At 42.0% G+C, this 144,179-nt stretch overlaps 1 protein-coding gene across 1 annotated transcript; it reads left to right on the top strand.

Moving 5' to 3' along the window:
- The first annotated feature begins 38,022 nt into the window (after positions 1 to 38,022).
- On the top strand, positions 38,023 to 109,939 carry LOC106847214 (xanthine dehydrogenase/oxidase-like). Its single transcript, XM_044771838.2, has 35 exons — positions 38,023 to 38,399; positions 44,136 to 44,193; positions 47,016 to 47,112; positions 48,350 to 48,458; positions 63,929 to 64,055; positions 64,994 to 65,055; positions 68,272 to 68,340; positions 68,659 to 68,749; positions 71,006 to 71,098; positions 71,701 to 71,852; positions 73,092 to 73,185; positions 74,500 to 74,609; positions 76,763 to 76,947; positions 78,439 to 78,613; positions 79,783 to 79,866; positions 81,316 to 81,485; positions 83,663 to 83,786; positions 85,502 to 85,621; positions 86,471 to 86,567; positions 87,441 to 87,565; positions 88,353 to 88,486; positions 88,907 to 88,994; positions 90,203 to 90,289; positions 91,464 to 91,655; positions 91,846 to 91,991; positions 92,790 to 92,871; positions 93,429 to 93,524; positions 94,177 to 94,305; positions 95,244 to 95,318; positions 97,502 to 97,554; positions 99,398 to 99,512; positions 100,284 to 100,349; positions 101,744 to 101,932; positions 103,268 to 103,444; positions 105,130 to 109,939. Exons 1-35 carry the CDS (start codon positions 38,358 to 38,360, stop codon positions 105,148 to 105,150), a joined length of 3,834 nt encoding a protein of 1,277 aa, XP_044627773.2. The 5' UTR covers positions 38,023 to 38,357; the 3' UTR covers positions 105,151 to 109,939.
- Positions 109,940 to 144,179: the final 34,240 nt, after the last annotated feature.

Below are 144,179 nucleotides of genomic sequence, written 5' to 3'. Positions count from 1 at the left end.
AATAGCCAGAGCTTAAGTGCCGAGCCACAATTCAGATGGCCACCGATTATCATGCCCGTGGCGTGGAATCTGTTTCACTCATTATTTGGGGAGGATCAGGTTGATGTCCTTATCATGAACCTATTTGATGAAATGAAGGAGTAGTAGAGAACTCTGCGTAGTAGAGAAAACATTTGTGTTCAGTATGGAAAATCTTGCAAGTAACAAATTCCCCTTATCCCCAACACTTACCTTCGCAAGGAGCGACAATGGCTCTGCTGCATCCTGAATGAGAAAAGATCTCTAACAAGAAGTTTGCAATTAAGCACTGATTTAGGTGTTTTAAACCCTTTCAGGAATGAATAAATAAACCTATGATTTTACTGCCCTGTAGTTTTGCAATAGCTCTTTTGATCATTTGTGGTAAACTCACGGCAATCTCAGCAAAAAGCAAGGGAGAAAGCTCTTGGAACGTGAAGGAATGAACTCATGAAGACTCTTTTTGTGTCTTAGCTGGCCTTTGGATTCTCAAACAGGTTGTGGCCTGAGGTCCAGCAATGGCAGATAAGCAGGGTGACAATAAATGTAAAGCAAAACCTTCTAGAGAAGGCTGCTGATTGTTTTACGGAATCTACACTATCCCATGGTAAAAAAAGAGGTGTGGAAGGGGTCACCCGGTGGCATAGTGGTTAAGTTCATGCACTCCGCTTTGGTGGCCCAGGGTTCACAGATTTGAATCCCAGGAAGAAACTTACACACTGCTCATCAAGCCATGCTGTGGTGGCATCCCACATACAAAATAGAGGAAGGTTGGCACAGATGTTACCTCAGGGACAATCTTCCTCAGCAAAAAGAGGAAGATTGACAACAGATCTTAGTTCAGGGCCAATCTTCCTGAACAGCAAAATAAATAAGAGATCTGGCATGGTGCCAGACAGTAATGTGGATACTTGGAAGATTCAATAGCTATTGCCATTGAGTGGATTTAATTTCTAGGTAAGAGATTTGCTCATTTTCTTGGTAAGTCCACTGAGCTGTGATCTTAAAGGTTCTTTGCTATTTGTATTGTATTGTGTCTCATTTCTTCCCACCAACCATAGCTTGCGATTTGAATGAATGAAATACATTGTTGATGAAGGTTAAATTATCTACTAAGCTGTATTAGTTCCTTTTGTTCTAACTTTTTTGGGTTCAGGGTTTGGCTTTGCTCTGTGTAGTCAGAGTCTTGGTGAAGCATATCCAATATCCTCTCCCACATAGCAGGCTGGCTGGGAAGAGGAGAAGAGAGAGGGAAAGTGGAGGAAAGTAGGGAGTTATGTGGGAGAAGCAGGGGTGGAGTCAGGGAGGGCTGGCAATGAAGTGAGGCAAAGGACCTCTTCCTGGCAGAGAAGGCTCCTTCCCTTTTCCTTGTGTCCAGGTTGCATAGCCTGCTCCTTTCCTTATCCTCCCAGGGAGAGAAGTCCCTCTGAGAGAAGAGAATAAGCTCTTCCTAGAGCTCCTTTTTCATAAGGGATGAAGCTTAGTTTCTTTAAACATAAGCCATATGGGTGTGCCTCACAATAAACAACTTAATTGCATTTGTGTCCACTCACCCCATAAAGATGGTTTTAAGTCCGTGCAGCAGTGACACTTGTGAGAAGGAGGTGGAGGAACTGTTCTGAGAAGCATGTGGCAGCATCCAAGTTCTGTGAGGCCCATGGGGAGATGAGAGCATCCAGAGGAATGAGCCAACATCAGGGTCATCCCTTTTCATGGGGTTTGTTATCCTTTAGCCAGAGGCCCCAAAGACAAGGATCTTTCTTTATAGAGATGCATTTTTTTTTCAGTATTGACTAGAAAGCAAATGTCATAAGATCAATTAAATTTTCTTAATTCATTCATTAATGAATTAATTTATTTTGGTAATTAATTCATTAACCTATATGCCAAAGAAGAAATCACAAGATAATTTAGAAAATATTTTGGATCAAATAAAAGTTAAAAATATGACATATCAAAATTTGTGACATAGGACTTCCAAAACTGGTCATAACATAGTAATCATGACTGTATTTACAACTAAAATATCAGAAAAACATATGAAACAATGCTGAGATGTTGAACAACAGACAGTGCATGACAGTGGTTCCTGAGCAAAGGAAAACAACCAAGGTGAGCCCACGACTTCCTCAGTTAGTTGACTAGAGAAAGTTTCCAAGCGCAGCACAGGGAAGGCTCACCCAAACATAGGCTGATGGTCTCTCTGAGCTGATAAGCCAGAGCTGAGGATTTGGGAAAGCCAGGGTAGCCAGACTTCTGAGGGCAGAGGTGTCTGGAGGAGTCTGGGAAGAGTTCACAGAGGCAGTCACGTAAACTGGGCTCTTGTTCTGTTCATTATTAAACTACAGAAGAATTTTAAAGATGAGCAAAACTCTCAATATATTTACAGCTCTTTCTTGACTTCAATGGAATTACATCCTGATAAACTTGTTAGTTGAAAATATCCTAAGTTGAAAATGCATTTAATACACATAACATACTGAACATCGTAGCTTAGCCTAGCCTAGCTTAAACACGCTCAGAACACTTACACTACTCTACAGTTGGACAAAATCATCTAACGCAAAGCCTATCTTATAATAAAGTGTTGAATATCCCATGTAATTTATTGAATACTCTGCTGAAAGTGAATAACACAACAATCATGTGGGTACAGAATGGGTGTAAGTGTGTCCGCTCACGATTGTGGCTGACTGGGAGCTGCAGCCCTTTGCTGCTATCCAGAGTCATGGGAGAGTATTGTTCCTTGTATCACCAGCCCAGGAAAAGATCAAAATTCAAAATGTGAGGAGGATTTCTACTGAATACTCATTACTTTTGTACCAACATACAGTCGAAAATTGTAACTCAAACCATTGTAAGTTAGGGTAGAAAAATTTAAAAGTCAACAACAAGCCCTGTAGCCTTCTATACAGTAGTCATTTGGACTTTGGGGGCCTTATCTGGTCTTCTCAATACACCTGAAGCTTACTCTTCCCCCAAGAAGGAGACATTTCTCTCCCCAAATTTACAGGTGGTAGGAATACTCTAACTCTCCCCATTCCCCCAGTTGGCTACTAGCAGAATTATTAGCAGAGCCTAATGTGGCTGAAATGCCATCACACTTTGTCAACAGTTCTAATGCACTCACTTTTCCTTTCTGTGTTAGGTAAAAGCAAATTTTCTCTGTCCTGTACCAGTTTAATAGATTCACTCTTTTGCTTTAGCCTATAAGAACTGTAGGAAAAACCTAGCTGTCTGGTGATCTCTGAAGACAGGTGATTTCAAACTTTTCATTCAATAAACAAAACTGTATTGAAACAATTGGATATCCACATACAAGAGAATGGATTTTTATCCCCCATCTCACAGAATAAACAAAAATTAACCGAAAGTGGATCATAAAGCTCAAATATAAGAGCTAAAACTATAAAACTAGTAAAAGCAAACAGAGGAATAAATCTTTGGGATGTTGGGTTAGGCAATCATTTCTTAGATATGACACCAAAAGCACAGGCAATAAAATAGAAGATAGGTAAGCCAGAATTTGTCATGTTTTAAAACATTTTTACTTCAAAGGGCACCACCAAGAAAGTAAAATGGGAACCCACTGATTGGAAGAGAATTTTTGCAAATCATACATATGATAAGGGACTTACGTCCAGAATATATAAATACCTCTTACAACTGAATAATAAAAAGACAAGTAACCAAACTAAAAATGAACAAAGGATTTGAATAGACATTTTTGCAAAGAAAATATGCAAATGTCCAATAAGGACCTAAGAAGATACTCAACATCCTTAATCATCAGGATAAACGCAAATCAAAACCACAGTGAAGTACCACTACACACCCACCAGAATGACTATAATCAAAAAAAGGGCAATAACAAGGATTGATGAGGATGTGAAGAAATCAGAACCCTTATACATTGCTGGTGGGAATATAAAATGGTGCAGCATCTTTGGGAAACAATTTGGGAGTTCCTGAAAATGTTAAATCTGGGGTTACCATATAACGCAGAAATTCTACTCCAACAACTACCTGCTTTTAGTTGTTCTAAAGCACCAAGTGCTTTGAAATGACAGTTAAATATCTCTTGGCAGGGATGAGGTTGTTTGGTTGACATCACAGGGCAGAGAGCAGGGCAAAGAAATAGAAGAGGAGACGCCTACAGAGGGGAGACACTGTGCTTGGAGTGTCCTCTGGTGGAAACTGCCTAGATGTGAAGAAGGTGCTGTAGGCAATTAGGGGTTAAAATGAGAACTCTGGGTACCCCGTAGACTAGGGAGAGAAGCCAGAAAGGAGTAAACCTCAAGGATTGATCAACCATAAGGAAGACAATAACCTGGCTGTGAGTTCTCCATCATGGAGAGCTCAAGAAGCTGGAAGCTGACTTGTTGGGGAAGGTCAGGTTGAATGGAAGCCAGGGTTTGGACCAGTCAGTGTTCTTTAAGCCTCTTTCCAAGTTTGTGACTCTAATTGCCAGGCATTGGGGGCAAAATTCCTGGTTGACAAGTTTTCCTGGGCCATACCGGCCTATAGTTCCAGGTGGTTTATGGGAATCAGAACTACCTAGGATCTCCCAAGGAGTCAATAATCCACTTGCATTGAGCTCTGAGCCTGAGCCTGAGCCTGAGCCTGGATATGAGTGAATGGAAAAATACAGAATTCAAAAAGTTTAGCTCAATTTAAGGGTAAACTGTATCTCCTCGAACACCAAATTCGGGGTGCTACCTACAGCACTTCTGTCTGCAGAAGTGGGGCTAGTGCTCCAAAACGCTTATACTATATGCTTTCAAGGGAGCTGGTGAAGGAAAAAAGATGGAAAACCTGTGATAAGTGAGAAGAGACTCTAGGAAGATGATATATTAGTGACTCGATTACGCAAATCATTTTACTAGACAAATTGTTTTTGTGTTATTCATTTTTAGGAGAAATAAGAACATCTTAATAAAGTAAAATGATGTTAGAGATGTCTTTTCCTTAACAACTTGATAAGAAATAATTTATTTACAATAAACTGCATCTGTTTCATGAGTTTGACAGTTATATACACTGGTGAAACTAACACTCCAATCATGATGCTGACTATTTCCTCATCCTCAAAAGATTCCTTAGGCCTCTTTGCTGTCCATTCTTTCCTCCACCCTTGGTCACAGCAGCCACTGATTTGCTTTTCTTCACTGCAGGTTAGTTTGTATTTTGTCTGGGTGGAATCATACAGTACGCACTCTGCTGTGTATGGATTCTTTCACTCAGCATAACAGTCCTGGGAGTCATCTGGGTGATTTTGTGTATCAGTAGTCCTCTCCATATTACGGCCAAGAAATATTGCACTAAATTTGCCAAAGTTTATCACATTTTATTCAACTTTTCACATGTTGTTGGATATTTGGGCTGTTTCTGGTTTTCAAGAAATTATAAATAAAGCTTCTATCAACATTCGTGTACAATTTTTGTGTGAAGCTAGGTTTCCTTTTTCTTGGGTCAATACACAGGAGTGGGGTTGCTGGATTACGGTGTGCATACCTTTATAAAAAACTGCCAAACCGTTTTTCCAAAGTTTTCATAATTTTGTATTCCTTTCAACAACATATGAGAATTTCAGTTCTACATCTTTACCAGCACTTGGTATTGTTAATTTTTAAAAAATAATCCTAATAGGTATATAGTAGTAATTATTTTAATGTTTTAAATTTGCATTGCCTTCAGGATTTATGATGGTGAGCATCCTCCCATATGCTTGCTTGCCATCCATATTTCCTTATTGGTAAAGTGTTTGAATCTTTTGCATTTTAAAAGAATTGGGTTGTTTTCTTATTGTTGATTTTTTTTTTTAAGATTTTATTTTTTCCTTTTTCTCCCCAAAGCCCCCCATACATAGTTGTATATTCTTCGTTGTGGGTTCTTCTAGTTGTGGCATGTGGGACGCTGCCTCAGCGTGGTCTGATGAGCAGTGCCATGTCCGCGCCCAGGATTCGAACCAACGAAACACTGGGCCGCCTGCAGCGGAGCGCGCGAACTTAACCCCTCGGCCACGGGGCCAGCCCCTCTTATTGTTGATTTTTGAGAGTTAGTTATGTATTTTGAATACAAGTGCTTTGTCAAATATAGGTATTGAAAATCCCAGTCTGTGGTTTGTCTTTCATTCTCTTTAGACTGTCTTTAACAAATAAAAAGAGTTAATTTTGATGGAGTCTAGCTTCCTTTTTTCTTTTATGGATCATACCTCTGGTATCATATCTAAGAATTCTTTCCTTAACCCAAGGTTACAAAGATTTTTTTTCATATGATTTTTTCTAGATGTTTTATAGCTTTATGTTTTCTGTTTAGGTTTATAACCCACTTTGAGTTAATTTTTTGTAAGATGTGAGGTATGGATTGAGGTTAACTTTTTTGCATATTAATATCCAATTGTTCCAGCATGATTTGGTGAAAAGAATATGTCTTCTCCATTGATTTGCTTTGGCACATTCACCAAAAACCTGTTTACTATATTTACAGGAATTTCTGCTCTCTCTATTGTTTCACTGCTCTGTGTGTCTTTCTTTTTATCAACGCCCCACTGTCTTGATGATTTTAGATTGATACATTTTTGTATCAAGTAATGTGGGTGCTTTTTTTGGCTATTGTAATTCCTTTGACTTTCCATATGAATTTTAGAATCATAAATTTATTATTTTCTACTAAAGAAACATTTTAAGATTTTGTGTTGTATTGCATTATAACTACAGCTCAGTCTAGAGAAAACTATCTTAATAAGATTGAGTCATCCAATCCATATTTCATGTTTCTCCATTTACTTAGATCTTACTGGATTTCTTTTTTTTTCTTTTCTGAGGAAGATTCACCCTGAGCTATCATCTGTCCAATCTTCCTCTGTTTTGTATGTGGGTCACTGCCACAGAATGGCTGATGAGTGGTGCTGGTCTGCACCCAGGATCCAAACCCACAAACCTGGGCCACTGAAGCAGAGTGTGCCCAACTTAACCACTAGGCCGTGGGCCTCGCACCCCTTACAGGATTTCTGTGTCAGTGTATTGTAGTTTTCTGCATATAGATCCTGTACATATTTTGTAGGACATATTCCTAAGTAGTCCATTTTTGGATGTTATTTTAAATGGCACTGTTTTGTAAATTTTTAACTCTGTTTATTTTAAACTCTATTTTACTTTTCTAATTTTTAAAAGTGGAACCTTTGATTACTTATATGAAACTTATCTCTTCTAAGTACTTAAGGCTATAAATTTCCCTTTAAGCAGTGTTTTAACTGCATCTCACAAATTTTTATATGTTGTATATTCATTATCATTCAGTTCACATATTTTATTTCCCTTCTGTTTTCTTCTTTGACCTCTGGACTATGTAGAAGTATTTTATATAGTTAGCCAATATTCAGAACATTTCCATATATCTTTCTGTTATTGATTTCTAATTTGTTTCCTTTGTGGTAAGAGAACATACTTTGTACGGATTGAATCCTTTTAAATTTATTAAGACTGTTGTTATGACCTAACATACGGTCTATGCTTTTAAATGATCCATGCGTACTTGAAAAAATCATGTATTCTGCCATCGCTCACTATGTGTTTTAGAAGTAGAAATTAAATGAAGATGATCGATAACATACCCTCTATTTTTACTAAATATTTTTGGTCTAGTTGAGACTCTTAGGTATATACATAATTTTTACTGTTAGATCTTCTCAATTAATTGAGCTAAAAGCCAATAGATGACATTAACATCATGAAATGACTCTCTTTGTCTTTGGCAATACTCTTCTTTATCTGAGAGTCTGTTTTATCTGATATTAATATAGCCATTACAGCCTTCTCGTGCTGACTATTTACATGGTTTGTCTTTTATCCTGTATTTACTTTGAATCCTTCTGTGTCTTTATATTTAAAATACATCTGTGGTAAACAACAAGAGTTTAATCTTGCCATCTTAGAAAATCCATTCTGATAATCATAGGCATGGTTAGTCCATTAGCATTTAATTAGATTTAGGTCTACCAATTTTTATTTATTTGGTTTGTTCCATCTGTACACTGTTCCTCTATTATCTCCTTTAGTCTTTCTTTTGCCCTATTTATATACATTTTAGAATTCCATTTTAATATTACATATTGGATTTTTGGCTATACTTCTTTGTGCTATATTTTGAGTTAATGATATAGGAACTACAATATACAGCCTTAGCTTTTCATAGTCTTGGAGTTAATCTTAGAGTTAATAACTTTGAGTTAATCTTATACCACTTCACACGTGTATAATCCTTACAATTGTGTGGATCCCCCCTTTTGTGCCCCCACCATGCTGTATGTTGCAGGTATATGTATTACATCTACACGCATAGTAAACTTATAAGATGATGTTAAAAGTTCGTCTTTAAACAGCATTACAGAGAAATTGAAAGAAGAAACAGTCTTGTATGTATATCTCTATATTTACTCTTTCCTAAGTTTTCCTGTGGTATCATTTCCCTTCAGCCTAAAGAACTCACTGTAACATTTCTTTTAGTGCAAGTGTGGTGGCAATGAATGCCCTTTGCCCATTGTTTGGAAATATCTATATTTCATCTTCATTCTTGAAAGATACATTGTGGGATACAAAATCCAAGTTAAAAGCATTGTTTTGTTTTGTTTGCTGTTGGTGCTTTAAATGTGTTGTTTCCCTGTAGGCTGGCCTCCTTAGTTTCTGATAAGAAGTTGCGACCATTCAAATAGTTGTTGAATGTAATGTCTTTTTCTCAGAAATCATGATTTTTTAATTTTCTCTTCACCTTTGGTTTTTGAGTGTTTGAGCGTGATGTGCCTAGGTCTGGTTCTCTTCAAGTCTATGCTGTTTCAGGTTCATGGAACTAAGGAATCTGTAAAGTTAAGTCATTAGCCAAATTTGGGAAGTTTCTGGCCGTTATTTCTTCAAATACTTTGCCTTCTTCCCATTCTCTTCTCTTTCTTTAACTACACTGACACGTGTTAGACCTTTTGAACTGTTCCATTAATCCATGAGGCTCTGTTGACTTTTTTCCTGTCAGATCTTTCTTTTGATCCATCTTCAAGTTATTGCTTTCTGAGGAAAGCCACAAAAATGAGAACTCTGTGTGTTCCACTGTGTTCCTTGGTGCAGATTTCAACTCTCCTCCAAAAATTGCCTGCTTTTTTTTTCTGTTTCCAGTGTCTCAGGTAGTTGTTACTGTGTTTTGTCCAGATTTCATATGTCTTATTTACAGCAATAATAGGTTTTTAGGTGTTCATTTCCTCATACGGTAAGCAGAAACTAAGGGTATTATTTTACCGCGATGTCAGCACAGATGTAACCCAATTCCTTACAATTTATACAATCATATTCACAGACAGTCCTTGGTGAATTAATAATCAAAATGACCTAAAATCTGTAAAAATAATGAAATAAAGGTTAAAAACTGTTTATTATATCCCCTTGTTAATGAAGAAAAGAACTCAAACATTTACAACATTTTTCATCGATTTACTCTTAGTAAACTAGAAAGATCTTGCTGACTTTCAATGCTTTGGTTTCTTTATCAGTCAAAAAAAGCTAGACTGTATTAGCTTGTCCTGAAAAATATTCTACAGTTACATGCGATATTGCTTGAGTAAAGCTTATGTGGTTAAATACATTTGGGATCTGTAGAATTAAATAAAGTTGAATAGGGATCTTTTCTGCAGTACTTTTCAAAGCCTTTAATATGCTACTATGTGTCAACAGTTTCCAAAAACAGGACAAGATTGATATTAATTATTTTTGCTTTTGTCTCAGGCTTTAATGTGGCTCAGCATGCCACTGTTACTGATCCTCAATATTTTGCTCACCATGAATTTTTCACATTAATTTGTCTTTCAGTTGTGGCATTAGAATATTGTTTATCTTGATTACTGAGATTTTAAGGTGCCTTCTAAAATTTTTCACTGGAGGCAATTGCCTACACAGTCTCACTTGCCTCTCTCTAGTCCCAGAGTGCCAGTGTCAGTGACAATGGTCAAACTGATAGATTTCCTAATAAAGCTTTGTATTTCCTAAAACATGAAATGAAACACGTCATCAGCTTACAAGACCCTCTCTGGCTTGGCTCTTATCTTACGAACCCCATCTCCACTCTTTCTCTACTTCCTTCTTGTCCCAAGAACGTGCTACCCTCAAACTCTCCAAGCTTTTGTTCCTCTTCCGCTCAAACCAGGAATGTCTTCCTCTCCCAATTTCTTCTCCTCAGCTGATACAAATTCTTCTTCAGGATCCTGCTCAGGTCTCACTCCCTTCCTCCAAGCTCCCCTGACCTCTGGAGGAAGGCCACAGACTCACTCCTTTTGATGATTTGTTGTTCATGCATTTCCCAGTGGTCCCACACAACTTGGCCCCAAATTATGTGCTGCCTAGGATGTTTCTTGACCACCTTATGGCTGCGTGTCTTGGCCCTTTTGTGGTCCAGGCCCACATCTCACACTTCTGAATACTTTCAGCACAAAGCATTGTGTTAAGCACACAGGGCTCAGGAGCTGCTGCTGATTTGATAGATTTCTCAGCATTCCCTCAACTTCCTCTTGTGCCCTGCACTCTTTGCTCCTCTCATTTTCTTAACAAATCTGTGAAGATCCATAATCTCAGGTTCAGTTGGATTCAGGCTAAAGCTATACCTATCAGCTTTGAACTCAATTCTAAATTCTAGGTGTCAACATGAGGCTCATTGTTGAAGGAGTTCCCTCTAAGAAGGTGCAAATTCATGAACACTTTCCTGCAAACACTCCTCAGGTCACCATGTGTAGATCTAATGCCTGTGATAAAGGGGTCCCAGTCTGCCTCCCACAGGTGTAAAGTGCAGAACTTCTCTTTCCTGGAAATGTGGGTATCTAACAAAGGATATGCCTGATGGAGTAGAGGATAGGGTGGTATGTGTTCTCTCAACACGTTGTCTGTATTCTATAAGCTATCATTTGTTTCATCTCCTCCTTCACTGAGAACCTGAACCCATCCTGGCCTCCTGCTTCTCAAGATTCTTTCTTTACCAAGTAACTTGCCTGCCTCAACTGCTTAGAATGTTGCCACCAGGAGACAGTGGATGTTTAAGGGCTCTTCATGGCTTACTGAAAGCTTTCTCCTTCAGCAAACAAACATCTGAAGTTTAGATGGAAAGCAAAGGGCTCTTGAACCAAGGGCTCTAACAAAGGGAAATCCAGCATCATCTCTTTCAGTCTTCTTTATATTAAGGTGGTCTTCAATGCCAGTAACAGAGCCCATACTTTGTGCAAAGAAAATCATAAGCAATAGGGCAGCTAATCGATTCTCCAAGTCCTTTCTTTGACTCATCCATTTTATTAAAGGATATTTAATTTGACTTTATCCACTTTATTAATGAGTGCCTCATGCTGCTGCAGCCTGGAATAAAGGAGAATACTCTAATGCTGGTTTGCTAGTTGATCCTCTTCAGAAGAGTCAGTTTAGGGCCTTTTGAAAGGGCAGGAGGCTGCTTAGGTCGATGTCTCCTTGGAGGGACAAAAGAAAGAAAGATCTTCGGGAGGAAGAGGACTGCTGTCAGACGTTTGTAATGCCATTTTTGTCCTTATGGTGCCCGTATTGCTGTGAAAGTGAACGGGATTCCCGGAGAATGAGCATCAATTCCCATGCCAGCTGTTTGTTCAACTGAGATAACCTTTTGCTGGCTCCCAGGAAGGGTTTTCATGCTGACGTTAGGCTCAGAGGTCATCAAGTCAATTTGTATGTATGTGCTTTCTTACCTGGTGTCCAGACTTCCCAGCAGGTCAGGGGACAGGGTAGAGGCTTTCCAAATGAGAGGAAACTCCAGAATGACCTTACAAGCCAGCCAAAACTTAGGCTTACAAGATAATGAATACCACAACCCAGGAGAGATGGGTAGAAATAGACGGCTGGTATCCAAGGCTGCTGAACGTGTGACTAACTAGTGGAACCCTGCTAACACAGACGCACACAGGATACAGACATACCTACAGATTCATCCATGGTCTTGTCTGTATCAGTTATTCATTATTCTTTTAATGAGCAGTATTTCATTGTATAAATATACCACAATTTATTGATCTATCTCCTTTCACTTGATGGACATTTGCATTGTTTCCATTTTGGCTATTGTGAGAAAAGCTGCTATGGACATTTTTGGAAAAGATTTTTTTGTGAATATATTTGCACTTCTCTGAGGTATTTACATAGAAATAGAATTGCTAGGTAATAAGATAGGTGTATGTTTATCTTTATCAGAAACTGCCAAAGAGTTTTCCAAAGTGAATGTACCATTTTACATGCACACAACAGAGTATGAGAGTTCTAGCTGCTGCACATCCTCACAGCATTTGTATTGTCAGTCTTTTTAATATTAACCATTCCAGTGGGTTAGTAATGATATCTCTAGTATTTTTTGAAAATAAGCTTATGAAGGTATAATTTACACTCAATAAAATACACCCATTTTTAACTGTACTGTTTGATGTTTTAAAAATTTATGCATCTATGCAACTACCACCACAACCCAGATGTAGAATATACAGCATGGTATATAGTATATTTCCATCACTCTTTAACCCTTTTCCAGTTCATAATAATGCCATTCTCATCTCAAATTCACACAACCACTGATGTATTTTTGTCACTGTTGATTAGTTTATCTTTTCTAAAGTTTTACATGAATAGAACTCTTTTTTTCACTCAAAATGATGCTTCTGTGTTATAGCCATGCTGCTGTGTATATTAATGAAATGTACTAATGCTGTATGTATTTCATGGAATGAATGTACCATGATACATGAAAATTGTTATTCATTCACTTATTAATGAACATTTGGATTATTTCCAGATTTTGGCTACTACAAATAAGGCTGCTGTTAATATTTTTGTATACATCTTTGTGTGGACATAGAAGTAAGGAAATAATAAAGACAGAGTGTAGCAAATTATGAAAATAAACAAAAGTTAGACAGGCTCAGCACACTAAAAATCAGTTCTTTGAAGAGAAAAACTAAACAAACCTTAAGCAAGAGGGATTGTGGGGAAAAAAAGGCATATACAATTTTTTAATGAGAAAAAGAGACATAATTACAGTTAGAAAAAGGAATATGGCAAATTATAACAAAATGTATATATCAATAAATACAGAAATTTTGTCTCAAGAAGAAAGAAGACTGGATGGATTAATAATAATATTGACCCTATGGAGCTGGCCCCATGGTGCAGTGTTTAAGTTTGGTGCACTCTGCTTCAGCGGCCTGGGTTCTCAGATTCAGATCCCAGGTGTGCACATATACCACTCATCAGCCATGCTGTGGCAGCAACCCACATACAAAATAGAGGAGGATTGGCACAGATGTTAGCTCAAGGCTGGTCTTCCTCAGCAAAATTAAAAAAAAAAAAATAACAGTAATAACATTGACCATAGAAGTAGATACAGATAATGAAAACTGAGACTTTAGATGAAAAAGCTTACATTGTTTGTAACGGTCAGAGTCTATAAACCAGTAATGACCATTATTAAAATGAATCACTAGGTGCCGGTCCTGTGGCTGAGTGGTTGAGTTTACATGCTCCACTTCGTCTGCCTGGAGTGTCTCTGGTTCAGATCCTGGATGTGGACATGGCACCGCTCATCAAGCCATGCTGAGGTGGTATCCCTCATAGCACAACCAGAAGGACCTACAACTAGAATATACAACTATGTACTAGGGGGTTTTGGGGAGACGAAGAAGGAAAAACAAAGAAGATTGAAAACAAATGTTAGCTCAGGTGCCAATCTTTAAAAAAAAATAAATGAATTACTGGTTAAAAATTGCCACACTCAAAAGATACCATACTCAGAAAGATTTACAGGCAGGTTTTACTGAACCTTTCAGGGACAGATGATTCTTATTTGATGCAAAGTTTTTCAAATGGAAAGCTACACAGCTCATATTCTGCAGCTGGATTAACCTTGATATTGAAATTGTAAATAGTCAACTTAAAAGTATATGTACAAAAATCTCAAATAAAATGCATATCATATATTTATATACAACATACATTACAACATGAGGGATTAGTTTAGAAATGCAAGGATGGTTCAGCATCCAAAAATCTATGTAGTTATTCACATTAACAGTCTAAAGGAAATGCTATTATATGATGATTGGAGTAGGTGTGTAAAATCATTTGAGAAATTTCAATACTCATTCATGATTAAAAACAAACTCTTTAACAAACTAAGAATAAAAGGAATAATTCTCTCAACTCAACAAATAATGTCCTTCAAATACTACAGCAAGCATCACAGTCAATTGCTAAAACTCAGGAATAAGAATAATATGTCTACCTTTATATTTCTATATTGTATTAGAGGTCATAGTCAATAAAATAAGATAAGGAAAAATGTAAGGTATATGAACTGAAATGGAAAACACAAAACCATCCTTATTTACAGATATAGTATTATTTACATAGAAAAAACGAAAGCATTTAAAAGCTAATGAGTAGAAATAAAAAGAGAATTAAGCAGTTTGTTGGTTAAAAGATTTACATATAGTAATTAATAGACTGCCTTTACCAGCAATAATCAGTATGTCTTTGAAAAATATGCCCTTCAAATTAGCAATAATCCTAAAAAGTATTTAGTGATAAATCTCATTTCAAATGAAAGATGTACAAGCCCTTTATACAGAACATTACAAAACATATTGAAGGCCAATCTATACCTGAATACACAGTGAGATATACTTTTTCTTAGATGAGAAGACTAAAAAGTACAAGTAACTGTCCATGTATCACTCCATAAATTCAGTGCATTGCTCATAAAATCTCAACAGGATATTCTATGGAACTTTACAAGGTGATTCCAAAATTCCTAGGAAACAAATGCAAAAAGGTCAATAAGAACAAAGACAAATTTGAACAATTTTAACAGCCTTTCCTAAGCAGAAGTAAAACTTATCACGAAGGTACAAATACCAAGGTAAGCATGCTACTGACTTGAGGAGAAAAGATTAGCCTACTAGAATAGAATGTAGACCAGGAAGAAATATCAAATTCATGAAAATGATAATAATGATGATGTGTGTGTGACTGTCTATCTATTTTATATACATGTAAATATATATATACACACATATATGTATGTACATATGTATATATAGTAAATGGCAGTTCTTGTAAATAGGGGAAACATGAATTCTTCACAATGCTTTTTGGGCACAATTAACTAGTTCTCTATTTGGGGAAAATATTAGATTCCTAACTTACTTCATAGAAAAAAATTACAGATAGATTAAAGGCACAAATGTGTGAAAGGTAATTTTTAGAAGAAATTACGGAAGAATATATTTACGTGTTTGAGATAGGAAAGAATTTCTTTAAAAAATCACCAAAAAAAAGTACATGAAAGAAAACAATTGATAACACTGGGTATCTTAACTTAAAAAAAGTGCTTCTGTAGGAAAAAAGATACCATAGAGAAGGTAAAAAGATAAGCCATATATTGAAAGAACATATTTTCAATAAATATATCCAATCTGGAACAGTAATCAAGAATACATACAAAACTTCCACAAATCAATAATCTTCAGATGGCAAAGAATTTGAAATAGGCAATTCATGGAAGAGGAAACTTGAATGGACAATTAACATGTGATGAGAGGCTCAATCTTACTCTTAATCAGGGAAAAAGAAAACAAAAATGAGATATTTCACATCCAAGAAATTTCCAAAAATTAAAGTATCTTCCAAGACTGAATTGTTGGCAAGGATGTGAATAAATGGAAACTTTCATACATTCCTATTGGGAATGAAACTGGGACAATCACCTTGAAGAGTAATTTTGCAATACTTGGTAAAGTCACTTTGCTACATTACAATTCAACAATTCTACTTTGGGGTATGCAGCCTACAGCTACACTGTCTGTTATGGTAACCTCTAGCTACATTTAGCTATTTGAGGACTTGGATTGTCAAGATGTAATGTAAGTGTAAAATGAGCATCAGATTTAAAAGACCTAGTACAAGAAAAAGAATGTACAATATATGATTCATAATTTTGTAGTGATTACTTATGGAATGGTAATAGTTTGTGTATATTGGGTTAAGTAAAATATAGTATTATAATTAAATTTTTACCTATTTCTTTTCATTTTTTAATATGATACTAGAAAATTTTAAATTATATAGCTAGTATATTTCTATTGAACAGTGTGCCAGTCTAGAGAAACTCACACATCTACTCAATAAGATGTGTACATAGAGCAAGCAGGCATGAAAAAGAAATTAAAGTTATCAGAATTGGAAGGGAAGAAATAAAACAGTCTCTACTTGCAGAGGGCATGATTTTATACACAGAAAACCCTAAATACTCAACCAAAAAACCGTTAAGTCTGATCAATGAATTCAGTGAAGTTTCAGGATATAAAATTAACAGACAAAAATCAGTAGTGTTTCTATACATTAACAACAAAATTTCTTAAAAAGGAATAAAGAAAGTGATCCCATTTACAATAGCATCAAAACCAATAAAATACTTAGTGATAAATTTAACTATGGAGGTGAAATATCTCTACGCTGAAAAGGACAAGACATTGATGAAAGAAATCGAAGAAGACACAAATAAATGGAAAGGTATCCCATGTTCATGGATTGGAAGAATTAATGTTGTTAAAATGTCAATACTGCCAAAGCATCTATACTTCCAATGCAATCCCTATCAAGATTCCAATGGCATGTTTTGCGGAAGTAGAAAAAACACTTCTAAAATTTAAATGGAACCACAAAAGACCCTGAATAGCCAAAGAAATCCTGAGAAAGAAGAACAAAGCAGGAGGTATCACGTTTCCTTATTTCAAGTTACATTATAAAGTGATAGTTATCAAAGCAGAATGGTACTGGCATAAAAACAGACAAATAGACCAATGCAACAGAATTGAGAGTACAGAAATAAACCCGAGCATATATGGTCAGTTAATATTTGACAAGGGAGCCAAGAATACTCAATGGTGAAAGGATAGTCTCTTCAATAAATGGTGCTGGGATAATTGTATATTCACATGTAAAAGAATGAAACTAAACCTCTATCTTACACCACTCACAAAAATTAACTTGAAATGGATTAAAGTTTCAACGTAAGACATGAAACCACAAAATTCATGCAAGAAAACAGGAACAAAGCTCTTTGACATGGGTCTTGGTAATGATTTTTTGGATATGACACCTAAAGCACAAGCAACAAAATCAAAAATAAAGAAATGGCACTACATTAAACTAAAAAGCTTCTGCACAGCAAAAGAAAACACCAACAAAGTGAAAAGACAACCTATGGAATGGGAAAGAATATTTGCAAACCATATATCTGATAGGGAGTTAATGTCTAAAACATATAAATAACTCAATAGCAAAATAACAACCCAATTTAAAAAATGGCCAAAAGACCTACAAAGACATTTCTACAAAGAAGATATATGAAGGGAGATATATGAAAAGATGCCTAGCATTGCTAGTTATTAGGGAAATGCAAATTAAAACCACAATGAGATATCACCTCTTGCCTGTTGGAATGGCCATCATCAAAAAGACAAGAGATAACAAATGCTAGCCTGGATGCAGAGAAAAGGGGTCTCTTGTGCATTGCTGGTGGGCTTGTACAGCTACTATGGAAAAGATGGAATGTCCTCAAAAAATTAAAAATAGAACTACCATATGATCCAGCAATTCTATTTCTGGGTATCTATCCAAAGGAAACAAAAACACTAATTCAAAAAGATATATGCACACACACATTCACGGCAGCATTATTTACAATAGCCAAGTCATGGAAACAACCTACGAGTCCACTGATGGACGAATGGATGTATATTCACGCACAGTGGAATATTGTTCAGCCATAAAAATAAGGAAATCCTACGATTTGTGACAGCATGGATGGAGATTGAAGGCATTATGCTAAGTGCAGTAAATCAGACAGAAAGACAAATACCATATGATCTCACTTATACGTGGAAGCTAAAACAAAACAAAACAAAACAAGAAAACTCCAAACTCATAGAAAAAGAGATCAGACTTGTGGCTACCAGAGGCAGGGGGTTGCAGGAGAGGGAGAATTGGAGGAAGGTGGTCAAAAGGTACAAACTTCCAGTTATAAGATACATGAGTACTGGGGATGTAATGTATAACGTGTTGATTACAGTTAATACTGCTGTCTGATACGTAGGAAAGGTATTGCGAGAGTAAGTCCTAAGAGTTCTCATCATAAGAAGAAAGTTTTTTATTCCTTTATTCTCTTCAAAAAAAAAAGAAGACATGTACAAGAGTGCTTGTGGTAGCATTGTTTGCAGTCACAAAATTTAGAAACAACCTCTATGTTAATCAACAGGATAACTAATAACTTGTTTCTGTGCAAAGAAATTATACAGAGAGTTAAAATAAATAAATTATAGCTACATATGCAAACAGGGAGAAATCTCACCTACATAGGCTATGGAATATTGTGCAGGGCAGATTAAGCAAAAATATAGCTTGTAGAATATTATGTAAAGTATGAGACCATTTAATCAAAAAACTCCACAGAAAATACCAAGTGTTGTTTATGAATATATATATGTATATGCATATATATATGCAATAAAAGAACAAAAACACAGGAATGATAGAAACCAATTTCAGAAAAATTATTGTCTCTTGGAATTGAAGGAGAAAAGTGAAATTAGGAAGAGATATATTTGAGGTTTGAACTGTACTAATAATGGTTCATTTTTTTTTAAACAAAACATTGGGGACAAAAATGGCAAATTGTCAGAACCTATTAAAACTGGGTACAGAGATGTATCTTGGTTTATTATTCTCTGTAGTTTTCTCTACAGTAAAATTCATTCATTATAAAAAGTAAATGAGAAAACTACATTCTGAGAAGATTAAATTCCAAAGACTTGGTGAGGATACAGGAATCTAGTAAAAGTACAGAGAAAGAGATTCTATTTACACTCATGAGCTGGAAAAACAGCTAAAGCTTTGGGAAAAGATGACCTGGGTCCAAACCCTGACTGGGTTTCTTTTTAGCTCTGGAACCTTGAACAACATCATTAAGTTTCTGTTTTCACTTCTATGAAGTAAGGATCACAATATTTGCCTTACAGGGTTGTTATGAGGGTCAATGGGACATAGGTGTCAAGCGTCTGGCACAGTTGGCCTTCCATAAACTGTAGGCCTATGTATGTTAGCGTGTACTTTCATTCCCTTTCTTTACACCTGAACTCTTCCATGTGCCCCTGATTTTTCCCTCACTTCAAAGCCAAGAGAAGACGAGCTCTGCTCAAATAAGAATAAAACCACAAATACACGAGTCTGTGTCCCTGAGAAAAGTGAAAGGCTACTTACATAATCAACATACTTTATTTGGCAGAATGGAATTTAATCAGAGCTTTATCGTATAATGGAATTAACATTTGCCCAACTCTCACAGAGTAGCTATGAAAACTAACCCTGTGATAAGAGAGTTCTTATCTTTTTGGAACTCTGATTCTTGCCTCTTCTGCAATAGTCGGTTTGTGGGACTTTTCCCCATTTTGGCAGCTTTGAAGTGGAAAACACACAGCCACAGGGGTCTTTGAAACCAAGAACAGGAACTGCAGAGGTGTTGGATGTTTATTACCAGGATGACCTTAAACTAGTTCCCAATGAATGACACCTGGCTGTTAGAATTGAAAATGATCTTCAATGTGATTGCCTCAGTATTCTCTACAGATATGCAAAATGGAAGTAAGATATTCCTAAGGTACACAGAATTCTGCTTTCTGGGGTGCTCCAAGGACAGACAAAGTGGTCAGAGTTCCTTCCTTTCTTGGTCAGTCCACACATCTATTTATCCACCCAGATAGTCATCCTTCCATGGAGTCCAAAGGGAAGGTAAACCATGACAGAGAATCTGCTGTTTCAAGAACTGTTAGACGTGTTTTATACAGTCTCTGGTGTAACCAGATTATTATGTGCTAGTTGTTGTACTTAAGAACATTGAGGTGAATGTGCCATAGTCTCTGAATCAGAGGTGTTGAGGGAGTAACTGGGGTGACATTATCACAATACAAACAGCTAACATAAGGCACCATGCAAAAGATACAAGGCACAAAAAAATGCTGTAGGAATCAGAGGAAGAGATGTCAAAACCAGGGGCCAGCAGTAGGAAAGAAAGTGTGAAGCCTTGAACTGGTTACAAGTGATCAGGCAGAGCCCGGGCACAGGGTGAGGTAAAGAGTGTACCAGGTGGAGCAAAACAGTGAACAAAGCGTGAAAGAGGGGAAGTTCAGGCTGGGAGAGAATTATTGTAAAATCTAAACTGGTGGGATTGGAATCATGGGCTCATTGCTTTTATTGAATGACTTCAACATAGGCTAGTGAGGATCCTTCAATCTTCAGTATCAAACCACTCCAACCAGTGTGTCTCCTACACTCTTAGACACTGCTAGCTCTGATCACACCAAATAATATGCGTAGAGCAAAACCGAAATTCTTCGTATTGTGAATGTATTCCTTTCTTACAGTTTGCTATTCAGGGCCCCTAATTTGCTTCTTGGGAGGAGAGTTGTGAGCCCGTACAAGTTCTTGGAACCTGACAGACTGGGCAGCTTAGACAGAACACTTAGAGCAGTGGCCTAGAACCAGCAACAGGTAGAGTCAAACATGCTGGAGCTGTAGGATGTGGCTTCTTCCCTCCCACTGCTTCACTTATCTGCACTACGTCCTCACTGTCCTCCTGTCACTGTGAGAGCATGTCCCTATTTCTTCTGCGTCCACAAGGACCTTGATGCACCAGCATCCCCATGTGATCTTTATCATCATACTCTTGTTCTCTATTGGCTTTCTCTCTCAAAATTAAAACATGGAGAAGCCTCTCTCATTAAAGTATAAAAAAAATCAAATGCTTTATTGATGTCAAATTCTTGCTATTTTTGTCAATCACCCATCAATTCCTTACAATCAAGTTCTTGAAAGCATTAATCTACATTTCCTTTTTCCATTTCCTCCTGTCTGCATCACTATTTAGCCTAATGTGTTTTGTATTCCACTGATCACTCCACTGAAATGGGTCTCACAGTATTAATTATCTATTGCTGTGTAACAAATTATTCCAATATGTAGCAGTTTATAACAAACATTTGCATTCTCACATATTTTCTGAGGATCAGGAATTTCAAAGTGGCTTAGTGGGATAGCTCTGGCTCAGGGTTGGTCACTAGCTTGCAGTAAAGCTGCCAGTCAAACTACACTCATCTCAAGGTTCAACTGAAGCTGGAGCAGACTTCTACATTCCCTCATGTGGTTGGTGGGAGGTCTCGGTTCTTGCTGACTGTTGTTCAGAACTTCCAATTCTCTCCATGGGGGCCTTCTCCGTGGGGCTTCTTACAACATGGAAGCTTGCTTCTCCTAGACCAAGAGACTAGAAAGAGAAAAATAGATAGAGAGACAAAAAGAGAGAGTGCCAAAGTCCTCTATTACCCAAAATTACAAGAGACACACTATCACCTCCCTCACATGCTATTGGTCACACAGACCAACCCTAGCATGATGTGAGAGGGACCACACAGGGGGTGAAAACCAGCAAGTCGGCTCAGTTGGGTCCATCTTTCAGTCCATCCACCATGTCTACTAAGGTCACCACTAAGGACCTCTTAATGGTCAAATCTAGCAGACACCTTCCTGTCCTCACCAAGTGTTATGGACTGCATGTTATGCCTCCCCCAAATTCATATGTTGAAGCCCTAATCCCCAGTGTGAGGACATTCAGAGGTAAGGCCTTTGTCAGGTGGTTAGATCATGAGGGTAGAGTTCTCATGATGAGATTAGTGCCCCTGTATGGAGAAACACAAAAGAGCTTGTTTCCTCTCTCTCTCTTAATCTCTACACCATGTGAGGACACAGGAAGAAGGTCCTCACTGGAACTGAATCAGCTGGCACCTTATTCTTGGACTTTCCAGTCTGCAGGACTGTAAGAAATACATTTCTGTTGTTTAAGCTGCTCAGACTATGGTATTTATGTTATAGCAGCCCAAATTGACTAAAACATCAAGTAAGGGATTTTACCCACCTGTGGGATTTCACCCACCTGAACGCCCACTCCTTAACGCCATCTTCTCTCTTGGTGTTTGCGATTTTCCCCTCTCGGTTTTCTTTCTACTTCTATGGCTGTTAATTTTCAGTCTCCACACTTCCACATTTTTCCTCCTAAGTATTGGTGTACTTCTCAGGACAATGTCCTCAGGTCCCTGATTTCGTCTCCCAAACTTGGTGGCCCTAAACCGAACTCATAATCTTCTTTTCATACCTTGTCCTCCTGTGGTCACCATGTCAGTGACTAATCTGGGACCTCAACTGCACCCCAACATCAAGGGTCTCAGTAATGTCAGAGTGATTGGCTGAATCAGGGTTTGCAAACTATGGAGCTTCAGCAATATTTTGCTTGTTGAAACTAAATAGCATTTACAATAAATAAAAACCCATAGTTCCATCTGCTCTTAAAAACTGAATTTGTACATGACAACAGTAAGTAGGAGCCGAGTGGCAACTACCCTCTTTATTCTAAGCATGTGCCAGCCAATCTACTGTGCAGTTTGCCATGGTCTCCACTACTGCATATTGATCTCCCATACGACACATGGCATGCTTTGCTATTTTTTTTTACCTGCATAAAATTTGTAGTAAGGTGTGTCATAGATTTGTCTGGAAACATGCCGGTGCTTTTTAAAAGATGTTTCAGAATTATTCATTGCACGTGCAAAAAATACAAATACTATTGCAATTCTACAGGAAATGCGGGCTTTACATTGCTCCAGCACAACCTCTAAATAAAGGAAAATGAAGTCAAGTTCCCTAGGAGTGAAGACTGGCTCCTTGAGTATCTCTGGTAGCTGCTCTCTGCCCCTGCTGTGGTTAAATATAAACATGGAAGATAAGCTACCTGATTAGTTTATAGCTTATATATCTATATAACTACTATCATTTATAGTCATAGCTTGTCCAGCATTTAGAGACCATTTTGTCCAAGGACCATGATAAGACTCCACCTGAGTTCAATGATCAACTTGCCCTAATTTGCTCAGTGATTTCAGCTCTCTTGGTTGGACCCATTTATTTCAGCTGGTTGAGTTGTTGCTGAGTACGGTTCTTCAGGTCATCAGTTTTGATAGGAGCCATGTGTCACTTCTATACACCACAGACTTATTCCAGTGGGGTTGGAATCAGCCCCCATAAACTGGTCAGTCATTCACCTTTTTTGGAGATTCAGCTCCTTCCTAAGCTGTGTCTCCAGGTAAGAGATGGCGTTAGGCTTTGGAAACATCAGGTTATGGTTTGGTAGCCTCAGCTCCAAAGAGATACGAAGGATCCCCCCCGCAGCATGAACAACTGCTTTATAAACAACACAGAAAATGATGTTTTTGAAAACACAAAACACAAATTTATCATATTATTAAATCAGGGATAAATAATATGTGAGAATAAGTTATGAATGAAGAAAACTACTAAGTGATAGATGGTCTATTTAATCCATTTCAGTTCCCTGATCACATTTTACAGGTGTAACCAGGGTTCTGCTTTGCTAAAGCTGGGCCACAAGTCACCTTGTCTGCCAGCAGTTTGCTGGTTGTATTTATGATCATATTTTCCACATATAAAGAACTCCAGGAACCTATTTTTTCAGGAGTCTTCATTCCCTTACAAAAGTTTACATACTGCTCCCCACTTTCCTCTCATGAAACAGGAGCATATGTTAATAATAGGTTGCTTTTAAACATCAGCATATAACATTTTTTTATTTTTCTCTATATTAAGCTATATTACATGAATAAAAATGTGGTACAAGCCAAATACATTCATATTTCAACAAAACGGAGTTTCTCTGCAGGCACTGAGATTTAAGTATACTATCAAGTGAGACAAGCTCCACACTGAATTCCCCTCTGTAAGCCACCAGGTTTATGAGATCTTATTACTTTTGGCAACAGAAGAAACCAGTAACTCTTACAGTAATTCTGGCTGGACAGGTAGGGGATGAATCCTGGTTTCCTCAACTCATGCACAGCCAGCGAACTGAGTTAGCCTCCAGTGGCCCAATTTGCTGCTTTAACCCGAGAGTCTTACTTCATGTTGTTAGAGTGGGGTTTGAGCGTCAGGACAACTTGGCCATCTGTATCCATTTCCATTTTATTTTGAAGGAATCTCCTTTGACTGAGTGTATACAAAATTGTTCTTTATTCAAGAAGAAAGGGAGATTAAAAAAAAGAACAAAGGGAGAGTAAGCTGATATTGGGAGAAGAGAGTGGGCATGGAAACATTTACTGAGAACTGACTGGAGCCAGACATTTTGTATATTTTATCCCATTTAATGTCAAAAAATCTGATAAGTTGGTATTGTGTCCACACTATTGATGAATATATGAGGCTTTGAGAGACTGACTGGCTAACTCCCAGATCTATGTTATTTCTATTACTCTGTACTACTTGGAGAATAAGGAAAAGTGAGAAGAAACAAGTTTGAAGTATTAAGACCCATTTGCTTCAGAGATTTGTTGAGAAATTGGTACAAAGGAAGAGCAGGGCTTGAGGGACTAAGGTGAGGATGGCAGGCTAAGAAGTATCATTTGAAAAGGCTGCCAGTCAAATTTGAGGCCCAAGGAGATCTTGCAAACCCCCTGAAGGCCTAGGCTAATGTTCTGATGGCTTTGGAGTGTTTGGAAGGCTTTTGTGGTTCTTAATTTAGTCTGATATTAATGGTGAGTGATGGAGAAGGCAGTATGCTCTCCCCATTAATAATCAAGGAGCGGAGTGGTGCCAGACATGATCTGATGTAAGTGTTAAAAGAATGACTCTGCTTACTTTGTGGAGAATAGACAATCAAGGCTTAAGTATAGAACTAACCAAATCAGCCAATGGTTTAGGGCAGTGGTCTAGGCGGGCTAAGATGGTGTCAAGAACCAGAGTAGTCGTGATGAGAAGTGGTTGGATTTACACTGTATTTTGAGGGTGGAGCTAATGTCATGGCTGTTGGATTGGGTGTAAGGTGTGAGACAAAGAAAGCAGTCAAGGATAATGCCAAGACATTTCTGGCCTGAACGATGGATTGAAACTATGATAGCAGAATATCAGAAGAGAAACATTTAGAAAAGTTAGAAGCAGAATTAAGACCAGTTTGGGATGTAATATCTTTGTTACATCTATTAGGTGTTTAAGTGAAATTTTTTGGAAGACAATTGGATATACAAGTCTGAAGATACTATATATGAGTTGGATATCAAGGCTGGGGGTAGATGCAGGAGTATATGGCATTTAAATCCATGAGATTGAGTGAGATCACTCTGGGAGTGAGTATAGAGAAGAAGAGAAGAAGGCCATGGATCAAGGGCCACTCTGGCTTCTGTGTTGAGAATCACCACTGAGCCATCTTGGCACCATCCACAATGTCCCTCTCTTACACCCCACATCCAATTCATTAACGAATCTTCTTCTAACCACTTCCATAACTATCGCCCTGATCACAGCTCCCATTATCATTCCCCTTGATGATTGCTGTAGCTTTCTAACCTTGTCATGGCAGCCAAAGCTGACTAATACAGATGGTAGTGACTTCTTGCAGTGTCTGATCTCTGGTCAACAGTACCTCTCACCACTCTCCCCACTTTGGTCCTCTAGTCCTTTTAACACTTTTAAACAATATCTCCTATATGAATTCCCTTTGTGCTGAAAACACCTAAGATGATTTCCATTTTCTGACTAAATCTTGACTGACACAGAATTCCCTTCCAAGACTGATGGCCCATCATGTTGGATCAAACTGCATTTAGATGTTGGTGCAATTGCGAGAAATTTCAAGTCTCAGTGTTATCTTGGAGCAGCTGGAGTGGCTACCATGAGTTTTCTTGTTTAATTGACTAAAACCTGGACTCACCAGTGGCCTAATTCAATGAAGTTGAGGTGCCATAGCTTCGTTGGTGGAATAGAAAGGAAGGAATCCAAAGGCTTAGGGAGAGGAAGGTTGGAATAAATTTTTCAGGTGTGACTCTGCCACATTCCACTACATCCCCGGTAAGGTACAAAGCTTTGAGAAATGCATTGATGAGGGAAACATCATCATTCCATAAAGCTCAGTGCTGTCTGTCTGCTGCTAGCTGGGCATGAAAGTGATAGATGTCACCATTACAGTACAACCCAGAGTGGCTGAAACCAAGTGGCAGCATTTAACTGCCTGAGACAAAATGAACCCAGTTACTGAAATGGTCAGTAGGGGTGGAGCAGCAACCTGAATGTTGTGCCATTGTGGCTATTGGATCAGTATCCTTAGGACTGATAGATGCCCAGCCACCTAAAGTACTAATCAGAAATGTTTGAGATCTGGACAGTAGGCATTGAACTTGTGTCACCACAGTAGAATTTTGTCCTCTCACCCTGATCCCAGACTCAAGCCAGTTTAGTGACTTGGAGCCTCTTGAATGAAACAGAGACTGAGTCTCCTTGAGGAAGGGGCCTGTGGTACTACCACAACTATATAGTGTAAATATTCCTCCAGGATTTCCCCAAAAGACCTGCATCCGTATATCAGGATGACAGTGAATTGAGGAAAGAGAAATAACAATACCTTTAGGAATTGTAGACAATAAATTGGAATTAATGTTAATTCCTGGGGACCTGTAATGCATCCATAGTCTGCTAGAGTGGGGGCTTATGGAGGTTGGGTGGTAGATGGAGTTTTAGTCTAAATCCATCTCACAGAGGGCCTAGAGAGTCTTCGCATTTACCTCAGGGTTATTTCCTAAGTTCCTGGATGCATGAACGGAGTTGAGCTGCTGGTAACTGGCAGAATCACCATGTTGGTTCCCTGACTTATGGACCAAGGGCTATTAAGATAGGAAGATCCAATCAGAAGCTGCTGGGTCTTCCTCTCCCTACCAATGCCTGGGTGAATTGCAATAGTTGTGCCACCATCAAAGACTTGAAAGGTGCAGGGACGGTGAATCCTTCCATATCCCTCCCTAACTTGCCTGTCGGCCTGGCCAGAAGGCAGATGGGTCTAGGAGAATGTGCATTTTTGGAAACTTAATGAGAAGTGATTCCAATCACAGCAGCAATAGAGCTGGAGGAAGTGCCAAGGGAGACTGAGCCACTTATTCATGCCACTTGCTTATGTTTCAGGGCCTTTTCCACTCAGTTACGGCATGCTGCTGTGCAGGCCCAGTGTTGTAAACTGGGATTCAGATAACACCCAGCTCATATGAGCATCTGTGATTGAACTGTGCCTTGGGCTCCATGGTCAGGCGTTCAGTCTCAACTAGGGCTCAGTAGTGAGTCAGGAGCTGTTTCTCAAAGGAGAATAGTCATTCGAAAAGGAGGACACGGCTTTGCTCTAAAACCTTAAGAGTCTGTACTGATATTGGGGTTTGCCAGAGATGCCATACAGAATCCTTTTCTACCACAGATGCTGTGAGCATCACTGGACCTTCTGGGTTATAAGGCCCAAGTGGTTGTGCAGCTTTCACTAATTGGGCTAATTGCAGAGGCTTCTCTTGCTCTCAGCCTAATTCAAATCTGGAAACCTAATGGGTTTCTTGGTAAATGAGTCAGAGTAACTAATACACTTTAACGTGGTATAAATGTAGCATGACCTTACATTCTGATTTGCCCAAGCCAGTCCCAATTGATTCTAAAAGGTAAAATCTCAATCAACACAGAGTCTTTAATGTTTTATTCCCCTGGACAAACACTTTCACTCTTACATAGATGTTTACCATTTTACTCTCCTGGAAAAATACTTTGTTTTGTGGAGCTTCAATATGTCCTCCCTTGGATGAATACTGTGAACCTTTATAGATCTTTAGTATGTACTGGGCAAATGTGTGTCCTCTCTTTTTTTTTTATTGAGGTCATAATGGTTTATAACATTGTGAAATTTCAGTTGTACCTTATTATTCGTCAGCCACATATAAATGCAGCCCTTCACCCCTTGTGCCCAACCCCCAACCACTGTCCCCCTGGTAACCACTAAACTGTTCTCTTTGTCCGTGTGTTTGTTTATCTTCCACATATGAGTGAAATCATACCGTGTTTGTCTTTCTTTGTCTGGCTTATTTTGCTTAACATAATACCCTCAAGGTCCATCCATGTTGTTGGGAATGGAATGACTTTGTCTTTTTATGGCTGAGTTGTATTCCATTATATATGTATATATATACATATATATATACCACATCTTCTTTTATCCAGTCATCAGTCAACAAGCACTTGGGTTGCTTCCAGCTCTCAGCTATTGTGAATAATGCTGCAGTGAACATAGGGGTACATAAGTCCCTTTAAATTGTTGATTTCAAGTTCTTTGAATAAATACCCAGTAGTGGGATAGCTGGGTTATATGGTATCTCTATTTTTAATTTTTTGAGAAATCTCCATACTGTTTTCCATAGTGGCTGCACCAGTTTGCATTCCCACCAGCAGTGTATGAGAGTTCCCTTTTCACCACAACCTCTCCAACATTTGTTATTTTTTGTCTTGGTGATTATGGCCATTAAAACAGGTGTAAGGAGATATGTAAGTGTAGTTTTGCTTTGCATTTCTCTGATGATTAGTTATGTTGAAGATCTTTTCATGTGCCTATTGCCTATCTGCATAGCTTCTGTCGAACAATGTCTGTTCATATCCTGTGCCCACTTTTTGATTGGGTTGTTTGTTTTTTTGTCATTCAGTTGGGTGAGTTCTTTATATAGTATGGCGATTAACCCCTTGTGGGACATATGATTTGTAAATATTTTCCCCCAATTGGTGAGTTGTCTTTTCATTTTGATACTGGTTTCCTTCGCCTTGCAGAATGTCTTTAATCTGATGAAGTCCCACTTGTCTATTTTTTCTTTTATTTCCCTTGTCCGAGTAGACATGGTATTCGAAAATATCCTTTTAATACGGATGTCAAAGAGTATACTGCTTATATTCTCTTTTTTAAGTTTTATGGTTTCTGGTCTTACCTTCAAGTCTTTCATCCATTTTGAGTTTATTTTTGTGTATGGAGAAAGATAGTGGTCTACTTTCATTCTTTTGCATGTGGCTGTATAGTTTTCCCAACACCATTTATTGAAGAGGCTTTCCTTTCTCTATTGTATGTTCTTGGCTTCTTTGTCAAAGATTAGGGTCCGTAGGTGTGTGGTTTTATTTCTGGGCTTTCAATTCTGTTACATTGATCTGTGTGCTTGTTTTTGTACCAGTACCATGTTGTTTGGATCACTATAGCTTTGTAGTATATTTTGAAATCAGGGATTGTGATGCCTCCAGCTTTGTTCTTATTTCTCAGGATTGCTTTGGCCCCATATGAATTTTAAGATTCTTTGTTCTACTTCCATGAGGAATGTCACTGGGATTCTGATTTGGATTGCATTGAATCTGTAGATTGCTTTAGGTAGTATGCAGATTTTAAGTATGTTTATTCTTCCAGTGAATGGAATATCTTTCCATTTCTTTATGTCATTATTGATTTCTTTCAGTAATATCTTATAGTTTTCATTGTATAGGTCTTTTACCTCCTTAGTTAAATTTATTCCTAGGTATTTTATTCTTTTTGTTGCAATTGTAAATGAGATTATATTCTTGAGTTCTCTTTCTGTTACTTCCTTATTGGAGTATAGAAATGCCACTGATTTTTGTAAGTTGACTTTGTACCCTGCAGCTTTGCTGTAGTTGTTGATTATTTCTGATAGTTTCCAATGGATTCTTTAGGATTTTCTATATATAAAATCATGTCATCCACAAACAGCAAGAGTTTCACTTCTTCATTGCCTATTTGGATTCCTTTTCTTTCTTTTTCCTGCCTAATTTGATCTGGCCAAAACCTCCAGTATTATGTTGAATAAGAGTGGAGACAGTTGGCACCCTTATCTTGTTTCTGTTCTGAGAGGGATGGCTTTCAGTTTTTCCCCATTGAGTATGATGTTGGCTGTGGGTTTGTCATATATGGCTTTTATTATGTTGAGGTACTTTCCTTCTATCCCCATTGTATTGAGAGTTTTTTTTTTTTTTAACATGAATGAATGTAGGATCTTGTCAAATGCTTTCCCTGCATCTATTGAGCTTATTGTGTGGGTTTTGTCCCTCATTATGTTAATGTGGTGTGTCACCTTGATTGATTTCTGTATGTTGAGCCATCCCTATGTCTCTGATAGGAATCCCACTTGATCATGGTGTCTGATTTTTTAATGTGTTGCTGTATTTGTTTTTCCAGTATTTTGTTGAGTATGTTTGCATCTATGTTCATCAGTGATATTGGCCTGTAATTTTCCTTCTTTGTGTTGTCCTTTTCTGGTTTTGGTATCAGAGTGATGTTGGCCTCATAGAATGTGTTAGGAAGTATTCTGTCTACCCAAATTTTTTGGAATAGTTTGAGGATAGGTAATAAATCTTCTTTGCAAATTTGTTAGAATTGTCTAGAGAAGTTGTCTGGTCCTGGACCTTTATATTTTGGGAGGTTTTTCTTACTGCTGTTTCAATCTCTTTACTTGTGGTTGGTCTATTCAGATTCTGTTTCTTCTTGAATCTCTTTTGCCAGGTTGTAAGTGTCTAAGAATTTATCCACTTCTTCTAGATTGTCCAATTTGTTTGAATATAGTTTTTCATAGTATTCTCTTATAATCTTTTGTATTCCTGTGGTATCAATTGTAATTTCCCCTCTTTGATTTTGAGTTTTATTTATTTGAGGCTATCGTTTTTTTCCTAGTGAGTCTGGCTATGGGTTTGTCAATTTTGTTTATCTTCTCAAAGATTTGTTTAATTGATGCTTTCTACTGTCTTTTTTGTTCCCATTTCTTTTATTTCTGCTCTAATTTTTATTATTTCCATCCTTCTGCTGAGTTTGCTCTTGGTTTGTTCTTCTTTTTCTAATTCTGTTAGGTATGGTTTAAGACTGATTATTTGAGATTTTTCTTGTTTGTTAACTTGGGCCTGTATTGCCATAAATTTCCCTCTTAGGACAGTTTTTGCTGCATCCCATATGAGTTGGTATGGTGTGTTTTAATTTTCATTTGACTCCAGATACTTTTTGGTTTCTCCTTTATTTTTTTCAGTGATCCATTGTTTGTTTGGTAGCATGTTGTTTTATCTCCACATCTTTGCCCCTTTCCCAGCTTTTTTCTTGTAGTTGATTTCTAGTTTCATAGCATTATGGTTGGAAAACATGTTAGATATGATTTCAATCTTCTTAAATTTATTTAGGCTTGCCTTATTTCCCAATATAAGGTCTATCCTTGAGAATGTTAAATTGAGAAAAATGTGTTATTCTGTTGTTTTGGATGGCGCGTTCTATATATATATATCTAAAGTACAACTGGTCTAGTTTTTCATTTAATTCCACTATTTCTTTGTTTACTTTTTGTCTGTATGACAAATCCATTAATGTAAGTGGGGTGTTGAGGTCCCCAAATATTATTGTGGTGTTGTTAATATCTCCTTTTAGGTTGTTATCTTTATGTACTTTGGTGCTCCTGTGTTGGGTGCATAAATATTTATAAGTGTTATATCTTCTTGCTGCAGTGTTCCTTTTATCATTATATACTGCTCCTCTTTGTCTCTCTTTATCTGATTTATCTCAAAGTATACTTTGACTGATATAAGTACGGCAATACCTACTTTTTTTGTTTGCCATTTTCTTGGGGTATTATCTTCCATCCCTTCACTCTGAGCCTGTGTTTGTCTTTGTTGCTGAGATGTGTTTCCTGAAGGCAGCATATTGTTGGGTCTTATTCTCCAATCCATCTCAACAGTCTGTGTCTTTTAATTGGAGAATTCAATCCATTCACATTTAGAGTGATTATTGATATATGAAGGTTTAATGCTGCCATCTTATCACTCATTTTCTGGTTCTTCTGCATTTCCTTTATTTCTTGTCCTGTGTATTTCAGATTACCAATTCAGTTAAGTAGTTTTCCATGATGGTTTTCTTAGTTTTATCTTTGTTTATAATTGTCTCTCTTTTCTAATTATTTGTTTAGTGATTACCATTAGACTTGTATAAAAAATGTATAGATGAGATAGTCCATTTTCTGATAGCCTTTTATTTCCTTAGACTAAGCCAATTCCATCCCTTCTTCTTCCCCTTCTAATGGATTATTGTCATATCTTATTCCATCTTGTGTCATGAGTTTGTGGTTAAAATGATGAGCTTATATTTATTTTGGTGTTTTCCTTCTCTTTATTTTTAATGTTATAGTTAAGTATTTACTAACCTGTTCTGATAGCTACAATTTCCTGATTATTACCTACCTATTTATCCCCTTACTCAGGGCTTTATAGCCCCTTTCCTATTTTATTTTTCAGGTATGAGAGTCTTCTTGAGCATTTCTTGTAGGGGGGATCTTGTGGTGATGAACTCTATTAGCCTTTGTTTATCTAAGAAAGTTTTCATTACTGCATCATATCTGAAAGATATTTTTGCTGGATAGAATATTCTTGGCTGAAAGTTTTTGTCTTTCAGAATTTTGAATATATCATTGTACTCTGTCCTAGCCTGAAAGGTTTCTCCTGAGAAATCTGCTGAAAGCCTGATATGTGTTCAAGGTGAGGTTTTTTCTTCTGCCTTGCAGCCCTTAATATTCTTTCTTTGTCATTGACTTTTACCAGCTTTACTACTATATGCCTTGGAGAAGGTTGTTTTACATTCATATTGTTAGGAAATCTATTGGCTTCTTTCACTTGTATTTCCAACTTCTTCACCAGGTTTTGGAAGTTCTCTGCTATTATTTCTTTGAATAAGATTTCTGCTCCATTCTCCTTCTCTTCTCCCTCCGTAATGACTATAATCCTTATATTTCATTTCCTAATTGAGTCACAAGTTTCTCAGAGAATTTCCTCATTTCTTTTTAGTCTTAGTTCTCTCTCCTGCTCCATCTGAAGCATTTCTATATTTATGTCCTCTAAAATTGCTAATTAATTCCTCCGTAATATCAGCTATATCATTTAGGGAATCTAGATTTTTCTTTATCTTATCTATTGTGTTTTTCATCTCCATCAGTTCTTATTGGTTCTTCTTTATAGTTTCAATCACTCTTGTAAAGAAGTTCCTGATTTCATTCAACAGTCTTTCTGAATTTTCTTGTAACTCTTTGAGTTTTTTTATGATAGCGATTCTGAATTCTCTGTCATTTAGGTTGTGAATTTCTGTGCCTTCAGGGTTGATTTCTAGTTACTTGTTGTTTTCCTTCTGGCCTGAAGATTTAGTATATTTTTTCATACTGCCCTACAGCATGGATTTTTGCCTCCACATAGTGATAGTATCAAGTCACAGCTTCCACTTGCTGTCACTGGGTGGGGGTCAGGTGCTGTGTATTCTGAGCTCGCCATGATCCACAGCTCCTTAGCTCCAGCCACTGACTCCTTTTCTGATTACACAGCACTCTGGCTGATCTCTGAGTAACAGCAAAGGGCAGGGGGTTGGGCACTTTCTTTCACCTGTTCAATCCCCCCTTCTGCTGGATGCTTTTCTCTGTGTATGGTACCCTGGCTGATCAAAGAGCTGGAACATGGGGCAGGGAGGGGGTGCTTTCTTTTGCCTGCATGATCCTGGGGGTGTTCTCCCTGGGCCCTCACTGTCTGCTTTCCTTGTGTGCTCCCTTGATGAAGACATCCCCACAATATCTTAGTCACCTCTATGTGTGGGGCTCTCCTACAGACTGTGAGGGAACTTAGAGAGCAATGATGTTCCCTCCCCTCTCCTCTTTCCTCTCAGAGTGGTGCACAGTTCCATGGTCACTGCTGTCCAGAAGAGAAAAATCTCCTTTACCACCTTCCACTTCCCCTGAGGGGTCGAGCACCATCATCTTCAGACATGTGGCTGTGTGGATCTCTCAGACATATTTTGTGTTGTGAGAATTAGTGTATAAATATCCTTTTGTTGTATGTTACAGGGGAGAGTTCAGTGGGAGAGCTCAGTCTGCTATGATGCTGATGTCACCTGCAAACTTCATTTTCTACTTTTTAAAAGGATAATTTTCTTGGACTTTTGGTCTTCTCTTGATAATGAGATTATAAAATACTTTTCTTTGCTTTTCGGTAAATCTACCTAAATGACAGAAATTGTATGTTTTGTCAAAGTAATTTCTTATGTTCTAAGGAGGTGAAACCTGTTGAAAAAACTAAGGATATGTTCTTTTTAAACTATCTACTTTTAACATCTGTTTTCACTTTGGTTAAATGGATAACTCAGCATGATTTCACAGTGACCATTGTTTCACAGCAATACAATATCACTAAGTACTTGATCTTGTTTAACCAAGTGTTTTGAAATCTTTTGATATTTTTGATAAGCTCCCCAAAATTCATATCCTAAATGAAGTCTTTGTCTGGACTTAACAAAAATTGCCTGAGAATTTTCAGAGGACCCCGGGAACTTCTCAAAGAATTTTATTCTCTCTTCCTATAAGTGATGATAAACCTTCTTAGGTGGAATTATGTGGATAAATGTTATTGATACAAATGTTTCAAAAATTATATAACATTCCTAAAATTCTGATCTGTCCTGGTTGTCAGCCATAACTCTCATTATTATTTTGAAGTGTTGTATATCACAGAAGCAGCCAAGTTTCTTTGTCAATTGCCTTTTTGAGTCTTTTGTCATTGGCAGATAGTTGCTGTTTTACACTTATGCTTTTGCAACATGTTTCTTTTCCAGAGATATTCATGGAAAAGACTCTAACACTTATTCTAGAACACAGGTTTCTGATAAACTTTCAGATCATAAAACTGAACTGAGTAAGAAATTACAGACTTGTAACAAAGAAACTGATGACTTAATGAAACGGCTATCAGAAGATTAAGATCAAGAATCAATTACATGAGACTGAATGAACTGATGAAGATGAATACAATTTATATGACTTATTTATAATTTTTTGATTTTTGTTTTGGGTTTTTAGTTCCAAATATAAAGAAATCTTTTTCTCTTTTCTCTCATGCTAATTATGACTTATAGCAATTTGGTAAATTATACCCTTGTAAGCAGAATTTAAACATTTATCGTTTTCTCCCAACCTTATCCCTCAACAGAATTTAGGAACTCTTAGTGAGTGAATATTGTTTTCATGGCAATATAGTTATTTTGCATAAGTTCAATAAGAATCTGTTCTCCTTATTACAAGATGCAATTGGAAACATAGGTTACAATATCAAGGCTTTGACTGGAATGTCATATTTCAAAGAAACATACAAACTCAGATATGACAAGATAGCTTTTGAGGAATAAAGGCTGACTTTCTGGAACAAACCCACTTGGAAATAATGGCCTGTTACATTGTTTACAGAGTTCCAAGCAACCTTACCAGGTGAGTAAAGAAAGTCACTCATCTGTCAGGTGCAAGGAACCTCAAGATTCTGTAGGTGTTGCAGGCAGAATCTGACAAGTCCTTGACTTTGCTTGGCCTGGCCTCAAGAGGCCTTTAATGTTCAATCGGAGATTCTGCATAAAAGGTTCAGCAAAGCAGATTTGAAAGAGCCTATATAACCAATTGCTATTCTTGCCGTACTTATGTAAATAATTGGGCCAGTTGATTGAAACTAGACTTATTTTGTAAACCAATGAGTTTTAATTGGCTATCTTTGGTAAAAGTGAGGGTGATTTTAATATCCAGGGTACATGTTCATGGATATTAGATTCTAGTTATGATAATTTTCCTCGAGGTTTTTCATTTCTATCTGTAAACTGAACCAGATCCTGAATTTTTCTAGTCACCTGAAACATCTGGTTACAAATCTCCAAAATAATGTTTTAATTTTTTACATTGTTTTCATTTGGAATCATAGAAAACTGAACCTGATCTTTTCCAGAAGCTCTGACGATTGAAGCTGGACAATTTGATATAAACTTGAGAGATTAATTTCTGTTGCTGTGTAATCCACTCAGAATGATACCTAAACACCTGATGACACCGTCAGAGACATTTCAAGCTAAAAAGGTGCTTCAACTCTGACATCTAGGCACAAGCACAACCCCACCTCTAAGAGCCATTAAAAGGCACTCCTCCCAACATTCACCTAACAAAAGACCCACAATCCCATTCCCAACAGGGTGTTCACCTGCTCCTCTCTTTTCTACACCAGCTCCCTTGTGCGTCTCCTGTGCACAAGCTAATAAACTTTGAGTTTTCTACTCCCATTTATTGTCTCTTTTGATTTCTATCCTGGGGGACAACAAGAACTTGATGCACAAATAACAATCATACTAAGTGACTGTTTTTGTTAAATCTCAGTACAATAGAAAGAAACCAGTTATTACAAAAATAAAATCTCAATGACAACATAAGCCATTTTTGGAAATATATTTCACTTTCAGTAACAGAGAGGAGTTTCACCTCAAGATAGGAGAAGGAGGCAGAAGATTGGCTGAGTGGGGAGAGTAAATCAATAAATCTATATTGAGCATCAACTGTGAACAAAGCGTCTAACCCAGGTCTCATTTAATTCTAACCAGAGTGGATTCTGACTAAGTTGGTATAGTCACCCCCATTTTTGTAGATAAGGATATTGAGGCCACGAGAGTGATTTTTGGCAAAGGTCACCCAGAAGTGGTGGAGCTAATATTCATGCCAGTCTACCTGAACCCAAACCCAGCTCTTTGCTCCCCCTTTACCTTGAGAGCTTCCTGGGACATTGGCTAGAGCCAGTGAAGAGGTAGTGGAGGACTAGCAAAGCAGGGTGGGTCAGTGAATAGAGGAAAACAGAGAAGTGAGCAGAGACAGGGAGAATTGACCCATCATGAAACATCACCCAGGTGCCACCCCTCTCCCTCTTTCCACATCCTCCCTTCTTCTTGCTTTTTGGGCAGGGTTTCTCAATCTTGGCTCTATTAACATTTAAGACCAGATAATTCTTTGTTGGGGACAGGGGCTGTCCTGTGCATTGTAGGGTGTTTACTAGCTTCCCTGGCCTCTATCAACTAGATGTCAGCAGCAACCCTCCTCAGTCATAACTATAAAGCATATCCCTGGATATTGCCAAGTGCCTCCTGCACTGGAGAATTCCTCCCTCCCCAAGTTACAAGCCATTGTCTTATGGGACCAACATCCCAGTTTGCCCTGGACTGAAGGATTTTTCAGAGATTCAGTGCTAAAATCAGGATAATCAGGACCAAACTGGGGTGACTGGTCACCTGGCAAGTGAGAGTTAATCTCCTGCTGAAATAAAGGCTGTGGTGAGAGAGAGGCTTTGTGTTGACAACGCGGTTGTCCTGGAAATCTTGTTTCCCTAAGCTGTTGCTGTACCAAGAACAGCTGCCAAATCCTCCTTTCTTTTGTCCACTTAGTGAGCCAGGCCAGTAGGGGAAGTGGCATGTGTGTGTGAGCTGGGAGGGGCAGCTGCATGTTCGACTATAGAGAGCCCACAGGTGCTGCCCATGAGGGCAATATGCATGTCTGTATACACCAGGATTTAGTGGATTCTGGATGGGGGAGGGGTTTCAGTTCTGGGTTAACTTGGCCTATGCCTACATGGTATGTGCATTTTAATTTATTTGGAATTTTGAAATATCTTCATGAGTTGCTTTGACAACTTATCAAGGGCATTTTCCTAAGAGAAACAAATGAAAGAAAAACTTCAAAAATGGTTTCTTATCAGAATTATTTTTGTTGTGTTGTTGAGAATACATTTACAACAGTGGTAACTATTTGGATTCTTTGCAAAATTACAAAGCACTTCCAAAATATATTATTTGTCCCTCAGCCTTCTGCTCTTGGTGTCATTTGTACTCCCACCTACAGGATGAAAAGCAACTGAGTTCTGAAGTTGATAAGTGATGTGCTGAGGTCAAATGCCATGTTTTGCATGTGGATCCCTGGGCTCTGCCTCTTGTGACCTCCATATTCCTCCAGGCTGCGGGAGAGTGAGTCCTGCATGTAAGTACTGAGTCTCACTTGCTGTAAGCCTGAATTGTAAACTCACAGTTGTAGATGTGGGGAGTGCAAATCAGCCCTATTGCCGTGACTGTGACAATAGCCCTTCCCCCTTCTCTGTATTCAGCAAATGGGAGGATGAAGCAGGTTCCATGAGGGCAAGGCCTAAGACCCAGGGTCACATGGCACCATGGCACACCCCCCCCTTACTGATACCTGCAAGCCCCTCCCTCTGTGCTCTTTGACACAAGTGTGGGGATGTGATTTCCTGTGCATTATTGTTTGCCTTTTCCTTGGTTATGTAAACCAGCAACTTTTACCAGGAATATTCCACTCCCAGAAACTCTGAGCTGGTTCCCTCCCATCGGCTGACTTGGTTTCATTTTATTGGAGTTTTACAAGTTGCAGAGCAGTGATAACTACCTGTGCCTCTTGGCAGTGAGATACCCGGAGTTTGTGACCACAACTGGTGACAATGACAGCAGATGAGTTGGTTTTCTTTGTCAATGGCAAAAAGGTAAGCAAGAGCTGGCCTTTGGCCTGGCTTCCCTGCTCCCTGGGAATGGATATGCATCCTCTGGAAGAGTCCCATTCTCATTCTTTCTATCTTTCATGTTCTTGTTTTACTTCTCTCTTTTTCTCTCTCTCTCTTCAAAGATGTTGTTTCATTTAGGGTAACATTGGGGAAAGAAGACCTTCTCAGGGCTAGAACATTGTCAAAAATCTCAAGGGGCAAAGGAGTAAGGGGGAGGGAAGACAGAAGAGAGGTGTCTATGAGCTCCTCCAGCTCTGCCAACTCTCTGCAGTAGCAGAGACCCTGACACGAAGCTGAGAAAGGGGGACAGTGTTCTTAGGTGAGACTGGAGGTCACCCGCCACGCCTCTACTTTTGTGTGTAATCATATATACCATAAGGCTTTTGTTGCTCTCTTTACTGAGAGAAGGAACAGGAACATGTTTTCTTGTTCATATCGGGATAGAAGACATACACAGCCTTTGATTCTGATATTTCATGTATGTAAATATAATAGCTAACTTGTGTGAGAACATATACTGACATCTTGTGGCAAGTAATGATTTTATTTCATGAAGGGCATGCTTCTCCCCACCCTCTCACTTAGTTATACATATAAATATTGCAATTCTTTTAATTTGAAAAAAATTGCCTGCTCGGATGAACTTCATTGGTAGACAGGAACCTAGGGAAGGTGGAGGTGGGATGGGGCAGGGGGGAGTATGACATGGGTACCAGTCCTTGCATCACTGCAAGGGTCAGAATCTTTGCAAATTATAATGCAGGTACGGGAACAGAGGGTGCAAGCATGTTACATTGTCTCCATCCTCATCTTGCTCTCACTATACCACTGCAGAGGTATGGAGGTGTCCCACCTACTGCAGATCCCCAGTTGACAAAGAAAAGGATAGTAAAAAGGTAGCCAGACTTGCACATTGTAAAGGGCCATGTGGACAGTGTGATTGATGAATGTGCCCAATGAACCCCTAAAGAAGGGCAATTTTCTTTGTTTTGCTCTATTGGCACTTTTGAGTTGAGAAACTGGGTGACTTTTGAGGTAATTTTCAAGAACTGAAATGTGCTTCATAGGATGTCTAGTGCTCAAATTGTCAGGTGTGTGTTTGAGTGACTAGCAAGGGAATGCCATGAGCCATCGCAACATCAGTGCTCCCAAGACTGTTAGATTCAGTTTGAGTGGCGCTACCTGGAGGCACCAGGGGGTGGGGTCAGCCATGTCCTTTTGGGTTCAGAGTTGTCTCTCTGCCGATTTCATTTCAAGATTAGCATCTGGCAGCAAACCAAGAGGTAGGGCCAAGCTTTCACATTGGTGGTTGTAAGATTTTGCATCCAACTTTTCCTACAACTTTGTTGTATGCAGCTATTACATCATAGAGATTTAAGGAACACTTGTTGAATTAGCTTTCTGGGGTGTTACTTACACAAAGGCATCTTCTGTCGAATTTTTCAAAGCAAGCTTTACATCAGGTGAGCAACTGGATTCAATGACTTCCAAGGCCACGTCTCACTCTAATGTTTGATTATTGATTAAGCCATAAATTCATGTGTGACAGGAAAAGGTTCTGACCTTCTTTAGGGATGGTTTGCTCTGATGCACTGGATCTGGAAAGGAGTAATTCAAGGTAAATTTGGCTTGGTGAACATTGTTTTTCTATGTATTTCATTTTGACTTTAGGAAAGCTTTTTAAAGTTTTTAGGTATTATCATCACATCAAACCCTCCTATCTCTGGAGGCTTCCACCGCTGCCAATTTCTGTGACCAATGCCCATGTTTGTAATTGATAAACATATGGCCTCTTGACAAACTGCTGGAAAAGTGGAGAGGCAATGCAAGGAGTAAGGACGTAAAGCCGTGCTATGAAAATAAGACCAAGCAAAGGAATTTTCCAGTCAGAGAACAGCAGCTGTGTTTGTTTCCCTTTCTATTCCCAAGATATTCTAGATCTTTGGTTACCGGATGTTGTGGAAAGATGTTACCAAATAATCTGTTGAAACTTGGCAACTCACTCCTAAATGTGAGCCTCCCCGTCTTCCTCTTTCAGACCATCGTCCAGGATTCTGTCTTCACCGGCTGGGGTCCTGGAGAGGGTGTAAGATGCCAATGATCAAATACCTCTTGGCCCTTCTGTGATGGTGATGGGCCTTGGTGACTACCGTTTTCACATATTCCTCAGATCTAGAGTCAGAATCAAAGGGAAAGAGCTGCCCAGCATTTTGGCATTTTGTAACAACGGTCTTTTTGAAGAGCGAGATTCTTGCTTTTCTGAGCAGTCACTCCTGGTTAGTGGAGACTGTGGCGCCTGGAGGAGTCTGGGAAGATTCTGCAGATAGAGTGCAGCTGAAGGTGTTCAGGAGTGACCCCCACCAGAAGCAGGTGTCAGCTACAGAGAGGTTGAGAGTGGCTTTCCCTCCCACCCTCCCTCCCTCACATTTATCAGTTCCTCCTAGGCCTAAGCCTATGGGGTATGCATGCACTGGAGGAATATGATCTCTAGGACCAGGCGTTTGCCATTAGGGAGCCGATGAACTAGTTGGAGAGGTGGATTATGATGGGGCAAAGTAATATGTCACAAAATGTATTTCACAGAAAGCTATCCCCATGAGATACTCTTCTTAGATATTCTTACACCACTCAGCACTGCGCTGGCACATATTAGGTACCCATTTAATATGGACAGAATGAACGAACGAATGTTAAAAGCTCTGAGAAATCCTCTACTAAAGAAATTTCTCTATTAATTTAAAATTAAAATTTTTAAAAACTAAATATATAAATTATAAGATCTTTTTTTCTGAACAATTTGAAGTTAAATTTCTGACATGCCCCTTCACCCCTTAAACTAAGAAAAAGGATATTCTTCAGAACCACAGTCTATAAAATTCAGGAAGTTTGGGATTCATATGATAATCCTGATCTGTAGACCTTTTGCGGCGTTATTCCAAGTTTTCCAGTAACGTCATGTGTCACTCTCTCCCCAAGCCGAGGGTCCAGGATCATGCGCTGCACTTAGCTGTCATGGCCCTTTAGTCTCCTTGATCTGGAACAGCTCCTTAGCTTTCCTTTTCTTTTGTGACACTGGTGTTCATGAGGAGAACAGGCTGGTTATTTTTCAGAAGGTCCCTCATTTTGAGTTTGAGCCACACTTTCTTAAAATTAGATTCAGAGTCTGCATTTTGCGCAGGAATGCCAGAGAAGTGATACGTCTTTCTCAGTGTGTTACAGCAGGAGGCACATGATAGCAGTTTTCCCCGTATTTGTGATGTGAACTTTGATCTCTTGGTTAAGGCGGTGTCCAGCAGGTTTCTCCACTTTAAAATTACTTTTTTCCCCTTTATAATTAATAAATAAACAGTGAGAAGATACTTTTAGACTATGTAGGTATTGTGATTATCAAACAGTCTCCTACTAGTTTTAGCATCCATTGATGAATCTTGACTGGATCAATTATTGTGCTGATTACAAGATGTCCAACCATATTTATCAGTCGGCATTCTTCATTCAGAAAGGACTTTACCTTCTCTCCCATTTGTTTGTTTATTTATTAATTATCAGTTTGGACTCAAGAGTTTTACATTTTTTGCTACGGAAGATTTTCCCTGAGCTAACATCTGTGCCAATTTTCCTCTATTTTGTATGTGGGTTGCCACCACAGCATGGCTGCTGACCAGTTGTGTATGTCTGCACCCTGGAACAGACCCTGGGCCACCAAAGCACAGCATGCTAACTTAAGCACGAGGCCACTGGGCCAGCCCCCTCATGAGTTTCAATTTTATTTAATAGAATATAACCATTTTGGCCATTGTTTGGATGCTCAAGTTCCACCAGAGCAATTTGCTTAACCCAGCATTTCTGTACAAAGTGTTTTTCCTTTGGAATACCCATTGACATCCTGTTGAGAGAAGCTCCTGTGGAGTTTGCTGGGGGAAAACCCTGCAGCCATGCTATGAGCGTGGAATAGCCATTCTCTGCAGGAATTCATGGTAGGGTGGACCACTGGTGGTTGGAGTGATATGGAAAGCCCTTACTAGGGAAGTGTTTGGGGTCTTCTGATAAGTCAAGATGCAGGTGGCAGAGGGATGGAATGCTCAGAGGCATAGGAGTCAGAAGGTAGAAGTTATATTTTCACTGGTGTATGAAGACCAGCTTGGTAGGGAAGTAAGAGGGGGAAAGCCTGAATACAAAGGTTTGGGACATAGTGAAAAGGGGCTTGAAAGATGCCTGAGGAACTTGGATGTTACCATGAATTTGTGTGAGGTCACTAAGCAGGGAACCAATGTGATGAAAGCAGAGCTGCAGGACACAAGGAAGGGATAACTTGCAGAGAGGTGCTGAGCTAAGAGCTCTAGTTGCCTCTACAAGAAAAGGGATAAGGATTTTCATTTTGCACATGTATGATTTCTTCTCCAAGGGAAAAGAAATGGCTCCCTCTGTGAATTTTGTAATCAGTACTTTGAATGAGCTGGATTCATGGGATGTAATCATAAAGGACAATTCATTTTATCTTCTACTTTCCTTTAAAGTTTGTTCAAGAGGCAAATTCTGGCAGTTTAATGACCGTTTTGATTGCCCTTAGTTAATAAAAAATCCTATGGTTGTTTCTAAGTTGCCAAACAGAGTCTCAATTCAAGACAGAGAGGTGAGGGTGGCAATAAAGTTTTCATGTAATTGGTGCTGTTGTAAGATGGCTCCCCACCACTGGGAACACCCAGTTACACATCTCACGACTTGGTGATGCATTTTTCTCAGACCAGCTCCTCTCCCTCAGCCTTCAGCCTTGAGAGATCTACTCCACACAGACTCTATGGGAGGTCCCAGCACCTCCTGTAGTCAGTCTTTTTGAGAATGATTTAAACACTTCCAAGCCAGCTCTCTCTGTCATGCATGGCCTTCTGGTGTCCATGGACAACACTTCACATCTTTCGCTCTCCCAAACTCTGGGAGCTCACCCCAATTCCAACACTGCCACTTCTTTTTCGGCTTGTCTGGTAAGAATCTCTCCAGCTGCTTAGATATGCCAGAACACCACATCCCTGCACCACAAAGGCCACATGTTAGCTTCACATGTAGCATTATGGAAGCCCCCCGACAAAGTCTGAGGTGTGAGGCAGATTCCTCCTCCTCCTTCCTTAGGAAGACATGAGACTCATAGTAAAATTCTCTCTGAAGAAATCATTATCACACATTCTCTCCCCTTAATCATCCTAATCACCTATTGACCCTTGGTTTGAGATTTCTCCTCCATTTCTGACTTGTTAATGTTGTTGGCTGTGATAGCCCAGTGCATAAAGTCTTCTGATCTGAGCTCCTACAGACTGGCTCTCTTCTGTCTGAGAGTATACACTCCAAGAGACAAAGCCAGAGATCTGCGTGCTGTCGCTCTCTGCTGTCCCCAGTGTTCACAGGTGTGATCCAGCAGGTGGAAATTAGAGGACATATTTGATTGGAAGTGGGCTTTGCCTTGGTCAGCACAGCATGAGGGGTGCAACACCTAAGTGCTCTGTGGTGGGTCCTGAGCTGAGCACTAATGTAGAATTTTAGACAGAAGGATGTCAGCACATACATAGTTTGGCTTGTAGTTAACATGTTCATTCTTAATGGAATTGTCCAGAAATACATCTTAGTTTTCATAATATATTTAGCACATCCTCATTAGCTCTACAAATTCTTGAGTAAAACAATGGCTAAGTAGATCCATTATATATTTTTCTTTTGTTTTTGTAGGTAGTGGAGAAAAATGCAGATCCAGAAACAACCCTTTTGGCCTACCTAAGAAGAAAGTGTATCCGGACTTGGAGTGGGGATGAGGGAGAGGGAGGCAGTGGGACTCACTCTCTGGGCCTTCCCTCATTTCATAGTGACTGGTTGGGGAGCTGTGAAGGGCAGAAGAAGAGCACTGGATTAGGGCTCTGTACTCCAGTGCTCGAGTTGTAGCTCTGTCACCTAGCAGCTGTGTGACCCTGGGAAGACATTTGAGCTCTCTGAGTCTGAAATTCTCAGCCATTGAATGAGAGGATTGTTCTTGATGTCCTTTAAGATCTCTTCTACCTAAGACTCTAGTAAGGCCAATGTGTGGTCCTGGGCCTTAACATGAACAGCTCTGAAAGGCCCTCATCAGCCCTGGTGAAATTCATAGTCACTCCCTCTCAGGTGGGGCAGGGGAGTCAAATTCCTGAGCACATCTTTGCCAATATCTTTGCTAATGAGTAAATGGGCTTCCTGGGGAATGTTTCTAGCTCTTCCAAGGAGGAGGGAAAGTGAGGAAAAGGGGTGTGTGATAAGAAGGGGATGCCTGAGGTGGGGAACTGTGGAGAGGTGCCATCCATTGTGGAAATAGTGGTGCCAGGAGGCCTGGGGCAAGGGCTTCCTGAGGGTGACCTGGATGCCACTCTACTCTCAGGGTGGGAAGGACTTCTGTAAGATTCCCATACCTTTTGTTCTTTCAATGAGCCTAGAAGAAAACAACAGGGAAAATATAATAGGAGCTAACATTTAATGAGCATTTACTATATACAGGCGGAGTTCAAGGTGATTGTGTAGGTTATTTCACTGGTCCCCTTAGCAAGACATTTTGAAAGAGGAGGAAGCGAGGCCTGCATGGGTTAAAGGATCTGCCTCTCTATTGTGTATTCTGGAAAATGCTGGCAGAGCCTGGACTAAAGCCTAGAGCCACAATCTTAACCCCCCACACGTACTGGAAAGTCTCCAGTGGTCTGTTGTCAGGCGATGATCATCCTGACCTCTCTCAACAAACCACTTATGCTCCGGTATGTCCGGTAGCTTATTCCAAGCACATATCTTAGGACAACAAAGGATTGTTTCAACACTCACAGAAGCGAGCCAGGAATCACGGCCTTACCTGCTAGTCACTCACCTCTTATCAGATGGTGGCTGGCACTGCTGTACTAAGTCCTGGAGTTTCGACCTGGAGGGAGCAGGTCTGGAGGTTCGCAGCACAGAAATCCGGTGGCTTTTTCTAGAGGTGACACCACTCTGTAGGTTCAGGGCACTGCATTGGAACTGCATTTCCAGCCCATGTGCTTGGGAGGTCTGGAAAAAAAAAGCTCATTCTCAGAGATTGTTGACATCAATTTTAGTTTTCCAACATGTTTTGAAGGCCCCAAAGCCTCAGATGTCCCTTATCAGAGCAATTGGCTGGCTTAAAGGTCACCTCTCAAATGAAATCTCAAACTGAAAATCGGTCCATAAATGTGAGTCCTTGTGGCTTGTTGCTGCCTGTGCTGAGAGTCACTCCTGGGAGTTCCAGGCAAGAGAGGAGAGTGCAGCCCTGACTTCTGCCTTGGCTTCCAGGAAGATCCTCAGGCTAGAAGAAGACTTTGCTAGACTTTGGGCTGCAGTCATTGGTCTTCACGTGCCCCTAGACTTGTCTGACTGCTGATAAGTGCATATAGCCTGACTGGTGAAGAGAATAACTGAAGACACAGCAAGCCTGCCCCAGATGTGTTCTGAAAGAGGCAGCAGCACGGTGAAGGAGGAGCCCCCATTCAGGAGTCAGATGACCATGTTTGGGTCCTAACACTCAAGGTAACACAAGTGACTGTGTTACCTTTCAGGGCTCACGTTACCTCTTGGGTCTCAGTTGTTTGTTTTTTTAAAATGTGTGGTGGAGTAGTAGTTCCTGCCCTACCTGCTAGCTAAATTATTGTGAAGATCAAATGGGTCCAGTGGGGTAAGTGCTTTTCAAGTATAAGATGCTATATCGTTGTTAGTTAACATTATTTTGAAAACGATGGAAGTGACCATAAAATAACAACCTCAGCTCCCTTGTCCTTGGTAGGTAGCTGGATGGCTTGGAGACCTGCTGGCCTGAGGGAAAAGCAGCAACAGAGCCTGCACGTCTCAGGGAAAGTGGCCGCCATAGCCTCTAGAATAGCTTACTACTTAGGCACTTTTACAAACGCAAAGTATCAGATCATTTCCTCAAACATGTATAAGAGGTGGTTTCAGCTTTGGTCCCTGATCTCAAAATTATTTTCAATTTAATTTCTGTTCATATATCCTATGGGCTGGATTTTCAAAAACTCCTGGTCCAGCCCTAATTTTGGTTCCTGAGCTTCATCTGCCCAAAAGGTGTAGGATAAAAATACAGGATCCAGCAAGTCCCAGCACAGATTGTTGTCTCAGTGTGGCCCAAGTGGCTCCATTGCACATCCCGCTTGGGTGACATGAGGGCTGCTCCATATGCTCAGTGTTTGAGGTGCCTGATTTACCAGCCCACAGAGATCACTGTGTTGGGGGCCTAGAAGACCACAGAGGGAAGAACCTGACACCATGAAATATATTCAAGTTTCAAGTCCCAGTCAAGTTCAAGTCCTAGAAGTGCATTCCCAGGGGAGGATACTTGGGTGCTGTCTGATAGGACCCTGATGACTTTGCCCTTCTGAACAGTGGAGATGGCCCCATTCCCTGCCTTCCTGTCTGAATGGGGAGGCCATGTGGTATGCTGCCTCATGGGGGTGAGGGCCCTGAGGTTGCATGTGGCAGTGGACAGCTCTACATTGGCAGCTCTGCCCAGGCACTTCCCAGCAGCCCAGCTAAGACTCTCTTCTCTGAGTTCATGTTCCTTAACCCATGAACACCCAGTGGGGCTGAGCGGGACCAAGCTGGCCTGTGGTGAAGGGGGCTGCGGGGCTTGCACTGTGATGTTTTCCAAGTATGATCGTCTCCAGAACAAGATCGTGTATCCTTTGCCTGCTGGCTGGTTGCCCATGTGAGGACTGTGACGCAGGGGTCAGCTTCTGAGCGAGTGTGCGCATGTGCGTGTGTGCACACGTGACCTTTCTAAAATCCAGACTCATTTCACATCCCATGAACTCCTTCAGTAGGGGTCTATCGCCCCCAGGACAAAGTCCAATCTCTTTGCTTAGCACAGGAAGGCCTTCCCAACATTTCCCACCTTTCCTCTCCAGTTTGCTTTCTCCTCATGAGCTCAGCCCTCCATTCATGCAGAGACAATTGTGAACTACTAATGCTCTATGCTCACTCATTTCTTGGTCTTGGTATAAGTTGTTTCTCAAGTCTTGAATGTCCTTTCTTCCAGGACTTGTCTACTTGGTTAACTCTTACTAGCTCTTTAGGATGGGGCGAAATATCACCTCCTCCAGGAAGTCTTCCTTGATCTCCCAAGATGGGTTAGGTGCCCTTTGTCTGTGCTAGTCCCATAGAGTGCCCTGTGCACAGCCCTCCTGAAGTACTTTCCACAAGATACTTAACTTGCATCTTCAAGCTGGCTTCTATTTTCCTGGGTTGATTGAAAGCTATTAAAGAACAGAGATTTCATCTTTTTCACCTTTATTTCTCAGCCCTCAGCAGGGTACCTAGCACATGGTTTGCACCCAAGACCTCATGTTGATTGTATAAGTGAATGAATGATGTATAAAGGAATGGAAGCAAGCAAGCTCTCTCTAAGCAGTTGGTGTCTCATGCTCCCTGGGGATTTTCCCTCCCTTCTCCCCAGGAAGGAATGGGAGAAATAGAGGTGGGTGAAAGCAGGGAAGCAAAAGTGACTGGAAGTTCTGAAATTGAAGAGGATAAGGAAGGGCCCTGAAGAGAGCAGAGCATGTATTGGACCTGGAACCTGCCAGAAACTTCCTCTTGACTCAGCCTCCAGGGTCAGGCTGAGTAAGAGGCGGCTGAAAGTGACCCTAGCTCCTTGCTCCAGCTCAGAGGCCTAGGGTGCATGGATGCCTGACCCCACAGGACACTGGAGGGGTTCTGGCCTCACCTAGGGGACAGCTTCCTTTGTCCCTAGCCCAGAGTCTTGGGTGGAGAGGTGAAGACACCTAGACAAGAGACAAGAACATAATGTTGAGTGAAGAGAAATGACACAAAGCATCTCTAAGTCTCCCAGGCCCTTCCCTCAGATTCTCTTTGGTGACCTGAGTGGACAATGGAATGACCTTAATCTGGGGTTCCAGCCACTTTCCTGCCAATGCCTGCCTGGCCCCCATCTGCTCTTTGCACCACGTTTCCGTGACGACTGTGGAAGGAATAGGAAGCACCAAGACAAGGCTGCATCCTGTTCAGGTAACCAGCAGAGAGGAGGTTCATGCCGAGGCTGCAGACTTGCTTTGTGTTGTCGGGCTGAGCGTCACTGCCTGAGCAGAGGAGGCATCATGGCTGGCCCCTCCCCATCTCCCTAGTGGGCTGTGAGGCAGAGAGATGAGGCCCCCCAGTCCTGAAGCTCCCTCCTCTGGTGGGGGTGGATGTAACATTGCATGGCCCTGAGAGAACAAAGATGTCAACTGGATTGGTGGCCAGGGCAGGCCAGCTATGCCAAACCTGGAGGGAGGAGAGGCAGGGGAACTTCTTCAACTTGACCCTAGAGTGTTTAGGAAACCCCCAGCCTTCCTAAATTCAAGATTCCAGATGCTCTGTGTCCCTTGATAAAAAGCACACACACTCTCTGCTCCCTGGAATGGTAATTCCATTGCACCTTTTGCCTCCTACCCACAGATAATAGAAATGTGGAAGCTAGGTCTCCACGATCACTAAAATGGAGGCCAACATGGCCTGAAGAAGGGAATTGAGACATATGAGTATCTGACCAATGTGTTCTCCCAGGCCACCAGGGAATGGAGTGAAATTAGAGATGCTTCTGGGAAGAGGGGGCAGTAATCTGGGAAGTTTTGTGGAGAGAATCAGGATGCTCTTAGGCAAAGTGGAATAGAGCACAGTGGGAGCAGAGCACACTGGGAAGGAAAGGCCATTGTTCCCAGTACTTGGAAATGTGAGGCCAGGGGTCTTTGGGAGATTACAGTCACAGAAGGTGCCAAGGCTAGCCCAAGTCTTAATCCTCCCTTGACTATTTGTGGAGACCTGATGTTCAGATCACACCTTCCTTGGGCACCTTATGTGAATATATGAACCAGGGCCTCCAGTTCAACAAGATGAGTATAGTCTTTGGGAAGAGCATCTTAGACCACTGATTGGAGATCAGAGCAGGGTGGCGGTGGTATTGCTTTACCTCTACAGCTTCATTTCTTAGTTCAGAAAAAAGGAAATTACCAAACTTTCCCATCCTGCTGGAGATGTTAGAAGGTGAATTAGGGGAGAAGGGGTGGAGCAAAATGGCGGGGTGAGCTGACCCGGGATTCTCTCCCCTCCAAAATACAACAAGGGATTGGAAAAACTGAATTTCAGAGTATAAATCTAATGCCAACACGTTAGAGACCTACAATACCAAGAAGGTGGAGATCATATACCTTACTTACGGCCTTGGAGGTGCTGGAACAGTAGGAGAGAACATCACTCCCTCCCCTAGAGTCTGCAGTCTCTCCTGTGTGGGTGGGGAAGGAGTGGGGGAGGGGCTGCGTGACCAGGGGATCCTCCAGGATTCCTGCCACTGGTTCAGTGGAAACCCGCTGACAGGGGGAAAGCTTCCGTCCGCAGGGACCCCATAAACCCAGGGCCTCGGGAGACCAGAGAACAGAACTGATCTGAATCCAGATCAGTGCGCAAGAATAGCAGCCCCTCCCTCCCGGCAAAGCCACTGGGCACAGCCATCTTGCCCGAAGGCGGAGAGCTCATAACACTCGGCTCTCGACCCCCATCTAGTGCTGACAGGCTGTAACTGCAACCGAATTCTACCACCATGTGAAAAAACCGCTCCTCTACCATCCAGCAATTTATAAAAGCCCCAGACCAAAAGGAAAACAATAAAAACACAGAATTAAGTCCTGAGGACTTGGAATTAGGTAAACTAAGTGATAATGAGTTCAGAGCAGCTATAATAAAAAAACTCAATGAGGTAGAGAGAAAGATAGAAAAATAAGCCAAGTTCTGGAGTTACTTCACAAAATAGATTGAAATCATAAAGAAGAATCAGACAGAATTACTAGAGATGAAAAACACAATGGACCAGATAAAACAGAATACGGATTCCCTGAATGCCTGTGTAGACACCATAGAAGAGCAAATTAACATAATTGAAGATAGACAGGCTGAATGGTTCCAGACAGAGGAAGAAAGAGAACTAAGAATTAAAACAACGAGGAAAATCTCCGAGAGATAGTGGATTCAATGAGGAGTAAGAACATAAGGATCATAGGAATTCCTGAAAATGTGGAAAAGGAAAATGGAGCAGAAAGTGTGCTTAACAAAATTATTGAAGAGAACTTCCCAAATCTAGGGATTGACGGAGAAATGTGTGTAGAGGAAGCTTTCAGATCTCCTAGATTTGTCAATGTAAAAAGACCTACTGCAAGGCACATAGTAGTAAAATTGGCAAGAAGGAAAGATAAGGAAAGAATACTCAGGGAAGTAAGAAAGAAGACGAGAATAACCTACAAAGGAGCCCCTATCAGACTGTCAGCAGATTTCTCTACAGAAACCTTACAAGCTAGGAGAGAATGGAGTGACATATTCAAAGCTTTAAAAGATAAAAATCTTCAGCGAAGAATACTCTATCCAGCAAGAATTTCCTTCAGATATGAGGGAGAAATTAAATCTTTTCCAGACAAACAAAAGTTAAGGGAATTTGTAACTAAAAGCCCTCCACTACAAGAAATCCTCAAGAAGGCTCTCATACCTGAAAAAAGAAAAAAGAGAGAAAGGGGTGACAATCCACAGACTAGGGAGACTGATGGATAGAACCAGAACAGGATAGCAAATATTCAACTATAACATTAGGGTAAAGGTAAGGAAACTACCAAAGCAAGGACGATCTTATCACTCTAACTACAAATTCATAACACGAGTTGGAATAAGAAATGAAAATAATTATTTAGGAGGGGAAGAGCAAAGGGTCTAAATCAGTATTGGTCGAGTAAGTAAGAGACCACCAGAGAATAGACTATATTATACACGAGATTCTAAATACAAACTTCAAGGTAGACACTAAAATAAAATACAGAACAGAGTCACAAATCATAAATAAGGAAAAATCTAAGAAACCCAGCATAAGAAATTGCAGTATTAAATGGGTAGTCTAAAGCACACAGGAAAACAAGATAATGAGTGACAGATTGACAGCATTAAGTCCACATGCATCAATAATCACTCTCAATGTAAATGGATTGAACTCTCCAATAAAAAGACACAGAGTGGCAAAATGGATTAAAGAACAAGATCCAAAAATTTGTTGCCTCCAGGAAACACACCTCAGCCCCAAGGACAAACACAGACTCAGGGTGAAGGGGTGGAGGACAATACCTCAAGCAAATAGCAAGGGAAAAAAGGCAGGTATTACAATTCTTATATCAGACCAAGTGGATTTCAAAGTAAGACAGGTAAAGAGAGACACAGAGGGACAATATATAATGATCAAAGGGACACTTCACCAAGAAGAAATAACGCTTATAAATATCTATGCACCCAACACAGGAGCACCAAGATTCATAAAGCAACTATTAACAGACCTAAAGAAAACGTTAAAAACAACACAATAATAGTAGGGGACCTCAACATCCCACTCACATCAATTCACTGATCATCCAGACAGAAAATCAACAAGGAAATAGTGGAGCTAAATGAAGAACTAAAACAATTGGACTTAATAGACATATATAGATCACTTCACCCTAAAAGAGCTGAATACACATTCTTCTCACGTGCACGTGGAACATTCTCAAGGATAGACCAGATGTTGGGAAACAAGGCAAGCCTCTACAAATTTAAAAAAATTGAAATAATAACAAGCATCTTCTCAGATCATAGTGCTATAAGGCTAGAAATTAATTATAAGAAAAAGTCTGAGAAAGGCACAAAGATGTGGAGACTAAACAACACACTACTGAACAAGCAATGGATCATTGAAGAAATTAAAGAAGAAATCAAAAAATACCTGGAAACAAATGAAAATGATAGCATGCCATACCAACTCATATGGGATACAGCAAAAGCTGTATTAAGAGGAAAATTCATCGCAATACAGGCACATCTTAACAAACAAGAAAAATCCCAAATAAGCAATCTTAAAGTACACCTAACTGAACTAGAGAAAAAAGAAGAAATAAAGCCCAAAGTCAGCAGAAGGAGAGAAATAATAAAAATCCGAGCAGAAATAAATACTATTGAAAGGAAAAAGGCAGTAGAAAGGATCAATGAGACAAAGAGCTGGTTTTTTGAGAAGATAAATAAAATTGACAAACCACTAGCCAGACTTACAAAGAAAAAAAGGGAGAAAGCTCAAATAAACAAAATCAGAAATGAAAAGGAGAAATAACAACAGACTCTGCAGACATACAACGGATTGTAAGAGAATACTACGAAAAACTATATGCCAACAGAATGGATAATCTAGAGGAAATGGATAAATTCTTGGACTCCTACAATCTCCCAAAGCTCACTCAAGAAGAGGCAGACACTTTGAACACACCAATCACAAGGAAAGAGATTGAAACAGCAATCAAAAGCATCCCAAAGAATAAAACCCCAGGACCAGATGGCTTTCCTGGGGAATTCTACCAAACTTTCAGAGAGGATTTAATACCTATCCTTTTCAAGCTATTCCAAAACATTAGGGAAGATGGAACACTTCCTAACACATTCTATGAGGCCAACATCACGCTGATACCAAAACCTGACAAGGACACCACGAAAAAAGAGAACTACAGGTCAATATCACCGATGAACATAGATGCAAAAATTCTAAACAAAATTTTGGCAACCAGAATTCAGCAATTCATCAAAAGGATCATACATCATGATCAGGTGGGATTCATACCAGGGACACAGGGATGGTTCAACATCTGCAAATCAATCAACATGATACACCACATCAACAAACTGAGGAATAAAAACCACATGATCATCTCAATAGATGCAGAGAAGGCATTTGACAAGATCCAACAGCCATTTATGATAAAAACTCTGAACAAAATGGGCATAGAAGGAAACTACCTCAACACAATAAAGGCCATATATGACAAACCCATAGCCAACATCATACTCAATGGGCAAAAACTGAACGCCATCCCCCTGAAAACAGGAACGAGACAAGGATGCCCTCTATCACCACTCTTATTTAACATAGCACCGGAGGTCCTGGCCAGAGCAATCAGGCAAGAAAAAGGAATAAAAGGAATCCAAATAGGGAGGGAAGAAATGAAACTCTCACTGTTTGCAGACGACATGATCTTATATATAGAAAACCCCAAAGAATCCATTGGAAAACTCTTAGAAGTAATCAACAACTACAGCAAAGTTGCAGGGTACAAAATCAATTTGCATAAATCAGTAGCATTTCTATACTCCAATAATGTACTAACAGAAAAAGAACTCAAGAACACAATACCATTCACAATTGCAACAAAAAGAATAAAATACCTTGGGGTAAATTTAACTAAGGAAGTGAAGGACCTATATAATGAAAATTACAAGGCCTTTCTGAGAGAATTGGATGACGACATAAGGAGATGGAAAGACATTCCATGTACATGGATTTGAAGAATAAACATAGTTAAAATGTCCGTTCTACCTAAAGCAATCTATAGATTCAACGCCATCCCAATCAGAATCCCAATGACATTCTTTAGAGAATTAGAACAAAGAACCCTAAAATTCATATGGGGCAACAAAAGACCCCGAATTTCTAAAGCAATCCTGAGAAAAAAGAACAAAACGGGAGGCATCACAATCCCTGACTTCAAAACATACTACAAAGCTACAGTAATCAAAACAGCATGGTACAGGTACAAAAACAGGTGCACAGATGAATGGAACAGAATTGAAAGCCCAGAAATAAAACCACACATCTATGGACAGCTTATCTTTGACAAAGGAGCTGAGGGCATACAATGGAGAAAAGAAAGTCTTTTCAACAAATGGTGCTGGGAAAACTGGAAAGCCACATGTAAAAGAATGAAAATTGACTATTCTTTTTCACCATTCACCAAAATAAACCCAAAATGGATCAAAGACCTAAAGGTGAGACCTGAAACCATAAGGCTTCTGGAAGAAAACGTAGGCAGTACACTCTTTGACATCAGTATTAAAAGGATCTTTTAGGACACCGTGCCTCCTCAGAGAAGAGAAACAATAGAAAGAATAAACAAATGGGACTTCATCAGACTAAAGAGCTTCTTCAAGGCAAATGAAAACAGGATTGAAACCAAAAAACAACCCACTAACTGGGAAAAAATATTTGCAAGTCATACATCTGACAAAGGCTTAATATCCATAATATATAAAGAACTCTCACAACTCAACAACAAAAAATCAAACAACCCAATCAAAAAATGGGCTGGAGACATGAAAAGACATTTCTCCAAAGAAGATATACAGATGGCCAATAGGCACATGAAATGATGCTCATCATCGCTGATCATCAGGGAAATGCAAATCAAAACTACACTAAAATGTCACCTTACACCCATTAGAATGACAAAAATATCAAAAACTAATAGTAACAAATGTTGGAGAGGTTGTGGAGAAAAAGGAACCCTCATACACTGCTGGTGAGAAGGCAAACTGGTGCAGCCACTATGGAAAACAGTATGGAGATTCCTCAAAAAATTAAAAATAGAACTACCATACGATCCAGCCATCCCACTACTGGGTATTTATCCAAAGAGGTTGAAGTCAGCAATCCCAAAAGTCCTATGCACCCCAATGTTCATTGCAGCATCATTTACAATAGCCAAGACATGGAAGCAACCTAAGTGCCCATCAACAGACGAATGGATAAAGAAGATGTGGTACATATATACAATGGAATACTACTCAGCTGCAAAACAGAACAAAATCATTCCATTTGCAATAACATGGATGGACCTTGAAGGAATTATGTTAAGTGAAATAAGCCAGCTAGAGAAGAATAATCTGTGTATGACTCCACTCATATGAGGAATTTAAAACTATGGACTAAGAACAGTTTAGTGGATACCAGGGGAAAGGTAGGGTGGGGGTGGGCACAAAGGGTGAAGTGGTGCACCTACAACATGACTGACAAACATTAATGTACAATTGAAATTTCACAAGATTGTAACCTATCATTAACTCAATAAAAATTAAAAAAAATAAACTCAAAAAAAAAAAACGAAGGTGAATTAGGGCTTGTAATTTTCCTTTCTTAAATTCTTTTATCGTGGTAAGATTGATTTCTAACACTATATGAATTTTGGGTGGACATCATTATATTTTGATTTCTCTGTAGATTACATCATGTTCAACGCCCAAAGACTAATTACAGTCCATCAGCATACACATGTGTCTAACCACTCCTTTCACACTCCCCCTTCCCCCTCTTGTAACCACCAACCCAGTCTCTATCTGTATGTGTACGTTTGTTACTGTTTTTATCTTCTATTTATCAGTTAGACCATACAGTATTTGACTTTCTCCATCTGACTTATTTCACCTAGCATAACACCCTGAAGGTCCATCTATGTTGTCACAAATGGTCACATTTCATCTTTTTTTATGGCTGAGTAATATTCCATTGTGTATATATACCACATCTTCCTCCACTGAGCCCTTGGTGGGTACCTAGTTTGCTTCCAGTTCTCAGGTCTTGTGAATAATGCTGCAACAAACACGGGGAGGGGGTGAGAATATATCATTACACATTCGTGATTTCACATTTTTGGATAAATACCTGGAGGTGGAATAGCTGGATTCTATGGTAGTTCTTTTCCTAATTTTTTGAGGACTCTCCACACTGTTTTCCATAGTGGCTGCACCAGTTTGCACTCCCACTGGGAGTGTATGACAGTTCCCTTTACTCCACATCCTCTTCAACACTGATCATTTCCTGTTTTGTTAATTACAGCTATCCTGACAGGCATGAGGTGATATCTCATTGTAATTTTTATTTGCATTTCCCTGATAATTAGAAATGTTGAACATCTTTTGATGTGCCTGTTGACAATCTGTATATCTCTTTGGAGAAATATCTGTTCAGATCTTTTGCCCATTTTAATTGAGTTGTTAGTATTTTTGTTGTTGTGTTGTACAAGTTCTTTATATATGTTGTATATTAACCACTTATCAATATATGGTTTGCAAATATCTTCTCTCAGTTGTTAGGTTGTCTTTTTGTTTTGTTGATGGTTTCCTTTGCTGTGCAGAAACTTTTTAGTTTGATGTAGTCCCATTTGTTTATTTTTTCTATTGTTTCCCTTGCCTAGTCAGACATGGTATTTGAAAACATGTTGCTAAGACTGAGTCAAAGAGAATACTGCCTATGTTTTCTTCTAAAAGTTTCATGGTTTCACTTCTTATGTTCAAGTCTTAATCCATCTTGAGTTAATTTTTGTGTATAGTGTAAGATAATGGTCTACTTTCATTCTTTCGCATGTGGCTGTCCAGTTTTCCCAACATCATTTATTGAAGAGACTTTCTTTTCTCCATTGTAAGTTCTTGGCTCCTTTGTCAAAAATGAGCTGTTTGTAGACATGAGGGTTTATTTCTGGGCTTTCAGTTCTGTTCTGTTGATCTGTCTGTTTTTGTGCCACTACCATGCTGTTTTGATTACTATATCTTTGTTGTATGTTTTGAAGTCAGGGAGTGTGATACATCCAGTTTGTTCTTTTTTTCAGTATTCCTTTGGCTATTCAGGGTCTTTTGTCGTTCCCCATAAATTTTAGAATTCTTTGTTCTATTTCTGTGAAAAATGTCCTTGGAGCTTTGATAGGGATTAAACTGAATCTGTATATTGCTTTAGGAAGTATGGACATTTTAACTAAGTTAATGCTTCCATACCACAAACACAGAATATATTCCCATTTCTTCATATCTTCTATTTCTTTCAACAATGTTTTGTAGTTTTCAGTGTATAGGTCTTTCACCACTTTGGTTAAGTTTATTTGTAAGTATTTTATTCTTTTTGTTGCGATTGTAAATGGAATTGTATTTTGTGTGTGTGTGTGTGAGCTAACATCTGCTGCCAATCTTCCTCTTCTTGCTTGAGGTCCATTGTCCCTGAGGTAACATCTGGGCCAATCTTTCCCTACTTTGCATATGTGACACGACTATGGCATGGCTTGATGAGTGGTGTGTAGGTCCACACCTGGGATCTGAAACTGCCAACCCTGGGCTGCTGACATAGAGAGCACAAACTTACCCACTATGCCACTGGGCCAGCCCCTGGGATTGTATTCTTAATTTCTCTTTCTGCTAGTTCTTTGTTAGTGAATAGAAATGCAACTGATTTTTGAATGTTGATTTTCTATCCTGCAACTTTACCATATTCATTTATTATTTCTGTAAGTTTTATAGTGGATTCTTTAGGATTTTCTATATAGAAAACCATGTCATCTTTAAAGAGTGACAGTTTCACTTCTTCCTTTCCAATGTTCATCCCTTTTATTTCTTTCCCTTCCCTGATTCCTCTGGCTAGGAGTTCCACTTCTATTTTAAATAAGAGTGGTGAAAGTGGGCATCCTTGTCTGGGTCCTCTCTCTAGAGAAATAGGTTTCAGTTTTTCTCCAATTAGAAGGATATTGGCTGTGGGGTAGTCATATATGACCTTTATCATGTTGAGGTAGTTTCCTTCTATACCCATTTTATTCACAGTTTTATCATAAATGGATGCAGTATCTTGTCAAGTGATTTCTCTGCATCTATTGAGATGATCATGTGATTTTTATTCTTCATTTTGTTCACGTGGTGTATCACATTGATTGACTTTCAGATAATGAACCATTCCTGCATGTCTGGAATGAATCTCACTTGATCCTGGTGTATGATCTTTTAATGTATTGCTGTATTTACTTTTCCGGTATTTTTTGAGGATTTTTGCATTCATTTCAAAACTGCTATTGGCTTGCAATTTTCTTTTCTTGTGTTCCCATTGTCTGGTTTGGGTATCAGGGTAATATTGGCTTTATAGAATGAGTTTGGAAGCTTCCCCTCTTCTTCAATTTTTTGGAAGAGTGTGAGAATGATAGGTATTAAGTCTTCTTTGAATGTTTAGTTGAATTCACCAGGGATGCCGTCTGGTCCTGTACTTTTATTTTTGGGGAGGTTTTTGATTACTGTTTTGATAATCTTACTGATGATTGGTCTAGTTAAATTGTCTATTTCATCTTGATTCAGTTTTGGAAGGTTATATAATCTAAGAATTTATCAGTTTCTTCTAGATTATTCCATTTTTTGGCATATAGCTTTTCATAGTATTCTTTTAGAATCTTTTGTATTTCTGATGTGTTCACTGTAATTTCTCGTCTTTCATTTCTGATTATATTTATTTGAGCCTTCTCTGTTTTTTCCTTGGTGAGTCTAGCTAAAGATTTGTCAATTTTGTTTATCTTTTCAGAAAATCAGCCCTGGGTTTCACTGATTTTTTCCTATTACTCTTTTAGTCTCTATTTCATTTATTTCTGCTCTGATTTTTATGATTTCCTCCCTTCTACTGATTTTGGGCTTTGTTTGCTTGGTTTGTTCTTTTTCCAGTTCCTTTAGGTGCACTGTTAGATTATTTATTTGAAATTTTTCTTCTTTGTTGAGGCAGGATTATATTGCTATAAATTTCCTCCTCAGAATTGGTTTAGCTCTATCCCATAAATTTTGGCAAGTTGTGTTTTCATTCCATTTGCCTTTAGGCCTGTTTTTTTAAATTTTACCTTTGATTTCTTCATTGACCTAATTGTTGTCCAGTAGCATTTCATTTAATCTCCACATATTTGGGGCTTTTCTGATTTTCTTCCTGTAGTTGATTTTTAGTTTCATACCATTGGGTCAGAAAAGATGTTTGGTATTATTTCAATCCTCTTAAATTCATTGAGAATTATTTTGTGGCCTAATATGTGATCTATCCTGGAGAATGTTCCATGTGCATTTGAAAAAATGTATCTTTTGCGGTTTGGGGATGGAATGTACTGTATACATCTACTAAGTCCAACTGGTCTATTTTGTCATTTAAGGCTAATGCTTCCTTATTGATCTCCTGTTTGGATGATCTATCTATTGGTGTAAGCAGAGTGTTAAAGCCCCCTACTATTATTATGTTGCTCTCTATTTCTCCTTATATGTATGTTAATGATTGCTTTATATTTTTAGGTATTCCTATGTTTGGTGCATATATACTTACAAGTGTTATACCCTCTTGTTGGATTCTTCCCTTTATCATTATGTAATGCCCTCTTTGCTTCTTGTTACAGATTTGTTTTAAAATCTATATGTCTGAGATAAGTCTTGCGACCCCAGCTTTCTTCTCATTACCATTTTCATGAAGTATCTTCTCCCATCCCTTCACTTTTGGTTTGTGAGTGTCTTTAGGTCTAAAGTGTGTCTCTTGTATGCTCATATATATGGGTCTTATTTTGTTTTTAATCTGATAGGCCACCCTATGCCTTTTGATTGGAGCATTTAGTCCATTGACATTTAATATTGATATTAATTGCTGTTAATAAGAATGTACTTATTGCCAGTTCATTACTTATTTTCTGGGTATTTTAGTAGTTCTTCTCTCTTCTTTTCTTCTCTTGCTCTATTCCCTTGTGGTTGATGGCTTTTTTTAGTATTATGTCTGGGTTCCTTTTTCTTAAGTTTGTGTATTTATTACAGGTTCCCGGTTTGTGATTACCATGAGCTTCATGTATAATAACCTACATATACAGCAACCTATATTAAGGTGATGGTCTCTTTAGTTTGACCTCTGGCTAAAAACTCTACTCTTATTCCACTCCTCTCATATGTTGTTTTGATATCATATCTAATCCCTCTTTTGTGCATGTGTATGGGTTACCCTCTTATCATAGAAGTAGATAATTTTTGTATTTTTGTCTTTTCACCTACATATCAGCTTCAAAGGCGGTTTATCTGCTACATTTACTGTATATTTGCTTTTACCAGTAATATTATTGCTTTTTTAATTTTCTTATTCCTATTTATGGTCTTCTCTTTTCCACTTAAGTATGTCCCTTTAGCATTTCTTATGCTGGTTTCTTGGTGATACACTCCTTTAGTTTTTGCTTGTCTGGGAAACTCTTTATCTCTTCTTCCATTCTGAATGATAACCTTGCTGGGTAGAGTATTCTTGGCTATCATTTTTTTCCTTTCAGCACTTTAAAAATGTCTTGAAACTCCCTTCTAGCCTGTAAGGTTTCTGCTGATAGCCTTATGGGGTTTCCTTTCCATGTAACTTGTTGCCTTTGTCTTCCAGCTTTTCAGATTCTCTCTTTATCTTTAATTATGGGCCTAATTGGGTTTATCTTGTTTGGTGCTGTCTGTGCTTCCTGTACCTAGATGTCTTTTTCCTTCCTTAGGTTAGGAAAGTTTTCAGCTATGATTTCTTCAAATAGATTCTCTGCCCCTTTGTATCTCTCTTCTCCTTCTGAGACACCTATAACACAGGTGTTAGTGCCCTGGATGTTGCCCCAGAGGTCCTTTAGACTGTCCTCATTCTTTTTAATTATTTTTCTTTTATCTGTTCAGCTTGGGTGATTTCCTCTGGTCTTTTGTCCAGCTTGTTGATCATTATTCTGTGTCATCTACTCTGCTATTGAGTCCCTCTAGTGAATTTTTCATTTCCAGTATTGTATTCTTCATTTATGATTGGTTCTTTTTTTTTATATTTTCCAATGTTTGGTTGAAGTTCTCACTGAGTTCATCCATTCTTCTCCAAAGATCAGTGAGCATACTATGACTCTTTGTTTGAACTCTTTGTTAGGTAGACAGTTTATTTCTGTTTTGTTTAGCTCTTCTTCTTGAGTGTTGTCTTGTTCCATTACTTGGAATGTGTTCCTTTGTCTCCTCAGGTTGGTTCTTTCTCTGTGCTTGTATCCAACTGAGCTGGATTAAATCTGTGCTCTAGTGTGTGGGGCAGACCCCTGAGGTAACAGGCCAGGAGAAGAACTCCAATGGCATCAGCCAGCATCTGTGCCAACGCACCTGTACTAGGTCACAATAATGGCTGCGGCCAATGTTTCAGTCCCTTGAGAGGTCTCGTTTCTCACCAAGATGCACCCAGAGCTTATAAGATAATTCTCTTTTCACCAAAGGACTGTGCATCTTTCTTTCCGGTGTTTAGGTTTCTTTCTGAAATCAGTGAATTTGTACATGGACCCTTTAAGAGCAGGCTTTTGTCCCCCTTATGTCTGATAACTTTTCTGGGGATATTATCCACTATTGTTAATAGCCATCAAAGCCAGACATTGTGACACATGTCAGTTGTGCTGAGTCCAAAAGCAGCTTATTGTGGTAATGCTCCCCTGCTCACATCCCACATTCCTCCAGGGAAGGCTTCATATCTTAAGGTTGCTCCCAGCCAGCTGTGAAGCTTTGCAGCTGGAAGGTGGCTTTTTCTCTCCAGAAAGGGATTTCTGCCACTTCCTCCTCAATCAGCACCATCCCTTGTTGGGGGGGGGGGGGCGCGTTCTTTTTATCCAGTGTTCAGTTCTCTCTTAGGGGTCATTGTCTCAAGAGTAGTTGTAAATCCTTATGTCTGTGGGAGGAGGTGAGTTCAGAGTCTGCCTATGCCTCTATCTTGACACCATGCAGGGTTTGTAATTTTCTTTGAGGCAAAAAGATGAAAGAAAGAACGAACAGTTTAAACACTGGGATCATATCCATATTATCAGGCTAAAAGCCTCCCTTTCCAATGGAACAGATCATTATTCCAGATGCTCTTATTTTGGCTCCAGATAAGCTAGAGAGCCAGATTCCACTTGTCTTTGTCCATTTATTTTTTCTCTCGGTTTCTACTACACAACACTTTCCTCGTTTCCCTCCTACCTCCATGTTCACAGCATATGCTAGTTTATCCTCTGCTCAGCCCCTAATTGCTGCAGCACCCTCTGGCCTGGGCCCCTGCCCTTCTCCATCTTCAAACTCCTCCTAGTTGAGTCTAATACCATCTACACGCAAATGGCACTCACATTTATATCTTCAGCTTTAACCTCTCCTCAGAGGTTAGATTCATTATTTCCAGCTGCTTACTTGACATCACTATACAGATGTCTAATATTAAACTCAAAAAACTATATTTTCCCCTAATCTCTTTCTTCCCTAGTCTTCCTCCATCTGAGTCAATGGCAAAAGCGTCCACCCAATTGCTCGTGACAAGAATCTAGGAGCTACTTATGATTCTTTCCTTCATGCACTACACCCAATTCATCCAGTAGTGTCTTCTGTACCTCCAAAATCTGCAATGAAACCTTCTTTTTCTCTTCATTTCCACTATCACTGCTTGGTCTGAACCACCAGCCCTTCCTGCCTGGGCCACTATAGTGTCCTGGTCTCCTGTTTCTACTCTGGCCCCCCACAACCCTAGTCCCATCCAACAGCTAGAGCAAATCTTTAAAATCGTAAATTGGATCATATCACATCCTGCTAAAACAGCCCTAATGGCTTCCCATCACACTCAGAATAAAGTTCCAGATCCCTCCCCTGGTTTATGGAGAGCCGCATGATCTGGCTGGCGCCTGTTACCCCAGCCAAATTCTCTGTCCCACTAGGTTCCACCCACACTGCCCTTTCAACAGCTCCAGCACAAGGCTGTTGTACTTGCTGGACTCACAGCGTTTGCCCTTCCTGTTCCTTCTGCCAAGAATACTCTCTTTCCTATTCCTAATCATGTTATTAAATTTAACTTAAAGGTCACTTTCCCAGAGCAACCATTTCTAACCACTCCGAGCAGCCACTAGTCACTCTGGGTCATGCCACCTGGTACTAATTCTCTGTATAGCACTGACCTCCACTAGGTGTTTTCTTGTTTGTTTTTGTCACTATCTCCCCTACTAGGACATGAGCTTCATGAGACCAAGGACCTCATCTGTCTTCACTACTCTGTGCCCAGGGCCTTTGCCATGCCTGGCAAATAACAAGATCTCCCTAAATATTTATAAAATTAATGACTACATATTCTAGGCCATGGGGATATAATTGTCTAGTAATTTGCCTTAACATAAGTGCCAAGAGAGACTCCCAGGTACAAAAAAAAACTGAACGTGGAGAATCTCCTTGTACTAAAAATCCTCAGATATCAATGAAAATTCAGTGACAGTCGATGTATATAGAAAATTCTATATGACACATTTCCCGATTCTTATGTACCCAATGGACAGCAAGAGCTTCTTTCACTTAAGAATACAATGGTATTCTGTTTGGAATAAAATGTATTCAGTTGGTTGTTAACAAATACTGGTTGGGTTGGATTGTTAGATATTGTAGTTATAAAAAGGACACAGTTGGACAAATCTCTGGGCCTCTTCCTCCTCCTCTACTCAAAGAAGGCTGAGAAGCTCCTTATGGCTCCAATAATTGCTATTCCTTGAAGGGGCTTTTCTACTAAAAGTTGACACTGGTTGACCGTCTACTGTATTCCAGGTATAATGTTAGGAGTTTTATGGGAATTATCTCATTGAATCCTCACCACAGCTCTGGAGGTAAATAGTAGGATGTTCCTCATGATACAGACGAGAAATCTATGGCTCAGAGGGGCTTGGCAATCTGGCTAAGGTCACAGTTGGTGAGGGGTGGCACTAGGATTATACTTTGTGAAGTGACTGCTACTCCACATTGTCCGTCAACATGGGCTGACATCAGTTCAGTCGTGTAGGGAGCCTGGGAGAGGTTTTGTCAACACAGGTGTTTATGTCTTCTGCCCCTTTTAGGAGAGGATTGCCAAAAGCCACGGGTCCCAGTGTGGGTTCTGCACCCCTGGCATTGTCATGAGCATGTACATGCTGCTCCGGAACCAGCCCGAACCCACCATGGAGGAGATCGAGGATGCCTTGCAAGGTAGGGGCCTTGAGGCACAGCCAGAGAGGTGGGATAGCAAAGGGGGCTCTGCAGAGGTCGGGGCCGGACCAGAGTGGAAGCCAGGAGTGGGCTAGGAGTTCAAGGTGCTGATCTTTGGAGGAAAGGCTCAGAATACCCCAACGTGGCACCTATGATCTACTGGAAGGTTTGCCCTCTCTTAGAACACTGGGTGGTTTGGAGACCTCCTAGGGTCTCCTGCTTTAGTGTTTGTCTTCCTGAGGTGTCCTCCTGCCCTCCCCCACCCTGGGACCAGGTAGCAGTAGGTGGCTGGCATGGGTGGAGATGGTTTGGAGAACTCCACAGAAGCTAGTGACATAGCTTCCTTCAATCTCAGCTTTCACCACAACAGGACTCTGTAGGACAAAGGCCACATATGAGGAAGGTGACCATGATTCTGAGCCTTGGGCAGAGACTGGCTTCCCAGTTTTCCTTCTGTGAATGGGCCCAGGAGTCTGGACCAGGTCTCTGTTCCTCTGAATTGAGTAGAGAAGGATGCTCCTCCATTCATCATTCAATCCATCACTTATTCAATCCATTATATTGAGTCCTATCATATGTCAGGCACCATACGGGGTACAAGGGAAACAGGGATGAAAGGCGCAATCCCCACTCTCAAAGATTTCACATGCTGAGGAGGAAGATGATGTAGTTTGATAAGCTCCCTGATAAAGCTATGAGTGGTCACCATGGGAGCATGTAGGAGGGACACCTGATTCAACCTGGACATTCTAGGAAGGCTTCCTGGAAGACATGTTAGATGTTTTGAAGTCAGGAAGACAAGGAGAAAGAGGGGCACTACAGGCAGAGGAAACAGAGCGTGCAAAGAGTGCATCTAACTGAACCGGGAGCAAAACCACAAACCCACCCAACTTGCCTGGGGCCTGTGCTGACACTGCAACTTTTTCTTTGTACCATAGGGAACCTGTGCCGTTGCACAGGCTACAGACCCATCCTCCAGGGCTTCCGGACCTTCGCCAGGGTAAGTCTGGGCCCCAGCACAGTGTGGCCCTGCTCCCAAAGCAGAGACACTCAGGAATTGCTATTGGAGGGATGGCAAGGGCCTCTAGATTACAGAGAAGAAAGATAAGATGGCCAACTGGCAGGCCCTCTGGCCACGGGTACCTGGCATGGGCAGTGGTACCTGGCATGGCCATTCTTATTCAGGGAGGGGTTCTCATCACCAGCATGGGGACTTCTCTTCCTGGGTAGGCCTGGAGAGCTGGTTCCTGGAAGAGGAATGCTGCCCAAGAGCTGAATTCCTCCAGGGCATTTGGGCTCGGCAGCTTCCCTTGGAGACTGGCATACTCAGCCCGTGGCAGAGGTGCTGAATGTGGCATTTAATAACAACGCAGCCTGAGTCAGGACCCGCACCCCTCCTCCTTTCCTCCTCAGCTGCTTTCTGCAGTTGGCAGTCTGCCGAGCTTATGAAGCTGCTAATGAGGTCTCCAGACAGTTTGTGAACTCTTGTATTGTTCATGTAACGCTGAGTGAGAAAGCACAGGCGGGGTGTGTGAACATGAGATTATAGACACAGACACACACCTGCCATCTGCCAACAGTTCAGAGGGCTGGCCTCTCCTTTCTTGGCTTAATCTCCCCAGATTTCACCTGATTCTCCAACTAGGCCAAATTGATCCTCAATCCAGTCAATCAGTCTCCTCTCAATTTGATTCAGGGTTGAGGGGATAGTCCCAGCCTCCCATGCTTTTCACTGACTGTTAGTGTTGGCACATTACAAAAAGGAGTGTTTCATCCAAATAGCTCCAAACAGGTGGACATAGAGATGGGCCTATGAGGATGGAAAACACCCCACCCTGGGGAGTGCTGTTGATGGTGAGGAATCAGTAAATGTGGATTTAAATAAGAATGATTGAAAACTCATGTCAGCAGACCCGGGTTCAAATCCCATTCCATCACTTAATCGATGCATGACTTTGGGCAAATTTCCCTGTTTCTAAAATGGAGATTATAATAATACCTTTTTATAGTGTGTGTGGAAAGCACTTCTTGTAAATCTCTTAGAACAACGCCTGGCACATCTTTAGTATTCAGTAAAGGGAAATTATAAATTAGGATCCTGAGACATCTTTTATTACTCAATATTGGATCTTCATAAATTGCTCAGGCTTCCCTGAGAACCAGGGATTGTTCATCTTGCCCGTGTGTTTATTTCCTAGGAGTCTTCTCAAAGAGCTACAGTCTAACCAGACCTCCTAGTTTCTCTAAAGAGAAGGGATTTTGAGAGTAGCTGACAACCATGCTCCTTCCCAGGGTTGGAGTTTTCTTGTTGTTGAGAGGGTTCCTGATTCCACTGTAAGGAGCAGCCCCCCAATCCAGCTGGCAGAGCAGAGCTGAGGGCTCTGAGCAGCCAAACTGACCAGCATGCAGAGTGTGCTCAGAAGCTCGTGCACGTTGTTCACTGGAGGCCCCCAAGGCCTTTATCCAGAGCCTTTTAACTCTTATTCTACACACAGTTCCAACTAACTTGATTCTCCAGTTTTCATGGCCATTGAACACTCTAGAAAAGGGTGAGGAAGTTCTGCTAGAGCAAAGCACACTATTCCCAAGAATGACAATGTCCATCTAGCAACAAGGAAGGAAAGGGAGGAACCACAAAAATAAGCACAAACTCAGCAGTCTTTGAGAAAAGTGGAAATCTCTCTGGGGAAGCAGAATAGCCTTATTCAGCCTCAGTAGACCTTGAGGGCAGTGACTCTTTATTGTAAATCCCAATAGTTTATGTCCTGAACACATCAATGAATTATTAATTTAAAAAATCTAAGTAAGAATATGCTGGCATTTTAATTATTTGGAAAATGCACTTCTGTGAAATACGTCCTTCCCCACAAGAACCAGGTGAGTGCGGCTGATGGCTCCCTGTGGACGGGCTCCCCTCACTTCACTTAGGGCCCCTGCAACACTCCTACTGCAAAGAGAAAGATGAGAAGAAGCACTATAGCAACCCCTCTTTCTTTACTCCTTTTTATCTAAATATGGAGGAGAAGAGCAAGGTGATGATGGAACGTCTAGAATAGAGCTGCTCTGAGATCCAATATGAAAGCTGGGAATGCAGGAGGGGTCTGCACACAGGGCAGCGTGTGCAGGCAGTTCAGGCAAGGGAGGGTTTCTTTCCTGATGCCAAGTCTGACGGTGCTTTTAGGTTGTCAAAGGCTCTGCCTTTGGCTTCCATGGCTCTCTGGCAGCATTCTTGGAAATGCTAATTGGTTGTGCCTCATGCTTCAGGAAATGTTGGCATGGCATGGTGTTTCCTGTATTCATGTCAGAAGGGCTGACTCAGCCCCCAATTCCAGAACCTGGTTACTCCAGAAATATGCTTGGGGATGTGCCTTAGAGCTGTCCCGCTTTTGCCTCTCAGCACAGCTCTATAATTCTGGAGTGTCTCCTGAGGCCCTGAGCTGAGACTCCTGCCTGCTTGGAGCAGATCAGTCGGATGAACACACCCCTTCCCCACGCTCAATACCTCAGTTCTGGGAGGCAACAACCTGGACTCTACACTGTGCTCTGCTGTTGGCTCCCCAAGAGGTCCTGAGCACGTCCTTTCCCCATGGGTGATGGGTCATCAGATCTGTACACTTCCTCCAGAACAGGCCCACAGTGAGGAATGAAGAGTGTTCAGCTTTCTGGCAAGAAGTGCCTATGGAAGTAGTGGTGAGGCATCAGGCACACTGGCTGGACACATCTCAGGACCCAGCACTGGTCTTGGACATTCTTGGTGGGAGCCCCACAATGACCCCAGCCTGAGAAGCATCCAACCAAGCCCCATAGAACTTGCCTGATCTAGAAGTAGAGCTCCGGAGTGCTGAGAGAACCAATGGGAATACCTCTCCTAGGGGCTTCCTAAGGGAGCAGCACTGAAGAGAGAAAATGAGTGTAAACATGTCTTTTGATAAAGTAAGATCTAGGTTTTATGGAGAAATTTCCTTAAAATTAAATTTCACTGCTGCTTCCAGGAGAGATCCTATTTGCTTGTAACAAGTTATTTAGTCTACATTAACCAAGCAACAGAAAGTGCTTAAAGCAGAGGCAAGCGGGATGGGGTTGGGTATCTGCTATTCCTGTTGACACTGGCATAGTTATCAGAGCTAGATTTCATTGGAGATTAATAATCTAGGTCCTTTATCTTCTGTGAAAGCTCTTCAGAATATTTTTGTGTGAGTGTTGGTCATCTCTCTAGGATGGTGGATGCTGTGGAGGAAAGGGGGACAACCCAAACTGCTGCATGAACCAGAAGAAAGACCAGACGGTAAGTGGGTCCTTCTCTCCTTGGAAGCCTGGGGGTCAATCTCAGATCAAAGGAGCCTGTGGGCTCTCTCCACACTCTTGGTGGTGGTGGCTGGAAGAGGAAATGGTTATGCCCAGATTATGAGGGCAGTACATGTGCATGATAGCCTTGGGTCCTATCGTAAGACTTCCTTGTTCCTGCCTTCCAGGGGCTGCCTATTGCTCCAACACCCTGCTGGAGGTTGCAAATGAGCTCTCTTGGACAAAGGGCTGGGCAAGTCCTACAGGGCACTTTAAAGGAGGGGATACTGTACCATCTATCTGTTCCCTTTTCCAACAGGTCACTCTCTCTCCATCTTTATTCAACCCAGAGGAGTTCATGCCCCTGGACCCCACCCAGGAGCCCATCTTCCCCCCAGAGTTGCTGGTAGGTGATGCCCCAGGGAGAGGCCCAAACAAGTCTCTGTGCCATGAGCCTTTTTATTTCAGACCCCTAGGACCTCTGTGTCCTGCTTGTCCTTTAGTTTTCAGCCTGCATTTCCCTTCCTTTCTCTGACACCCAGAGGTCAAGCCTCTCTGCCACACACTCCCACAGGGACCTCCACATCCCTCCTTTTCCCACGTGTCACTCTGAGGACAGGGAGTCCAGGTGTCTGGCACATCAAGTACAGTAATAGATGTTCTAGAAGTATCTGCTGACTTCCTGGCTAAATCTAATGTATAAGCCCCCAAACAACCCAGTCTGCTCTCTGTGAGCAGTCCATCTATTTAAAAAGTGAACAAACAGAAAAAGAATGCTGTATCCAAAGGACACGATCCATGGCTTGCAGCTCTGTTTTCAGGACACCTCTCACACCCACTTTCTCACCTCGATGATTCTGCTCCTTCACCTCAACATTCATGGCAAGGAAATAATCCAGCCATCAAGGTCACTCTCTTGCCCCCCACTTTTCCTGGGGGTGATGAGGTAAGGCAAAAGAGAGGAGATGTCCAAGTGTGACTGTGTTTGTGTTGCCTATGACTGTGGCCACCTGCTCTGTTCAGACAGGAGGCCCACAATATGAGAACAGGCCAAGGAGACTTGAGATGTAGAGCTGTTGGTCCCAGTGCTTGCAGAGACAGGAGGAGATGTGCCCAGGTCCCTGCTAATCTCCATCCATTTCTAAACCTCGCTTGGCCCATTTCCACTGTGCTGGGTCCCAAGTGCACCGAGGACCCAAGGAGAGGATTGTGGCACAGCGGAGGTCTGCCTTAAAGGACCTCTGGTTTGGCGGGACTAGACATGCTTTTAAGCAGCCAGTTCAGCTTGTAGGAGACTCTTGGCTCTGGTTCTGGAAGGAGCCCCTGAGCCCTGGGCTCTGTTGGATCTGCAGAGCTGGCCATGCCCCATGAGCACAGGTGCGGTAGAGTCTTTAGCTGCAGGAATGTGACACACAGGTTGGCAGGGTGGGCTGTGAGATGGGCTCAGGTGAGGTGATCATGATGGCCCGAGTAGCCACAGCCCAAAGTAGCAAGAGGGAAGGTGGAGAAGGACTGGCTGGAAGAATCTGAGATCCTTTGACCTATGGCGTGTTCCAGGTCACACACTGTCCTGGACCCAGTTAGATTCCAACAGAAAGAAATTCACGAAAACTTTATAAGCTCCAAGTTAGAAATAATTTCTTAAGCCCACTCCATCTGCTCCACCCGCTCCTCCCTTGTACACACACCCCACCAGTGTAACCCCACAGCCAGCACAGGTTCTTGGGGGCAGCCGGGCAGAGAGAGAACCTTACCCAGATAGGCCACTTTCTGCCTCCATCTGCGTTCTTTGTCCTGGGAGCTGATATTCAAACTGGCCAGACTCCTGGAACCCTCAGGAATTCCCAGCAGCACATGGGAGGGTGGGGGATACACAGACATTTCTTTTTAACCTTTCCCACCTATGGCCCTGTGGGCGGGGCTGGGGGAGGTGTTGTGCTAAATAGGTCTGGGGAACAGAGACACGTCTGTCTGTCCACAGAACTTTCTAACTTCAGTGGCCGGAAAGGACAGAACCCCAGCCTGGGCATGTGGTCCCACAAAGCCGTGCACCTTGAGGAACCCAGACGCACGTGGGGACCGGGTGGCAGATTTGAAGTTTTCCCTCAGTCACTTTTCCCTCTTGTCCGAATGTCGGACTTTCATGTTACCATTACTATCACACCCCACTCTAACAGTAGGTCCAGTAGTGCAATGTGCCCGTTTTTAGCTGTGTAATTTGGGCAAGAAACTCAACCTCCCTGTGCTTCAGTTTCCTCATCTCTAAGCAGAAGAAATCACTGTCTCGTAGGGCTGCTGTGAGGATTAAATGAGTCAAAATGTGTAAAGTGCTTAGAAGGGTTCCGGACCTATTTTAATACTCTGTGTTTTCTAATACTGTTACTAAACACCTGCAAACACAACACACACACACACACGAGAATATTCAACTTCATCTCATCTGAATTCGAACAGTTTTTTTGAGGGAGGGAAAGACACAGCTTTGGGGCTGACAGTGTAGAACCGCGCTTACCCCATCTCATCCACGGCCTCCTCATCCCGAGATGCCCACAGGGCAGTCACACTGTGAGTATGGCATCCATCCAGTGCAGTGGTGGAAAGAATGCCGGGGGCTGCCCTGGGGATAAAGGACCGGCCTGCAACCTCAGGCTTCCATTTCTTTCCAGGCATCGAGATGAAGTTTAAGAACAAGCTGTTTCCTCTGATCGTGTGCCCAGCCTGGATCCCCGAGCTGAACTCAGTGGAGCACGGAGAAGAGGGTAAGGAGGTTCGCCTGAGCCCACAGAGGAGCTGGGACACTGGGAATCAATCACCTGGAGGGGATGGCGGGTCCCCAGAAAGCCTCCCCTTTGGCTTTCACTGCCACCTGCTTCTCTGGGAGCCACCCTGCGCAGGGGAAGCAGCTCAACCCTTCACGGCCTGCCTCTGCTGAGCATCCATGGTAGGGTGCCAGCGGCAAGGGCTGTGGGGTTTTTGGTAGTTGTTCTCTAACCTGGCTACATGTAACAATCGCTCATGGGGGTAAGGGTAGGTGGGGGGAGTTGTTATGTGCTTTTTAAAAAACGCCAGGACTTAGCTCTTAGAGATCTGATTTTACTGAGTTGAGAACTACTACTTTAGGGAAAAGAGCACTCTGGTTGTAGGATCAAGAGTCCTAGGGTTGAGTCCTGGCTCTTTTATTAGCTGTGTGGCATTGAACAAATCACTTAACCTCTCTGGGACTTAATGTTTTTACCCATATAAGGATGTGAGTCCTGGTTCAGCCTCACTCCAATAGCTTTAAAGGGTGATAGGAGCTGTGTGTGAAAGGGTTTGCTGAGCTGCGAAGGGAATCGCTGTTATTCTGAGCGTGTGTTCCCAGGTATCTCCTTTGGAGCCTCCTGCCCCCTGAGCTGTGTGGAAAAGACCTTGCTGGATGCAGTTGCCCAGCTTCCTACCCACAAAACAGAGGTGTTCAGAGGCATCCTGGAGCAGCTGCGCTGGTTTTCTGGGAAGCAGCTCAAGTCTGTGGCGGTGAGTCCCTGTTCAGGGGCCGATAACTCCCAGGGGGTCGGCCTTTCTCACAAGTCCCAAGGGCTAGACTGGCCTCTGCTGCAGACCCAGCGGGCCTCAATCCTTCATGCTTAGAACTGCCTGGGGTGCTTGTTAAAATGCATATTCCTGGGCCCGACCCTCAGAGGTTCTTACTCTAGGGCCAGGATGGTGCCCTGTGGGTGCTTCTGGTGAAGGCGGTCTGCGAGCCACTCTGAGAAACACCTGCTGTGGCTCAGTCTTTACCCCTGAGGTTGGAGAGATGGAGCCTCCTGCCCCTCTCTTCCTGTACTTGGCTGAGGCTCTAGGCAGGTGGATGAGAGATGAGTTAGGCAGAAGCGAAATAGGGAGGGGACTTCCTTCCAGTGTTGGGGGAGAGCCAGAGGTGGACCCCCTGAGAGGAGGGAGGGGTCCACCTGGTGACTGTTCACAATCAGCCTGCAGACTAACCCCCACATTCCCAGTCTGCAGATGGTGCTCACACACCCGGTGCCATTTGAGGCTCACGACAGTTGATGGCATTGGGAGGAAAGCCACCCCTTCCGTTTTATTTTTCACCGTCTTTGAAATTAAAATCAAAAACCAAATGAAGCAAAACAGCCTACTGCCCTTCCCTGCACCCCTCCCCAAGCACCTGCCACTTCCAGCTGTAGATGAGGAGACAGACTCAGAAAGCTCCCCTGCGCTCCCCAGCTCGGCTGGAACCCACTTCCGGGAAGGGTTCGTTTTCACTGTGCAACTGGTCTTCTTCCTCTTTTCTGATAGCGAGAACCCTGTGCTGATTCTCCTCCATTCTTTGCCAAGTTGCCAGGAAGCTCAGGTCCAATTGGAGCAAATTGTTCATCCTCAAGTCTTCCTCCTCTTTTTCCTTGATCCTTATCTTCTATTTCTATTTTACTAACTCTCTATGGCCTCGGCGATAAACCACCTCAACCTGCTCAGAAAAAGGGTGAATGAGTTCAAACAAACAAACCAACAAATTTTAAAAGGGTTTGCCCTGCTTTACCGAGAGGGGAGTTTCAGAGCTGGGACCCATGCCCAAGCATTCAGCTCTCGAGTTTTGCATGTTGTTCTGAATTCCCGAGTTCTCACGGTGCCGGTCTTGTGTCTACAGGGGCTGGAGGTCCACAGGTGTCACCCTCCTGCCCTGTGTTTGGGAGCCAGCTGGGTGAGCCAGGCTTTCCTGGCTGAGCTCTCACACCTTCTCTCTGCTTGTCCTAGTCCGTTGGAGGGAACATCATAACTGCCAGCCCCATCTCCGACCTCAACCCTGTGTTCATGGCCAGCGGGGCCAAGCTGACCATAGTGTCTAGAGGTGAGCTGCCTCATGCAGAGGTCAGGAAAGAGGGTCGCGGGGGAGAAAAGTCTCTCAAGATAGGTCACTTTCTAGAGAAACAGAGCCCTAAGTTCAACGACCCAGCTGTCCTGAGGGTCCCTGGAGGCTGCAAGGGAGATGGACGCAGGTTGGGGGCCAGGAGAGCTGGGCCATTGTTTATTAAGAATTCCCAACAGGCTCTGTCACCAGATGCCTTAGTCAGTGTTGTGCTGGACCCAGAATGCACCAGCTCACCACAGCTGATGGCTGGCTTTTCAGGGAGTCTGTGTGTGTTTGTTAAAGGTGGCCATTATTAAAAATTAAATTATACAAACTTACAACAAGATAAATTACCTTTAAAACAAAGATAATAAATACTCCTGATTATTCTACTTCACTTTGCTATGTCTATGCTCTTGAGGTTACTTCCCTCTATTGTATCTGTAGAGTGGAAATGCGAGGCAATGGCAAGCTTCGGTGCCCCTTTCCTTGTCGGAGGGTCCCCAAGACCTCCCCCAGGTTTGATGGTTTGTCAGGAGGACTCGCAGGATTCAGCAGAGAGTTGTACTCATGGCTACATCTTTTTAGAGCAGGAGGATACACAGCAAACTCAGCAAAGGGAAAAGGTGAGGGGGCAAGGGGAAATCAGGCACCAGCTTCTCCAGAGGGGTCAGACAGGACACGCTTATTTCCCCCAGCAACAAGCTGAGTTGTGACAACATATGTGAGATGCTGTCTACTGGGGAAGCCTGTTAGAGTCCAGTACCCAGGGCTTTATTGAGAGCTGGTCACACAGCTCTGCCCGGCACATAGCAAAAATCCAGACTCCCAGAAGGAAAGCAGGGGTTCAGTGTAAACCATCTTGTTCGTACAAGCAGCAGAGGCCAAGTGAGTCATTCTTATTGGGCAATGGTGGGAACTCTCGTGAGATCCAAGTTCCCGGAGGACAGCAAACGCCAACCTGGTAAGCAGGCCTTCAGAGGACAGCAGGCCTGCTGTGTCAACTCTTTGCTACCCTCTTTCTAAATTCACAGTCAGAGATGTCATTCAGGTAGCTGGAAATTACTATGGTGGGAGTATTTATACCACAAAAACTAGCAAATACTAAGAATTAGAGCTTCTTTTCCCCGAAAGAATTGGTTGTTAAACATTCACCAGACACCATTGCTCAAGGATGTCAGTTGGAGGACCTTGGCCCCGAGTGTGCCAGCCATCCCCTCTGACTGCGGGCATCAGAGAGCAGGATGGAGAATCCACTGGCGGGCTGCCCTGTGCCCTCTCACACTGATCCCTCTTCCTCTTGCCTCTGTACAGGCACCAGGAGAACCATTCGCATGGACCACACCTTCTTCCCTGGCTACAGAAAGACCCTGCTGGGTCCGGAGGAGATTCTGCTTGCTATCGAGATCCCCTACAGCAGGGAGGTGAGGTGCTGTGCCGAGTCACTCCTCCTGCCAGGCTCCAGACAAGGAGACCAGAGTCTGCTCGGGACCACCCTCAGCAGCTCTCAACTTTAAGTTGGTGTTCTTGTCTCTGAACTTTGCCTTTAACCAACCATGTGTCTCCCTGGACAGTGGGAAGGGTCAGGGTAGGGGTGCACAGGGTGTGGACTATGAAACCAGACAGCTCGATGTGTGATCCTCAGTGGGTCATTTCACTCTTCTGAGCCCTGATTTCCTCATCTGTAAAATGGGTACAATGTTACCTACTGGGCAGGTGGTTGTGAGGACTGTAAAGAAATAATTCGTAAGGTTCCTGGCAGATGTCTGGGAGACAGTGGAGGTCACCAGCTGGTTTTACTACAAATTCCACGAGCACATTGGTTGTCAAATATCCCTACCCCAGGCCAGAGGAGACTGGGTTTCACACCGTGAAGCGTGGGGTTTGTGTGCTGAGTGGAGAAACTGCCTGTCAGTCAAATCCGCACGTGCTGACTTTGAGCTCGATGAGTTGTTCAGTCACTGACCTTGTTTTGGGTTGTCTTGGGCGGATTTGTGCTCCACGAGCGGGTTTTCTGGCCTGTTTGGGCAGGTCTGGGCTCCTCTGGCTACTCGCTCTTCTTCCTTGGGGCCTGTGGTGGCTCTCCTGCTCAGGTTGTCTGTCTCCCTGCAGATCTTGATCGCACAGCTCGAGGCACATTCCATCATGGGCCCTTTAGAAAGGTGACGTTTGAGAGGCCGGGAACCAGCTGTAAAGGGGGCTGTTAAGGCTTCACCACAGCCAGTGCTTCAGCGCGGGTACAAGGCATATTTAATGAGAATGCTAATTAAATTAGAGCAGTGATGTCCCAGAGGTGGTTTCTTAATGATTTCCTAGCTTGTCCTTACAGACCATTTTGAGCAGTGGTGGCCAGAGTTTTGTATTTCACAGATCTGAAAAAATGTTAAAGGCACTGTGTGGGGGAAGGAGGAGGAAACAGGAACAGCCCTCCCCAGTTTTGATTTTGCCAGGCAGGGACATTAACAACACAAAAATCATTTCATAAAGGAAGATTTTAATGCCCAGAATTAGGAAGGCTTTCTCAAGAAGGAACAGTTGACGACTGACACCAACCTTTCACCGCACCCTAGTGGACATGTCACCCTGGCTTCCTACGGTCCTGGAAGTGAGCAGCTGGAACCTCTGTTCCAGAACCAAGTTCAAACTCTGGGCTCATGGCCCCAGGGCCTTGTTTGACACCCTGGAATCTGGACCAGCTTTCTCATCAGGAGGGGCCTCCATGGCTTCTTCAGAGAAAACCCTGTGGCCATTTTGGGGCCTTGACAATGGGCCTCATTGTGCTTTCTCCACTTAACCTTTCCTTAAACCTCCAGCCTTCGATGTTAATCAGAATTTGTGGTGCCAGGGTGAGTTCAAACCTCAAGAGGAACTTGACACGGAAAGGGCTTCACATCAGATGGTCCTTACCTGGAAAGCCACTCATGCTCTCCACCTGTCCCCAAGGACAGAGCCTGGCTTGGACCCAGGGGGAAAATCATGTTCAGATCACAGAGGCAGCTGTTGTTTCATAGTGCAATTCCTTCTTTCAGGAAGATTTCTAACTGCAGCCAATAGACTGGTGGGAGAGACAAGTTAGAGAGAGCATCTGCAGAGGCCACAAGCTGATGGTGTGTTTCAAACACCCTTTGGCATCCTGTTGTATCTGCTTGAGAGGCAGTCAGGCCAACAGAGGTTTCAGCTCAGCCTCTGAGAGGCCAGGTGGGCTCTGATGCTGGCCCCAGGATGGGGAGACAAGGGGGCTGAGGCATCTCTGAGGAGACCTTGTGAAAGTGCCTTGCCTCCTCCCAGCTGTTTGTCTGGTTGAGAGCACCCAGTTCTCCTTTGTCCTGCCTGCAGCTTTCCTGACTAACAGGGAGAAATCCTGACCCTTTCCCAGCTCCTGGGAATGTGATCTGGAACTTCTCCCAAGAATGTGATTGTCAGTCATGTCTCGATCTTTGATTCCTACCACCAGCTCCTTGCTGGTTTGCAATGGTATTATCACCTCACCTCACCGCGTATCCCTGGGTTTTAGGCTCAAAATCTGCATTCCTTGCAAACCAAGGTGGGACACAGGTTATGTTCTGTTATTTTTTAGGGTGAGTTTTTCTCAGCATTCAAGCAGTCCTCTGGGAGAGAAGATTACATACCCAAGGTGACCAGTGGCATGAGGGTCCTGTTCCAGCCAGGAACTGCCCAGATAAAGGAGCTGGCCCTTTGCTATGGTGGAATGGCCGACAGAACCATCTCAGCCCTCAAGACCACTCGGAAGCAGCTGTCAAAGTAAGAGCCAACAGTAAAATGATACTGCTGCTACAACTGCGTCTTATTGCTGCTGTTACTACTAATGTTACCCCTGCTGCTGCTGCTACCACTACTATGACTGCTAGTAGTAGTACTATTGCTGCTACTACTATTACTACTTCTATTGCCATGGCTAATTTTGCTGCTGATTACTGCTGCTACTAGTGGTATTACCTCTGTTTGCACCACTAATAGTATTACTACTGCTACACTACTATTGCCATTGCTATGCTGCACTACTCTTAATACTATTACTACGTATATTGCATCTACAATTATTATTACTATTGCTGCTATTGGTGTTGTTTCTTCTATTATAATTACTACCAGTAATAAAACTAGTATTATTACTACTACTATTATTGCTACTGTTCCTACTACCATCACTACTGGTATTATCACTGCTGCTATTCCTACTGTTATCACTACTATAACTAGTATTACTACTGTGGCTACTGCTACTATTACTATTGCTACTACTATCACTGTCTCTTCTATTACTAATACTATTATTATTGCTACTACTAGTACTGCTGCTACTCTGGATATGACTAGTAACAGTGTTACTGCTCCTACTCTTAATGCTATTACTACTGCCATTACTACTACTGTTATTGATACTACCACTATTACTATTGCAACTAGCACTGTGGCTGCTGCTGTTTCCACCACTACTAATAGTATTACTAGTGATGTTGCTGTTACTACCACTGCTTTTTCTACTGCTACTATTACCTCTGTTTCTACTAAACAATATTACTATTGCTTCCACTACTACTACTATTACTGCATATGCCACTGCTACTGTTACTTCTATTAGTATTGCTAATGCTACTACTACTATTGCTATTGCTGCTACTACTATTACTATTGCTACACTATTACTATGACTACCACTATTCCTATGGCTGTTACATAGTAGCAATTGTACCAAGCACTTCACTGGCACTACCCTATGTAATCTTTAATATAACCACATGTATAGATAAAGCTTAGCTTTGGAGTTTGGCCCCTTGGTTCCAATTCCTGGCTCCAACATTCACCAGATTGTTAGTATAAGTCAAGTTCTTTAAACTTCCTATGCCTCACTATTCTCACCGGTAAAATGAATATACAAACTTTGACTACAACAATTTTTAATTTCAATTGAAAGTAATGTTTCATATAAATGAACTAAATTTATACAACATTTATTACTTTTTCAGTAATGTCTCAATGCCGAATGCATTGAAAAGTCTTAGCAGATTTAACGATTATTTTTGTGGTCTTTTTTATTGTATCTATTTTTAAAGACGAGGAAACTGAGGCACAAGGAGGTCAAGTATCTTGCCTAAAGTCATGTAACTATAAGTGTCTGAGCCAGATTTTGAACCGAGGTTCATATGGCTCTGAGGCCCTATGCGTACCACTCCACCCAAGTGATTCTGAGGGCTGGATAGGAGCGCCGTCTCATGACCTGTTCTCTGGTAGGTTCTGGAATGAGGAGCTGCTGCAGGACGTGTGTGCAGGCCTGGCAGAGGAGCTGCAACTGGCCCCTGATGCCCCTGGTGGCATGATAGAGTTCCGGCGCACCCTCACCCTCAGCTTCTTCTTCAAGTTCTACCTGACGGTGCTTCAGAAGCTGGGCAAAGTGGACTCGGAAGATGTGAGTGGGGGGCCTGGGCAAGGCACAGACTCTCTGCAGCACTTTCGTTTGGGGATTTGGGAAGCTGGTCTGGGCAAGAGAGTGCTGTGGACCAGGTGGTAAACTTGCTCCTCTCCTCTGGACATCTAAGGGCAGAGGAGCGGCGACCAGGCACAAAGTCCAGGAAGCCACACAGAGATGGGAGCCAACTGTGTGGCTGAGAATCAGAGCACTGGACTCAGAGTCAGGGACATGGATTCTTGTCCTGGCTCTGTCATTACTTCATGTGAAAACTTAAACAGGCCACAGCTCTCTTTAACTCTCACTGTAAAATCTGCAAAAGGACCAGCCACCTGGTAGACCAGATGATCCTTCCAGTAGTATAGCTGATACAACTGCGGCTTTGTAGTTAGGATTGGAATGTAGAGTGTGGAGTGAGAATGCTACAGCCAGGGGGAATGTGGTCACTGCAAGGATGTGTGTTCATGAGAGGGTGCTAGCTGAGATAGAACCCAGCTCCTGAGATTGGTTCATTTATTTTGCACCTTTTATATGGTAGGATTACACTAGGCACTAGGGGGCTGGCTAAAGTAGGTGAGAACACAGTGGATAAAGGCCAGCCAAGTGTGACCACTGAGGAGATGGAACTGGGGAGAGCACAAAGGAAAGAAGGCTTCACAGATATGAAGGATAGCAGAGTGAAATCCCTCTTTTAAAAACGTTGTTAGTACCTATATTTTCTGATTATAAAAGAAATAAACTTGTGGAAAACAAAAAATACAGAAATGTATAAAAAATTAAAATATTGTGAACATGTCCCATATCATTAAATATTTCCCACAGAATTGAGGAGGAGAAGGAAGACATTTCCAGGAAGGCTGGGGGAGAAAGTTATTCCCAACAGAGAGAGAAGCATGCATAAATGCGGGAAGAAGGGAATTGTTTGGTGTTGGGGAGAAGAACAAACCATTGATTATGCAGGGTGCAGGGGTGGTGGGAGAGAAGAGGCTGTTACGAAATACTGAGCTCTCAGAGCCCACTCTCGGATGTTGAGAGAAATCCAGCCGGTACTATGAGTGTAAAATGAGAAGATGAGGAGAACAATTGTTACAATTACTACCTGGGGACAGCCAAGGATGGGATCAATGATAGAAATAGTCATGATCACTTCTGTTTTCTTGCCTCCACAGAAGTGTGGTAAACTGGATCCCACCTTTGCCAGCGCCACCTTACTCTTTCAGAAAGACCCTCCCACCAACGTCCAACTCTTCCAAGTGAGTACAGTGGGTGTTCAGCTAATATCAGGGGCCCTTGCAGGCCACATCAGATGATGCTGACCATTGGCGAATGACCTACTTGTTGTATGTAGGTGCTTAAAGCTCCTTGCTGTTGTGCGTAATTATCCAGTGAAGAAAATGGGAATCGTATTAATGTCAATGAAGCTATTTCCCCTCTCGCTCACCTACATTTCTCTCTTGGGATTACTCTCATCTTCACCAGCTCCTTAAAGAATTTTTTTTCCATTTTGCCTTTTCTGGTGCCTCTGTGGGGCTAATCTGCAAAGCCAGGAGTTCTCTGGAGCACGTATGCAAAACAAAAAAAGCCTTTCTATCAACAGCAACTTTTTGAGAAACACTAGATAAAAGATCAGCTTTTCCTGTAAACATTTTGGGTTTTGTTGGCCATACAGTGTCTGTTGCAACTCCTCAACTCTGTCATGGTAGCACAAAAGCAACCAGAGGCAATACATAAATGAATGTGTGGCTATGTATCAATAAAACTTTATTTATATAAACAGGCAGTGGGCCAGATTTGGCCCATGGGCCACAATTTGTGGACCCCTGCACTAGAGTGTAATGGTCCAAATGGTGAACTCTGGGCCTGACTGCCAGGACTTGAATCCAAACTCTGTCATTTCATAATCGTATAATCTTAGACAAGTGACTTCCTCTCTGTGTCTCTCGGGTGAGTTAATTACGCCCACCTGCAAATGTAGATGATGATGGGCCCTGTTTCATAGGATGGCTTTAAATGTGGTAGTAAAACTAAATAGCTTAGACAGTTCCTGGCATATAGCAAACATTCAATAAATATTAGCCATTTTTATTATTGCTTTGAAGAACACGTAAAACAGAATTTTATTATGAAATGAGTAAATTTTAGACTATTTTGGAAAATACAGAAAAGAATAAAGAAATAAAAATCACCCAAAATCCCACCTCCAAGAGAAAATCATTATTATATTCTTTTTACTTCTTTCCATTTTTTCCTATGCATATATGGACATTTATGGACATGTACATGCTATATTTATAATATATATTTATTCTACAGAATTTGAATCATTATATGTACACTCAAAGTTTTACGTCCTGTTTTTACACTTAATGTGATCATTCTTTCCTTCTAATTAAAATTCTTCAAAAGTATTTTCACAGTTGCATGCTATTTCACTGTATGAGCATACCATAATTTTTTTCCTAACTGATGGATGGATGCTGAACTTCTCTTCTTTTTGTTGTTCCTCTATATAGTGAGACTATGACCACCTTCTCAATGGCATCTCATCTGCCTTTCTGTTTCCTTCGCCCCGTGCCCCTCCTGCCTCATCCAGTCCCACTCCTCAGGTCTGCTTTGGCCTGAAGCTCTCCATGGTTTCCCTGAGCCTGTCGAGGAACTGTGTCCTCTGCAGCTCAGCCTGACTGGTGACCGTGTTGTTCCAGGAGGTGCCCAAGGGTCAGTCTGAGGACGACATTGTGGGCCGGCCCCTGCCCCACCTGGGCGCAGCCATGCAGGCCTGTGGGGAGGCCGTGTACTGTGACGACATCCCTCACTATCAGAATGAGCTGTCCCTCCGACTGGTCACCAGCACCCGGGCCCACGCCAAGATCAAGTGAGTAAAGTAAATACATCCAGGAGGAGGGTGCTGGGAGCACCCTGCCGTGCACTGGAGGTGCCGACATAACGAGGCCCCTCCAGGGTCTCTGGGTCTAGAGAGGAACAGGGGGATCTTAAAGCCAGTCTGGAGAGGAGCAGGAGAGGTTCGGGGCTCAGGGATGCCTGGGATGGGGGAGGGGATGACATCAGGGAGGTAGGCAAGGGCCGGCTGGGAATGTGCTGAACAGGGAGATTACACTTGGCCCTGGGTAAACGATGGGAGCTGCTGAAGACCTTCAACAGGACCAGGTTAGATCTGCACTTTGGATACTGGGCTAAACTTCAAGGCAAATTTTCAGGAGAACTTGAGTCAGCGCTAAAAGCAAGAACATGGCCTTAGAGTCTGAAAAACCTCGGATTCAATCCCTGTCCCAGGGCTTAGCAGCTGTGACCTTGATCTGTGCGCTTCAGCTCTCAGTTTCCCCATATATAATAGGATGTTTTTGTAAGGATCAGACAGAGTTTCCACAAAGGACCTAGCAGAGGACAGTCGCTTGTACCTATTTGTTGCACTTTGAGAGCCTAAATGGCAAGAATTGCCACCTCTATAATAGTGATGATACCTAACACTCACATGGCACTTATGTTTACTGCGGCCTGGTTTAAAGCATTTTACACATATTGGCTCATTTATTCCTCACAGCAACCCTATAGGGAGGTCCTATTATTATCTCCATGTTCCAGAGGAAGAAACTGAGGCATGAGCAGGGTCAGTTACTTGCCCCAGGCCACACAGTTCATAGGCAGAGCTGGAGTTTGAAGCCAGGCAGCATTAGCACCTGGCTGTGCTGCCCCCGGATGCTCAGGCCTGAGGCTGAGCTTGATTTCCTGGTGGGTGTTAGGCGCCTACCCCGCTGAGCTGAGCAGCTGGGGAACCTTCCCTTGGGCACTGCCACTGCGTAGATACGGATCGGATCTCCTTACCATTGGCCTTCCCTCTGCTGCTGCTCCTAGCCTGGAGACAGGCTCCAGGAATGGTGGCCTGGACCCAGATAAAACCTAACAGATAAATCAACTCTTCCAGGTGTGCCCCCATAAAAAGTGTTTGTTTCAGATGCTATGGTGTCCAGCCATGGGGTAAATTCGTTTGCCTTTGTCCTGGTCTTGAGCCCATGTGGACAGTACCATGACCTGCACTGTCTACACTCAGACTACTTTGCTCGGTCTGAGTGATGTCTGAAGGGATGCAGGAGGATGGAGTGGGGGTGAAGGTACTCTGTAGTGACTGCACTGATCAGGGCCTTCCTGACTGCATACTCTTGGAAGGGGGTGTGGTAGAGCAGAAGCCCACCTGACTTTGGCGGTCTTCATAGCTTAACCTTGGTCCTAATCCCAGCTGTGCTGCTCTCTGGCTGGGTGGCTTTGGAGAAGCTACTTAACTTCCCTGACCTTGTTTTTCCCCCAAATGTAGAATGGGGATAATGACAATGACTTTCAGGGGCTCTGGTGAGGGTTACCTCTTTGGAAGTTGGCTGGTAATTCAGAGGGGTTTCCATATTTCTCTAGGGACCTCTGCCTTATTTCCCCATGGGGGCATTGGCCAGACTGAGTAGTATGTAGTTTAGACTATTAGAATTGATACAGTCTCCAGGCAATCTCTCTTTGGGGTTTGGATTGCCTAATTCTGCCCGGAGTGCCTCGCCATGCTGGGATAGCTCCAGGAATGTGGGCAGAGAAACTCAGTAGCGTGACAATGTTCAGGGCCATTGGATTGGTGGTACAGCAAAGGCTCTAATGTGCTGATTCTGGATGGGGATTAGCTGTGATGTGTTTTTTTTTTCCTGGAGCTCTCCAAGTAAATGCTACTCACTATGATTTGGTTCCCTCGTACTTGGAGACCAGAAGAGGACTTTGTATAACATCCATGGGGGCGGGCCTGTCCTGTTCATCTCATACACCGGAGCACTCAGCACAGTGGCCTCACATGGTAAGCATTTGATCAACAGTTGCAGAACAGAATAGGATAGAATAGAATAGAATAGAATAGAATAGGACAGGATAGGATAGAAGGTGGAGACGGGAGGAATTAGAGTGGAGGAAAAACCATCGAAATGAAGACAGAGATGTCCAATCTGGGACAGGTCTTCCTCTTCGGTTTTCCTGCCTGGCCCTTCATGTGGCTCATTCTTGCAGGTCCATTGATACTTCAGAAGCTCAGAAGGTGCAAGGGTTTGTTTGCTTTCTCTCTGTTGATGATATTCCGGGGAGTAACAAAACTGGATATTTTAATGATGAAACAGTCTTTGCGAAGGATGAGGTACATCTTGGATTTTTTTTTTCTATGAAGTTAGCAGAGTGAGTATTTAAGTTTCAATTTATGCTCATTTCTTCAATTCCCTAATCTTGAAAAGAGGGTGCATTTGCACATGTTGTGGCCGTCATGCCATTGGCCAGTATTCAGGGAAATCACTAAGAGGATAGAACATGCCTGGAAGCACTTTTAATTTTAACTTAATGTTTACGTGTTTATTTAAGTGCTGGCTGCTATTTGTACATAGTAGGATGATTCCACACCAAAGTGTCATTAAAACAAGGTTATTGAATGTATTTGAACTAGTAATCAGATTCTTAAGGGTAAAATATGAAGTTGCCTTATTAAAATTAAAATAAAAATACATTAAACAAACTAGCCAGAATAGAAATCATGATACCACCACTGTGTGTATTGATAATTCACTTATATGAAAATTCATTTATTGATTTCAACTACATAGGGAGTTCTGACAAAAAAAAAGAAAAACTTTCCAAACTTTCAAGATAGCTGCTACTAGAATCCATATCCTTCTAGGATAGTTCTCAGACAGTCACTTTATAATTACAGTACAGATCAATTGTTGCAAATTGGAGGAGGGTAGGTGTGGCTGGAGGGCAAATTCACCTTATTGTTGACATAAAAGTGAAGCAGAGAATGAACATCTACAACCACAAGACACAAAGACTCCAAAAGGAGAGCCTTTAACGAAGAACAAACTGCTTTACAGACTTCCAGAGCCTCTAAGACCCTTGCTGGCGTTACGGTCAGTGAGAATCAGCCAGGTTCAACAACCGCTGTGCTAGTGAATTAAGTCAATAACTTAGCTGGGTCCTGGAGAGATAAATACCAGAGACAGGCATGCTAAGTACTGGTTCCTATTGTCAGAAACCTCGTATTCCAAAGTGAGGAATTGGACAATTTTTCTGTTGTTTATTTTTGGGGGGATGTTGGGAGAAAATTATCTCTGAAGGAGATCCATTAAGCTTTTATTGGGACTAAATTATTAAATGAAAAGAAAGCAATAATCACCATTCTAAAAATCTAACAAAAAAAATTGGTTTATGGGTCATTAAGTCTAAGAACCCCCAGTCAGGAACTATGGCTTCTGGGCATCTAGATGAGGTATAAGACATAATTACTGCCTTTGAGAAGCTTCTGGTACAAATCTGGGGAATGGAAGATAGAAGAAAGTGGGGATGGTGGAAAGACAAGGAAACTGGGAGTCAGGGTCTAAGATTTAGTCATGTTCTAGTCATGAGCCAATTGTGATCTTGCCTTCTGGCTCTCTGTCTCTTCTCATGAAGAACAAGGGTGTTGGAGTAGATCCGAGCGGACAAATGCACTTTGTGCTGCCACACCTCCCATTTGGCTGCTCATGACAGACATCACTAATCAATCACCACATTCTATCCTGGGCAGCTTCTCAACTGGCTGCCAGTACTAAATCATCAGAATTGGCCCATGAAATGAAGTGAGTTTGCCATCCTGATATGAGTGACTTGCAACTCCTATCTCAGTTCTACTGATTCTAAACACTTATGAAGAAGCACATAACTCCAAATAGGATAAGGAAATAAAGAGACCCAGGGAATTCCTAAAATGGGCCTTAGCAGGAAACTGGGGGAGCAGGGATTTCCTTGGCCTTTTTGGACAACCCAAAATAATTTGCTTCATGAGGAGCTTAGTTATGTTCTTCAGCACTCTGGCTCTGCTCCTAGGTGACTTGTGTTGGGCACATCATTGGTGCTGTGGTCACCGACACCCCAGAACATGCACAGAGAGCTGCTCAGGCAGTGAAAATCACCTATGAAGACCTTCCAGCCATTATCACAATCGAGGTAACAGAGAACAGGCTTCCTATGGAGAGGGGTGAGCTCCCTGGAGGCGCCTTTATTAGGATCCTCTAGAGGAGATTCGAGCAGAGGGGGGTTGACTAGATAGGTTTTTTAAAAATAATTCTACTGAGGTCATATTGCCTTACAGCATTGTGTAAATTTCAGGTGTGCATCACTATATTTCAGTTTCTGTACAGACTGCATCATGTTTGTCACCAACAGTCAAGTTTTTATGTCACCATACATAAGTGCCCCCCTACCCCTTTCACCCTCCCCCTACCCCCTTTTCCTCTGGTAACCACTAATCTGTTCTCCTTATCTATGTGTCTGTTTGTTTGTCTAATTGCCTTTCTCTGTCTGATTTATTTTGCTCACCATAATACCCTCAAGGTCCATCCATATTGTCATAAATGGCATGATTTTGTCTTTTTTTGTGGCTGAGTAGTATTCCATTGTATATATGTATATATACACCACGTCTTCTTTTAGATAGGTTTTAAAATCTCTTCCAGTCCTGGGATTGTGTGGTCCTATGAAACCTTCCCCATCGTGATCCTAGACTCAGTCTACTAATGGCCGACTGAGCTCTTCCTTCCCAGTTTCAGCTCCAGTTGGTTCCTTGAGGGATTCTTTGCTCTTCCTCAAGATCCGAGCTTGTCCATGTATATATGAGGAAATGGAGGAATGCGACCCTGCGGGCTGCGTGTGAGCTCACTTTAAGTCTATAAGAAGCTTGTCGAGATGCCTATGTGAGAAGAGAAGGGCAGCCGTTCCAACAGCTTCTCTTCCCCCATTGGAATCCACCTTTCTCTCCTGAAAGCCAAGTCACTGACACTTCTTTATGACCCTCAGGATGCCATAAAACACAACTCCTTTTATGGATCTGAGCTCAAGATTGAGAAAGGAGACCTCCAGAAGGGCTTTTTGGAAGCAGATAACATTGTTTCAGGTACAGCTGCACCAGGCAGCAGTGGGGATGGAGTGGCCCTGGTTTGGGAATGAAATTCAAGAGCTGTCCCTTGAGTCCTGGGGCAGGGAAGTGCTTTCCTATCATTTCCTAACAGAAGAGGTCCTCTGATCTTTATAACAAAGTAGGAGACAGTTGGCTGGGGAAGAATTTCAGTCATCTTAATCTCCACTCCCCTGACTCGAGGCTGGATATATCTCAGTGATTCTCGAGAGATGAGAGTGTGTGGGATCTGGAAGACTGTCTGGGGAAGATAATGGCCATAGATGCCTGGCCGCCCTTGGGTCTGCCAGGCCTCTAACCACACAGACTCCTTGCCCTCCCCATCGGCCTGAAGGCTGGTGCTCCCTCTCCCCTCCTCCCTGACCCTCGTCAGTGTGAAATTGGGTCCATTGCTCTCACCCCAGGACAAGGCTGCGGATCAGACTCCTTGTGGAATTGTTTTCTACATTGGCTGTTGTGCATCACTAAGTCACTAGTAACTCAATTCTCCATCAGGCCTGATAGCTTCAGTTCTGGAAGATATTTTCAGTCGTATCTATTAATTCTTTTTTTTACCTTTTCCAACATTTTATGAGTATAGTTTTGAAATCTTTGATTTCCACTAGCTGCAGTGAGAAGATAGCTTCATGCCTGATGCATTTCAATATCTTTCTAGTTTCTCCGTCGGGGTCGGGGATTCAGCTCCCAGGTGGGTAAGACTTTGAGACCCTTTTCCACTGCAACTGGGGAACCTAGAGGTTACCTGTGAGCCATTGGTTCCTGCATAGGGCACTTGGCAAGTACACTCTCTCCTTAGGCAAACTCACCTCCTGTGCAACCAGGACTCACTTGGGAGTCATATTGCTTCCCCAGGTGAGTTTTACATTGGCGGCCAAGAGCACTTCTACCTGGAGACTCACTGCACCATCGCTGTCCCGAAAGGCGAGGCAGGGGAGATGGAGCTCTTTGTGTCTACAGAGAACACCATGAAGACCCAAGTAGGTGACCCATGGGTCTGCTCAAGGGCCTGGGGAGGGCTCCAGGGAGCTCCTGGCAGATCAGGAGCGGCAGTGTGGGAATGTGAAGAGGCAGACCTAGGCTGGTCCAGAATGGGATTTGGGTTAGTGGTCCTGGAGCCAGACCCTGTCACCAACAAGCTGGTGTCACTGAGCTTGTTACATAAACCTTCTCATCCATAACATGGGGCTTGGAAGGTTGTTGTAATGATTAGATGAGGTTTAATATTTGTATGGAGACTAGTAAGTGTTAGCTGCTATCATTCCAGTGCTACATGGCCTTGGTCAAATCCTATGTGGCCTCAGTCCCCTCCTCTGTAAATGAAGGTGTTGGGCTAAGTAGTAGCCACAGGGACCACTAAATTATCTGCAGCAGCTCAAACAAATTTCTGCAGAGGAAACACTCCTCATTTCTCTACTGCCTGTGATGTGACAGTGGTTGCCAGCATTCTTGGCAACTGGTCCTACTCTCATGACCCACCAGTTCCTGGCCAATTGGAATGAGTTTTGGCTCTGAAAGTGTGCTGTGACCAGCTGCTCACCCCTCTGGTTAGCACAAGTGTCTGAATTCAGACTACAGTGACTGATGAGTGCCAGACCCCAGCACCACTCCCGAGGACTGCACTGGGAGGGGAGGGGATCCCCCAATCAGGGAATTTCAGACTTCACAGCAGTAGTCAGGCCTGTGCATGTGAGGCAGCCTCTGGGTCAGGCCTGCAGTAGGGCAAGATGATGCATTCAGTGTGAGGGCTTTTTCTTTTGTCCCCAGGCCTTCGTTGCAAACGTATTGGGGGTTCCAGCAAATCAAATTTTGGTCCGAGTGAAGCGACTGGGAGGCGGCTTTGGAGGGAAGGAGACCCGGAGCACCCTGGTGTCCACGGCAGTGGCCCTGGCTGTATACAAGTGAGTTCTCCCAGTGGACTCTGGGAAAAAGAAGAAGGCCACCTCTGCCAGGAATGCTTTTGGGTTTCCCCCTTTGGGAAGTCGATTCCCCTTGCTTTTGCATTTTCACAGCTCTCTGTTTTTAGAATTCTTGGGTATAGGGGTGAGGGAAACATCGCCTGGTTCTTTATGTTCTGATGCACGTGTCCATGTCTTATCTTCCCAACCTGGCTGTGAGAGCCCCAAGGGCAAGGACACACCTCCCATCCTCACATTCCTCACCTTGTACAACACAGTGTCTAGCCAGTAGAGCAGCCCAGTGCAGGTCTATTCTGTGCACCAGGCAGCAACAGTTTTCCTTGCTGTTTTCATCCCTGAGACTCCCAGGGCTGGGCTGGTGTAGAGACTCCCAGGTTTCTCACCCTCTGATGCCTCCCTCAGGACCGGCTGCCCTGTGCGCTGCATGCTGGATCGTGACGAGGACATGCTGATAACCGGCGGCAGACATCCTTTCTTGGCCAGATACAAGGTTCTAGATGTGGGGGGCTGTGCCAGGGTGGGCAATGCCATCTCATTAGGAAACTGGGGATGAAGACCCAGGGATTCTGGGATGTACTCTGAGTTTCTTCATGACTATCTGTACAAGTTCAAAGAAGAAATAGCGACGAGAGAAATTCAAACCAGCCAACAGCAGCTTCCAGGGATGATGCTGGGGGAAGCTGGCTCCAAAGCAACATCACAGGGTGGTGTTCATGACTTTTATGAATTTGTTGTGGTCCAAATCTGGTCTTATTCCTCTCAGGCTCAGAAACCTGATTTTTCTGCAGACCTGGGGCAAATCCATGCAGGATGACATAATGTTAGTGTGTTGACAGTCTGATGTAAAAATCAGAATGACCACTTGGTAATTTACAATGAGGAATAATACTTCCCAGGGGCCTGGACAGGCACACATTGTTGGGATGGGCACCTGCCCTGCCAGACCGTGTGTGGCTGGGCACTGCCCAATTTCCCTGTGCGACAGTCCCTTTTCTGGGCTTTTGTGGATGATCAGTTCCTGTTCTGACCATGTGCTCCTTCTCTGTTCACACCAGTATAACCTTACAGGTGCCGTGTAGCTCTATAAACCTGGGAGCCCTCTTTCTCCATGAGCTGGCTTTGAACATCTCCCCTTTGACCTCCTCTGACTTTGTTTCATAATTTAACTCCCCAAAATGGATTGTATTTCTCCCATTCCCCAATTTTGGCGGATTTGAAGAAAGTAACTTGGTCTTTTGGGGTCCATTTCCTCACTTATGAAGTGGCCTGTAGGATTTGTTTTGATCGTAGCACAAGGTCAGGAATGTGAAAGCACATTCATGCTAGTGCAAAGTGTTATTTTTATTGTTTGCTGGCCAAAATCTGTGGCAAAGCTCTCCAGCATCTTTCCTCATTTCTCTTCCCAACCCTTTCATGACCGACACCCTCTTTTCTACCTTCTCACTCCCTCTGGTAGAACCAGAAGCCAGGAGTAGTTAGAAAGGAGGAGGCTGGGGAGAAGGTGTCCAGAGGTGAGGATCCAGGGGTATGCCACTGGGGAGATGTCAGGTCCTCTCTTCTCCACCCGTTAAGTTCACCTTGTTTTCGTGGTGCGATGTCCTGCTCTTTCCGTTTCCTCCAGGTAGCGTAGGTGGGAGGAAATGATTAGAGATAGGCAGAGGAAGGGGACTGTGGAGAAATCCCTCGCCTTTTTGACAGGTTGGCTTCATGAAGACTGGGAGGATTGTGGCTCTGGAGGTGAATCACTACAGCAATGCTGGGAACACCCTTGATCTCTCTGAGGCTGTAAGTAGGACCCGCCCCTGCATCCCGGGGGTGACCGGGAGGTCAAAGCCATGTCCCACAACCTGTTTGCGCATATGACTACAGTCCTCCTCATTTCTTGCCTGTTATTGTTGCAGTTGTCTCCTAAATGGTCCCCACTTTGGGCTCTCCATCCTTGATTAATCTATACAGTACAGACACGATCCTATTACTTCTCTGATTAGAAACTCGTCCTTCCTATTCTTGCCAAGCATGCAAAGTTACTTACAAAACTTTATGTACAGCATGGTGATCTTGTACGTGTATGAATGTAATATTAGTTTTATATATATATATATATAATGCTATGCAGGGAAAATGTGTGAAAGAACATACACCAAATAGTGATTGGATGAGATTAAGGTGGGCACACACGACCATTTTCTACATTATACATTATTTAAAATTTGAGTTGATGAGTCGAATTACTCTTTTTAACTATTTCATCGAAGTATAGTTTTCATACTATAAAGCTCCCTCATTTGAAGTATATAATTTAATGGTTTTTCGTAAATTTAGAGTCATGCAACCATTATCATAATCCAGTTTATGAACATTTCCATAAGCCAAAATGGTCTCTTGTGCCCGTTTGCAGTCACTCCTGTTCCCAGCCCCTAGGTGGTGAAGAATATCCCCTTGTAGGGATAAACCATATTTTACTTCCCATTCACTACTCCGTGGACATTTGGATTGTTTCCAGTTTTTAGCTTTTATGGATAATCTGCTTTGAATATTCTTGTACAAGACTTGCATAAGCATGTATTTTTGTCAATTTTGAAAATTAACAGAGTTACCTTAGTGGTACTACTTTTTCAAGTTATTTAACTTTTAATTTTATAATCATGCTAGTTATATATGCATAGATTCCTGTTGAAAAATCAAACATTTCAGGACATGCAGAGTTCCCATTGTCTCCACTTGGGTGTGGCTCCTCTCTGCAAGGGGCTCTCTGATCAGCTCGCTTGGGCACTGAAGGCCAGGAGCACAGTAAGGAGGCTGTTGCAATATCCCAGGGAAGAAATAATTTGGGCCTGGGCAATAGCAGTTCACAGTGGTGCTGGGAAAGGCAGGGATGGATGCAGCCCGTGAAATACCTTTTTGGAGAAGCCAATGAAATCAATGCACAGCTCTCTGCCATTTCTTTCCTCGGTTTCAGGTAATGCAAGCAGCTCTATTCCACATGGAGAGCTGCTACAAAATCCCCAACATCCGGGGCACTGGGCGGGTGTGCAAGACCAACCTGCCATCTAACACGGCCTTCCGGGGCTTTGGGGCGCCCCAGGCAATGCTCATTGCCGAACAGTGGATGAGCGAAATTGCGGTGACCTGTGGGCTGCCTGCAGAGGAAGTAAGCTGGGAATGTGGTGGCACAAGTCAGAGCGGGTTAGCCTACTTTTAGGGGACAGTGTGTCTTGGTCATCTCCCATGGGGGCAGAGGATGAGCAGGGGCTGTTGAGGGGTCTGGAAGGTTGACTTTAGGATTTGCCCCCCTCATCTCTTGCCACTGACTGGGCCTCAGTGTCTCTCTCCTTGGGAAGGTGCGGAGGAAGAACATGTACAAGGAAGGGGACCTGACACACTTCAACCAGAAGCTCGAGGGGTTCACCTTGACCAGGTGCTGGGATGAATGCCTGGAAAGCTCCCAGTATCACGCCCGGAAGAGTGAGATTGACAAGTTCAACAAGTACGTGCTGAGCGGGGAGGAGTCTGACGTTCTGGTGCTCTCTGGGGTTTCATGTTCTACAGCCTTTTTCTTGAACTCAAAATATGAAGCTAGTAGTTTAATGGATAACTTACAAAGCTGCTGAGTTTACCAACTTGTTCACAGCCATCTCTTTAAGATCCTGAAATGACCTTCAGCCTGGGGGCAGGTGGGCCCACACCACTCAGTGTCATAGCCCATCAGTGTGGCTCATCTTTACACGTTTGTCTCCTTCCGGGCACACCGTGTTCTAGCGAACACCAGCCCAGGTCTGAGAACATCACAGTTATGCGCCAGCTGTGACACTACTCTGTGAATGTGACCATGGCAGCCACTCCATCTCCCTGGACCCCCATCTGCACAGTGGGGATGATTATGCTGGCTCTGTCTTCCTCACTGAGTTACTCAGAAAACCAAATACAAAGCACAGTGAAAGTGTTGTCACTCTCATCAGCGAACCACAGTTCCTCCCTGGGACAATCACTGTCCAAGGTCACCAGGGCACTCTGACCGGAGCCAAATTCCACTCAGGAAAGAAGAGTGATGATACTTTAAAGCCGGTCCTCTCAAGGGTGGGCCCCACTCCAGCTGCACTGAAGGACTCAGAACCCCTGCTCATTTTGTCCCCATAATTGGGCCACAACTCATTGATAACAAGGGCTATATGAGCAGCTCCAAGGATGCCTTGTTCCAATTTTACAAAGGTGTTGACTGAAAATATGTCCAATCAAACATAAATATGGTCAAGAACATTCTATGAGAATGTTCCTTTTTCTCCAGGGAGAATTGTTGGAAAAAGAGAGGATTGTGCATAGTTCCTACCAAGTTTGGAATAAACTTCGCGATTAGTTTTCTGAATCAGGTAATTGCTTTATATGATTTTGTCCATCTCCACTGAACTGGGGCTCCATTTCCCCCTCTGTTTGCAGTAGTGCAGGGAAAGTCCATTGTCACTGGTAACAGAGCTACCTAGAGGAGCTCTTTGCTGTTAAAACAGAAGTTGAACTCGCATCCCTGTTTGTCCCATGTGTCGTGGGACAGTGAGAGCAGCATGGGACTCGGAGATCAGGGGTCAACTTCTAGTTCTTACTCCTCCTGACTGTAGGACTAAGGGCAGTTGCAATGCCTTTCTGATCCCATTTCTTCATCTATAGAGTGAGGACAAAGATATTTGACCTACCTCCCTATGACGATGAGAGACAGACAGAAAGAAAGAGATGAAAAAAATATTGGAAACTAAAGGGCTATGTAATTTAATCACAAAATTTATACTGCTCTAATCTCCGTCTGGGGTTTATATCTAAAATGTTGCTGGTGGTTTTCTTTCTCTGTTCCTGGGCTCCAGCACCTCAGGTTCTAAGACCCAAGCTGAGTTAGCATGTACCGAATTTTGTGTCTGGCATCCTTCTCTTCCCTTAGGCAGGAGCCCTGATTCTTGTGTACACAGATGGCTCTGTGCTGCTGACCCATGGGGGCACTGAGATGGGCCAAGGCCTTCACACCAAGATGGTCCAGGTGAGCAGCCTGGGGCTGTGGGAGTCCTCTCTGACTCCATGGTGTCTGTGTGAGGGGAGATGTGCGAAACTGAGCAGCAGGACATAGCAGAAGCAGAGGCAGGCCTAGGCTCTGACCCTGGCACTGCTGCTCATTTATGTTTGGACTTTGGCAAGTCTTCTACCTTTCATGGCCTCAGTTTGCTCATCTGTGCAAAGGGGTTGGCCAGGTGATCTGGAAGATCACTTCTGAAACCAACACTCTAGGGTTCTGTGACTGTGTGTAAGGTGGGTGTGTTGTGTGCATAAAGGTAGCTAGTTCTGCAACACGTGAGACTCTTTACAGTGGAGCTGGGAGGATGGAGCTGGGTCAGAGTCGGCACACCTGCTTGGCCCATGGGACTGGCCAAACTGGATTTTGTAAAAAGCCAGCGTTAGCTTAAAAAGGCACTGTTAGTCACCATTGGGTTTTTGACCTTTTTATCCACTGGAATGACTCTGTTAATTGATGCTTTGAATTGAGACAGATGTGAGAACATCCAGTCTCAGTAGAATTATAGTTTACAAAATTATTTCTTGCTTGTAACTGTGAACTTGAATCCCATCTTGGGGAGAAAGTAGCCAAGCCCCATGCTAACCCCTTCCCCAGAGCATGATGTCGTCTCTCTTGGCAGGTGGCCAGCAGAGCTCTGAAAATCCCCACCTCTAAGATTTACATCAGCGAGACAAGCACTAATACCGTGCCCAACACCTCTCCCACGGCCGCCTCCATCAGCACTGACCTCAACGGACAGGCCGTCTACGTAAGGAGCCTTGGGAGCTGACAGAACTGAGGACCAGCCAAGGGCTTTGGGCCTGGAGGGTCCCCCGGGTGGGAGCTGGAATTGCCCTTGTAGGCTCTTTGGCTGTGGCCATGCCTGTGGCTCTCTTATCCAGGAGAATGCTTTTCCTCCAAATACAAAGCTAAAAGAGAGGCTGAAGAACCATAATCACTTCCATCAAAGTCAGGAAGCATGAGGGTAGGATGAGGAGGAGAGTTGGAAGGAATGCAGGGGGTTCTGGGAAGACATACTTCCTGCTATAGAACAGTCCACAAGACAATGCACTGAAATTGGAATTCAACTGTGGGTTGGCCAGTTAAGACCCACCTGCTAGGGGGCTGCCCAGTGGCGCAGGGGTTAAGTTTGCACGTTCCACTTGGGCGACTGGGGTTTCACAGGTTCGGATCCCCGGTGCGGACATGGCACCACTGACAAGCCATGCTGTGGTAGGTGTCCCACATATAAAGTAGAGGAAGATTGGCATGGATGTTAGCTCAGGGCCAGTCTTCCTCAGCAAAAAGAGGAGGATTGGCAGCAGTTGGCTCAGGGCTAATCTTCCTAAAAAAAATTTTAAAGAAAAAAAAGACCCACCTGCTTCTCCTCCCACGTGGGGGATGTAATCAAAGGAAAGAGTTTGATGGTAGAAGTATCTCCTTGGGATCCCTCGAACATTTCACCCTCTGTCAGCCTTAGAACTAAATCAGGACGTGCTCTCCAACCTAGCGCCAGTGTTAGTCCCTTTGGCAGGGTCTTGTGGCTTTCACTCTGGGCCCCAGTCATTGTTGAGAGGGTGCCAAGGCTGTTTGAGTGGCACCTTGGGCACAGCATTAAGGAGGTGGCCGTGCCGAGGCCCCCAGGATACCTGGGCCGGGGAATGCAGAGGATTGATGTGTCTGGTGTGTGGTGGCTGTGTTCTTTAGGAAGCGTGCCAGACCATCCTGAAAAGGCTGGAACCCTTCAAGAGAAAGAATCCTAGTGGCTCCTGGGAAGACTGGGTAAGTCTTAGTTGATCCAACACACTTTTTTGCAGATCAGATGGGGATTAAGAGCAGAGCCTCTGTCCCGACCCCAGCAGGAATAGGAGGTCATGATCTAGTCACTCAGGCAAAGAGAAGTTGAGGTGGTCTGTATGATTTCACAGGGCAAGTAAATGCTCGACCTTGCTGGGCTCCTTTCTCTATGGTTTTCATAGTTGAAGGAAGTCACTTGAGGAAAATTTTTGATCCAGGATCTTGGTAACCCGGTGGGAATTGGGGGTTTGGCTATCCTGAACCTAAGAAGATGGAGATGACTGCTGAATATGCCTCACTGAGAAGTCTTGGCTTACTCGGCCTCATCCCACAACCCACTCATCCAGTCTAGATGAGCCTGGTTTTCTTCAAACTTACTTCTCTCACAGGGCTGCCCCTATCCATCTCTGGAGTCTGGGTCCACTGAGATCTGTGAGGGAGCAGGGAAAAGTCATCGCCCAAGAGGTTATATCATACCCGTGATTTTAGGAGTGACAGAACAAGCACCATGCGTAGTAAGAACAAGCCCAGTTCTCTGATTTCTCCTTTGGGGGCCTGCATGTCAGGAATCCTCACAGGGATGCTCTCTGAGGTGGGAGGCTTCAGCTACTCCAACAAGCAGAAATATCCATGACAGCCCTGCTTCACTGTCCCCCTCCAGCTGGAATGGCAGAACTGGGCACAATAGTAACGCACAAAATGTGCCTGCATACAGTCCAGCTCAGACAGTACAAGTCTCCCTCAATAGATTCAAAGAAAATAAGATATTTCTCTCAGACCCACCCATCTTACTATGCCTCTCATGACCTCTACTTCTTCCAACACTCATAGATACCACCCACATAAATACCACATCAGTGCCAACACATAGATAACACCCACATAAATACCACATCAATGTCTTTTGGTTTTGGTAGTTTGATTTTAGCATGGATTTGTCGGCCATTGATAATGTTTTCAACAACATTACAATCTGTTGACCTTAACAGATCAAGACTTTACAATCTGTTGACCTGAGCTTTGTCCTCAATGACTGACCATGTAGTCCAACATTCCTTGTAAGCAGGAAACCCCAACAGAGGCCATTATCAAAAAGATGTGATCAGGAGATGACAGGCATCAAATCTCTTAAGTGTCTGTACCACATTGAAAAACATGCCATTATCACCACCACCACTATATATGTATATATTTTGTACCATATATATATATATGGTAAGGATCCTAGAGAAATTCGTTCTCTAAGCCTGAGTTTTCTCATCTGTAAAATGGAGATAATATTAGTACTAACCTTGTAGGGTTGTATTGAATATTAAGTAAGATAATGCATGCAAAGTACTCAATAGCAACCGGTACGTGGTAAAGAGGTTGGCAGTTGACAATGATCATGATGAAAATTATATTAACTACATATTAAATTGTAGTGTTGTGCTAGTGCTGGAGATACCAAAAAACTTATTAACGTATTTAAAGAGGATGGATGGATAGATAGATGGATAGCTTTATTAATAGGAAGGTATAACTGAAAACAGAAGGTAACAGGCTAAGTATCAAATGAGCAATGTAGAGAGTTGCTGTATAAAGCCAGAGCAGGGAGTCATCACTGAGAAGAGGCAGTTGGAATGGCAAGTGTGAGCTGGTTGTTGAGGGAAGAAAAGGATTTGGACAGATATAGCAGAGGAGCCACATGAATGAAGGCACAAAGGTCTGGGGACATGGAAGGGTTGGCAGAGAGTTAACAATCGAGTTTGGCTGGAGTAGCAATGGTGTGTCTGCTACATAAAGCCAGAGAGAAGACTGAGGTCCTTAATGTCAGGCATTTGCTCCATAGGTGATGGAGAGTCATGGAAAGCCACGGAGCAGGGGAGTGACATGGGCTGTGTGGTATGTTGAGATAATCACTCTGGCTGCACCGGGCTACGTGGCAGAGTGGGGAGGTGACTTGAGGCAGGAAGACTAGTTAAGAGGCTACCGTAGTCCTCCAGGCTTCAGATGATGAGGACCTAGTGCAGAGGTGGCAGTGAGGATGCGAGGTAAGGTGTGAAAGTGAGTCACTAGTAAAAGGAGTTGATGAGCTTCCAGAGGAGGAGGATGAGCTCATGAGAGCGTAGTGCTGGGTTTCTGGAAACCGTGGCTATCCCTTCCTGATGGCCATTTCCTCTCCTTAGGTCATAGCTGCTTACCAGGATGCAGTGAGCTTGTCTGCTACTGGGTTTTATAAGTAAGTATGGTGCTGGTCTCGCCCATCTCACAGTGTGTGGTCATCCTAACTTCAAAGGTCCCCTCCAGCACTGAATTCTGTCAGCCTTAGGTCAGCAGAGAGCAGTTCCTCCGAAGTTCTTCTCTCTTCAATGGACTTCCACTAATTTCAATTTAAAGATGCTCTAAAACACACGGATTACCAAATGATGTGTCAAGGAGGCAAAAGCAGCTGCGGCTGTATCAGAAGATCTGCGTTCCAGCTCTGATCTTAAAGTGTGCTGTTCCACTTGGGGAATCAGTGATTCTCTGAACCTGTTTCCTCATTTATGACATAGCAGGACAATTACCAACCATTCCTACCTCAGCATTCTCCTTCAAGAACCCGAGTGTCTGGTGTTCTGAGTTACCCACATGTGTTAGTTTGTACTATGCATTTATGGAGGCTTTCCTTCAGAAGAATGGAAGGAGGATTTAGAGCATGTGAGCTTGTCACAAAATGCAGAATTCAGTGGAACTTACAGTGAGCGTTAGAAAAGAGCACACGTCTTCTGCAACTTTAAAATTCAGCAGCAGCAGAAAGAGCTAGAGACGCTGCCCATCTGATTTAGAAGCTGTAAAAAGATATGATCATATTTACTGTCAGCCGTAATGTTCTAGCTTTCTCTGGGAAGTTTAACTAGGACCTTTTCTCTCACAGATCAATGCATTTGGAAAATACTGCAATGTTTGCTTTAAAAGGTCTTGCATGAATGTGTGACCATATATATTATATACATTTCATATGTATTATATATGTGTTATACATATACACACACACGTATTACATATATATTTGGCAAACTAATGTTTTCCCAGTACTCCCTGGGTTATGTAACATTTGACAAACACAAACTACTGCAGGTTTTCTCTTAAGTTCTTATTTCATTTTTGGAGTTAATAAAACTGGGGTTATGTAAGGAAACCCAGATGAAGATGATGAAGTCAGAGGTCAAAGAAGGTGATGATTTCTCCTGGGATAAGCCTTTCCCTCAGCCCTGTATTGATTTTGTTTTCATACAGATTCTGATCACATCAGCTCACATTATTTCTGGGTAATATGTAGAACAACATAGATACAGAGTACTATAAACTCTGGGTGTGAGAATATACACACACAGACACAAACACACACACATACGTATACACACATATATATGACTCGTGAAAAATTGGAATTGTATAGCATACTCAGGATTGAAAAAGAAAAAATGTATACGAGGACATCTGCTTTTATTAATAACATTTCCTCAAATCGCTTGTTGACGTTTAGAAGGGGCCAGTGGATGAGGAGTAACGCAGGCAAGTGGCTGCTTAAAGATGCACCCAGGCTGCATGAGATACTGATCTTCTTAGCTTTCACCTTGAGAAAGGTGAGCAGCCCTGTGAGCAGGTAAACTTGTGTGAACAGCCTAGGAGCCAGCAGAGGCAGAACCTTTTGTTCTGAAGACCTTGAATTCTAATTCAGTAGATCCTTTGGAGTGTGACATTCATGTCCTTCATGAGCTCAGGAAAATCTGTCACCTGGTTCTACCATGTAGAGGCCAGCACGCTGATACTAAACACTGCTCGGCTGTACAGGATGATTCCTATAAGGGACATTGGTACAATAGGACAGAGACAAGAGAGAGAATTCTCTGGACTAGCTGGGTTTCAGTAATGAATCCAAAATATTCAAAACATATGGCCTTTTTTGAAGAACAGCTGAATGAAAAAATAAAACCTTTGGGGTCTTGAGATTTTGTAGGACAAGCTGTGTGAGTGTATATGGGTGGGGGGCATGTTCCTCTTAACACACATACAATATTTTCTGTTTTCTCCCCCAGAGCACCCGAGGTTACCTACAGCTTTGAAACAAACTCAGGGTATCTCTTCAACTACTTCTCGTATGGGGTGGCTTGCTCTGAAGTGGAAATTGACTGCTTAACAGGGGATCATAAGGTAAGGAGTTTGCAAAACATTAGTACTATGCCGGAAAAGAGAAACAACTCAACTACAATACCAAGAGTTGCTAGAGACAAACTTTCTGGTTGGAAAAATACTGCCTTACACCACAGCTTGGCAAGCTTTCTATAAAGTACCAAAGAGTAAATATTTTAGGCTTTCTGGGCCACAAAGTCTGTGCCAACTACTCAACTCTATCATTGTAGCGTGAAAACAGCCATAGACGTACGTAAACAAATGAGCGTGGCAGTGTTCCAATAAAAGGTTATTTATGCACGCTGAATGTGAATTTCATGTAGTTTTCAGGTGTCACAACATATTCTTATTTTTGTCAGTCATTTAAAAAGGTAAAAACTGTTATTAACTCTCAGGCCCTACAGAAACAGGGGATGGGCTGGATTCAGCCATGGAACGTAGTTTGTTGCCTCCTTCTTGCATGATCCAAACAGACTCAGGTGCGAAGCCCCAGGAACCTGGGAACCTGCTGTTTCTACTCACGTGTGGGTGTGTGCACACTTATTTCCAATTACTGAGAGAGCCTCTCCACTCCCATACCCTCCCCAGCTGCTAAGAACTCCAACTTCGGCAATGACGATGGCAGTGGAGACTGGCGGGGCCATGAACACCCCTGCCTGAGCGAGCCCAGGGCACTCTGCTTGTGAAAATACTGTTTGGGTTGGCATTACTAATCTAAGGGTCTCCAAGACCCATCTATCATTTCTCACATCCCCTTCTGCTCAAACTGCTTTTATTTTGCTTCCGCTTTAGAACCTCCGCACAGACATCGTCATGGATGTTGGCTCCAGTCTGAACCCTGCCATCGATATTGGACAGGTAAGCTCGTGGGGAACTAGGGTGGTGATAGACTTGGCCACTGATGTGCCCCATCCCTCCTAGGGCCACCAACACAGCATCTTGTGCAATGTCATTTTTAAGCAGGTCTGAACATGGTACCAAGTGAATCTCCCTGAGAATGGAATTGAGATAGATGAGAGCCCACTCTCAAGGGAGACGACAAATCATTGTGGATTAACTTGGAAAGGGCTCTCACACCTCAGAGAACAAGATGATGAATGGTGAAAACATTGGGTGTAAACACACACAGACGCACAGTTTGAGAGGGAGCACAAGGTAGACTGGAGATTGCGTTTGGGATCAATGAGCAGGCAGTGAGGTCAGAGGAGTTTTCTCCCTCGTCATTCCTCTTCCACCCAGGACAGCTTTTTGTTCTGCAGGAAGTAAATGCTACCAAGCGTGGGTAGGGGCCACTGGGGGCGAAAGACATGAGTTTGAAGAAGAAGATTAAAGAGATGAATGTCCTGAAGAAAACCACTTTTGGAAAATTTGACAGTATTGGCCAGAGCAGGTGGAACATGAGGATTCAGAGGGAGGAAGCCAGAACTGAAGTACTGAGCATCTGGTAGAAAATGTAAATTGTATTTCTCAAAACTGGACAATTACTGAGTACACAGAAACTTTGTCATTAGTCAATCTGTTCACTGATTCACTGAACAACCATCAGAGGAGCCCCTACTATGGCAGGCACTGAGCAGGGCCCTGCAGACACGAAATGATAGCACCTGGTCTTCCCCCAGAACACACTTGTTTAACTGTGGTGATGAGGCCGGAAGAATGGACATGTGGGCCAGCAGAGCATGGCAGGTGCCCTAAAAGAGATCTGTAAACCATAGCAGGGGCATGCTTTCTTCCAGAAGTTAGGCACGGCTGGGAGCTAAAAAAGCATAAAATCTACTATCCAAGGAATTCCTCATCTCTTGTGGGGCTGCTCAAAAGCGCGTGGTCCCACTTTGCACACAGGAGGAGTGTGGGCCCCTGAGGGACTCTCAGCAACCGTTAGCCCGTGAGCTGGCTTCTCAGCTTAGGGTTGCCATTTCTCCAGTAGCAACTAGAAGGAACATCTCCACCTGCCTTGCGGCAAGTTTTAATGGGAAATTATGCCTACCATTGCGTGACCCTCTTGTAATTGCTGACAAGTTCTGAAACTGGCCTTCACTGTTAATGCCTTTACTTTGCCCATGCCAATGCCTGGCGAAGGCCCAGATGGGTTATCCTGGGCTGGGAATGGAGCCAGGTAAGCAATGGAGGGCTCTTTTCAGCTTCTTTCCAGGCCCCACTCCAGAGAGGGCTTGGTGCCCATTGTGGGAAGCAGTACCTGTCCTTGGAGGGGGAGTGGGGAAAGGTAGCAACAGTCTCTGTCTGCCCTGCAGGTGGAAGGGGCATTTGTCCAGGGCCTTGGCCTCTTCACCCTGGAGGAGCTGCAGTATTCCCCCGAGGGAAGCCTGTACACCCGCGGCCCCAGCACCTACAAGATCCCTACATTTGGCAGCATTCCCATTGAGTTCAGAGTGTCCCTGCTCCGTGACTCCCCCAACAAGAAGGCCATCTATGCATCCAAGGTAGGGCCATCTATGCATCCAGGGCATCCAATTGCCATGGGTCTGTGCTGCCTTCTGCACCATGGGAGGCAGCAGAGGGTGATGAGGGGCCCCAGCCACTTGCCATGTGGGTCTGCAGGTGGCTTATCTGGAAGGGAGAAGAGGGCTTGATGCTAGCTTTGGTGAGGGTGGTGGAGGGGTGGGAAGTCCTTCCTGAGAAGCAGAGAACTGGGTGGAGGGTGACCCCCACCTCCATGTCGTCAAAGCCAGCTCCTTTGTGTGCACTCAGAGGGATTCCTTAATCCAATCCTGTAGGTCAAATCCTGACCTACACCCGTGTCTCAGGTGTGCATGCCTCGTGCTTGGTCCTAGAGATGACCTCACAGATACAGCACCCCTGTGGTCCAGTGAGAAGTAGCATGTTCCCTGCAGATGGGGCAACACCTCCATGAACATGCCTTCACCTCCTTCAGTGGCCGCACCTGACATTAAGCCTTGATCAGCATGCCTGAAGACTTAACCATCCTCTACTTCCTCCCTGTCCCCAATAAGTATAAAAAAATGGAAGAAAATCAATTAAGCTGATTGATATAGTCCTAGGTCTAAGAAGAAAGACAGATAATCACTTGTAACCAATGAAACACACCCCTTTGCTCATCTCCTGGTTTACTTTTCTGTGGGAGGGTCTGGGCCACTTTGTGGTCCTTGCCATTGGCTCTCCCACTTTGGCATGCATCAGAACCATTGGGACTTCGTGGTAAGAACGCCAGTTCTGTAGGGCCCACCTCTAAAAATTTTGATCCCATAGGCCTGGTATAGTGCCCTGGAACATGCTTTTTTAGCAAATGCTCCTAGCAATTGTGATACAGGTAGTCTCTGACCTATGCTTTGGAGGACAAAACAACCTTTGCTAGAAATCATTTTAATTCCTGTTTGTCATAAGGCCTATATTCCAGCAGATGCTGTAAGTATAATATGGCACCTGTAAATGTTGGTGTCAGAGTTGTGGGTAGATTGTTCCCATAGCCTGATAACTGAAGAAATGGTTAAAATTCATGTCAGGCTTTTTTTGTCTATAAAATGTAATTATTTAATGTAACTTTTAATGGTACATTATATTTGCATGGTGTCATCAGAAAAAAATCACATAGCAAGAGTTAACAGAAATATGCCAACAATACTGAGTCATTTACTAGATGGATTGTTCTCAGCCCCTGATTGATTTTAACTGCCCTTCCTGCCTTGCTTGGTGGGGTCCCATGGTGCTGGCTGGGGTTCCAAGGCAATACCAGCCCTCCTGGTGTGGAGCCTGGGGCCACTTCACCTGATTTTCTGTCCTATGCTCTGTCCACTCAGGCTGTCGGGGAGCCGCCCCTCTTCCTGGCTGCCTCCATCTTCTTTGCTATCAAGGATGCCATCCACGCAGCTCGAGCTCAGCACAAGGACTATAATAGGAAGGAACTTTTCCGATTAGATAGTCCTGCCACCCAGGAGAAGATCCGCAATGCCTGTATGGACAAGTTCGCCACCATGGTATGATACCTCTCGAGCTCCCACTCAGTCCTGGGGAGGCCGGAGCGGAGGTCTGTGTATTGCAGGGGGCGCCCTGCAGAGAAGAGGGGGAGATGTCAGGCTCTCTCTCAACTGGGAAGCCCTGGGTCAATGCTGCCCTTCACCATGTGGTTGAGGCACATCCTTGAACTTTCAGGAAAAGAATAAGAAACCTCCTAAAGCTGTAGCTTGTGGCTGGGCCTCCTTAAAGGAAGGAGGGCTGTTTGATGCACAGCCATGACCCACAGATTCCATTATTTTCCATGAAGATGAGGGTAATGGGTAAAACTCCAGAAGAGCCTAAACTTTAGTGTCCATCACAAACATTTTTGAGATCCTTCTTTCTTAAAGACACTGTGTGAGGCTCTATGGAGAGGAAGAGAAAAAGAGGAATTTATTGATTCATTAGATGGACCCCATTTGTTCTGTGATTACCATGTGCCATGCTGATACTGGGGACACGTAGTTGCCCCTGAAGACTTCACGGCCTTTTAAGAAACCAGATGATTGCATTGTATTGATTGGTTACTAGCTTGGAGGTGTGTGTAGCAGAATGTAACAGGAGTTCCGTGGTTGTTGGAATCATTCTGGGAACTCCTGTGGGATACCTGTAGTGGACAATGCCTGGTAAAAGAAGACCATGCTAGGAGAGTTTCTTCCATCGCTGGAACCTCAGAACCAGCCCAGCTTCTGAGTTGTGCTGAAGTGGGCACTGCACAGATAGGACTCTCCAATTGCCTTTGCATGGCAGGCTTTTTTCAGTTAGCAGAACTGGGTTCTTCCTGATACCCAAGCTGGATATCCTCCTAGGTATTTGATAGAAAATTTCATAGGCCTTTCGGGTTTAGAGGTGAAGTGAGTAGTCATGGAACCAAAGTGTTCCAGGAATGGGGAGGGTACAGGATATCTCTCAAGGCCGTGAAGTCTGCCATCACAGACCTCAGCACTCAGGAGGAGGAGACAGATGGGTCTCCAGTCAGGCCAGCCTGTAGATCTGCCAAGAGCTTTAGCTGTAGAGTGAGAATCACACAGACCATGTGTGGAGCTCCCAGGTATGTGCAGCAACCTCCTCACAGCCCTGAACCTTCCCACATGGCCCCGATGCTGACAGTTCCCCAAACCCCATTCCCCAAGAGGAGAAGTTCTGCTTGGCTCCAGTAAGCTTGCACAGGTTGCAAAGTTAGCTCCTTGCAGACAATCTGATACAGAACTCAATGATCTGATGAGCTGCTCTGAGGCCCCAGACCTAAAGCAAAGATTCTAGTCCAAGCCCCTCTGCTGTGTTTCAACACACCAGCAATTTAAAATCCCTGCAATGGATTTGCATGAGCAGCTGAGTCTATGAACCAATCACACTTTTGAAGGACTGTGAATGCCACATAAGAAGGGACCACTTCTGTATTTGTTCAACCCTGTATCTCCAGAGCCTACCAGAGTGCCTGCCACGTGGAAAGTGCTCCATAAAAATAAATAATTGACTAGCAAATTAAGGGGCCCTACTCTGGGGGCATTCCCAACAGTTGGGATGGCAGAGTGGTCTTTGGTCTTGGAATGGTGGTTGGCAGCAGTGGGAGGTGGCATGTGGGCCAGAGGGCAGGAGGGGACACTGTGTCCCGTGCTGTGGAAAGAAAGACCTTGGCAGTGAGTTTTCTATTGTTCTTTCCTAGTGTGTCACTGGCGTACCATAAAACTGTAAACCCTGGTCTCTGAGGGTCTGAAGAAAAAGCCCACAGCAGAGTCTGCTTATGCTACACTGGGGCTCCCATGGAGCATGGAACATAACGCTGCAGAACACGAATCTATAAAACTCATAGGATGGCAGTGCTGTGATTCATCAGGATGGTGTTTGGAAGAACACCAAATGCATCGGAAGATTTTGATCAAAAATATTATTTGCAAACATAATAGTAAGCCAAATCAAAACTGTTAGCCCAAGCAGTTAATATGCAATTAGGGTCATTCCATGTCTGCTTTAATCATGTATTTGAAGTAGGTTTAGGAAGTATTTGTGCTATATCTTAACTCACCAGAAACCCTGTATAAACTCAAGTGCTGACAGTATCTGTCCTTCAAAGAGGATTCCACAAACCTCCAGCAGCTTAAACCAAAGTTACTCTAAATCTGTGTGCTTTTCCTCAAAAGGCTTTCCTTCAAACCAATGTACACTGTATTATAACCTCAGATGCATACATAAGTTGCACTTGTGGGGTGAGTTTCAAATCCCTACTCACCGAACACTCACATGCACTCACATTGGTATACACACACACACACACACACACACACACACACACACTCACACACCCCTCTCTACCTTCTCATTCTCCTCTATCCCAGTCTCTGAATCCATGGGAAAGGGGGAGACCTGACTTATTGCCAGATGGAAAGTACCTACCACAGAAAGAAGACTCCCTTCATCTCTTTCCAGACCTAGTACAGCCACGTGGATCCAGAGGTATGTCTCAATGGTCTCAGTAGGGAAGAGGAAAGCACCATTGACAATCGCCCTAGGAATTCCTGCACATTCACTGGGAGGCCTTGATTGTCACTGAATGGTAGGAAGGAGGCCCCATTAGGTTGGCCACCGGTGCAGGATGCATGTATAACACAATGCATGTGTGGGGTCTTGCCCCATTTCCCATCCTCTTGGAGAGCCATGAGTCCCAGGAAAAATCCAGTAGAAGTCTTCTTTGTCCTCTTGGAGGTGGGCCAAGGGATTCTTGCAAGGACATTATGCACTTCATAGGCCCTTTGGGATTGGTGGGATTGGTCCCACGGTAGCTGGTGGCTCTAGTGGGTCTAGACTATCCTGTGAGCTACTTTAATCTGGCCATGGCCTCCCTCCTCCATCTCCCTCCCCCTTCTCAGGGAGGTCCCTGGGGGCCAGGACTGCCACATCTCTGGGAGAGGTGGCTGTAGTAGGGTTGCTGGTAATTCGCAGACCTCAGCTGATGAGAACACTGGCTTCCGTGGAGCTCAGTTCTCATATCTTTAAGGCCCACAGTCAGGTTCTCTCCTTCCTCAACTACAAATGCCACGTACTTCTTCAGGGCCAGGCGCTGGCTAAGCTCGTGGCTGCGGTGGAAAGAGCATGGGCTGGAAGTGAATCCTCGCCTCTGTTCTGGCAGCACGTGAGCTCTTTTCCCTCCAGCCAATTGCTCATCCTCTGAGCCTCAGTTTCCTCATTTATAAAAGGAGGATAGTAAGAACTACTGTCAGTGTTGTAGTGTTAAATGAGATACCCTACGATAAACACCCAGTACAGCATCTGGCCCCTGTTGAGTGCCCCACAAATGTCAATCCTTTGCTGTTCCAAGATTTTCCCAGCCTCTGTACAAAACGTTTGTAAGTTTACTAGCCAAACATGTTTATACTGTGTACTTGTAGTAGACACAGTTCGAAATCCTTTTACAGAGCTGTGAGTTCCCAGTTTCTCTAAGTGTTGGCTGTTAATGGCTCATAGCTGCTGCATGTCATCTGGAGAATTGCCCTCAGCTAAAAGAGATGCCACATGACCTGCGAGGGTATACAGCCCTGCACCCCTCACCTGTTGGGGCAGCCCACAGACAGTGATTGACTGTTGCCAGCTTTAGAAGAATGGACCCTTGCCTTAAGGTGTGACCACCTCTGGCGGTTGTGCAATTCTTGTTTCAGACTGCTTGAGGGATAAGACTGAAACTAGGCTCTCACTCAGCCCAGATCCTTGCTCAGCATCTTCCCCTGCCCTACCCTGTTTCCCTCATTCTCTCTGTCCAGAGAACACTCCCCCAATAAATCACTGCATTCAATCCCTTCTAAATCTTTGCTTCTTGGGAACCCATCCTATGGCAGATTGTATGCCATTTTCCACTTGCATAATTTAAAAACACATTATATTCTTGTATCCCTACCCTCTGGGTATTGTATGGATGGAAATCCCCATCCTCTTGTAACATAACATTTGGCTAGGAATTCCCAATTTATTGGGAGTTGAGACTCAGTCTAATGAGGTCAAGTGTGTGCACTTGATTGATCTCAACAATGCTTCGAATTTCTCCTGAGTCTCGGTCATTATCCATGGCCACTTGCTCCATTCTCACAATAATTTCCCCTGGTCAAAGCATCATCAGTTTCCTCTGCTTTTCCTTTGAATGCACCTCTTTTCCTAAGACAGCAGTCAAGTGCCCACATAAAAGTGACCAGAGCTGTCGGCCTGGCCATTCCTGGTTTCTCATATGTTAATGTTTACCTGGGCTCTTGAGAATATTATATCTGTTGCTCAAATGGTATACTGAAGTGTAACATTTTAGAGTCAGAAGGGACAGCCCCAAGGGGCCTAGCCCAGTGGTCCTCAACTGGGGGTGATTTTGTCCCTTAGGAGACATTTGGCAATGTGTGGAGACCTCTTCAGTTGCCACACTGGGTAAGGGGTGGTCACTTCTGGCATCTGGTGGCTGGATTCCAAGGATGCTACTAAACATCCTACAATGCACAGGGCAGCCCCATGAAATGAAGAATTATTCAGCCAAAAGTGCCAACAGTGCTGAGGTTGAGAAACCCTGCTTCATTCTACCACCTTGGTATCAGGGAGGTGACAGGACTCTGGAGGTGGCAGCGGCATAATTAAAACCTGACTAGTTCTTACTACTCATCTTGCCATCTCTTTATGTTTTCGTAGGATCATAAGCATCTGTAGCAAGTGTGTGATAACAATCTCTCTATAGAATAGAAATCTCCTAGTGCAAGAACATGTCAAGAAATTCTTATCTCTCTGCGTGGACACTCATGAGGTATCCACAGCAGTGTTGTGAATTACTCTCCCTGCGAAAAAAAATATAAATGATGAAACTCAACTTTGATATTTGCTTCTAGTCCTTTATCAGACCCACATAATTATCTATTTTGTACTATGTTTTCTTAAAACGTTTCTGTGTGTTGAGACAATCATACCCAGAAGTGGAATGTCTGGTCTATTAGGCATGTTTCAAGTGTTGTGTTTATAACAAGATACACTGTGAATTTGTTTGCTTCTCTGTGGAGGGTCTACATTTTCCTGTAAGAAGTTTTTTCTTATATAAAAAAAATTAAATACAGTATGTATCAAACATATGGAGAAGAAGACAAAACACATATATGTTCCCTCCCAAATTATAAAAACGTTTGTTTGCCCATATTTGTTCCCCATGTTTACAAATTAACATTATAAGTACAGTTGAAGCCTTCCATTTTATCTCCCAACTGTCAGATGTTCCCAATCATTATCCTAAGGTTGGTCTATATTCTCCTCATTCATGTCTTTATATTTTTACTCTGTGTGTGTATATATATATATAGATAGATAGAGATATAGATAAATCCATAGGCAGTGTACAGTACTTGTATAAGAGTGTGTTTTGAAATTCACACCCATGAACCATCAGAATAACTAAAATTAAAAAGACTAAAAAATCAAGTGTGAGTAAGATGCAGAGTAATTGAAACTCTCACACACTGCTAGGGAAGTAATTTGGTAAATTCAATTTGGGGAACTATTTGAGAGTCTGTACTAAAGCTGCAAGTATGTATGCCCCTGACCCAGAAATTGCTGAGCACATAACTGAGAGAAATGCGGGTACGCGTGCACCAAAAGGAAAGTCCAAGATTGATCATAGAAGCACTACTCATAGTAGCCCCAAAGTAAAAAAATCCCACATGTAGATCACCAATAGCGTTCATAAGTTAATCACGGCATATTCATACAATGGAATCCCAGCACAGCAAAGAGAATGAATAAAGCAGAGCTGCACGCTTCAATAAGGATGCTTCTCACAAACATAATATGGAATTAAAGAGGCCAGGCACAAACAAGTACACACTTTCTGTGTGTATGATCTCGTGTATGTAAATTTCAAAAATAGGCGAAACCTATTTGTAGGGTTAGAGGTTACAATAGTAGTTCCCTTGGGAGGGGTGTAGCACCTGGACGAGAGCTAGGGGGGTCTTCTGGGATGTTTGGTAATATTATATTTCTTAATCTGGCTGCTGGTTACAAGGGTGTGTCATTCTGTGAAACTTCATTGAACTATTCATTATGCTTTTGTAGATTTTTATGTATGTACGTTATTCTTCAGTAAAGTTTCCTTTAAAAGAACTACATCGGTGATATGATATGGTGATCTCCTTCAGCAACTCATTTTTCCCTCCAACATTATGCTTTTAATATATGTCCATCTTGGCCCATTTTATCTAGTTCAGTAATTTTTCTGTTATATAGTGTTTTATTATATGTATATGCTAAAATTTATTTTTTCATCCCTATACCAATGGATGTTTACGCTGTTTCCAGTCTTTCATTACTACAAACAATACTCTGATAAACATCCTCCAACATCCCTCCTGCAATGTGTGAGAATTGTCCTCTAAGGCCCATACCCCAAAATGGCATCTCTGGGCATGTCTTCTCTGTTCCTTTAGTTTCAACTGTTCATGTCATGTTCTAGTTGGGTCCCTTATAAATAGTGTGTATGATTGGGGTGTGTGTCCGTTTAAATGCAATTTGAGAATCTTCCTCTTTTAACTGGTAAAATAATGTGTTTACAGCAATTGCAATTAATAGTATATTTTTATTTATTTCTACCATCTCATTTGGTGTTTCTCTGCTGACCATGTTCTTTATTTCTCTTTTTCTCAATGTCTTCCATTGGTTTAATCAATCTTTTTCTTTCTTCTCATTCCCTCTACCCATTCTCTCTACACTTTGGGTAGTTCTACATTCAAATTCTACTCTTTTACAGATAATTTTTAAACTTTTAACATGCACACTATATTTATCAACACCTATATTTAATGAACATTTACATGCAGTCACCAGTGTAAGAGCCCCAGAAGGCAGTAACTCTGATCTCCACTCCCTTCCTCCATGTCACTGTAATGAAGTATTTTCACTACTTAGCGAGTTGTTTCAATAATCCCACTAGTCATTGTCATTGTTATTCTATACAGTTGAATATTTAGTTTTCCTCAAATGTTTACCTTTGTTTTTCTCACAGTTGCTTTTATATCCCACTCCTTCCTTCCTGTTTCAATATCTGTCATTTTGAAATTTTTTAAATTTTTTATTGTGGTAACATTCGTTTACAACATTATATAAGTTTCAGGTGTACATCATAATATTTCAATTTCCATGTAGATTACATCAAGTTCACCACCAGGAGACTAATTGCAATCCATCAACACACACGTGTGCTTAATCATCTGCTTTGCTCTTCTCCTCCCCCACTTCCCCTCTGGTAACCACCAATCCAATCTCTGTCTCTATGTGATTTGTTTCTTGTTTTTATCTTCTACTTATGAGTGAGATCATATAGTATTTGACTTTCTCCCTCTGACTTATTTCACTTAGCATAATACCCTTAAGGTCCATCCATGTTGTCAGAGATGGCCAGATTTCAACATTTTTTATGGCTTAGAATTATTTCATTTGGTATATATACCACAACTTCTTTATCCATTCCTCCCTCATGGGTACCCAGGCTGCTTCCAAGACTTGGCTACTGGGAATAATGCTGCAATGAACATAGGGGTGCATGCATCTTTAAAAATTCATGTTTTCATGTTCTTTGGATAAATATCCAGCAGTATTTTTATATAGCTGGATTGTATGGTAGTTCAATTCTAATTTTTTGAGGAATATCCATGCTGTCTTCCATAGTGGCTGCACCACTTTGCACTCCCACTAGCAGTGTATGAGAGTTCCCTTCTCACCACATCCTTTCCAACACTTGTTGTTTCCTGTCTTGCTAATTATAGCCATTCTGATGGACAAGAGGTGATATCTCATTGTAGTTTTGATTTGCATTTCCCTGATAGTTAATGATGTGGAGAAGCTTTTTAGTTGGATGTAATCCCATTTGTTTATTTTTTCTGTTGTTTCCCATGCCCAGTCAGACATGGTAGTTGAAAATAAGGCTGCTAAAACTAATGTTGAAGAGCATACTGCTTATGTTTTCTTCTAGAAGTTTCATGGTTTCCAGTCTTACATTCAAGTCTTTAATCCACTTTGAGTTAATTTTTGTTTATGGTGTAAGATCATGGTCTGCTTTCATTCTTTTGCATGTGGCTGTCCAGCTTTCCCAATACCATTTATGAAATTGTATGTTCTTGGCACCCTTGTTGAAAATTAGCTGTCCATAGATGTGTGGGTTTATTTCTGGGCTGTCAATTCTGTTGCATGCATCTTTGTGTCTATTTTTGTGTCAGTCCCATGCAGCTTTGTTTACTATAGCTTTGCAGTACATGTTGAAGTGTGGCAATTTGACACCTCCAGCTTTGTTCTTTTTCTTCAGGATTCCCTTGGCTGTTTGGTGTCTTTTGTTGTTCCATAAAAGTTTTAGGATCTTTTGTTCTATTTTTGTGAAAAAGATTGTTGGAAATTTGACAGGAAGTGCTTTGAATAAGTAGATTGCTCTAGGAATTATGGACATTTTAGTTATGTTAATTCTTCCAATCCAAGAGCACAGAATATCTTTCCATTTCATTGTGTCTTCTATTTCTTTCAACAATGTTTTATAGTTTTCAGTGTATAGGTCTTTCATCTCTTTGGTTAAGTTAATTCCTAGGTATTTTTTTTTTTATTGTAATTGTGAATGGGATTGTATTCTTAATTTCTCTTTCTGCTACTTCATTGTTGGTATATAGAAACATGACTGATATTTGTATGTTGATTTTCTATCCTGCAAATTTATCATATTCATTTACTATTTCTAAAAGTCTTTTGGTGGATTCTTTAGAGTTTTCTATATATAAAACCATGTTATCTGCAAATAGTGACAGTTTCACTTCTTTCTTTCCAATATGGATTCCTTTTATTTCTTTATCTTGCCTGCCTGCTTTGGCTAGGACTTTCAATACTATGTTAAATAACAGTGGTGAAAGTGGGCATCCTTGTCTTGTTCCTGTTCTTAGAGAGAGAGCTTTCAGTTTTCTCCATTGAGAAGGATATTTGCTGTGGGTTTGTCGTATATGGCGTTTGTCCTGTTGAGGTACTTTCCTTCTACATCCATTTCACTCAGGGTTTTTATCATAAATGGATGCTGAATCTTGTCAAGTGCTTTTTCTGCATCTATTGAGATGATCATATGATTTTTATTCTTCATTTTGTTAATGTGGTATATCACGTTGATTAATTTACAGATGTTGAACCATCCCTGCATCTCTAGAATAAATCCCACTTTATCATGGTGTATGATCTTTTTAATCTATTGTTGTATTTGATTCGCTAGTATTTTGTTGAGGATTTTTGCTTCCATGGTCATCAGTGATATTGACTTGAAATTTTCTTTTTTTGTATTGTCTTTGTCTGGTTTTGATATCAGGGTAATGTTGGCTTTGTAGAATGAGTTAGAAAGCTTCCCCTCCTCTTCAATTTTTTGGAGGATTTTGAGGAGGATAGCTATTAAGACTTCTTTGAATGTTTGGTGGAATTCACGAAGGAAGCCATCCGGTCCTGGACTTTTATTTTGGGGGAAATTTTTGATTACTGTTTCAATCTCCTTACTGGTCATTGGTCTATTCAAATTCTCTATTTATTTTTGATTCAGTTTTGGAAGGTTGTATGATTTTAAAAATATATCCATTTCTTCTGGATTATCCAATTTGATGGCACATAGCTTTTAATAGCATTCTCTTATAATTTTTTGTATTTCTGAGTTGTCTGTTGTGACTTCTCTTTCATTTCTGTTTTTATTTATCTGAGTGTTCTCTGTTTTTTTCTTGGTGAGTCTAACAAAGGTTTTTTAATTTTGTTTATCTTTTCAAAAGAACAACTCTGAGTTTCACTGATATATTTCTATTTTTTTTCTAGTCTCTATTTCATTTATTTCTGCTCTGATTTTTATTATTTCCTTCCTTCTACTGATTTGGGCTTTGTTCTTCTCTTGCCAGTTCCTTTATGGGCACTATTACATTCTTTATTTGAGATTTTTCTTGTTTGTTGAGATAGGCCCATATTGCTGTAAACTTCCCTCTTAGAACTGCTTTTGGTGAATGCCACAAATTTTGGCATTTCAAATTTTCATTTCTCTCCAGATACTTTTTCTTTCTCCTTGACGTCTTGATTGACCCAATCGTTGTTCAGTGGCATTTTGTTTAATCTCCACATATTTGTGGATTTTCTGATTTTCTTCCTGTAGTTGATTTCTATTTTCATACCATTGTGGTCACAGAAGATGCTTGGTGTTATTTCAATCTTCTTAAACACTTGTTTAGTGGCCTAATATGTGATCAATCCTGGGAAACGTTCCATGTGAATTTTAAAAGAATGTGTATTCTGCAGTTTTGGGATGGAATTTTCTGTATTTATCTACTAAGTCTAATTGGTCTAATGTGTCCTTTAAGGCCAATGTTTCCTTATTGATCTCTGTTTGGATGATTCATTCATTGGTGTGAGTGGAGTGTTAAACACCCCTACTATTATTGTGTTACTGTCTATTTCTCCTTTATGTCTGTCAATAAGTGCTTTATATATTAGGGTGCTCCAATGTTGGGTGCATAGTGTCATATCCTTTTGGTGGATTGTTCCCTTTATCATTATGTAGTGCCCTTCTTTGTCTCGTTACAGTTTTTAAGTCTATTTTGTCTGAGATAACTATTGCTACCCAGCTTTCTTTTCATTGCCATTTGCATGGAGTATCTTTTTCCATCCCTTCACTTTCAGTTTGTGAGTACCTTTAGATCTGAAGTGTGTCTCTTGTATGCAGCATATACATGGGTCTTGTTTTTTATCCAGTCATCCACCCAATACCTTTTGGTTAGCGCATATAGTCCATTATCATTTAAAGTAGCTATTGATAAGAATGTACTTATTGCCATATTGTTACTTTTTTCTGTTGTTTTAGTAGTTCTCTGTTCCTCTCTTCTTGTCTTGCTCCCTTACCTTGTGGCTTGATGGCTCTCTTTGGTATTATGTTGGGTTCCTTTCTCTTAATTTTTGGTGTAATTATTATAGATTTCTGGTTTGTGATTACCATGAGGTTCATATATATAACCTATGTATATAGCAGTCTATATTAAGTCGATTGTCTCTTCAGTTTGATCTCTTGCTAACAGCTCTACTCTTTTACCCCCTTCTCCCACATTTCATGTTTTTGATATCCTATCTAACCTGTTTTTTGTGCATGTGTATCCATTACCCTCCTATCATGGAAATTGATAATTTTAGCACATTTGTTTTTTGACCTTCATATTAACTTCATAGGTGGTTTATCTACTACCTTTACTGATTTTTGCCTTTGCCAGTGATTTTATTGCTGTTTTTTAATAATTTTGTTATTGCTATTTCTGGTCTTCTCTTTCCGCCTTAAAGAAATCCCTTTAGCATTTCTGGTAAGACTGGTTTCTTGGTGACAAACTCTAATTTTTGCTCGTCTGGGAAGCTCTTCATCTCTCCTACCATTTGGAATGATAACCTTGGTGCATAGAGTATTCTTGGGTATAGGTTTTTTCAGCACTTTAAATATATCGTGCCTCTCCCTTCTAGCCTCAAAGGTTTCTGCTGAAAAGTCAGCTGATAGCTTTATGGGGTGTCCTTTGTGTGTAACTAGTTGGCTTTCTCTTTTGACTTTTAGCATTTTCTCTTTCCCTTTAACTTTTGACATTTTAATTATAACATGTCTTGGTGTGAGCCTCTTCAAGTTTATCTTGTTTGGTGCTCTCTGTGTTTCCCCTACCTGGATGTCTGTTTCCTTCCATAGATAAGGAAAGTTTTCAGCTATTATTTCTTCAAGTTGATTCTCTGCCCCTTTGCCTCTCACTCCTTCTTCTGGGAAACATATTACATGAATGTTAGTATGAGTGATGTTGTCCCAGATGTCCCTTGGACCATTCTCATCCTTTTTAATTCTTTTTTCTTTTATCTGTTCAGCTTGGATGACTTCCTCTAGTCTTTCATCCAGCTCACTGATCTGTTCTTCTGTATCATCAACACTGTTGTTGAGTCCCTATAGTGAATTTTCCACTTTCAATATTGCATTCTTTATTTCTGATTGGTACTTTTTTTTTCCAATTCTTTGTTGAAGTTCTCACTAGTCCATCCATTCTTCTCTCAAGAAGTGAGAAGCATCCTTATGATTCTTTGTTTGAACACATTGTCAGGGAGGTTGTTATTTCTGTTTTGTTTAGTCCTTTGTCTGGGTTTTCTCCTGTTCCCTTACTTGGAATGTATTCCTTTGTCTCCTCATTTTGCCTCCTTCTCTGTGCTTTTATCTATGTATTACTTAAGTCAGCTGTGCCTCCCAATCTTGGAGAGGTGGCCTTATGTAAGTGATGCCTTACGAGCCCCAGCAGTGTGCTTCCCTCTCATCACAATTTCCAAATGTTCCAAGAGTATCCCTTGTATGGGCTATGCATGTCCTTCTATTGTGGCAGGTTTGCTCTTGCTGCAGGTGCCCAGGGAGCCTAGGCTTAGTCCCTGGCTGGCTGGTTGTAATGCTTGTCTATGTGGCTGCTATGGTCCTTTCAGTCACTTTATTGGGTTAGGGGAGCCCCAGCACAGTTGGCTCCAAGGTCTACTGCAGTTTTACTGTTAAGTGAGTAGGCCCCCAGTGTGGCTGGTTGCTAGGCTCAGGGGCTTACAATTGCTGTAAGCCTCCAGCCTGGAAGGCTGTTGTCAGCTCTCTCTGGATTGCAGCTGAGTGAGGCTGGCCCCAAGTATGAAAGCACTAAATTGTTTCAGACTTTCGAAGGTGAGACCAATCCTCTACGTGGCTGTTTGAGAAAAACAAGTCTTCTGCAGCCGACAAGCACCACTACCCACAGGGCCACACACACCGTCAATACACTCCTGCTGCATGCGCATGCCCGATCCCTACAAGCGGACCCTGTTGGCCACAGAAGAGGCTTTATACACTCAATCAACGCACACACACTCCAACCACTCCTCGCACATGCCCTGCCCCACGGAGGAGGACCCACTCACCTCACTAGAGAGGATCCAGGCATCCCAGCTATGCAGGCCCACCAGTTTCTCAGGGGCTTGCTGTTGGGTGGGCCCAGTCCCTAGGACATGCTGCCTGCCCTGGCTGAGCTGGAATAAATTGGTGCTCTAGTGCATGGGACAGACCCTGGGCTAACAGACCACAGAGAGGACTCCAATAAGGTCTGCAAGCATCTATTGCAGCATGCCTGTCATAAGTTACAATAATGGCTGCTGCCAATGTCTTAGCCCCTGGAGAAGTCTCACCTCTCACTGAGATGCAGCCAGAGCCTATCAGGTGAGTCTCTTCACCAAAGGACTGTGCACCTTTATTTCTCGTGATTTTAGGATGCTTTCTGAAATGGGTGAATTTGTGTAGGGGCCCTTTAAGAGCAGGGGTTTCTTCCCCCTTATTTCCAGTAGCGTTTCTGGGGGTATTCCCTGTTGTTGTTAGTAGCCAGCAAAGCCAGATATGATGAGACTCCTCATCTCAGTTGTACTGAGTGCAAAGGATGCTTATAGTGGTCACCCTTCCCTGTTCAGATCTCTCACTCCTCCAGGGAAGGCTGTGTACCTTAGACTTGCTCCCAGCTGTGAAGTGCCATGTCTCATGAATGTGGCTTTTTTTTCTCTCCAGAAAGGAATTTCTGCCTCTTCCACCTCAGTCAGCACTGTCCCTTGTTGCAGGGGTTCTTTTTATCCAGTTTTCAGTTATCTCTCAGGGGTAATTGTTCCAAGAGTAGTTCTAGATTTGTTGTGTCTGTGGGAGGAGGTGAGTTCAGAGTCCACTTATGCCACCATCTTGACACCGACCTTCAATTTCTTTCTTTCAGAAACAGGTCCTTTATTCATTTTTCTGTCAGATCTTGCAAATGGTCAACTCAATCTTTTTGCAAAAATGTCTTTATTTTGCTCTCATCCTCAAATGGTGATTTAGCTGGGTACTGAATTCTAGGTAGCAGCTATTTTCTCCCCATCCTTCAAACACATTTTTCTAATGCCAGTCTAATTGTCTTTCTTTTGTGAGTAGTATATCTTTTCTTATTGGCTGTTTTTCTTCTGTTAAAGGATTTTATTTTAAGGCATTCCATTATTGAGGTATGGATTAACTTTTTATTTACTATGCTTGAGATTCACTCTGCTTCTTCATTCCTATGTCAACGTCAAGGATGTTGGTGGGGTCCACTCCACACAATCACTCAGGAACCAAGGAGAACAGAGGCTGCATCACCCAGTAGTTGCACCAACTGGAATATGAAATCTTTTGAGGGTTCTTCCTCTTGACATTCTGGCTTTCAGTTCCCTCTTCTTTTCTGGAACATGGGGGTTTCTCTTTCTTTCTTTGAGCTCAGCTGTGTGTTAAAAAATTATGTTACATTTTCTACAACATTTATATCCATTTGAAGCAGAGAACATTTATTCAATTAAAGCTTCACATTGCCAGAAGTTGAATCTTTTAAGAGGTTATATTCTAAAAGATTTTACATCCCAACTTTCAACTTTGTTTAATCTGTGTATGAATTTACTTCTCAGAGCCAATTGCCAGAGCAGTCAGATTCCAAACATCATTAATTAAATATAGCCTACTTTTGCACATTCCAGTTTTTCTTATACTGTCAGTATCCATCATCAATCAGCTATTTCTTTCTATATTTGCAAATATTTCTAGGGTCCATCTTTGTGTTCCTAATTGTCACAGCATTCAGCTTATTTAATAATAATCTTCAGCATATGTCTATTCTGTCATGGAAGTAGGCAGAATAATGACTCGCCAAAGATGTCCATGCCATAATCCCTGGGTCCTGTAAATATGTTAGCTTGCAGGGCAAAAGGAACTTTGCAGATGTAGTTTAGGAGGTCGTGAGTCATCCTTCCAATAAAAATCTATCACTGACTATGTATTAGGTCTATGCTATGCCCTGGAAGGAGAATATACCTCAGATACTGCCCCCAGTAGCATACAGTCTAGGAGGAGAAACAGGGTGAGTATACAAGTAACACTAATGCCAGATCGACCATGGTAATGGGTGGAGACTCAGGGGCAGAACGTTTTGAGAATTCAAAGGCAACACTCACCTATGGATGGAGGAACCAAAGAAGGCTTCATGGAAGTGGCCTTTGTACTGGTACTGAAGGATGATGTGTTCATTTTCTATTGCTGCCATAATTAATTACCACGAATTTAGTGCCTTAAAACAACACCTTATAATGTACAGCATGGTGACTGTAGTTAATAATACTGTATTGCATAGTTGAAAGTTGCTAAGAGAGTTATCATCCCACAGTTCTGTCAGTCAGAAGTATGGGTACAGTGTGGCTCTGCTGGGTCCTCTGCTTAGAGTGTCATGAGGTCAAAATCAAGGTGCTGGCAGGGCTGCTTTCCTTTCTGGAGGCTCCAGTGATGAATCTGCTTCCAAGCTTATTCAAGTTGTTGGCTGGATTCAGGCCCGTGTGGTGGTAGGACTGAGGTCCTGTTTCCTTGCTCGTTGTGAGCTGAGGGCCTGTCTTTGCTCCAAGGCCATCTTCAAGCCTTCCTTGTGGCCCCCTCCTGCAATGGGGGTTGAGTCTCTCGTGCTTTGAATCTCTTCCACGTCTTCTTCTGCCCCCAGCTGGAAGAATTTCTCTACTTTTAAGGGCTCATGTGATTAGATTGGGCTCACCTGGATAATCCAGGATCCTCTCCCTATTTTCAAGTCTGTATCTAAAATACATGTGCAAAGTTCCTTTTTGCCATGCAAGCTAACATATTTACAGGATCCAGGGATTAGGGCATGGACGTCTCTGGAGAGCCATTAACCTAACTACCTCCATTGACAGAATTGACATATGCTGAGCCATGCAAAGGGCTTCCAGACAGAGGGAATGGAAAGAACAAACCATGGAGGCAGGAGATCGCGTGCAAGCAGGAGTGAGAACAGCCAGCCTTTCTTGAGTTGTAAACTGACCAATTTCTTCCAAATGGTGAGATATGTGTGCAAGCTCATGGACAGAGTAACACCTTCTGAATGAGAGTAAGGCAGCCGCAGACTCCTGACCAGAGGGGTGTGGGAAGTGCAGTGCCACTAGCCTCAGTTCTGCAAGTGAAATTGCTATTGTAGGATTTCTGCACTTCCTGTGTATGCTTTGTTCCTCAAGATTTAACAGTGTAAAGCTGGGCACCTTCAATAAACAAGTTTCATTTAGTATTCCATATTCATTGCACAAAGTACCAGAAAATCAGAAGAATGTAATAATCACATATAATCCTGACACTCAGATGGAACACCTGTTAAGGATTTGTTGTTTTGTGAGATGCCTTTAAAACGTAGCAATATATCCACCCAATGTTCCAGGTCTATTAATAGTCTTCCTCGATGTTATTTTTAATGGATACATAGTTGTCTCTTGTATGGATGGCACCACGGTTTATTTAATGAATCCCCCACAGTTGATTTTGGTTTGTGGCCAAGTTCTCTTACTATTATAAACAACGCTGAGATGAACATAACAACGTTTGCTTTTAGGGACATGTTGAACAGGATGTCATGAGACTCCAAGCAGGACTGCAGACGGGGTCTGGGTGCAGTCACAGCTGTTGGGGGAAGGGACCCCTGCCCAGAGTCTTCATCCCAGGCTCTCAGCTGTACCTGAGTGTATTGTTTTGTTGTAAACCTGATCTAGCTGCACCCAAGGGCTCCAGTTGGGACTCTGGATCTGCAGCATGAGGAGGGGCTGTCTGCGCAGCGGTTGAGGGCTGTTGAGGACAGTGGCAGGTCAGCCTGTTTTGAGACCCAAGGGTAGGGGCTGGGCAGACTCTGAGTCCTGGTGAGACAAGCCCCCGGGGAGGCATGCTGGAGCTTCCTGGGACCCTCTCTTGGAAGTTGTTTCCTTTGGAAGGAAAGGGAGGAAAACAGCAAAAGGCATGTTATTTCAACAGGATGAAGGGAGAAATTGTTTCCTTGCCCTGCAAATGTTGGGAGTGGGTCTGGAAAGTGGTGCAGTTCCAACAGCTTGTATATATATTATTAAAGAGGAGGAAAAGTAAATGAGCAGCTACAAAGACTCATGGCTTTAAGGGGAAATCTCTTCTAAAACTCAAAACATTGCAACAGAAAGATTCCAAAGGCCATGAAAAGAAACCACAGTCCAACACAGACCACCTTGCCATGGTAAACAGGGTTGTGCCATCAGCACCCATATGGACCCAGCCCGCCCTCCAGCCTCATTTCCACCACCTCACCCACAAAACCTTCTTTTGGCCATAGTAGACTACTCCCTGATCCCTGAACTCACCATGGTTTTCATGCCTCAATGAAAGGTCAAGGTCAATTCCCTCAGGCTAGAACTCCCTTTCCCCACTTCTTCCCCTACTGAAATCTGAAAGCTCGGCTTAAATATAACCAACTTCTCAAAGCCCATGGCCTCAGAGTCACACACACAACCACACCCAGAAAAACTCATTGCTCTCTTGTCTATTTCCATTGTATGTTATACCCACCTCTATTATGGCATATAACACAGAGACCAGATCTTACTTATTTTTGTTTGCCCAGTAATACACAGTAGTGGTCAATAAATATTTATTCAGCAACCTCTGCTCAGCTGTAGAGGGCTGAAGGAAAGGCACCGATTCTTCTCACATAGTTTACCTAAGTCTGTATCCCTCCATCCACAAGAGAAGGTCATCTTAATCTCATGCTTCTTCCCACGGTTACTTTTCTCCTTCTGTCTTCCTCTTCACCATCATTGTCATCATGCACTATGGTTTGTACAGTGTTATGGTTCTTTTATATATGTCAATTCATGGTATCCTCATAAATACATAATATTATAAGCCAAATTTTCATCTTAAGAAATAGGTCCTGAGAATGAGTGAGTGAAGAGCTTTCTCTTAAACCCCAGCTTTCAATTCTAGAGTCAGTGCTCCCTATATTCTCCTGGATCCCCAAGATTACGACTTGAGAGCCCATGTTGTACTTAAAGCCCATGTAGACCTTGGGAACTGACCAGTGCAAAGATCTAATCAACATTGGATTTGGATAAATAAGGAAGAATCAAGTAGGAACAAAAAAGTAACAACCAACAATGAAAATCAAGAAATTAGGAAGTGAGTTCTGCTTAAGTAAACCCCAGTCACCAGAAATGCTGGGCTAGTTGAAATAGGACTTTCCAAAACACAGCAGGTCTCATGGGAGTTCCTCACGGTTTGGAACTCTGTGGTGAGCAATGTCACAGGGTGCTCTCTCATGAGAAACCATGGGCTTGTCTGCCCCCACTCCACACAGAAAAAGCCCTGAAAGCTAAAATAATCCTTTCTCATCTCCCTTCTGGAAAGGAGGAGCTGCCCCGCCGGGCTGCTGGAGAAGAGCTTCCCTTCCCCTCAGAGGGTCCCCCAGGTTCCTCTGTGCCTCCTCAGAAAGCAAAAGCCCCCACACTCAAGTCCCTTTTTGCTTGGACACGTGTAGAGAAGCTGTTAATCACTTTTACATTGTGTAGGAAGCAGCATGATGGACTGAGATAAGGAATCGGTTAATGCCTGTCTCCTATCAGTAAAGGCCAGTTTTCCAGAGTGTAAGAATAGGGTGTGAGAAGCAGATACCCACTCTGAGATGCAGTCATTGGCATGACCTGAATTAAAGAGCCCAACTTTAGATAAAAAAGCCAGTTATGGGACAGTTGCTGTTACCTGACTGATTTATATTTGCAAGTCACATGCCTGAAATCCAGGTCACTGCCACTAGGGTGACAGTGGTTGCATCCATTATTGTCAAGATCTGAAGAACTAACTTTCAAGCAAGTAGGACAGAGGATTATCTACATGCTGAAAGCTTATCATTTATGGCCTCTTTATTGAATTAACAAAGCATAACAAGTTAATTAATCTCTAATTGCTAATCACAAAGTCCACGAGGTATATCTATAAAGAATTGAGCTTCCAAAGTCCATGAAGAAAAACACCCATTACTCACCAGACACATGTCCTATGCAGATTGGAGAAAGACTTAAACAGTGCTTTTTAAATTGATATTTTGTGAAATATCAGTTCTAATGGGTGTTTAAGGGATCTCTGGAAAAGATATTCTAGGGTCAAATACATGTGTGAAATACTGGATTAAACAAAGCACACTAATTTTCAATGCAGGCCTTGTCAGGGACTTTCTTGTGTTTAACAGGCTCTGTGTATGGAGAGTTCCCTAGCTGATTTGAACAACACAATCTTTTTCTTATGAGAGCTTTCACGGAACAGATGTTAAAAAACATGAATTAAAGAAATGCAAACTTTTGAAAACAGCACATTATCTTCCTCACTAGGCTTTTTTGTGCATGGTAAAATGTACTTAACATAAAATTTACCATTTTAACCATTTTTAGAGATACAGTTCAGGGGTGTTAAGCACATTCACATAGCTGTGCCATCATCACCAATATCCATCTCCAAAACTTTCTTCATCTTTCCATACTGAAACTCTGCACCCATTAAACGATAACTTCTCGTGCTCCCCTCCCTCCATCCCCCGGCAACCACCATTCTACTTTCTGTCTCTATGAATTTGACTATTCTGGGTACCTCATATAAGTGGAATCATGCAGTATGTTTGTGAATGGCTTATTTCACTTAGCATAATGTCTTCAAAGTTCATCCATGTTGTATATGTATCATAATTTCTTTCCTTTTTAAGGCACAAATATTATTTCATTGTATACGTATACCGCATTTTGTTTATCCGTTTATCCATCAATGGACACTTGGGTTGCTTCCATCTTTTGGCTATTGTGAATAATGCTGCTATGACTCACTAAGCTCTATTTACTATAAACTTCACTCTGGTTCTATTCATGACGTTGGAAAAACTTAGTCCAAAACTTTCCTTTCAACCAGAAAATTCTTTCTGATGAATAAGGCTTTCTGGCTCTGACTAAGGTTCTTAAAAGCTTTAGATAGCCTGGTGTCAAAATTTCGCACAGGCGCTCTCTTCCACTCCTTCACGGGAAGCATTTGGCAGCTACATAGACCCATCCAAAGAGTGCATGTAGCTGTCTATTTCTACTCCCCTGCTCAGCTTTGTCCTTTTCCATAACAAGAAGTAACTTATACCCCATGACTTCAAACGCAGATGGGAAGTCCTTAGAAGCCTCATGTGGCCATCAGGTGGTGAACTGCATGACATGATCTTAAGGATCTGTTTTTTCCGATTGGAAGAAGATATTCTCTTCTCAAGGGAAAGGGCCTTTCATCAAGTATTTAAAACCCTGCAATTAGCTTCTTTAGTGGGACAGAATTTTATTGCTTTCTATCAAAGGTCTTTTAAGACTTAAAGAACAAAGAGGAAGTACCGTATGTTTTTTAAAGATGGAGAAGCATGAACTGGCACAACCTCCTGTTGTGTACAATAGGAAGAAAGTACAGGGAAGCTTTTAGGAATTAGTGGGAAACCATGTTGGCCACTCAGACAATACAGCATGGGAAGGAAAGAGTCTAGGAAACACTAGAAGAAAAACTTCTCTCTCCAGCTTCTAGAATGTTAGATTATTAGCACCTTCCAAGAGATCAAGGGGAATACTAAGAAGTCAAAATATCTGCTCCAAGTGCAGGACACACGGATCTAATTACACTTTCTTGTACTTGACACCTTCCTCTTCTTTAAGCCAAACCTTGCAGCTCCTGATAGCACTGATCCTAGGTGCCCAGTGCTCTCCAGCCCACCAAGATTGCCTGTCTTTTGAGATTTAAATAGAAGTGGATTGAACTTGATCCTGTATATGATGAGCATTCAGAGCCCTCCTTCCACTAGTATTGCTGGGAATTATTAGAATTATATTCCACCTGGTTTTGGCTTGATTCAACTCCTCCTTTCACAGAACTCTGCAACATCTTCTCTCCTGCAGCCGTGTTTCTTCTTTACCTTGCCGCAACCCAAACCTGGAGCTCAGTCCCTACTTCTTGCTTTCCCAAAGCACCACCATGCAGGTAGCTGTGAAGAGAAGAGTTTTATTGAAGATCTGGGGACACTGGCAGGGAGGTCACAAACCCCACAAACTCCCCAAGGATACAGAACTTCTCACCTGCCTCCTCTTCTCAGCTGTTTGCATCTTGCTAGGTCCTTTCTCTAAAACACCCTCTCTCTTTTCCTTAGATTATTCCTCGCACCTTTGGTGGATGGAGGAAGATGGTGGGGATGGGGCTGTCCTCACCTTGTCCCTTCTTAGGTTGCCTTTGGACACTCAAAATTCCGCTTTCATTATTTTTACAGAATGGTTTTGTCTTCTTTAATTGACGCCATTAAATCCAGAAAATTCTCCCAGTGTTTCTCTTTCTTGTCAAAAAATAACATGTTAAGATGTTTTGCTAAACACAGTCCTTTCAGTAATAGCCAGAGTTTACTCTTCATTGTCAATATTAAGTCTACTCTTCCTGATGAGAGCTGACCCTTGCTCAGAAGTAGCACAGCTTTCTAAAGATAGTGAGAGTTAGACAGAAATTGGGCAGAGCCCTGGTTGAGTCTTTTACTGGCACGTTGCCTGGGGAAGTGCAATCTGTTTACATTGCAATTGCCTGCCTGCACCTCCATGTCTTGTCTCTGTGTCAAGACTTCCCAACCCTCTCTTGGAAGCCCAGTAGCGTGTTCCCACCAAGCATGAACTTCAAAGGGATGCTGATTGACGGCTCTCACCTCTGTACCTAAGACAATGTTAAGACACAAAGAGAAAAAGTGCTAATATTCATGTCTTGATAACACACAGGATAGGCTTGAAAAAGGTGCACACATGTGCACAGCGAAAAACCAAGTCTGAGAATTACAAAGAGAAATTCTACTCTTTTGGTGTTGGCTGCACGATTAAAATCCCACATGGTAATTTCCAAAAGAATTGTCTTATTGATTCATCTAAGCTCCTCTCCCTGCTCCCTGCAGTTCTTCACATTCTTATGGAAAATTCCACCTGACTGGCAGGCAGTAGGTACCAGAGCAGAGAGAAAACAGCTTCTGCTCCAGGAGGACTTCGGCTCTACTTATTAGCACTGACCTCTTGGTTTTAGGATGCTTTTGAACTGACTTTGACACCTGCCTGTCCTTGTTGGTTGGCCTCCCTGTCTTCACCCTGTCTGGGTCTCTCAAACTTGCTTCTTCTTCTCCACATTCAGCTATTCTCCCTGGAATTTCTCTTATCCACCTGGAGCCCGTAGGCGATGCTGTTAGACACTCACTCAGAGCTTTAGCATTTCTTATTTTATATGCAATTCTGACAAGGCTTGTTACCTGGTTGGGAACCTACAGCAGATTAGTATTATTGGATTAAAATAGGTAGTGGTTTGATAAAGACAGGCAGATTGACAATACCCAGGAGCAACAAAAGACAAATTGACTTTAAAGGAGGAAACTATAAATCTTAAGTAGGAGACATAGAACCAGAAAAACAAAGGAATAGAGAGTCATCTGGCTTAGAAACAAGTCAGTCTATAGCCAAATGAACCTGAGAGTATCACTATATTAAAATATAGTACAATAATGGCTGTTTCTATTGATATTGAAAAATCAATACGAAAAAAACAATTGCTTGGTATCCTTTCTTTAACAAGGCAGGTAAGTAAACAATGTACTTTAGAAAGATTTCTATTAAAACATTTAATATTATTAAAGTTATGTTCAAATCTGAGAGAGGAAAGAAGAAAAAAACGAAAGGAAAATGAGTGTTTATTGAGTATGCAGCTATGTGCCGGCTGTTATGGTAGGTGTTTTGAATATATACATTGATTTCTTTTAATTTAATCCTCAGAACAACCCTGACAAGTTTGTGCTTTGGGCAGTTTTTCTCTAAGACCTTGGAAATTGGAGAAGTAAGGTTTCCCTTTGAGATGCAAAGGCAAGAACCCACTATTTATGGAATGAAATAGACATCTATAGCATCGCCTACAAAGCAGAATTCCTCCCAGCTCTTTGGAATTTGACTGAAAGCTGTTGGAAGATGTTAAGGATCAGAAAGGAGGTTGGTCTGCCTTGAAATCACAGAAAAAGAGTTGCTCAGGGACACCATTTTGGAGAGTCCACACAAGCACTGCTCAGGGGAGAGGGTGCCCAGGACCCTTGGTCAGTCTGGCCCAGAAGGCTAGTCCACCCCTGTATGACCCTTCCTTTGCTCCTGTCTCCTGCTCACTGAGCAACCTTGGATAATTTGAAGTCCCATGTGGCTTGACCACAGTCGACAAAAGTGCTAGTCAGGCTAATACTTACATCTATTCTTCCTGGCCATACCTTCCTCATTGTAAATTGTTAAATCAGCATCGTGATTTCATAAATTCTAGTCTTGAGAGCTTTACTAGCATGAGTCAGCCCAGCCCCATCAATCCTAGTATATCAAATCCTAAGATGGTTAGCTAAGGTCCAACCATGACCACAATGTATTCACCAGAGTGAATGCCATATTACATTGTGATACATGTGACTTTCTTCGTCATGAGTCATTTGGCCTTTCTCAGGCAACACCCCTCACGCCTTACTATGGGTCTCACTCTTCAGTTCAGGAAATAGAAACTACTTTGAGAAGTTTAAGGAAGAAGAGATTTGATTCAGAGAATTACATCTTTTCAAAATCATTAGAAGGGGGTTAGAATCAGGTTCCAGACTAGTCCTCCTGGAATAATCCCCAGAAATATAGAACTGATCCACCATGGGGACTACCCCTCTGAGACTGTCACCGTAACCATAGAAGCAAAAAGCCACTACTCTGCCAACAGTTTCTCATGCAATGGACCCCCTAAGCTGTAATCAGGATTAGAAATCAGATCAAGAAACTGGGGACACTACCACTCTTTTTCTATCCCCTGGAACCTGGACACTGGAACCTGGAACCATCTGCAGGAATGCCATATATTTCTACAACTTTCTTTCCAGGAAAAAGGTCTCTATTTCACCTCTAACTTTCTAAAAATCATTCAAGTGTATCGAATTGGTAGAATCAAATTCACATCCTGAACTCTAATGACACAGAAGTCTGAGGAATGTAGTTTTTATCTTCCAGTCTCTCTAGTAATAAGATCTTGAAATGGAGACTGAGAGACCCAATCCAGAGCATCTAGACAGATGCTTTCATCCCCATTTCACAGATGAATTTTCCAAGAGCCAAAGAGAGCAGGTAATTTAAATAAGCCCATACCTAGTAAGTCGAAAAACTGGAACATAAACACAGGTATTTAACTCATATTCTTTTTACTCCACTGCTCTGATATTCACATAACTGGACAATTCACTTTTGCAAAGGACCCATGCCCTGAACATGAGGTAGCCGCCGTGTTCAGGTACAATCCTCTGTGGAGTCTTGCCTCTTCCTGGTACCACCACACATGTGCAGGACCCAGGAAGGCAGAGAGCCTCTTCCATGGACTCACTCATCTATGCTAAACCCCACAAGTGTGTCTCTAACTTTGCACTGTGACATCAATTCAGTCACGTTCTTCTGAGCCTCAATCTCTGCAAGTGTTCTCAGCCATCCCACTCCCTGCCTTTCCTTCCAGCCTCCATGACACTTATTGGTTTCAGCTTAAGCCTCTGGATGTGTATGACTCACATACTCCTCCTTAGAATGACTGGCCTCCCATCCTCATCAGAACTGGCTTGGCTCCTATTCTTCCCTGCCTGAGGGCCACTTACTAGCCTGGATAATATCAGTAGTACCTGACAAATGAGGTCAGAGATAGGCAAAATCCAGATGCACCTACCCTGTAGGCCATGATGAGAAGTTTGCATTTTATTCTAAAGTAAATTCTGTGTGTGTTTGTGTGTGTGTGTGTGTGTGTGTGTAGAGGGATAAAAAGTAGAAACCAGTTAAAAAGCTATTGCACCGGGGCAGAGCAAAATGGCGGGGTGAGCTGACCCGGGATTTTCTCCCCTCCAAAATACAACAAAAGATTGGAAGAACTGAATTTCAGAGAATAAACATAATGCCAGCTCGTTAGAGACCTACAATACCAAGAAGGCGGAGATCATAAACCTAGCTTTACCCCATTGGAGGCGCTGGAACGGTAGGAGAGAACATCGCTCCCTCCCCTAGAGTCTGCGATCGCTGCGGCGCGGGTCGGGAAGGAGCGGGGGAGGGGCCGCGCGACCGGGGGATCATCCAGGACTCCTGCCGCTGATTCAGTGGAGACCCGCGGACAGGGGGAAAGCTTCCATCGGCAGGGACCCCATAAATCAAGGGCCTTGGGAGACCAGAGAACAGAACTGATCTGAACCCAGACCGGCGCGTGTGAGTAACAGCCCCTCCCCCCTAACAAAGCCAGTGGGCGCAGCCATCTTGCCCGAAGGCGAAGAGCTAACACGCCGCTCTCGACCCCCATCTAGTGGCGACAGGCTGTAACTGCAACTGAATTCTACCACCATGAGAAAAAACCGCTCCTCTACCATCCAGCAATTTATAAAAGCCCCAGACCAGAAGGAAAACAATAAAAGCACAGAATTAAGTCCTGAGGACTTGGAATTAGGTAAACTAAGTGATAATGAATTCAGGGCAGCTATAATCAAAAAACTCAATGAGGTAGAGAGAAAGATAGAGAAACAAGCCGAGTTCTGGAGTTACTTCACAAAAGAGATTGAAATCATAAAGAAGAATCAAACAGAATTACTTGAGATGAAAAACACAATGGACCAGATAAAACAGAATACGGATTCCCTGAATGCCCGTGTAGAAAACCTAGAGGAGCAAATCAGCATAATCGAGGACAGACAGGCTGAATGGCGCCAGACAGAGGAAGAAAGAGAACTAAGAATTTAAAAAAATGAGGAAAATCTCCGAGAGATAATGGATTCAATGAGGAGTAAGAACATAAGGATCATAGGAATTCCTGAGAATATGGAAAAGGAAAATGGAGCAGAAAGTGTGCTTAATGAAATTATTGAAGAGAATTTCCCAAATCTAGGGATCAATGGAGAAATGTGTGTAGAGGAGGGTTTTAGATCTCCTAGATTTGTCAATGTAAAAAGACCCATCACACGGCACATAATAGTAAAGTTGGCAAATAGGAATGATAAGGAAAGAATACTCAGGGAAGTAAGAAAAAAAAAGAGAATAACCTATAAAGGAGCCCCTATCAGACTGTCAGCGGATTTCTCTACAGAAACCCTACAAGCTAGGAGAGAATGGAGTGATATATTCAAAGCTTTAAAGGATAAAACCTTCAGCCAAGTATACTCTATCTAGCAAGAATTTCCTTCAGATATGAGGGAGAAATTAAATCTTTTCCAGACAAACAAAAGTTAAGGGAATTTGTAACTAAAAGCCCTCCATTACAAGAAATCCTCAAGAAGGCTCTCATACCTGAAAAAAGAAAAAAGGGAGAAAGGGGACACAAGCTACAGACTAGGGAGACCGATGGATAGAACCAGAACAGGATAGCAAATATTCAACTATAGCATTAGGGTAAAAATAAGGAAACTACCAAAACAAGGACGATCTTAGCACTCTAACTACAAATTAATAAGACGAGTTGGAATAAAAAATGAAAATAATTATTTAGGAGGGGAAGAGCAAAGGGTCTAAATCAGTATTGGTCGAGTAAGTAAGAGACCACCAGAGAATAGACTATATTATACACGAGATTCTAAATACAAACTTCAAGGTAGACACTAAAATAAAGTACAGAACAGAGTCACAAATCATAGATAAGGAAAAATCTAAGAAACCCAGCATAAGAAATTGCAGTATTAAATGGGTAGTCTAAAGCACACAGGAAAAGAAACACAGGAAAAGAAGATAATGAGCGACAGATTGACAGCATTAAGTCCACATGCATCAATAATCACTCTCAATGTGAACGGATTGAACTCTCCAATAAAAAGACACAGAGTGGCAAAATGGATTAAAGAACAAGATCCAACAATTTGTTGCCTCCAGAAAACACACCTCAGCCCCAAGGACAAACACAGACTCAGGGTGAAGGGGTGGAGGACAATACTTCAAGCAAATAGCAAGGAAAAAAAGGCAGGTGTTGCAATTCTCATATCAGACCAAGTGGATTTCAAAATAAGACAGGTAAAGAGAGACACAGAGGGACAATATATAATGATCAAAGGGACACTTCACCAAGAAGAAATAACGCTTATAAATATCTATGCACCCAACACACGAGCACCAAGATTCATAAAGCAACTATTAACAGACCTGAAGGAAGATGTTAAAAACAACACAATAATAGTAGGGGACCTCAACACCCCACTCACATCAATGGACAGATCATCCAGACAGAAAATCAACAAGGAAATAGTGGAGCTGAATGAAAAACTAAAACAATTGGACTTAATAGACATATATAGATCACTCCACCCTGAAGGAGCTGAATACACATTCTTCTCAAGTGCACATAGAACATTCTCTAGGATAGACCATATGTTGGGAAACAAGGCAAGCCTCTACAAATTTAAAAAAAATTGAAATAATAACAAGCATCTTCTCAGATCATAGTGCTATAAGGCTAGAAATTAATTATAAGAAAAAGTCTGAGAAAGGCACAAAGATTTGGAGACTAAACAACACACTACTGAACAAGCAATGGATCATTGAAGAAATTAAAGAAGAAATCAAAAAATACCTGGAAACAAATGAAAATGATAGCATGCCATACCAACTCATATGGGATACAGCAAAAGCTGTATTAAGAGGAAAATTCATCACAATACAGGCACATCTTAACAAACAAGAAAAATCCCAAATAAGCAACCTTAAAGCACACTTAACTGAACTAGAGAAAAAAGAACAAATGAAGCCCAAAGTCAGCAGAAGGAGAGAAATAATAAAAATCCAAGCAGAAATAAATACTATTGAAAGGAAAAAGGCAGTAGAAAGGATCAATGAGACAAAGAGCTGGTTTTTTGAGAAGATAAATAAAATTGACAAACCACCAGCCAGACTTACAAAGAAAAAAAGGGAGAAAGCTCAAATAAACAAAATCAGAAAGGAGCGAGGAGAAATAACAACAGACTGCAGAAATACAACAGATTATAAGAGAACACTACAAAAAACTATATGCCAACAGAATGGATAACCTAGAGGAAATGGATAAATTCTTGGACTCCTACAATCTCCCAAAGCTCACTCAAGAAGAGGCAGACACTTTGAACACACCAATCACAAGGAAAGAGATTGAAACAGCAATCAAAAGCATCCCAAAGAATAAAACCCCAGGACCAGATGGCTTTCCTGGGGAATTCTACCAAACTTTCAGAGAGGATTTAATACCTATCCTTCTCAAGCTATTCCAAAAAATTAGGGAAGATGGAACACTTCCTAACACATTCTATGAGGCCAACATCACGCTGATACCAAAACCTGACAAGGACACCACGAAAAAAGAGAACTACAGGCCAATATCACTGATGAACATAGATGCAAAAATTCTAAACAAAATTTTGGCAACCAGAATTCAGCAATTCATCAAAAGAATCATACATCAGGATCAGGTGGGATTCATACCAGGGACACAGGGATGGTTCAACATCCACAAATCAATCAATGTGATACACCACATCAACAAACTGAGGAATAAAAACCACATGATCATCTCAATAGATGCCGAGAAGGCATTTGACAAGAACCAACAGCCATTTATGATAAAAACTCTGAACAAAATGGGCATAGAAGGAAACTACCTCAACATAATAAAGGCCATATACGACAAACCCATAGCCAACATCATACTCAATGGGCAAAAACTGAACCCCTTCCCCCTGAAAACAGGAACAAGACAAGGATGCCCTCTATCACCACTCTTATTTAACATAGTACTGAAGGTCCTGGCCAGAGCAATCAGGCAAGAAAAAGGAATAAAAGGAATCCAAATAGGGAAGGAAGAAGTGAAACTCTCGCTGTTTGCAGACGACATGATCTTATATAGAGAAAACCCCAAAGAATCCATTGGAAAACTGTTAGAAGTAATCAACAACTACAGCAAAGTTGCAGGGTACAAAATCAATTTGCATAAATCAGTAGCATTTCTATACTCCAGTAATGAACCAACAGAAAAAGAACTCAAGAATACAATACCATTCACAATCGCAACAAAAAGAATAAAATACCTTGGGGTAAATTTAACTGAGGAAGTGAAGGATTTATATAATGAAAATTACAAGGCCTTTCTGAGAGAATTGGATGACGACATAAGGAGATGGAAAGACATTCCATGTACATGGATTGGAAGAATAAACATAGTTAAAATGTCTATTCTACCTAAAGCAATCTACAGATTCAATGCCATCCCAATCAGAATCCCAATGACATTCTTTAGAGAATTAGAACAAAGAATCCTAAAATTCATATGGGGCAACAAAAGACCCCGAATTGCTAAAGCAATCCTGAGAAAAAAGAACAAAACGGCAGGCATCACAATCCCTGACTTCAAAACATACTACAAAGCTGCAGTAATCAAAACAGCATGGTACTGGTACAAAAACAGGTGCACAGATCAATGGAACAAAATTGAAAGCCCAGAAATAAAACCACACATCTATGGACAGTTTATCTTTGACAAAGGAGCTGAGGGCATACAATGGAGAAAAGAAAGTCTTTCAACAAATGGTGCTGGGAAAACTGGAAAGCCACATGTAAAAGAATGAAAATTGACCATTCTTTCTCACCATTCACCAAAATAAACTCAAAATGGATTAAAGACCTAAAGGTGAGACCTGAAACCATAAGGCTTCTGGAAGAAAACGTAGGCAGTACACTCTTTGACATCAGTATTAAAAGGATCTTTTCGGACACCATGCCTTCTCAGAGAAGGGAAACAATAGAAAGAATAAACAAATGGGACTTCATCAGATTAAAGAGCTTCTTCAAGGCAAATGAAAACAGGATTGAAACCAAAAAACAACCCACTAACTGGGAAAAAAATATTTACAAATCATATATCTGACAAAGGCTTAATATCCTTAATATATAAAGACCTCTCACAACTCAATCACGAAACATCAAACAACCCAATCAAAAAATGGGCTGGAGACATGGACAGACATTTCTCCAAAGAAGGTATAATGATGGCCAATAGGCACATGAAAAGATGCTCATCATCGCTGATCATCAGGGAAATGCAAATCAAAACTACACTAAGATATCACCTTACACCCGTTAGAATGACAAAAATATCTAAAACTAGTAGCAACAAATGTTGGAGAGGTTGCGGAGAAAAAGGAACCCTCATACACTGCTGGTGGGAATGCAAACTGGTGCAGCCACTATGGAAAACAGTATGGAGATTCCTCAAAAAACTAAAAATAGAACTACCATACGATCCAGCCATCCCACTACTGGGTATTTATCCAAAGAGCCTGAAGTCAGCAATCCCAAAAGTCCTGTGCACCCCAATGTTTATTGCAGCACTGTTTACAATAGCCAAGACGTGGAAGCAACCTAAGTGCCCATCAACAGACGAATGGATAAAGAAGATGTGGTACATATATACAATGGAATACTACTCAGCTGCAAAACAGAACAAAATCATTCCATTTGCAATAACATGGATGGACCTTGAGAGAATTATGTTAAGTGAAATAAGCCAGCAAGAGAAAGATAATCTGTGTATGACCCCACTCATATGAGGAATTTAAAACTATGGACCAAGAACAGTTTAGTGGATACCAGGGGATATGTGGGGTGGGGGGTGGGCACAAAGGGTGAAGTGGTGCACCTACAACATGACTGACAAACATTAATGTACAATTGAAATTTCACAAGATTGTAACCTATCAATAACTCAATAAAAATAAAATAAAATTAAATTAAAAAAAGCTATTGCACCAACCCTGGTAAGAAATAATGATGGTCTATGTAGTAGGTGAATGACGACTCCTAAAAAGATATGTCTACATCCTAAGCCCTAGAACCGGTGAGTGTGACCTTATTTGGAAAAGGGGACATTACAGATCTAGTTAAGTTATGGATCTCGAGATGAGATCATCCTGGATTATCTAGGTAGGCCCTAAATCAAATGAGAAATGTGCTTATAAGAGACAGAAGAGAAGACACAGAGACAGAGGAGAAAGCCATGTGAAGGTGGGGGCAGAGATTAGAATGATGCAGCTACAAACCAAGGAATGCCTGGAACAACCATAAGCTGGAAGAGGCAAGAAAAGATTCCTCCTCCCTAGAGCCTTCAAAGGGAGCCTGGTCCTGCCAACACCTTGATTTCAGACTTCTGATCCCCAGAACTGTGAGAAAACAAATTACCGTTGCTTTAAGCCACCTCGTTTGTGGGAATATGTTATGGCGACCCTAGAAAACTAATAAAGTATGTTATTTATATACTGTTGAATAACAAATTATCCCAAAACTTAGCAGCTCAAAATAATAAAATTTATTACGTTACACATTTATTATCCAGGAGCGACTTAGCTGGGTAATTCTGGCTCAGGGTTTCTCATGATGTTACAATCAAGATGTCAGCTGGGGCTAACGTTATCTGAAGACTTGAATGAGGCTGATGGATCCACTTCCAAGATGTGTCACTCACATGGCTGTTGACTGAAGGCCTCAGTGCCCCACAACGTGGACCACTGAAAGGATGCTTGATTGTCCACATGGCATGGTAGCTGGCTTTCCTCAGAGCTACTGATTTCACATCATCATTTCCACCACATTGTATTCATTAGAAGTGAGTCACTAACTATAACCCATATTCAAGAGAAGGGGAATGAAACTACAACTTCTGAAAGGAGATAAACAATTTTTTTAAATATTTTAAAACAATCACAACGGCACAGACCAACAGGGTAAATTAGACTCCATTAAAGTTAAATTTTTTATTTGTTAAAGACAGTCTAAAGAGAATGAAAAGACAAGCCACAGACTGGGATTTTCAATACATATATTTGACAAAGCACTTGTATTCAAAATACATAAATAACTCTCAAAAATCAACAATAAGAAAACAACCCAATTCTTTTCAAATACAAAGGATTCAAACACTTTACCAATAAGGAAATACAGATGGCAAACAAGCACATGGGAAGATGCTCACCATCATAAATCATTAAGGAAATGCAAATTTAAAAAATTACTACTATATACCTATTAGGATTGTTTTTTAAAAATTAACGATACTAAGTGCTGGTAAAGACGCAGAGCTGGAACACTCATACTTGTTGACAGGAATGTAAAACTTTGGAAAAGGAGTTTTGTGGTTTCTTATAAAAGTATGCACACCGTAATCCAGTAACCCCACTCCTTATGTTCACACAAAAATTGTACACAAATGTTTATAGAAGCTGTATTTATAATTCTCAAAAACTGGAAACAGCCCAAATATCCAGCAACATGTGAAAAGGTAAATAAAATGCAGTATACGTTGGCAAATTTAATGCAATATTACTTGGCAATAATAGGGAGAGGACTACTGATACACAAAATCACCCAGATGACTCCCAGGACTGTTATGCTGAGTGAATAAATCCATACACAGCAGAGCGCGTACTGTATGATTCCATTCACGCAAAATGCAAACCAAACAGCAGTGAAGAAAAGCAAATCAGTGGGTGCTGTGACCAAGGGTGGAGGGAAAAATGGACTGCAAAGAGGCCCAAGGAATCTCCTGAGGATGAGGAAATAGTCAGCATCATGATTGGAGTGGTAGTTTCACAAGTGAATATAACTGTCAAACTCATGGCATTGTGCACTTGAAACAGATACAGTTTATTGTGAATAAACTATTTCCTATCAAGCTGTTAAGGAAAAGACATCTCTAATATCATTTTAGTTTATTATGATGTTCTTCTTTCTCGTAAAAATGAATGAAACAAAAAAAATTTGTCTAATAAAGTGATTTGCATAGTCAAGTCACTAATATATCATCTTTCTAGAGTGTCTTCTCATCCATCACAGTTTTTCCATCTTTTTTCCTTCACCAGCTCTCTTGAAAGCAAGCACTGCAAGAGTTTTGGAGCACTAGCCCCACTTCTGCAGAGTTCTGTAGCTATTGCCCAGAATTTGGTGCTCCAGGAGATACAGTTTACCCTTAAATTGAGCTAAATTTCTTGAATCCTGCATTTTTCCATTCACTCAGATCCAGGCTCAATCTCAGAGCTCAATGCAACTGGATTATTGATGCCTTGGGAGATCGTAGGTAGGGCTGATTCCCATAAACCACTTGGAACTATAGGCCAGGAACTTGTCAACCAGGGATTTTGTCTTCAGTGCCTGGCACTTAGAGTCACAAACTTAGGAGGCTTAGAGAACGCTGGTCCAAATCCTGGCTTCCTTTCAACCTGACCTTCCCCAACAAGTCAGCTTCTTCTTTGACTCTCCAATGATGCAGAACTCGCAGCCAGGTTCATTGTCTTCCTTGTGGTTGATCAAACCTCTCTCCCTTGAAGTTTACTCCTTTCTGGCCTCTCTCCCTAGTTCATGGGGTGCCCAGACTTCTCATCCTAACCCCCAATTGCCGCTGAACCCTTCTGCACATCCAGGCAGTCCCCACCAGAGGACACTCCAAGCACAATGTCTCCCATCTGTAGGCACCTCCTCTGCTTCCATTTCTTTGCTTTGCTCTCTGCCCTGTGACGAGTGGGTCAACCACAAGACCTAATCCCTGCCAAGAGATATTTAATTGTCATTTCAAAGCACTTAGTGCTATAACCCCACTAAAAGCGAGTAGTTATCTAGGAGTAGAATTGCTGGGTTATATGGTAAACCTATATTTAACATTTTCAGGAACTGCCAAATTGTTTCCCAAAGTTGTTACACTATTTTATATTCTTACCAGCAATGTATGAGGGTTCTGATTTCTTCACATCCTCATCAATCCTTGTTATTGCCCTTTTTTTGATTATAGTCATTCTGGTGGGTGTGACGTGGTCCTTCACTGTGGTTTTGATTTGCATCTTCCCTGATGATTAAGGATGTTGAGCATCTTCTTAGGTCCTTATTGGACATTCGTCTATCTTCTTTGAAAAAATGTCTATTCAAATCCTTAATCCATTTTTAATTGGGTTATTTGTCTTTTTGTTATTGAGTTGTAAGGGTTCTTTATATATTCTAGACATAGTCCCTTATCAGATGTATGATTTGCAAATATGTTCTCCCCGTCATTAGGATGCCATTTTACTTTCTTGGTGGTGTCTTTTGAAGTACAAAAGTTTTAAATTTTGATAAAGTCCAACTTACTAATCTTCTCTTTTATTGCTTGTGCTTTTGGGGTCATATCTAAGAAATCCTTGCCTAACCTAACATACCAAGATTTATTCCTATGTCTACTTCTAAGAGTTTTATAGTTTAAGCTCTTATATTTAGCTTTGTGATTCACTTTGAGTTAATTTTTGTTTATTATGTGATAAAGGGGTTCAAATTCATTTTCCTGCATGTGGACATCCAATTGTATCGATATAGATTTGCTTAATGAATGAAAAGTATGATATGACTTGTCTTCAGAGATCATTAGGCATCTAGGTATTTCCTACAATTCTTATAGGCTAAAGGAAAAGAATGAGTCTTTTAAACTGGTACAGGACACAGCAAATTTGCTTTTACCTAACGTATTTCTAAGGTTTTTAGAAAGGAAAAGAGAGAGTGCATTAGAACCATAGACAAAGTGTGATGGCATTTTAGCCACATTAGGCTCTGCTAATTATTCTGCTAGTAGCCACCTGGGGGAGGGGGAGCGTTAGAGTATTCCTAGCACCTGTAAATTTGGGGAGAGGAATGCCTCCTTCGTGGGGAAGAGTAAACTTCAGCTGAATTGAGAAGACCAGATAAGGATTCGACAGAGCCCCCAGAGTCCAAATGACTACTGTATAGAAGGCTACAGGGCTTGTTGTTGTCTTTTAAATTTTTCTACCCCAAATTTTCAACTGTAAACGGTCCCCAATTTACAATGGTTTGATTTAAAATTTCTCGACTATACGATAGGGCAAAAGTTATACGCATTCAGTAGAAACTCTCCTTCACATTTTGAATTTTGTTCTTTTTCTGTGCTAGTGATATGCGGAGCAATACTCTCACATGACACTGGACAGCAGCAAAGAGCTGCAGCCCCCAGTCAGCCACCAATCATGAAGTCATACACTTACCCCCATTCTGTACCCACACAACCATTGTGTTATTCACTTTCAGTACAGTATTCAATAAATTGCACGAGATATTTAACACTTTGTTATAAAACAGGCTTTGTGTTAGATGATTTTGCCCAATTATAGACTAATGTAAGTGTTTTGAGCATGTTTAAGGTAGGCTAGGCTAGCTATGATGTTCAGTAGGTTACGGGTGTTAAATGTATTTTCAACTTACAACATTTTCAACTTACGATGAGTTTATCAAAATGTAACCCCATCGTAAGTCAAGGAAGATTTGTAAATATATTGAAAGTTTTGCTCATCTTTTAAATTCATCTCCAGTTTAATAATGGACAGAACAAGAGCCCAGTTTATGTGCCTGCCTCTGTGAACTCTTCCCAGACTCCTCCAGACACCTCTGCCCTCAGAAGTCTGGCTACCCTGGCTTTCCCAAATCCTTAGCTCTGGCTTATCAGCTCAGAGAGACCATCAGCCTCTGTTTGGGTGAGCCTTCCCTGTGCTGCGCTTGGAAACTTTCTCTAGTCAATTAGCTGAGGAAGTCGTGGGTTCACCCTGGTCGTTTTCCTTTGCTCAGGAACCACTGTCATGCACTGTCTATTGTTCAATGTCTCAACATCGTTTCACATGTTTTCCTGGTATTTCAGTTGTAAATACAGTCCTGATTACTACATTATGACCAGTTGTGGATGTCCTATGTCACAAATTTAATGTCATGTTTTTAACTTTTATTTGATTCAAAATATTTTCTAATTTATCTTGTGATTTCTTCTTTGACATATAGGTTATTTGAAAGTGTATAGATAAGGGGCACAGAGAGGAGTGTTGAAATCTGACAACAATTATGGACTTGTCTATTTCTCTTTTCAGTTATATAAGTTCTTGCCTTATATAAGTTGATATCTCCTGATTTAATTGTTGCTCTAAAGTTTATGCAATATATACCTGTAACTTACAATTTGCTTCCAAATTTATATCTCTATATATAGTGTAAGAATCTTATGTTAATGAATTAATTACCAAAATTAATTGATGCTTTAATGAATGAATTAACAAAATTTAATTGATCTTACGATATTTGCTTTCTAGTCAATGCTGAAAAAAATATATCCCTGTAAAGAAGGATCCTTGTCTTTGGGGCCTCTGGGTAAAGGAAAACAAACCCCATGAAAAGGATTGACCCTGATGTTGGCTCATTCCTCTGGATGGTCCCATCTCCCCATCGACCTCACACAATTTGGATGCTGCCACAAGCTTCTCAGAACAATTCCTTCACCTCTTTCTCACAAGTGTCACTGCTGCACAGACTTAAAACCATCTTTACGAGGTGAGTGGACAGAAATACAATTGAATTATTTATTGTGAGGCACAGCCATATGGCTTGTGTTCAAAGAAACTCAGCTTCTTCCCTTATGAAAAAGGAGCTCTAGGAAGAGCTTATTCTCTTCTCTTAGAGAGACTTCCACCCTGGGAGGATAAGGAAAGGATCGTCCTTTGCAAAGGATCAGCCTTGTGTCCAGGCTATGCAACCTGGACACAAGGAAAAGGGAAGGAGCCCACTCTGTCAAGAAGAGGTCCTCTGCCTCACTTCATTGCCAGCCCTCCCCTACCCCACCCCTGCTTCTCCCACATAACTCCCTACTTTCTTCCACTTTCCCTCTCTGTTCTTCTCCTTCCAGCCAGCCTGCCATGTAGGAGAGGATATTAGATATGCTTCACCAAGAGTGACTACATGAAGCAAACCCAAACCCAAACCCTGAACCCAAAAAGATTAGAACAAAAGGAATTAACACAGTTTAGTAAATACTTTAACCTTCCCAACATATTTTATTTATCCAAGTCCCAAGCTATGGTTGGTGTGAAGAAATGAGACACAATACAAATAACATAGAACCTTTTAAGATAACAGCTCAGTGGACTTATTGAGAAAATGAGCAAATCTCTTACCTGGAAATTAAATCCACTCAATGGCTATTGAATCGTCCGAGTAGCCAGACTACCATCTGGCACCATGCCTCTTTTTTAAAATTTTTTTGGTGAGGAAGATTGGCCCTGAGCTAACATCTGTTGTCAATCTTCCTCTTTTTGCTTGAGGAAGATTGTCCCTGAGGTAACATCTGTGCCAATCTTCCTCTGTTTCGTATGTGGGATGGCACCACAGCATGGCTTGATGAGCAGTGTGTAGGTCTGCACCTGGGATCTGAAACTGTGAACCTGGGGGTGCCAAAGTGGAGTGCACGAACTTAACCCCTATGCCACCAGGACGGCCCCATCCACGCCTCTTTTTTTTTTTTTTTTAAAGATTTAATTTTTTTTCCTTTTTCTCCCCAAAGCCCCCCGGTACATAGTTACATATTCTTAGTTGTGGGTCCTTCTAGTTGTGGCATGTGGGACGCTGCCTCAGCGTGGTTTGATGAGCAGTGCCATGTCCGCGCCCAGGATTCGAACTGACGAAACACTGGGCCGCCTGCAGCGGAGTGCGTGAACTTAACCACTCGGCCACGGGGCCAGCCCCCCACACCTCTTTTTTTGTAATGGGATAATGTAGAAGCCATAAAACAATCAGCAGCCTTCTCTAGAAGGTTTTGCTTTACATTTATTGTCACCCTGCTTATCTGCCATGCCTGGACCTCAGCCCACAACCTGTTCGAGAATCCGAAGACCAGGTAAGACACAAAAAGAGTCTTCATGAGTTCATTCCTTCACGTGCCAAGAGCTTTCTCCCTTGCCTTTTGCTGAGATTGCCATATGTTTACCACAAACAGTCAAGACAGCTATTACAAACCACAGGGCAGTAAAATGATAGGTTTATTTATTCATTCTTGAAAGGGTTTAACCCAGCTAAATCAGTGCTTAATTGCAAATTTCTTGTTAGAGGTCTTTTCTCATTCAGAATACCACAGAGCCAGCATGGCCCCTTGTGAAGGTAAGTGTTCGGGATAAGGGGAATTTGTGACTTGAAACCTTTTCCATACTGAACACAAATGTCATCTCTACCACACCGAGTTCTCTACTACTCCATCACTTTATCAAATAGGCCCATGATAAGGGCATCAGCCTGATTCTCCCCACAGAGCGATGGAAACAGATTCCACACAGTGGGCATGATAATCGGTAGCCATCTGAATTGTGGCTCAGCGCTTAAGCTCTGGCTATTTTCTCCTACATGAGTTTTTCAAAGATCTAAATGGCAGCCCCTAAAGGGCAAGAATCATGACTAATTCAACAGTATCTTCCTACTCCTTACTGTTTTTCATATTATAAACACTCAATAAATGATTTTTGAGTGAATGAGTGTGTTCAGGCCTTAAATTCACACTCATCTGTGTAGGCTCAGCTGGATCTCTCTTATAAAAAAAGCCTGCTGTGCCTTAAACAGGAAAAAAGACCAAAGGACAAGATAAGGTGGCTGCTCTGACCAGCCATGTGACTTGGGAGGCATTTTAACACTGTGGGTCTCAGTGTCTCCATCTGTAATATGAAGGAGTGGGACTGGCTGATGTCTTAGATGTGCTTTGGCTTTTAAATTCAGAAAACAAAACACTACAACATCTTCCAGAAGATCAGGGGGAAGACATTCCCTCTGTGAATGTCATAGCAAGGACAAGAGTATCTCGTTAGCTAAGCCACTGTTGCATTTTAGCCCCAAATCTAAAAAGCCACTCTACAGAAACCTAAATTAAATTAAATTATTTCTGTATTCTAGTTTTAGAAGAAAATGGAAATCTGTTTAGGGATGAGAGGGCCTTCAGACCTTTACTCAATCTGCATAAACATTCTAACCCTACACAGAGAAAACAGGTTGAAAACTATGGCCCCAGAGCACTCAGAATACCTCAGCTATCAAGGGAAGATTTAAGATTACATGAAGTGTATTCTACGCTATATTTAAATTAAGAAGGTCCACGATCATGTTAACTTGAAATGACTGTAGGGTTTTTTAAATTTCCAAATATATAAGTCACCTTGTTAAATCAGAGTTGGCCGAAGTAAAATTCTAGAGAGCACCCTCTAGCGGCAAAGAGTACAATAGCTGAGTAGCAGTTTTGTCCTGTAATTGCACAGACTGGGCAAATAATAGCTGCCATTTATTGAGCACTTATTCCATTTCAAGGACTGGCCCGGATGTTTCATATGGTAATAAGATAAAGGATTTCGTAAGAGCAATTTTCAATGCCATCGAGAGAACTGGTAGCCTTTTATTTCACAGAGCCCAAGCTATACCTTAAGATTTATTTCACTGAGTGTGTTTCCACGCTGTCTTCCTGGACACTGGGGCGGCGTCCAGCCTCAGCACATTCTCCTGCACCTTTATGGCACCTGCCTGGAGTTCTGAGCTGTAGTAGAGATGCTCTATATGTCATATTTCTCTTTTATTTTCAGCTCAGAGCCCCTAATTTCAAGTTGGCAAAATGAAGACAGAAGAGAAAAAAGCAAGCAATACCAAAAAGAAAAAAAAGAAAAAAAAAAAACAGGAAAAAAGGGTAAAGATACGGCTTGTGACTTTATGACAATTTTCGTGAGTCCAAGGATCTTTTTAATTCAAACAAAATTGCCTAACATCCATGATTCAAGACGCATTTAATAAACAGCAAAACACTTATTTATATGATTACAAGTTGCCTTCGTCAGTGATCTACATCCTCCTCAGATCTTTCAAGTGTCCTATGTGTCTTATGTAGTGAATTTCTGCACTGATCACGTCATCTGAGGAAACTGGTGCCCATTTCTCAAAAGGGCTTGCCAAGTATTACCAACGCTTGCGGCAAACCAAGGCCTGAGGAGACAAATATTTTCGAACATTCTGATCACGAGTGTTCTGCCCCTTCCTTAGAGAGCTCGACGTCGCAGCACCCACGCCAGGGTGAGCCCTCCACAGAGGCTGCAGACTAATGCATACTAGCTGACCAGGCTCCATTCTTAGCAGGCTCCATGGGCCCAGATCCTCCAACTTTCTAAAGGACACTGGAATGTAGAAACCTCCTAATTTTTAAATTTTGGAAACTTTGAATGTAAAAAAAGATCAAACTATGTGTAAACACTGTCCGAGCCAGAGGCATCCCTCCAGTCTTAGATTTCTGCCTGTGCCCTTGGGAACTTTGAGGACTGAGGTTCCAATCACCCTGGGAGATGCCTTCCTGACCAGATCCTGAGGACCGTGATGAAGACATCCAGAAGAGAAGAGCTGCTGGGTGCTTCTGATGTGCTTCACTCTCACCGTCAGTGATGCCTCGTTAAGGCAAGAAGCACATGCTCTTACTCACTAGTCCCCCTTACTTGATACTCTCTCATTATTTGGATATTTCCACCAGTTTCCAAGAAGATGCAAGTTTGCAGTGTCTGTTGTAAATCACTTATTTGCTCTCTCTGTAGCCATTCAGAGTCATGCCTTTTTCTTTGTAGTCATTAAAACCTGACCTCCAGTTAAACCCACATCACTTTTCTGGGTAGGCTGTACTGTCTCTAACAGGGACTCTGAAATCTTCAGAATCTTCAGACAGAGGCACTAAGACAATGCACGAATTTGAAACGGGACCAAGGCATTGTTGCATTTCCAGCAATATGAGGAGAGGGCTCCTTTACTAAAAGTCTACTTAAGACCATTATCTTACACCAAGAAGAAAAATAAACTCAAAAAGGATTAAAGACTTGAATGTAAGACCCGAAACCATGAAATTTCTAGAAGAAAACATAGGCAGTACACTCTTTGACATCATTCTTAGTGGCATATTTTGAAGTACGATGTCTGACCGAGCAAGGGAAACCAAAG

The sequence above is a fragment of the Equus asinus genome, chromosome 6 (genome assembly GCF_041296235.1).
Source record: "Equus asinus isolate D_3611 breed Donkey chromosome 6, EquAss-T2T_v2, whole genome shotgun sequence".
Classification (NCBI taxonomy): Eukaryota; Metazoa; Chordata; class Mammalia; order Perissodactyla; family Equidae; genus Equus; species Equus asinus.
The sequence above is the reverse complement of the archived record's forward strand: the minus strand, read 5'-3'. Positions and strand labels throughout refer to the sequence as shown.

Excerpts from the sequence above, each read along its gene's own strand:
- LOC106847214 (XM_044771838.2), top strand. The coding sequence starts at position 38,358 with ATGACAGCAGATGAGTTGGTTTTCTTTGTCAATGGCAAAAAG. Across the intron at positions 71,853-73,091 it reads AGCAGCTCAAGTCTGTGGCG|TCCGTTGGAGGGAACATCAT; the intron begins GTGAGTCCCTGT and ends TGCTTGTCCTAG. Across the intron at positions 88,995-90,202 it reads CTTTCTTGGCCAGATACAAG|GTTGGCTTCATGAAGACTGG; the intron begins GTTCTAGATGTG and ends CCTTTTTGACAG.